Source organism: Cupressus sempervirens, chromosome 8 (assembly GCF_028749045.1).
Source record: "Cupressus sempervirens isolate cs-2001-9-10 chromosome 8, ASM2874904v1, whole genome shotgun sequence".
In the NCBI taxonomy this organism is placed as follows: Eukaryota; Viridiplantae; Streptophyta; class Pinopsida; order Cupressales; family Cupressaceae; genus Cupressus; species Cupressus sempervirens.
Window position 1 is genome coordinate 479,962,060 of NC_143125.1, and position 144,179 is coordinate 480,106,238.

Genomic DNA, 144,179 nt, shown 5'->3' on the forward strand with positions numbered 1-144,179 from the left:
AGAGGCCTTCCTTGTGGTTTTTATTCTTTTTTTATGCTTTTTCATACTTTTCCATGCTTTTCTATGCTTTCTAGGCACTAAGCAGTCAGTCGACGATCAAACGAGGGTCCTGGGGCCAATTTGGGGCATCAAAATGCCCTAATTGCACCCAAAATGCAGCCAAATATGAAATGGGTGCACTTGGCATGCCCAAGTGTGCACTAAGAACACTTGGCATGACCAATTGCACCCTGGGTGTAGTTGGGAGCCCCAACTGCACTCTAAAATGCTCCAGGGCTCTAAACAGGGTTTAGATGAGCCCGAATCGACTTGAAACTTGGGATACACTAGCAAGACCCTAGCATGATGTCAAAAAAAGGTTGAGACTCAGTAAAAGTTGGTCAAAGTGGTCAAATTTGGTCAAACTTGGGGTAGATGTAAGTCAAACTTAGGCAGATGCTAATAGAGAGTGATGCAAAGGCTCGAAATGGCCTGAAACTTGGACCATATGTTCAAAACCCTAGGAAGAGTTGAAAAAATAGGTCAACTTAGACCAAAATTGTTAGAAAAAAGTCAAACCTAGCCAAAACTAGCTCAGATGGAGCAAAAAGCTGATAGAGGGATAGGCACATGGTCAAAATGATGCAAATGAGCTTGAAATGACCCAAAATTTGGTAGACATGCTCAAAACCCCAGAGAGAGTTCAAAACATGAGTCAACTCAGTCAATAATTCTTGGGAAAGAGTTAAACTTAGGAAAACTAGAGTCAAACTAGGTCAAAATTTGGTAAAAAAGTAGGTCAAACTAGATACAAAGCTATAGAAGGTTGACATAGGTTATATGGTTATGCAGGAGGATTTTCCCCTATTGTAGATGAGGGGAAATAGGCCTCAAAGCCTGATGTTACATAATTAAATGACTATAAGTGAGTGAGGGATCTTGGTTGGTCTTGGTTTAGATCATATCACATTTATGTTAGAGGTGAGAGGTCACAAAGCCCTTCTAACAGCATTGACAGGGAGATGGCATTCAGAGACTAGTTCATTCTATATGCCAATGGGGGAGGCTACTATGACCTTGGAAGATGTATGGTGCATCCTTAAGATTCTAATTCATAGAGAGTTAGTTATGTATGACCTATCTACTAGGTGAGTGGCACTATGCCAGTTATTCGGATGTGGAGATGCAGAGCTGGGGATCTGAGATTATGAGATTGGATGGAACCTATTGGTGGCATGCCATGAGCGGTTGATAGTTTTGATCTACTAGGTTATTGATGGACTACTAATACCTAATAGGCATGGACATGGATTCCCTATCGGATGGGCTTAGTTTCTAGAGAGGATGATCATGGAGGGGACTATGTTTTCCTGGGGCCCATGCATGTTTGGGATGTTGTACTATTATCTACATCAGGAAGCATATAGAGGTGGGCTGACCTTTAGTACTAGAGGTACACTATTACAAATCTAGGCATATGAGCACATTACAATATTTAGAGCACTTGTAGAGAGGGAGCTAGTAGAGGACATGTATTCACATAGTTATAGAGGCATACTAGCATGAGGACTGCTAGGGTACGTGAGATACTTTGAGCATCAGTTAGATACTATGACATAGTTTATCTGGAGACCCTACAGAGATCACCCAGGTGGAATGATGATGAGATTCACTTACCATACTATAGATAGGAGTGCTACCTCATAGGGTACATAGTGATTGGTCACCTAGTAATTGAGATGTACCTATTAGAGTAGATATGCAAATAGTTAGAGAGATACAAAATGTGCCGACAAGTCTAGCATTATTTGCATGGTCTAGAGCAAAGGTTTGGGAGTGGGGAACACCTATTAGGACATAGGTGGATTACACACAGTTAGAGGAGTTACAGCTAAGGGTATGGGGAGCAGCAGTAGATGTAGTGGATGTAGGCATGATGGTGGAATATGATAGATGGTTTGTGTAGTATCATTTGAGGCCCTTGACAAATTCAGCAGTACCAGTGCCATGAGCAAGATCATAGGCAGAGCATGATGAGGAGGATGATAAGGAGGAGGGTGGGGGAGATGATGAGGAGGGAGGGGATGATGATGATTGGGAGGAGGAAGATGAGGATGATGATGGAGACGAGGGAGATGAAGACAATGATGGGGAAGAGGAAGATGAGGATGATGATGGGGAGGAGGGGGGATGGAGAGGATGTGGAGGTGGGTGATGATGAGGGAGATGATGATGATGGAGATGATGTTAAGGAGGGTGGGGATAGTGGGGGTTTCAGTGGTGATGAGGATGACATAGGTGTGGATGTGGTGGCAATAGACATCGAGGAGGATCTGGTGGATTACACTAGGGGGACACTAGTACTAGTACAGGTAGGACCTAGCCAGTTAGAGCTTATAGAGGTGATCAAAGGTCTTTGGAGTTAGTTAGAATGGGTTGTAGTAGAGAGGGATGATCAGGCTATGATAGAGAGGGATGTTGTAGTGCGTAGGGTAGAGAGGGTAGTGCAAGAGTCCTAGGATTTCATTAGCAACATCAAAGATTCAAAATTTTGAGAGATGGCTATGATGATGATTAGGGCACATATGGAGACATAGTATTGGAGGGATCAGTATGAGATGGTAGTGCCACTGAGGTAGAGGGTAGAGAGCTTTTGTGCATTGAGATCTCGCTCGTAGTGGATACAGAGGACATAGAGAAGTGCAGGGGTGATGAGACTAATGAGGCCACCATAGAAAATAAAGGGATCATGTTTGAGGCTAGACAAAGGCCATGAGGCTAGGGATAGCATAGGTTGACACAGACATGCCCATATACAAAGGGGCTTTTTGTTTTGGTTTTTTGGTTTTTTGTTATGCTCTTGCATGGTTCATGCCCATGGGTAATTATTATTGATGTAAACCATGATCACATACTCTAATACTTTTTTGAGATATTTATGAGATACAACTATGTTGTGATGACTATATGAGATGGCTTATGCATTTTTTTATATGTTTTATATGGATGCATTTATGCTTTTTGATGTGAACTTTTATATGATGACATCATGTGTTGGTTTATCACATGTTATGCTTAGGAAATGACATCTTTATTGTTTCCACATGTTGTTCTCATGAATGAATGCCTAATGAAATGTAAACAATACGGAGTATATGCAAATAAAATATAAAATGATATGGAATGATTGCAAATGAAATATGAAATAACATAAATGTCATGTTTATGTAAAGATGTATTTCTTTGGATTAATCTAGACTTTTGACATACCCCAAATTCTTAAAGGTACATTTTAATAGACATAAAATAAAATTGACCATGAACCATCCCAACCACTCTCATAGATTAGTTTATATCATTGAGTGGCATAGGAATATGATCAAAGAAAAATAAAGAAAAAATAAATCACTCACTAAATAGTGTGAGGCAATAGCTATTCTTGTGCATTATTACTTGCCTTTTAGTGTTTTGGGTCTTTAGATAGTGTTTGACAGGTTGATCATGTGATAGTTTTGCTTTTGGATTCAATTAGTAGGTTCATAGTGACATGTTGGATTAATTGTTGGTTCACATTTCTTAGATAGGTGTGATTATCATTGAAGTGTAGTGCTTTGACTTTTAGTTTCCAGAACTGCAAGTGTTTATGCAAAAGGAGTGATTCTCCACAGTGACTATTTATAAGGTTTATTACAAATTTTTTATGGGTTTTGTGATTTGTAGGGTTTTTTGAGGATATTCGATGTTTTTATGTTACCCATTTCTTCTAGACATTTTATGACTTTTAGGATTTACTTTAGGATTTTTTATGATGTTTAGGGATTTTTTCGATACATTTTACAATTTTTAATGATTATTTCAAGATGTTCTATAATTTTTCAAGACATTTTATGATTTTTTTATGATTATTTCAGGACATTTTTTTAGTTTTTAGGGATTTTATCATGACATTTTTTGATTTTTTCTATGATTATTTTAGGATCATAAAAGCATACACAAGTGTTAGCTCCAACATGATATGCGATAAGTTCGATGGATAAAAAGTGCTTAGGGTTATGCCCCTAGCTCAAGTTCAAACTCATGCACTATGTAGGTAATATGCCCCTAGACAAGACACGGACTATGTACAAAGGAAAATGACAACGTATGTACAGACTAGTGATGCTTAGGTAAGATAACAATGGACATTAAGTAGTTCATTGGCCATGATCAAGGACTAGGCTTGTCTTGCAATATGAAGGATATGATAAAGGAATGACAAAAGGGGGAAAAACTAGATGGAATCCCAATAGATGGAGGAGCAACAACTGATTACACATGGTGCCTGTTTCCCAAGTTTTCACTTTTGGATGACATTTTTGTCTTGACTCAAATTTTCATCCCAAATATCTATTTGCCAAGTTTTCATCAACATATCCTTTTTTTTAGGACCTTTTTCACTTTTTTTATTTTTTCATGACTTTGCTATTTTCCTGATAATTTTTAGGACTTTTAGACAGAATCAAATATAGTACTTGTGAAGATGAATTTTGTTGATGGACATGGGCAGTGGATCACCCTTTAGAGTTGCAAGCTAATATACCCCAGAACCAAATGATGTAGTAACTACATAAGGTCCTTCCCAATTTGGTTCAAATTTTCCTGGTTTCTGTCTATGCTATTGAGTCTTGTAGTTCATTTTCAAGACTAGATAACCAACCTCAGAATGAAGACCTCAAAGTTTCTTATTATAGCTTCATATGAGTCAATTTTGGTAAGCTTTTAGATGTGTTAGGGTGGCTCATCTGCATTCATCAAGCATTTCTAGTTCATGGAGTCTAGATATTCGATAGTTTTCATCATCAACAAAATCTTGTAGGGATGCTCTCAATGAAGGAATTTCAACTTCAATGGGAAATATGGCTTTAGTACCACAGACAAGAGAGTATGGTGTTGTGCCAGTGGGAGCATGCACACTTGTTTAGTAGGCCCAAAGAGCTAGATTTAGTTGCAAGTGCCAGTCTCGACCAAAATCATTAATAGTCTTTTGGAGAATCTTAACAATGGTCTTATTAGATGCTTTTGCTTGGCCATTTCCCTATGGATGGTAAATACTAGAAAATCCATAATATATGTTGTACTTCTCATAGAGCTTATCCACATTTTTTTTTAAAATGAACTACCATGGTTAGTAATAATAGCCAAGGGGACTCCATACCAACATATGATGTAGTTCAAAATAAACCTTGAAATTTGCTTTCCATTGGTGAAAGTCAAAGGGATGACTTCAACACACTTGGTACAATATTTTGTTTCTATGATGATGAACTTATGACCATTAGAGGAAGGAGGAGAAATAGCTCCAATAATATCAAATGCCAATGGTGAAAAGGGCCATGGAGATATGAATAACTGTAATTCTTGTGTTGGTGCATGGATCAGATTGCTATGTATCTGGCACTTATGACATGTTTTGGAAAAACCATGGGCATCTTGTTCCATGATGGGCCAATAATATCTAGCTCTGATAAGTTTCTTAGCTAGACTCTGACCATTAAAATGACCTCCACATATACCTTTGTTAACCTCATGTAAGGAATTTTCAGCTTCTTGTGAGTCAAGGCATCTGAGAAGGGTTTGGTTAAAGGATCTCCTATAAAGAGTGCAACTAATAATGACATATCTAGTGGCTTGGTGGATAAAGGCTTGGCATTCATTTTTGGATAAGTCAGGTGGTAGGATTTGGGTGTGTAGGTAATTGTAATTGTCTTGATGCCAGAGACAATTGGGACTAACAAGTTTGCACACAAACTCAGATTGAGAGAGATCAAATGTTGGAATCATAAGTTGCTCAACAAGGAACTCACAATGTTCCATTTTTTTGAGGCATATCAATCATAGAAGTGATGGCAACCATAGCATCAACTTGCTTTTTGTGTATTCTTGATAGCTGACGAAAAGAGATAGTGACAAATTTAGACTTAAGAAAGTCTACCATCTTCTTGTAAGGCATTAACTTATCATCTTTGGTTTCATAGTCATTATTGACTTGGTGGATGACTAACTGGGAATCACCAAAAACTTGTAAATGTTAAATGTTCCGTTAGATAGCTATCTTGAGTCCTATGATCATTGCCTCATACTCTACTATGTTGTTTGTACAATTGAATGCTATCTAATATGACTTAGGGATTATGTTGCCTTGGGGAGTGATAAACATAATTCTAGCTCCTAAATCATTTCTTGTGTGTGATCCATCAAAGTAAAGCTTCCATTCATTAGCTATATCCATGTTAAATATGGGTTCATCTAGAAAGTCTATCAACATGGGATGATCATCTATCATGCGTGCTCCTACTAGTTGATCTACTATCACTTGCCCTTTTATTGTCTTTCTCTCTACATATTCTATGTCAAATTTGCTAAGGATCATAACCCATTTGGCTAAGTGCCCTATAAGAGCGGCCTTACTTAGGAGATACTTTAGTGGGTCAATCTTGGAGACAAGCATTATTTTCTGATGGAACATGTAATTTATAGTGAATTTTTAGAGCAATATCAGAGAAAATAGAGAAGAGTCAACCTTTACAAAGATTACAAAATTTTCCTTTATAGTTCAAGCATAACTAAGATATTTTCTAACTAGAGTTAGTCCACAATCACTACCTTAAATGATTACAAAGAACAATCAGATAGATCTGGAGAAAATCTTATCCTAGCATAGATTCAAATGCAATAAAATCTAATATTTTGCCAAAAAACAAAGCCTTGAGAAGGTAGAATGGTGCCATTAAGTCACTCTAACCAAGTAGATGGATAAAACTAGAGATGGTGGAGAGTTTCCTTCATTTACCAGGCATGGCATTTATTGGAGAGTGGATGGAACTGATCATGCAAGAAAAATTCTCTTCCCTTTATTTTTGGCTCATGTGTCAGCAAGGTCAATAGGTCAACCAAGTTCTACAACCAAGAAGCACTAGGTGGACTAGTATCCTTCTAGTTTTTTGCTACCTTGCAAGGTCTTCACTGATTTGAGCACATAACCTGCTAACTGTGCCATCCTTCCAACTTAACTGCTGACTGTTCAAGAAGTCATGACTTAACTATGATGTTACCATTTTGTTACCACCTGAGCCCATAAGGACATGTGTCCATTTTTTATTTTCTCACTTTGCTTAATTTTTGAGAAAGTCCATAATGCGGGCAAGCAATGATTGTTGATTACCAAATGATCGATGATCACGAAAGACCCTAGTTACTACTGCACTTGTTCCTTAAAACATTTGGACTCACAGACTACTTAGCATCCACCTTAGCATGACTTGGTATCCAACTAGCACTACCTTTTAGCCTTGGCAACTCACATGGAAGGACGGACCCACCAGTCCACATGTCACAATGTCGCTTACTCGCATTGTCAAAAAGTCTGACAAAAGACAGAATGTGGGAAATTGACAACCATAGATCTTCCTATATCCAATGACAAAAAAAAAAACTAGCCCACCAACTGTACATCAGTATATTGACCAATGAAATGTGCCCTTTTTATGCCAACTCAGCCCTAACACACCTTCTACCTTATGACCCACAATGGAAATAGGTCCCACATTCCACATGGCACAAGGTCGCTTACCTGCATTGTCAGAAAGTCTGACAAAAGACATAATGCAAGAAAGTGTCAGCCAATCAAAATGCCAATGAACATCAGCATGTCAGTATAGTCACATGATGGCCCACAAATAAGAACAAGGCCCTACCTTAGACTTGTGGAAAAGGGTCGCTTCCCCACATTCATAAAAAGTGGGCAATTCCAAAATGCAGAAAAGCAACTACCATAGATCTGTGGGAGATCTAATGATAGGAAAAGTTATGGGGCTAGGAAATAACCATGAAATACATTAGAGTTTTATTTTTGTCATTTTCATATTTTGATTAAATATTTAATATAAAAAGTGGGATGTAACCATTGGGTGGACCATTTTATCATTTGAATTTAAATATTTGAAAGGGAGGCAAATATGGTTGATAGTAGTAAATGGCTTGCTCTCGTCCTTGTTCATCATTTTGTGCTAAGAGAGATCCTAATGTTGTATCTATACAAAAATGTATAGAATGAATGGTTTGCCTAGAATAGGAACCATTAAAACTAGTGAATGTAGAAGATAATCTTTGAGCTATTGGAAAGATTCTTCACACTGGTTGTTCTATTGAAATGATACTCCCTTATGTAATAGGTGTTGAAAGGAGTGACACTTATCTGGTAGTTGTGCAATGAATCTGTAGATAGATTGTAATTTCCCTTGTAGACTTCTTAATGTTTTTAGATTTATTGGAGGAAGCATTTCAAGTATTGCTTTTACTTTCTCAAGATCCACTTCAATGCCTCATTGAGAAACAATGTATCCTAGGAGCTTTCCAGAAACAACTCCAAATACACACTTTTTTGGATTTAGATGAAGCTTATAGCTTTCCATTCTATTGAATAACTGATCTAGGATTCCCAAATGATCCTTCCTTTTGGGGGATTTGTAAAGTAATTCATCGACATAGTCTATGTGCATGAAATCATGAAAGATGGTAGTCATTGCTCTTTAATATGTTGCCCCAGCATTTTTAAGACCAAATGGCATAACATTCCAGTAGTATGTTCCCCAAGGGCATGTAAAAGATGTTTTGTGTTGATCTTCAAGAGCTATTCTTATTTGATATTAACCGAAAAATCCATCCATTAGTGATAGCATCTCATATCTAGTTGTCATGTCTATTATGATGTCTATGTTTGTTAATGGGAAATCATATTTAGGACATGCTTTGTTGAGATCATGGAAGTTGGTGCATATCTAGATGCCCCCAAACTATTTTCTTAGTGGTACTAAATTAGATATCCATTATGCATAGTCAATGGGTCTGGTAAAGCCAACATCAAATATTTTCTTCAATTTAGCTTTGACAAGGAGAGCAACCTAAGGATGCATCTTTCTCAATGTTTTCTTTACTAGTTTCACTCTTGGTTTTAATGGAAAGTGATGAAGGACTAGTTCAGGATCTAATCCCAACATGTCCACATAAGACCAAGTGAAGTTGATCTGCCTCTCTAAAAAGAATTTGATAAATTCATCTTTTTCCTCTAGTGATAATGAGGCCACAAAATGTATGATCTTAGGGTTGTTAGGTGTTCTCAGATTTATCTCTTTTGTCATTTCCACAAGTAATGTTGATCTTGCCTTCAATGGAAGTGTGTCCAATCTTCCATCCTTAGGCTCCTTAGAGAGGTTTTCACCCTTGGATACATCCTTTATTTTCTTTTTTTCATGGTCTAATGGTGCCTTTCAATTTTCACCAAGAGAGCTACTTTTGTCTTTTTTTGTTATTTTTTCAATTTTGTGACTAGAAGATGGAGTTGACTCCCCAAAATATGCCATGATGTTTAGGTAAATGGAGAACCCTAACTTGTGATTGCCTTGTGGTAAATAATCACAAAGCTCAAAGAATTCTATGATGGCATCATCATTTTCAAACTGGTCAAATTTTGGTGATCCTTGTTGGTCCCAATCAATAAGTGTGGGGTGAACTAGGGAAATGTCATCATTGATGCTGAATAAATTTTTTTCAAAGGCATATATATGGATATATAGTTTGGTGGTATCATCAAGATCATGTTCAGAACTGGGAGGACTTGGATCCCAAAATGTTTCAACCTGAGGTGCAAATTTGGTTTGAGTGGTAGGTGGAGTTATATGTTTATCCTCCATAGGTAGGCTATTAGGGTCAAAAAATATATTGTTTAAGTGCATAAGGACTATCGAGACTATTAGTTTCAAGTAGGGTATCCTCATATGCCTTTTTATCATTCAAAGTGCTCACATTCTTAGACAAGGATGACTTAGTATTAGGGAGACCCAAAAAAATGGTTTTAATCCAATTCCCAAGCTATGAGGTCATCTTGATGCAATAATGGGTTGAATAATGCCTTTCTTTTGAGGTCCCAGGCCACAACATCCATCATATCCCTTTTTTTGCATGATGGTGAATCTAGGTCCATACTTGTTAGATGATATAGGAGTTGGTTCTTGTTCTACTTTAGCCTTTTCAATCAATGTAGATGTGTTTTCATAGACATGTTCTTCATGTAGTCCACCTCCACTAGTGAAAGTCACAGAAGGTTTCTTTTGAAATGTGAACTTAGGCTTTTTTTGCATAAGTTGTGGTTTGGCATATAACTTCGAAGAGAGGGGGAGTTTCCCAATGTGAAAGGCATGTGACATGGAATACTCACCACAACCTTGGTCTTTGATTTTGAGCTTTCCTTTGAATGTGGGTGTGAGTGTGGAAGGATCAATATTCTTGGAAGACTCAAATGGATTTACTACATGGTTTTTTGGGACCTGGTATGTAGTGGTTCCTCTAAGATTGGCACAAAATTCGAATGGGTCTAGATCACTAGGGATGGTAACCTATATATTATTATATGAAAATTTTAAGCATTGATGATATGTAGAGGGTACTACTTTCATAGCATGGATCCAAGGGCATCCTAGTCTCATGTTGGAATTCATTTTGATATCTAGGACCTAGAACAAAGTATTCTTAGTTTTTGGTCCAACTTTGATAGGTAAGATTATGACACCCATGGAGAAGCATTCACCATCATCATAGGCCTTTATGGTGATTCTGTGAGAGGGATCTAGATCATCTTCAAAGTAACCTAGAACCTTGACAACCTTAAGGGTATAGATATTCAGCCCTACTCCTCTATTTATCACGACACATCTGACCTTAACATTGTGGATAAAGACTTCGAGGTGAAGGGGATCATTATAATTGGATCTATCTTTAGGAATATCCTAAGGGGAAAAGGTGATATTTTGTGATGTAGATAGGTTCCCAACCATGGCCTAGAACTAGGCAACATCAATATTATCTAGGACTACTGACTCTTTAAGTGATTTATCCAAGATCTTTTGATGTTGGGGAGATGCACACAGTAGGTCCAAGATAGAAATTTGCATAGGGGTCTTGCTAAGCTATTCAAAAAGACTATAATTAGATGAAGTAGGAGCATTAGGTCTACTAGGGGGTGTAGGTCTAGTAGAGGTTGTAGGTCTAGAAGGATCACTAGGTAGGGTGATCTTGGTAAAGCATGTAGTGATAGCACAACGAGGGCCTTCAACATTTATGGTGAATGTGGATATGTGGGAATTAGACTCATTGAAATTGTTGATGGTGTAGTCATATATAGTGCATGTGTAATTCACATTGGCTTGTGAGTTTGAGTTTGAATTGGAGGCCTTCTCTTTGTTGTGATTACCCAAAGGATCTTTAAAAATAGTGTGATTAGAGTTAGATGCTAGTAGTGATTGATTGACTGTGATCACACCATCATCAATAAGGTATTGTATTGCATGTTTTAGTTGGAAACATGATGAGGTCTTATGTCCTTTGGTGTGATGGTAATCATAGAACTTTTTGTTGTCCCACAAAGAAGCTTTAGTTAGTGGTTCATCTTTGATAGGGGGTAACTGCAGGAAGTTATTATTGAGTAATTGTTGAAGTGTAGTCTCAAGAGGTATCCCCAAGGGTGTGAATTTTCTATCTTTGGTTCTAGGATGTCTTTGAGGTCCATCCTATGTGTAAGTCTTAGTTTTCTTTTGTAGAGGTGATGTTTGATTAGGAGGTTGTGAATATGTAGGGTTTACGCCTTTCAAATTTACTTGAGTTTGTGTTGTGCTAATTGTCTGTGCATCCACAATACCATCATTGGTCACATTCTTGTTTTTGGAGAAAAAAAATTCCTTGTCATTAGACAAGTTGGTGTTTGTTTTTTCCTTGTTCATCTTGGGGATTCCCTTATGGATAAGAGCATCTTCAATACTAGCCCCTTTTTTCATTAGTTTGGAGTTGCTTGGACTTTTGATCTTAATTTCATACATTAAGTCAAGGACTAGGTTTTCAATGCATAGGTTAACTTGTTGTTCTTTAGGAATGTTTAGTAAGCATTGACTAACTAAGCTTCTCTAGAATAGTAAGAATGTCATAAATGGTTCTCCTATCTTCTGTTAGGTTGTGCACAAATCAGAGAGTGTTATCTTATTTGTAATGTTTAAGGCAAAGTGGGAGATGAATTCATCTACTAGCTCTGACCAAGATTTGATATTACTAGGAAGTTTGGAATACCATTCGAGTGTGGGTGCACCCACCCAGAGAACAAGGGGATAATCTCATGACATAGGTGTGCTCATTACTAATTTTGGTACAAGAGCCACAGAATTCTTTGATGTGATCAATTGGGTTTCCTTTTCCTCGGTATTTTTCAAATCTTGGAGCATCAAAGTGTTTTGGAAATGGAGGCATATATAGACTTGTATCAAACAAATTAGGATGTAAGTCCATGTCTATATATAGAGCCTATTTCTTCTAGACTCCCAATGCCTTGATTTGTTTGGTAAGTTTTTTGAATTTTTGTAGTAATTATTCATTAGGGTTTTACACAATAGTTTTCTCTTCAAGTCTTTTGTGTCTATGAGTAGATTGTTTGCTATGGTGAGAACTATGCCTACTTGGTTCTGACATTTCTATGTCTAAAGAGTTATGTGATGTATCACTAGGTGGTAGAGGTATGTTAGTACCTTGAAGACAAAAGGGTCTTTGTTATGGTGCATGTTGGGATTGTAAGGAAACTTGGCAACAAAGAATATAACCATTTCCACATAACCCATAATAGATCTGAAATAAACACGAAATTAAAATCCACATGCAAGAGAATAGACAACATACCCACAAAAATGTGACACAAGATATACCCTGGGAAACCCTCATTGAGGGAAAAAAACCCAGCCTCCAAAAGCATCTATCACCATGTATTATTCAGAAAAAATACCATTGTCATACAACCATGGAAGCCTTCATGGCCATAGCCAAAACTGAGCAAACTATGTGAACAAGCATGAATCCACACATCCCATGACATGCTTTCAACCTTCACAAATGCTCCCTTGGCTAACCTATCAAGCCTTGTCCTGCTCGACTCTTGCCTTTTGTCTTCTCCTTGTCACTCTCTCTTTCTCTATACAAAAACTACCCTTGTGGCTGCTTATATAGTAGCAAGTCCCACAAAACCACCAAGTGGTATTACATAAACCATGTGCTAAAACCATGTGCTACCTAACCCGCTGACCCCACATTTAATATTGGGCATTTAATTCTTTTTTCCCCAATATTAAATAATTACATGACATATTATCACAATGTTACAATACAACTCATCAAGAATATTCCATAGGAATCTTTACATGTTGCACGTCCATCTAAGTACATCATTACATAATAAAAATAAAATAATAAAATAACAATATTATGCAATGTGTGCAACACCCATTATCTCAACAATCTCCCACTTGTTGTATACATTGCATAGGGTCAATCCGTAGCCACATAAATGAACAAGGGAACAATCCCTCCTAGCACATCCACCATCATGGATCAAAATACACCAAGTGCTCCATCCTGGTACCCGCAAAAAAATCAAAGTATCCAGCATCTCAAACATGAATGATCTCACCTCCTATTATGCCACTCCCACTGGACATACATAGAAGCCATCCAAAGAGAAAACCACCCAACCTATCGCATTAGAAGATCATAAAATCCTGTACCAACTGAAAATTCCAAGCACAAAAACCTGATCCAAAGGTAATCACATGTATCCATAGTTGTCAAAATATCCATAGCTGAAATAGCACCCACAGCAAGTGCCAAACCCATCCAACTATCCATACCTCAAAGATATAACAAGTGAATCTCATATCACCAACATATCCAATCTATAACCTGCAATCACAAGCCTCAAGAGCAATACCTACCAGATATATACCAAGAAGCTCCCACTGCAAAAGATAATGTCAAATCTATAACCAATCCACTCAACACATCTCAAAGAAGTGAATCCATGTAGTATCAAGGACATCCACAATACATAATCAAATATCCTGCAAGAATAACTCTCATAGCAAGTCTCCAATGCTCTCCCAAGTTCACCACAACCAACAGAGGAAAAAGAAAGAAATAACCATGTCATCTCTCACATGACATACATGAACACAAACTAGTGATCAAAATATCCAACCAATCTCAAATCCAATATAGGCAAAACTGAACATCCAAGAAGATAACCAAGACCAAAGAAACCATGCAAATCATAACCTGTATCATGTCCTTCTACACACACCTCTAGATGTAAACTGTGCAAGTATGATCTCCTCCATAAAACCCCAACAAGAAGCCTCAACAACACCCAAACCATACCATATAACTCATCATGGATGAAAGCCTCTCACAAGAAGATCAAACTCAATAAAACCATTCCTAAACCAAGGAAAATGCCCAATATAAAACCATCTCCCAAACTCAACCAGCATAACAACATATGCACATGGAGATAACCAATGCTTAACCATCTCTCAAATGAACCCTCCAGAACTAACTCATGTACCATAGCTCAAGATCCATATCTATGAAAGACAAGCATAAATATAATGCAACTGAGAGAAAATAATGGGCTATACCTCTCAAGTAGAAAATCGCCGAGTAGACCAAGAGTGGGGAATGAGAATGCTCATTAAGATACTCAAGTCTCCAACCAAGACTCATCTAAGAACAATCTCCTCTCAAGTCCATATCAGGTGACTGCCCCTCGGACTTCCTGCTGAAACCATCAACCATCCCAACAAATACTTCTCTAATCCAAGAGAAATCAGCGTCACCACCGTCTCTAAGTATCCATGAGCACCTGTATCCAATCAATCCATGCCAACTCCAAATGCAACATAGAAATATCATGAAGTATCCAACTTATGATTAGTCTACTCAATACCAAGAAACTAAACCAAAATCAATGTCAAAGTTCCAACCATGGCCTCAGGAACATAAACATGACAACATGATCTTACCATCTCAACTAAAGAGATAACATGCTCCATATGAACACACCATAACATGTCACAACTCTAAATGCGTATCAAGAGTATACCATGACATAATAATGAAACCATCCTCATACCAAGGATAACATGCCAAATAAAAGCATAAATCACACCTTTGCCAAGAACCCTGTGAGTTCTCAAGATGCAACCATCTCCACACACCATGAAGAAAACCATCTCCACATACCATGAAGAATCATCTCCACACACCATGAAGATAACCAAGAACTCCATGAGTCCTCAAGATCTAACCATCTTCACACACCATGAAGATAACAAGTGCACCATGCAAATGTCAAAGACACTTTTGCAGCAACAGGATCTAAGACAAACTTCCAACATCTGCAAACACTCAATAAATATATCAATGCCAACAACTCCCACTCAACTATGGTACCAAGTCACCTATGGCATCATAAAATCCATCCTCTCCAAACCAAGAAGATATAAACCAAACCAGGAACTAATCATGCACTGTCACCCCATCATTGTCACAAGCTCCCACTAAACCGTGTATCCAAGCTATCCATGACATCATGATAAAAAAATAACCATCCTCTAACCATGAGAATCAACCAAGGCATCAAATTATCAAAGAACTCAAAGTGCACATCATGAGCTCCTCAAAAGAAACCAAATAACCATGATCCTCAACCAAGAAGATATAGCACCATAACTAAATCAAAAAATCCAAGCTAATGAACATCAAGGATGTACCTGTATAACCAATCATGTCATGCAAAAATCCATGACACCATGATCACATCCATGAACTGAGCATCTGGTTCTCAATATGTCCAACCTGTCAGCATAAAATAATCAACCATAATACTTTGCCATGATTGTACCTGGTAACAACATCTCATCCCTTCTACATGAAGATAAAATCATGTGACTTAGGGCATAGACAACCCAAATCCAAGCCACCAATCTGAATATGCATCAATAATGAAAGATCAATGGGCAAAGACAACCCATAACCAAGTTATAAATGCAACCTGTAAGTATAGACTGCTTACAACACTGCACAACTTGTAGACCCAACAAGTCATCATGCATATCCAAACCAAACACTGATAACCATATCATTACGAGACCAATCTGAATATGAACTGAGTATACAATGACATCAAATCTTAAATCTCCAATGCCATAAACTCACAATGTTACCATAGTCAAAATATACCTATAAACTATTCAGATCAATATATCAACAAATAAATCATATCAAACCTACACCAAATCTGAACCAATGTGTAGAGCTCTCCAAGAGCTTTCCATTGACTACTCGAATTCCAAAATTTGACTCCGTATGCCCAAGTTATGCCCTAATTCATACTCAAAATAAATAACATCTAACTTTAGGGCTCTTAAAACCTAAAAAAATCTCAAAATAATAGAATCAAACCTACACCATCTTGTAGTGCTCTGAATTAGCTTTCCAACGCTTGTTAGAACTCTAAAATCCAATATTCTGAGAGAAAGTTATGGTTGTTTTACTAAGATAGTCTTTTTACCATTTTCAGTACGATTTTTCATTTTTTATTTTTCAGTGACGAAAAATTTCGACAGGATTAAATTTGACAGCCATCATGGGCTGAAACCAAAAAACTCTTTCATTTCCTCTGAACATGGCCAAACTAGGGCATATTATATATCAAAATTTATGGAAATGTTGACTCGGATCCAATGGTGAGGTCTGTTTTTACCCAGGAGGTCATTTTTGCAAGCTACCCCCCAAAGCCCTCATTTAAATGAAACATCCAAAAAAATCTTTTCCTCCAACAATTTCACATGCCCAATTCTTTTAACATCCCATCATAACAGCAAACCCAAAACTCTCAGATCTGCAATAAATCATTCATATATATTGCCCTTTCTTTTATCCTCTTATGCATTCCCATGGATTCAATCTAGGGTTACAATAATAAAGCCATAGCTCTGATACCACTTGTAAGGAAACTTGGTAACAAAGAATATAACCGTTTCCACATAACCCATAATAGATCTAAAATAAACACGGAATTAAAATCCACATGCAAGAGAATAGACAACATACCCACAAAAATGTGACACAAGATATACCCTGGGAAACCCTCATTGAGGGAAAAAAAAAACTCAGCCTCCAAAAGCATCCATCACCATGTATTATTCAGCAAAAATACCATTGCCATACAACCATGGAAGCCTTCATGGCCATATCCACAACTAAGCAAACTATGTGAACAAGCATGAATCCACACATCCCATGCCATGCTTTCAACCTTCACAAATGCTCCCTTGGCTAACCTGTCAAGCCTTGTCCTGCTCGACTCTTGCCTTTTGTCTTCTCCTTATCACTCTCTCTTTCTCTATACAACAACTACCCTTGTGCCTGCTTATATAGTAGCAAATCCCACAAAACAACCAAGTGGTATTACATAAACCATGTGCTACCTAACCCGCTGACCCCACATTTAATATTGGGCATTTAATTCTTTTTTCCCCAATATTAAATAATTACATGAAATATTATCACAATGTTACAATACAACTCATCAAGAATATTTCATGGGAATCTTTACATGTTGCACGTCCATCTAGGTACAACATTACATAATAAAAATAAAATAAGAAAATAACAATATTATGCAATGTGTGCAACACCCATTATCTCAACAGGGGTACTTGTGGTATTTGTTGTGGTACTTGTTGCAATATCAACTACGATTGTTGTACCATGTGTTGTTGCATCACTTGATGTGATAGTTGTTGTGCCAATTGTTGTGGTTGTTGTTGAGATACCTCTATTGGTTGCATGTGAGACCATGTATGTGACTATTGTTGTAGAGGTGTTTGTTGAGGTTGTTGTGGCACATGTTATTGTTGTAACAAATGTTGTTGATAAACAATTTTTTTCTCGAGGCGTTTTTGGTATTCCAACTATTGTTTTAGTTTCTCTTGTTGTTTAGCAAACATGGCTTGTTGTTGTTGGAATTCTTGTTGATACATTATGTGTAATTCAAGTGGATTTACATTGGAATGTGTGTTAGGGACATTGGATCCTTGCACCACTTGAGGTTATTGTTGTGGTTGATGTTTTTGTTGATATGTCGAATGTGTGTTAAGTGGATTTAAACTTGGTTGTGCATTGGAAATGTTAAGTCCTTGTACCACTGTAGGTTGTTGTTGTCTTTGAAGTTGGTTATGTCCTTGAGAATAAAACATCATGTTTGGGTTGTTGTTTTGGTACCTTTGTGTGTTAGATGTTTCTCCTTGGGACTTCATATTGATTTGAAAATGAGACGTGTTCCTTTTGGGAATGGGTGAAATTTCAATAAGAATTTTCATTTGTATGTCAATACAAATTGTTCCAATTGATGTTTCACATGGTGTACTCATAGGAGGCTCCATAACAATTGATGTCATAACATTTGGTAGAGTTAGGAGAAAAGGTGTAATTTGTTGATTTTCCTCCAAAGGAGGTATGTTTGTATCCCTAGAGTACAAGTCCCTTTAGGCACATCTTATTGTTGCATTATGTGATTGATATCAAGTCTTAATGTCCTTTTGGGATATTTAGGAAGAGTCTTGTTTCCATTTATTGGTGGTGGTTCATCAAACAAGGGATTAATATTGATGTGTTCAAATGTACTTTGGAGGATTTTGATGGTCAATTCTTGATGGGACCTTATAGGTGCCATCATTGTGTTTGAAAACTCCAAAGGTTGTTTTCCCTTATCTATGTCCAAATTGATCATAGGCTATATGGTTTCAAGTGTTGAGTTGGTTAGATGTTTGGACTTAGGCCCTTCCAAGTTTGGGTTGAATTTGATAATTTCTTGGGCTGCCAAAAGTTTAAAATTCTTTTAGAAGGTTTTGTCTTGACATGCCCTAGACATTTCTTCATAAGTGATACTGTAATCAATGTCAAAGTCATCACTTAAGTGTATAGTACCTTGTTGTGTGTTTGATATGTTAGGGTTGAAGGTATTTGTGTTGGGTTTGTTGAATTTGAAGGACTGTGTTTGTTCATCCTCAAGTGTGGTTGGCACACTTCTACCTCTAGATGGTATAAATACAAATATGGGTTCAAATTTAGCACTCCATTGAACCATCCCCTATGTAGGAGAAATGTTTGAAGGAAACCTCATAGTAGGTATGTTGCTTAGGGTTTTTTGTGTCATCTGTTGATTATTGTGATCTTGCAGATACATGTTTAAGGTGTCCACAAGTAAAGGTTGTGATGCTTTGATTTGGTCTTTGTCAAAATTTTTTTGGGTTTTCTTGCTCTTCTTTGGTCGTGGACAAGGTTTTGGTTACATTTTTGCCTTAGAAAACAAGGGTTGGTATAGTTCTTTGGGTCTCTAAGCAAATTGTGTCATTGTAAGTGCTGGCATGATACCTAAGGATGTAGATGCAATGGAGGAAAACCTAAATCGACTCCCCACCTCCTAAGTGTGCACCTAAAATACCAATTATGCTCAGATAGTACCAAATGTGCCCATGGTGTACTTGGGGCCCTAAAGGTAAGCAGAAGGTATGCAGTTGGTAAATAGATATGTCAAGGGGACTAAAATGCAGAATGTGAATGATTTGAGTGATTTTGAGTGTTTTTTAGAGTTTAGGGATGTACTGAAAGCTATGGAAGTGAAAATTAGGGTTCTATAACCTAGAATGAAATCCCTAATTACCAAGTGCACTCTAAAACTACCAACTATGCACTAAAACTTCCAACTGCACACTTGAAGTGTACAATTGGTAAAATAGGGGTGCAGTTGGTAAAATAAGGAAAAACTTGGAAATTTGGAAGTGGGTATGCAAGATATGAGTGTTTTTTGGATTTTTAGGTGTTTAGGGATGTTATGAAATCTAAGGAGGTTCCAAATGAACTAGGGTTTTGATATGCAAGATGCAAATGTCCTAGGAAAAGTATGCAAATACAAATGTAAATGGCACTTTGGAGTTTGAGTAAAGGAGATGAAAATGACTCTATGGTATGAAAAATGATGATTAGGGTTAGAGTTTTGGAATTGGAAATGATGTTGGAAGTTGATGTATGCAAGGTGGAATATGAAAGGGATAGTGTGCTTAGGTTGATAATGGCATTTAGACTATGCAAAAATGAGGATAAGTGATCAAGAATACAAGTTGGTTAATGGACAAGTCGATAGGGTTTAATAATGGAAATGATGCTAGGGTTTTGAAATTGCAAGGTTTTGATCTTAGGTGAAATCTTTTAAAGGTATTAACCTAAGAGTTTAAAGTTATTACAATAGACTTTGGATCTTGACCAAAAAGAGATAAAAGTGAAAAGATCAAAATGAAAAAGTCAAATCCATCTTGACATATATAGATTTTGACCAAAGAAGATGATAAAAGAAAATGAAAAAATGACCATGGTCAAGATCCATTATCTATTGACATAATTAAATACTCTAGGGTTCATACTTTTGTTCAGATTTTGGACTAAATTCAAAGGTTTTGGGTTCAAAATGATGTTTAGGGGGCTCAGAATGATGGTTATGTTGATTGGATATGAAATATGAAAATTTCCTAAGATGCAAAATTAGGTTATGGGTGCAAGATTTTGTTTTGGGTCATATATAGAATGAGGACCTACAGAGGCTTCTAAATGTAGTTTTAGGGTCACAGAATGTAGTTTGAAGGCTCAAAATGGTCATGCAGGTAGCCAGGTGTGCTCTGACAGCACCAAGTGCACTAGAATAGCACCAACTATGCCTATGGTTCCCTTGGGGCTAGTTTGGGCACAATTGGTAGTTTCATGGCACAATTAGGAGGTTAGGTTGAATGTTAACTAATTCTGAGTTGGGTGATGGATAAGCTGCTATACTAGAGAGCTAGGATGCTAAGGTTGATGTTATAATGGATAGGAGATGTAGACAAAAGGTTATGACCTAAAGAATGAAGTCCTAAGTGAAGACAATGGTGGCTAGGGTATGTAGAATGTATATTAGAGCATGCTAAGATAGGGGGGCCTATCCAAGTACCTAAGAACATTTCTAAAGCCTCAAAATGTTGTCTAGAAGTCAAAACTGGGTTCTTAGACTAACGTGTACACTCAAAAAGTACTAATTATGCCTATGGTTTAGTTAGGGCTAGTTAGGGTGCAATTGGTAATTTCAAAGCACAGTTGGTAAACTGAGCTAAAACTAGGATGATTTTGGGTGCTGAGGTTTCTAGATTGATGTGACAGTGAACTAAATAGTAGAGGATAGTGATAAGACAAGAATGAAGGTGTACAATGATGGTTAGGACACACAAAATTATGGTTAAAGCATGCAATATGAAGGTTGGTTAATGCAAAAATGCAAATGGGAGATGTAAGATGCAGATGACTAAAGAATGCAAAGTGAAGCCTAAGGAATGCACTATGAATGATGAGAGATACTAAATGAGGACTAAATGAAGCCTAGATGATGCAATTATGAGGCTTGAACTATGTTGAATGTAAGTGGATGCTACGAAAAGATGAAATCTAGGTTATGCCAAGCACGTCTAAGGTCACAAGTTGTCATGTTTTCCAAGTCTTGAATGTTTTAGATCAAATTTTGCAAAGTTTTGACAAATACAGTAATGTTTTGACAATGTTTTGAAGATTTGACAAGGTTTGGATATTATCCAATGTGTAAATTTGAAAGTTGTTTCTTTTATCTTGATTAAAGTTTTACACCCACACAAGACACAATAAGACAAGAATAGTTGTTGTTTAAGTGAAAATACACACCACAACCTAGGCTTTAGGACTGTATCCACTAAATTCCCACTTCAACCAAAGTTTAGTCATGCTTATCTAGAGCAGACAACTTATAATCTTGGTACCACAAGCTCCCCCTTATAGTGCACTCACTTCTCAGAGCTACAAAGATTCGCTTCCCAAGGGGCATGACTTCCTAAGGTATTGTTGTCTCTACTAAGGACCACGAGAATGTGGGATGTCTTCATAGGCATGGGTGACCTACTGAGCCAATGGATTGAAAGGTTTTTGGACACTAAAACAAGGTTTTTAATATGGGCATTATGTTCAGCAAGTGAATGATAAACTTCCTCAGAAGATCTCCCAGCCCTACGAATCATGGTTTGATGCACCATAAGGGTACGAGAGGAGAGCTATCATGTAGCAATACTAATAACATGACATTAACCATATTGATTTTGTACACTCAAAAGTGTCCCACTCTAAACCCTTCTATCCAAATGATTCCATGAGTTTGGAATGCTTGGATGTCGGCTTTGAGCTCCCTATCCACGAAGTGCAAGAGAGTGTATTTCAAGTTCAAGGGCTCTTAGCTAAGCCTTAGAAATACTCGTCTTGCTAGTAAACCATGCAATGGGAGGTTCCAAAGAAAAGATGCAAGAATGCAAATGTCTCAAGGAGTTCCTCAAGAATGCAATGCAAGAATGGAAACTAAGCTAAGATGAGAATGCAAAATGCAGCTATGCTAAAACATGTATGAGAGTGTTAAAATCCAAATATTAAGCAATGTGAGATAGATTATTGCAAAATAGAAGCTAAACCAACATGCAACATGAATCTAAGCTAAAATGCTATGGTATGAGAGACTGTAGACAAGAAATAGAAGTTCTCCACAAAGCTCCAAAGAAACCTATAGCATAACAATACTCAAAAGATGGATCCTTTGAGGGGGAAAACTCTCTCCCTTTTAAAGTCGTACAAATGGAAGAGATCAAGATAAAGATGGTGGATGATCAATGGTGGAATTTGAAAAGAGGAGTGATCCATGTGCACACATAAGTCAACCAATAGAATATAAGTTGACTTGTCATATAAGACAAAAGTCACAAAGCCTTTTCTTTTAATTGCAAAATAGAAAAGGAACTTTATGTGTGCACTTTAAGTGGGTTAGAAGAATGGGGTCTTTTATTTAATTAAAAGGGGACATGTTCTTTTAATAAAATAATGAACTTAGGATAGCATAGTCAAACTATAGGTTATAACCAAATTGATTGATTATTAGCAATTTGGTCTAGGTAAATGATTTAATTAATTTAGCCAAAATGCTAAGAAGGGAGCTAATAGTCTAGATGACCATTTTTAGGTGATTACATTTTCCCCTCTTTGACTAATGCATGATTGATATGGGAACACATTATGTCAAAGAAAATAGAAGCCAAGTAGGCAAAAATAGATATAGATATCTAATTTTAAAGAACGAAATGCAGAAAGTGATAGTGAGTCCTGAATGTAAAGCCTAATAGCAGTAGTACTAAACACTAGGAAAAGATGATGTCAAAATTTAACAAGAATGCCAACACTTAGCAAAGTAGATAGATTGAGAACAAGTGAGAAGATCAAACAAATGCTCCTAAGAAATAGATAGCTATAGCAATCAATGATAGAGTATTTCTGCCCCCTCAGGATCAAAATTGAAATAAGGTAAGGGGATGGAAAAACAGGCTAGACATGAGAAAATCAGAATATAGCGGATGACAGATAGATGATTAGAACCCAAGAATGACTATAAGAAACTAATAAAATTCCCCAGTTTGACTAGAGTTGACCTTGAAGGATATAGAAAAAAAAATTAGGTCAAAACAAGTAGAAAGGTGATTTTAGACATGAAGTCATGAATTAAAGTAGATATGAAGTATGAAAATTATGAAGACATGAAGAAATGAAGATGCCCCAGTGATGATTTAGAGATTAGACCTCAAAAGTTTAGCTAACTGCTCCAAAGAAAGTAGAATTTTAAAAGACAATTTTGACCATCAAGATGAACTCAGATTTGGATTTCAATCTCAAAAATGAATCTAGGACGTTGAAATTATTTAAGAGGTCAAAAATTTATATAATGTGACAATAAGATAGAAAAGAGATGAAGCAAAAGATTAAGAAGGTGAAAAGACATGAACAAGAAGAAAGTAAAGAAATATATGAAAGGAGTTAGTCAATATGTCTATGAAAAGATGAAGAGAGAGATCTCCCCATATGCAAGAATGCAAGACTAAGCTAGAAAATGAACTCAAAATGCAAGCTAATATGAAAAGTGGTTTACCAACAAGAAGTGCATAATATTTAGACTCTTAATTATCAGGAACTTCATGAGATCATATAATCATCACTAGCATAGCTATGAGAATATGAATATGATCAATATCAAATAGGTATGTAAAAATCCAATCTAAGCATTAGAGACATGTAAGTCAAGATAACTACGTGATTAGATTCCTTAAGTTTGATTTAGCAAGATTACAACTATATCAAGGCATAAGTGCTAGGATAACTCCCAAGTGCGATCTTGCAAAACAATCAAGGATGATACATTTAAAGTTGAAGTGTCAAATAGGATAAGCATGAATGCTTAAAACACTCATAAAGCACATACTTCACTTAAAAATTTGCATCTAGGGTTTGTATTTCTTTCTAGGACCTAGATTAGATTTTTTGTGTTATTGATGTTCTATTTGTAGCATGTGGTGACCATTAGATGAATACATAATCATTACAAACTACTCATTCTTGTTTGCAAGATGTTGTCGAAGACCCTGTGTGCTTGTCTAAACTATGTGTGTGGATTTCCTAGATTAAATAACACTTCATTAGGTGCATTAAAATGAACTTTTTCTATTCATCTGGGTGTGTCTACAGTGTTTAAAACCCTAGGATTTACTTGGACACATCCTCTCCCCTTGCCATTCATGGATATTGGGTGTAACAGAAATCCATGCAAACCAATTGCAATCTGACAAAGCAGACTATGCCCTAGAAGGCCAGAATGACCTAGGATGCCCCCAAGTGCACTTAGATAGTGCTAACTATGCCCATGGTGCACTTGGGGCCTAGAAGGGTGCAGTTGGTAGTTTTTGGGCATAGTTGGGAGGCTAGTTGTAGATTGTGGGGAAATGGGCCCTAAACAATACCCAAAAACTAAAATTTTGAAATCTATCATACCAAGTGCACTTAGACAGTGTAGAATATGCCCATGCTATAGTTGGGGCCTAGAAGAACATAGTTGGTAATTTCTAGGTGTAGTAGGTGAATTGGGAATAGTACATGGGGGTTATGGTGGCTCCTAGGTCCCTAAAACTACCTCCTAGGGGTCCCAAGTGCTCCCTGACAGAGCAGAGTGCATCCTAGGATAGAAAGCTAATAGAATACATAAAATGAGAGCATATAACCATGTTAATAGACTACCTAATTAATCTAGATGTGATAAGGAAGTGTAGATAGTCGTTATACCCTTCCAAGTAAGCTCCTTCCTTGCACCTACAAGAACAAACACAAGAAACCCAAGTTAGTTAAGCATGTTCACATCAGGTTCACCAATTGTAGGACCAAAAAATGGGCTAATATATAACATACTATGAGAAAATTACAAACTCAATAAACATACATTAACACCCTCTAGCATACCATGAAAGCCAAATAAACAAAAGGAAGCAACAAAATGTTAGAAACCCCCTCTTTCATTTATAGCTCCCATGTCCTTCTTTCTTCTCCATATGATGTAACTCCAATTGACTATAATTCACACAATTAGGAAGCAAAAGCCTATGATAATGATATGAGAGTACTAGAAGAAGTGATTTAAGCTTGAGACAGAAAAATACTAAGGACCTAGGGACCTTAAGACTTAGGACTTAGGACCAAAAATGAGAGAAAGAATGCTTAATTTATAATCAAAACACAAGACGAGAGCATTTCTCTTGTCACCTTGGATATCTAACTTGGCAAGAGATTCCTTTGAGAATCCATGACACATATGACACAAGATGCCAAATGTAGATTGTATGATGATTGGAAGTCAAACATGGTTATAAATGGAAGAGAATATATGACACATCATGTGATACCTCAAACCCACTTAAAGACAAGAATCTATGACAATAGAAGAAAAATATGGGCATGCATAAGGAATAATAATATATGGATTATGACATATCTTAGCAAAGTGTAAATGGATAATCCATGATGTGTCATACCCATGTGTCACGATGATGTCAATATTATGTGGAATATTTGAACTAAAAACCCATTATTCTGCACAAATAGAAATTAGTAAAAATGGAATTAATAGTGAAAAATATGACTTTGAAAATTGTGAATTTCCATGGTTTTTGAATGATGAATCAATTAATTAATATAATTAATTGAGGATGATAATTAGGAAGAATAATTAGTAAAATGACATAGGATTAAATTATGGGTTATTTAATCTTATAGAGAAAATTAGTAAATGATTGGCCAATTTGATTAGATTAATGTGACAATATCCTTTGATGAAGATGTGATGACTATGAAGATTGACTAGTGTGATGATGGGTAGACCAAAGCCATGGTCTGATTGATTGATTGATCAAGATTGATAACATCCCAAGGACACATGACATGACCTAAGGACATGTAACACTTAACCAATATTGTAAATGCTACAGGATCAAGATTGATTAATATGGTTGATCGAAATAACATCAATGGATTTTTTCAATGTTATTAAGATGGTTTGATGATGTCATGATCTAACATTGAGGGACTCAAAAATGTCCATGATTGAATGACAAGAATGATGGTTTGATCTAGCACTGAGAGCCATGACAATACTAAGGTCAGATTGATAAGTTTGATAGATTGATAGGTTTTTGAGGCACTGAAAGCCACAAAAATGCTTAGGATTGGAGAAATTATGATAGATTTAGGATTTTTGACACATTCTAGGTTGATTAAGACTGATTCTGAGTGATTCTAGCTATAGTTGGGGTGATTTCGAGTTGATTTGATATGATTCTGAGTTGATTTGATATGATTTTTTATGATGTTGGAATGGTTCTAAAATGATCTACAATTGATGTGAAAGAGGATATGAATGATGACAGACACTATTGAGATATGATCAAATTAGCCAAAAAGATCAGAGTTAGTGGAATGAGAAAATGGGATGAATTAGTATGAAAATGTGATGAAACCATAGATGTGAACCATTTTTGGGTGTCTAAAGTGTGAAAGAATGAAATCATTAAAACATTTATAACACTTTGAGACAAGATATGGTAACCCAAAAACCTTCCAAGTAGAAAATAAAACTGGGGTGGGATGATACCCACAAGCTTTAGTATTGCTATATAAAATTAACTTGTTAAGGCTTATAATTGACCACTTGTGGTGATCTGACCTAATAGGGGCAATAAGGACTATGAGGTCCACCTTGTTAAAGGATTTACAAACATACAATGAAGTATGCACTCAGTCAGGAGATTTAGCAAAAGACTATTAAGTCTACCCTATTAAAGGATTTCACTAATGTACATGTTAGGATGAAATAGTGGCTAATCTCTGATCTGCAACTCTGATCTTTTGGTTGAGATTCCTTCTATTGTGATGATCACCTGACTCTGATAGATAAATCTTTATGTCCCTTATACTACTTATAGCCTTCTTTAAGTCACACTCATGTACTTCATAATCTTCTTCAATGATATATTTGGATATGATACAATACATTACATATATACCAATTCAAATAATAACTTACTAGATTCGGCTACAATACCAATTTCATCACAATTCACAAAGTCAGCCCAACTGTTATAACTTAGGTTCAGAAGAAAAACTTGGTGATGTTTTGATACATGGAAAATACTATCAATTCTCATTGATCTTTGGAACTTAGTTGAACTTGAAGCTCGGTCCATACTAATCACTTCCAAGTAGCTTGAACTCGGTCACCACTGTGTGACTCAGTGAACATTGAGAAACTTGGTAGTTTTTAAATTGCTTGGTTGACACTTCACGACTCAGTCAACACTAGATTCACATTATTAACACTATGAGCTTGGTAGATATAGTAGAACTTGGTTAATGTACCTGAGCTCAATTAACACTACAATCTTCTTCATGTCTGGTCAATAGCTCAATAGTTTCTTTTATGCTCGATTTGAACTATATATAGTCTACAAATCTTGGTAAACACTATGTACCTTGGAAAACACTATAAACTAACTCGGCTTCTTGCTAGATACTGAATTTTGACTACTTGGCTTTGGAGCAATTGAATCACTTGGTTAACATTGTTGAGTCTGTTGGAGTTATTTCTTGTAAAGAACATATCAAGTAGATTCAAACCTGATACCAAGAAACAAAGACTAGGGACAAGCCTAAGGATGAGCTAAATCCTATGTTTAGCAAGGCTACATCTTAGTTCTGGATCAATTAATAGAGTCATTATGACTCACTTCACTTTAGGCTCTACTAAGCCAAGGTGGGAAAACCTAAGGGATACCATCTTATTAACTTGATACTCTTCTATGTAAGACTATCCCCTATAGTAGAGATGGTCAATATTCTTCTTCAATTTGCTGACAATTTTCCTGATTATAGAAGCCAACTACAATCAAAGAAAGAAAAAACAAATAAGCCATGACCCACAATTCTAGCTCTTCAATACATAAAATGGGAAATTGATATTCATTTAAAGATTAAATTTTCTCAGCATAACCCGGAGAACCTGTATCCTTCAAGATGACTAGTCCCTTATCCATTGGGCACCAAGTAAACCTTCACATATAGATGGATACCTAAAGTATACTCATATATTTAGATATCTGATCTATTTATTTGACTTGCAAACAGACATCAATCTTCATGACAACTCTCATACTTATATTAATATCCTCCTCATGTAACTCACAACCCTATTAGTATAAACAAGAATTTACTTGGTTTCTTTGTTCCAACAGAAAGTTTATCCTAACATACAATCTGAAAGGATTGCAACTGAGTTCAAGCTCTTAGTTCTTAAACACAAAAGATTGCAAATAATAGAAGAAGGAGACAAGAATCAAAATGAAACTAAAGAAATGAAGCTCTTGCATTAATTTCCTTGAAACCAACACATCATCTGCATATCAAAATTTAGAAAACACACAAATAACTAACTATGACATATGAATTCTTCAAAAGAAATACAATACTAATGTCTATATCAGAGGAACACTGGGAAAATTGGTATCACAACTATCAAGAAATTCTCTAACTCTGGAACTAGATTGGTCTCACAATCCTCAAAAAATCTCCAAAAAAATTGGAACCCTTTACAATGAGTAGACAAGGAAGATATATAGGAGAGAAGATATTCAGGAAATATAATCTAGAAATGACATCTGTCCCACTGAGAATGTCTTCAATCTGAAGTTGCTAAAACTGATCATCCTTCAACTACCTGCAATTGAACTCATAAATGATGCCAAAATATTTGATATAATTCCACTTTAATAATCTGCAAAATATCCTATGGAGAAAATATCAAGACTGCATTACAAACTATACTAGAACTTCAAAATCTGATTTTTACTTGTCATATCTGTTTTGCCATGAAATTCACCTATGTTGTTGGCAAGAATACAATTTCTTCCACCACCTTCAAAAACATTCAATTCATCCTTCAAATTGCTGGAGAAGTCAAATCAGATGAAAATATATCTATATCTGATTGCAATTTCATCTGCAACATTAAAATTGCACAATTCACTATGAAGCCCCCAGAATCAAAAAAAAACCTCCAGTAGCTATTATTGACTAACACTTACACAAAATTTGACTTCAAAAATGGAAAATTCACTCTTTTCTAGTTTCAACGATATATTACACTATACATTTTGGACAAAAAATGCCCCCCCAAAACCATTTTTAAAAATATGCCTCTCGGATTGAACAGAGCATATTTAAAATTGAAAAAAATTTAAAAGCTCATATAGTCAAACTATTCAAGTATTTCAATTTTAAAATCTGAGCATTGGAGAATCATTTGAAATTTGATTTTTAAATCATTTTCTTCTTTCTCTCCAACCCCTTTGCCACATGTCAATCTTAGATTCACTACTCATCACTTTGGTGGGCCCCTTGATGACTGGCAACATGTGTCATCAAATTGCTACCTCACTATGCATAACTTTCACACATCTTTCTATAGTGAGTTAGCAATAACCACTGATTTTGCTTTGATCCTGTGGCAGAAATTTGATACAACCCTTAAGAGAACAATGGTGGGTCCCTCACTTGCTACCTCACTATACATAACTTTTGAGCACCTTTCTATAGTGAGTTAACAAGTATCATCAATTATGCTTGATGTGACAATTTAGAATTATTGACATGTTCTATGCATGGGGGTGGGTCCAAGATACTGCTATCGCTGAGTTGGCCTAACATGTTGGTACACATATATATTATTTAATTTCCAATGACATCATTTTTCCTTGACTCTAACATGTTTATCATTTTCAGGCATGTCGCTACCTTGCTACCGGTGGGAATCACAAACTTCTCGGTAGCGACATAGCAAGCTCTGGCAGAATCAAAACTTTCAGCCTATAAATGCTAGCATGTCATTTAATCTGCACAACTCATTTCTTATGAATCACTTATTTGGGGCCCCCATCTATTTTAAAATTTCCACTACATTACAACCTTTCAACCAGTCACTACCTTTAAAGTCTGGGCACTTGTTATGTCGCTACCAGCAGGTTGCATAGATTTTTTGATAGCGACTTAGCGAGTCACCAAAGAAACCTCAATTCTGGTGACACCATTTGCAAATTCTTCCTCGTGCATCCTTTCTAACACTAACAATCTCGAGAGATAGCACATGACCCTAATTCACCCTTTTCCAGTGCTAGACTTCATTCTTCAGTACCATAACAAAGTTCTCTAATGGTTGCTATATCGCTATAGGAAACAACCTTACAACTTTTTATAGCGAGTACGCGACATCTGTTGATCCTAACAAGATCCAACGGTGGGATAAGATTTTTCAAAAGGACTCAACAATGACCTCGACATAGGCAGGAAAGAATATTCAGTTGCTATTAAGACTTTTGTGCCAGAATAAGATTTAAAAGGTAAGACCTCGAGTTTTACATAGTTTTTAAAAGATATTAGAAATACAAGACCAAAACCCTAAAACCCTAGAACCTAACAAAAGAACTCACATCTAATTTTTTAACTGTGATTCTAAGAAAAATTAATATGTAAAAATCAGACCAATAGTGGCTCTGTCTGGGGATGATAGACTACTTGAGTCTATGCAAGAATTCAAAATCTTTGGGAGAGCAGACCACAAACTTGGTATAAAAATGACAACTTCTTCAGAAAACATAGAACAACACACAGAAATAAGAAGCCAGACACCAAACTATATAGAGAGACTATTTATAGGGATTTACAAAATATATAGAATGTACAGGAAAACCAAGAACCCTAAAGCTATTGTTCATGGAAAACAGATACTTTTTAAGAAAAGTACCTCTTCAAGAATTGTCCATGAACTGGCAATTCCAGAATACCTCCAGTTAAATCCTTCATAAAATATGAATCTTCTCCATTTTTATCACAAATGTTGTATGGGCCAAGCTAGATTGGGTCAAATTTACGATGCTTTCCTTTATCTTCCACTCTAGCATTCCACATCAGTACCATGTCACCTATTTCAAATTTCCTTTTAGTGGCTCTTTTGTCATATAAGTGCTTCATTTGTGATTGTAACTTGACATTTTGAATAAAAGACTCTCTCCTTGCTTCTTCTAGTTGCAAAATATCATCCATTCTGAGTTGCATCTCATCAATGATGTCATCTTCATATAGTTGAACAAATTTATACATCTCCTTTAGGTTATTTTGTGGAAGTTTGGCCTATATACCATAAACTAGATCAAATGGGGCACATCCAATGGCCTTCTTCACAGTAATCCTATCAGCCCACAGAGCTAATGGCAACTTTGAATCCCATGCCTTCTTGTTTTCCCCTAGAATTCTATTGATAACCTTTAGTATATTCTTATTTCTTGATTATGTTTGACCATTCCCTTGAGGATGATAGGGTGATGATGTGTACTTTGTAATGCCATTTTTTTTCAAAAAAATTTATATTCCTCTGATTTGAAACACATAGCATTATCTATTACAATCTTTTGTGGGCATCCAAATTTGGTCACAATATTATTTAAAATGAAATTAATCACCACCTTACTTGTTGCATTCTTAGTAGGGACTGCCTCAACCCACTTGGTGAAATAATCAATAGCTACTAAGATCCATTAATGACCACTACTAGACTTATTTGTGATCTCACCTATAAAATCAATTCCCCACTGTTGAAAAGGTGCCTGCACTTCAACTGGTCTTAATGGAAAATTCCCAAAGAATTTTAATTTTCTACTAAACCTTTGACAAGCATCACAAACTTTTACAAACTCATGAGTATCTCTGAAGGGTGTAGGCCACCAAAAACCAGCCCTAAGAATTTTATGAGTAGTAGTTTTAGCCATATAATGTCCTCCACACACACCTTTATGCATGTCTTTCAAAATTCTTTTAGACTCAATCTCATCCACGCACTTTAAAAGTACCCCTTCCATATTTCTCCACCACAATTGACCTTGCACCATAACATACCTTATAGCTTGTAACTTGAGGTATCTTTTTTGGTTATTTGTTAGCCCTAGTGGAGATTTCATGTTTTACAGATAATAAATTATGTCTCTATACCAATTAGAGATACCCATGTCACAAATATTGTCCTTGCAACTATCATCAAGTTGATTAATTTGGTTTGCCTCTAGGTTAACTTCTATCATCAACATGGCCAAACCTTGACCCCTGACCAATTTAGTAATCTGAATATCAATGTTAAACTCTTGTATCCTATTAATCCATCTACATCTTTTGCTAGATACCTCTTGCTATGAAAAGATGTCCTTCATAGCAGCAATAGGAACAAAAGAAATGATAGTAGCTCTCATTAAGTAACATCTAAAAGCCTTAACTCCTTTCACCAGTGCATATGCCTATTTCTCATTGATGTCATACTTAAGATCTATTGCTTGCAAAGACTTGTTGAAGAATGCAATAGGTTTCTCATAACCCTCCTCATTTTTTTGTAACAATACTACAACAATAGTGTGAAATGAGGCAAAATAAAATATGTGCATTGGTTTTTCATAATTTGGAGCTTTAAGAATAGGGGCATCTTTAATAGCTTGCTTAATCTTTTGAAATGCAATACCGGGTTCACTATCCCTTTTTATCTTAGATCCTTTCTTTAGCATTCTTGATATAGGCCTACTAACCTCTGCAAAATTTGTCGCAAATCTCCTAAGAAAATTGATCTGTCCAAAGAATGACTAAATGCCTTTAACACTCTTGGGTTTCTGAATCCTATCTATTGCTTCTACCCTTTCAAGGTCAATCCTTACTCCATGCTTGCCAACTAGATGTCCTAACAATTTTCCTTCAGTGACACCAAATTTACATTTACTTGGATTTAAAGATATTCCATATTTAAGGGCCCTGATAAATACCTTTTCTAAGTGCATACAATGATCATTTTCATCCTTGGAGTAAGCAGTAAGGTCATCCTAATATACAACCAAAAATTTGTCAATAATATCAGCAAAAGCTACATCCATGGCCCTTTGAAAAGTAGCCCTAGCATTGGTAAGCCCAAATGGCATCCTGACATAAACATAAGTACCCCATGGAGTAGTGAAAGTAGTCTTAAACTATTCTGATTCTTTGACAACTACTTGATTATATCCTGAAAACCCATCCATCATGGACTTCAATTGTGAACCAGTAACTCTTTGCAACACAGCTTCTATATTGCGTAAACAATAATTATCTTTTAAGGAAGATATGTTTAGATTCCTAAAATCAACACATAACCTTATATCTCCATTTTTCTTCCTGATAGGAACTAAATTGGATACCCAAGAAGAATGTCTGATAGGTTTTATAATCCCAACATCTCTTAACTTGATCAATTCTTCTTGCATTTTCGAGGCCAAGGTTGGGTTTATTGGCCTTTGTTTTTGTCTAAAAGGCTTAACATCTAGTTTCAAAGGGACTTCATGTTGAAAGAGATCTTCTCTATAGGCCTTTAGATCATCATATGACCATGCAAACACGTGTCTATACTTTCTTAGTAGGTGTTGGTCTGATTTTTTACATATTAATTTTTCTTAGAATCATGGTGAAAAAATCAGATGTGAGTTTTTTTGTTAGGTCCTAGGGTTTTAGATTTTGGTCTCGTATTTTTGATATCTTTTAAAATCTATCTAAAACCCTAGGTCTTGCCTTTTAAATCTTATTCTGGTATGAAAGTCTTAATAGCAATTGAATATTCTTTCCTGCCTACATTGAGGTCATTTTTGAGTCCTTTTGAAAAATCTTATCCCATCATTGGATCTTGTTAGGATCAACGGATGTCACATATTCGCTATGAAAAGTTGCAAGGTTTTCTCCTATAGAGATGTAGCGACCATCAAAGAACTTTATTATGACACTGAAGAATGAGGTCTAGTGCCAGAAAAGGGTGTGTTATGGTCACATGCTATGTCCCAAAATTGTCAGTGTCAAAAAGGACACACAAGGAGGAACTCACAAATGGTGTCACTGGAATTGAAGTTTCTCTAGTGACTCGCTAAGTCGCTATCAAAAAATCTATGTGACCTACCAGTAGCGACATAGCGAGTGCCCAGATTTTAAAGAAAGGGGTAACCTTTTTTAAAATTGATGTGATCACAAAAATTCCCATGCAAGTCCATAAATGTTGCACGACTACTTTGTCTAACACTAGTATTAATTAAAAAAATTTCAATCAATATGTTTTGTATTCTCTGTCACTAGAATTATGAATCCATCAGGTGTCGCTATCTTGCTAGCCAGAGAGTTGGTGTTTTTGCTGGTAGCAAGGTAGTGACAAGTCAGAAGGTTGTGATATAATAGAAATTTTAAAAAGATGGGTCCCAAATGAGTGATTTGTTAGAAATGAGTTGTGTAGATCAAATGACATGGTGGCATCCTACTTAACATTTATAGGCCAAAAGTTTAGACTCCACCAGAGTTGGCTATGTCGCTACTAGGAAGTTTGTGATTTTTGTTAGTAGTGAGGTAGTGACATTGCCTGAAAATGACAAACACGGTAGAGTCAAGGAAAAATGATGTCATTGGAAATTAAACTATATATATGTGTGCCAGCGTGTTAAGCTAGCTCAGTGACAGCAGTATCTTGGACCCACTCCCCATCCATAAAACATGTAAGTGATTCTAAATCATCAGATCAAGCATAAATTGATGATACTCACTAACTCACTATGGAAAGATGTGTGAAAGTTATGTATAGTGAGGTAGTGAGTGAGGGATCCACCATTGGTCTCTTAAGGGTTATATCAAATGTCTGCCACAAGATCAAAGAAAAATCAATGGTTATCGCTAGCTCGCTATAGAAAGGCGCTCGAAGGTTATGCATAGCGAGGTAGAAAATTGATGACACGTGTCCCTAGTCATCAATGGGCCTAGAGTAAAGTGTCAACATTTGAAGGAATAGTATAGATGGAAGCATTTTATTGGGTTGACTACCAGCGTGTTAAGAAGAAAAATGAGTCAACCCAGTTCTCATTTCTAGATCATCGAATTTTTCAAGGATCAATGGCACAATTTTAAAAAGAACTTGGTAAAGATGTGAAGCGATTCCTCATTTGTTCGAGAGAAATTGCAAAGTTTTAGAGAAGAACAAGTTTGGAAAATCAAGCCAGGAAGTTCAAAACTAATTTTTGATAAGGTAATGACCTAAATGTGGTTAAAAGGCAGTGAAAACTCAGTTTGGGTCAAATTTGATCACATTCATTTAGTAAAAAATGAGATTTCACTAGAATTTCATAAGGCAACTTAGATAATTTGGATGCAAAAAGGTTTTTCATCATTAAGCAGAGATATTTCAAGATCAGTAACAGAAAAATGATGAAACCAAATTAGATAATAATGGGAAAGGGAGAAAGAAATTATTCAATTGCAGGAGATTGAATTTCAAGTGGACACATGTCAATTACATAACAGATCCAGAATTCACTTCTTGCTATATACTTTCTTCTTCTCTTTTGTAAGGTTGGAAAATATTGGAAAGTTTTCTGTGGAATGAAGATAGTTAGTAGAACTGGCCTTGGAATTGATGAATTATGAATGGAAGATTAGAGATGTGCTAGTTTTAGACCATGAAGCTTTTCTTTGGCTGTGATACCCCCTTCCCCATCCAATCAATTTCTCATTCCTACCATTTTCTCTCTTGTATGACAGGATTTTTTTATTGAATAGTCTAGTTTATTAGGTTCTTTGTGAGTTAAATTCATGCATTTTTATGTATTATTTCAAGGAAATCAATACAAGGAACAATAAGTGTTTAGTTTCAATTTAAATCTTGTCTCCTTTCTCAGTTGAGATGTGATGTTTTATGGTCTTTGAACAAAGAGCCTAGATCATAAGTGCAGTCCCTTAAGGCTGTATGTTGCTTCATTATTGCTTGTAATTCAAGGAATTATGTAAATGCTTCAGAGATTCAATAGGTTTGCAGGTTTTTTGAGGAGGATATCAGGTAAGAATGATATTTAGATTGAACATTGATGTCTATTTACAAGGTGAATGGATAGATCATATATCTAAATATATGAATTAGTATCAGATATCCAAAATGCATGAGGGAGATTCATGAATTGCCCAATGGATGAGGCACCAATCTATTACAGGATCATAAGTTTGTTGTTCATACCTAGTTTTCATCCACTTTCCCCACCCACATAAAATCAAATTCAAATTCAAATTATCTTTACACTTTATGTTGAAGAGCTAGAACAGTTTAACCCTCACTTAGCTTGTGCATTCTATAGAGTTTTAATTTGCTACTGCACTTCTTTGTTACTGCATAAGTCTTTAGGAGATATAAGGGGTGTTCATCTAATTAATAGTTTTAGGGATATGTTTTTGCACTGGTACAATATCAATTGAATCTGAGGTCCACCTACCTAGTTCTTGCAGAGTCTAAAGTAGAAAAAGGGTCTAGCCTTATAGTTGGCCAAAGACTGTAGTCAAATGCATTCATCATAGGAATTTGCTAGCCTTAGATGCATTGGTCTAGTTTCTTGGTCATTTTCAAAGCTATTAAATCAAGAGCCAACAAAATGGTGACTCTACTAGGGAACAAGGTTGTAAATGCCTAAATTATTGAGCTAGAAACCTCTGATGTATTTTGCATATTCAATTTTGTATGCAAGGTTTTGTGATCCCCATTGAAGCTTTATTCATGGACAATAGTAGGTTGTAAAATTGGATGAAAATTATGTGTTGTGACTATTATAGGTCTATCTTTAATCAATTTAGTTTTCAAGATCTATTGAGAAAGTTCAAAGTCAAGAATTGATTTATAAAGTGTAGTTTCTTTTCAGGATGATAATGATCTGCAAGTTTCTCTTGCATTGAAGGTCTGGTTCAGATTTGTCAAGTGACAAATTATCTTTTATTTCCTCACAAAGTGTGAGTGATGACTCTCAAATCTCTGTACCAATTTGTTCCTAGTTGATTTCATTGCAAAATTTGAAGGATTTTTAGTTGTATGGGGAGATCTGAAACTGTTGATAGTCTCTTGGAAAGGAATTTTAAATTCTTGATAAGTTTTTAAGTGTTGTTTGCAATCTGCTGTTATAAGAAATTGAAGTGTAAAAAGTGAATCACAAAAGTGATCTCTTTATCCTCTTGAAAGGAGGTGGCAGCTCTACAAATTTTTGACTAGTGGTGTGAAGGAATTTCAGTCTTGCACCTATTCCAAATCAGCAGATCAAAGTTTGCATCAGTACTTGAGGTATTTTGGTTTTTATGTTTTCTTTTCATGAAAGTCAAATGTTAAAAACATGGTAGCCTCTATTTAGTGATTTTCAGCACTAGAAGGAAGAGGTAGAAATTTTGTTTTATAATGGAGTCAAATCTCATATCTACGATTAGTTTGCCAAATTCTGAGAGTTTAGAAACTATGAATAATAACATTGCTATGTTGAATAAGTTGATCTACAAAAGGATTATCAATCTTATAAGAATTGAGGTAGGAAAAACTCAAGGTTTAAGTGTCAAACAATGTTATTTAAGGTTTAAATCAGAAATCAGCAAGATACCTTTTCATTGTAGACCTGAGGAATCTGCCTTGCCTAGTATTTTCCTTCATGTTCTAGTGCCTGATTCAATCAATTGGCCAACACCTATAAGATTACAAAGAATTTTGCACATGAAAGATTCATTGAGGAGATGGAAAATGGTGATTATAGATTTCATGACATATCTTCTAATGATAATGAGTGTGCTGAAAGCCAAGTTAGCAATGAATATAATGAGTCTATAGAGAAAGATAATCTATCTTTCGAATGTGAAGAGAAGGATTCAATTGCAAAGGAATCGGGTTATTGCAATCAACATAAGGAAGATGGATATGAAAGTGAAAATAAATTTGGTTACAATGAATATGAAGTTGAAGAAAGTTATAACAGAAGTAGAGATAGTGATTGCAATGGTAAGAATGAATGTTGTAACAATTTTGATTTTCTAGATTGCTATACTAATGATCTAGCTATTGTAAGTTCTTCATGTTATCCAGATGATAATCATAGCTAGGAGAAGATTTGTGAGGCAGACTTCTTGAGCCCTAATGAAATCTCTATTTTTTTGGCTCGTGATTTTGAAAAGCAAGTAAGTGTTTCTAAGAATCTTCATATTTTCTGTCATAATGTTTCTTCATTCAGACAAGTTACTTCCCCAAAGTTTAATCTAGAAAGAGATGTGGAATCTGAACAATCCTTATTCGATTTTTGAGATGTAGATGATAGTACCTCAAACGTATTTGCACATGAAAATTTGTTGGATGTGGGGAATTTTAATGAAGGGAAGTTTAATATTGTTTCAAATTCTTTTCATTTTGATCTTGCAAAAATTTGTTTTGATGTTTCATGTGATGAAAGGGAAAACAATGAAGGTTGTCAGACTGATTATAGATTTTCTTTATATGTTGATAGGTCTTGTAAAGATAAGTTCAAGGTTCATTCTAACATTCAATTAGATGAAGAAAATGATTGTGATCAACATAGTTTAGATCAGCACTTTCAGAATGAGTTTTCATGCTTGGTAACTAATCAGTTGTTTGAAGAATGTGAAGAGGTTTCAGCGGAGAATAAATCTAATTTAGTGAATGACATGACTACAGGTAGGCAACAATTAGATTTCACATATTCTTCATCGTCAGAGACACAAGGTGAGTTGCAAGTTTTTGGTAGATGCACTTGGTAAATGGTGTAGAATATGAAGTCTTTCTGTTTCCGATCAGCATGCATGAATCATTGTTGGATTTTGATTCTCAGTTTAGTTTGTGTAATCATCACCATGCTGATGTTTTTTCTCATAGTGAGCATGAAGATGAAATAGTCTTTTAATTTCATAGGCACTATGAGAATGATGATAATTTCATTTTGTCAAGTGATGTGATTCAAGATGCTAATCTAATTGGTAAAATTGAAAAAGATAATTTCAGCTTACCTCAAAGAGATGTAAATGAGAATCAAGTTTTTGACAGAGGTGAAAAGTTTTCAAAACTTTTCGGTGGCCTGGGGCCATCATGTGTACATAGTTAGAGTAGTTTCTCTATTTTTAATAAAGTTGTTCAAGAGAATTTTTTGAAGTCTAGTATGTGGTTTTCTCTCCCAAAGATTCTGAATTCTTGCATAGACTCAAGTAGTCTATCATCCCCAAATAGAGCCACTATTGGTCTAATTGTTTACATATTAATTTTTCTTAGAATCATGGTGAAAAAATTAGATGTGAGTTCTTTTGTTAGGTCCTAGGGTTTTAGGTTTTGGTCTTGTATTTTGATATCTTTTAAAATATGTCTAAAACCCTAGGTCTTGCCTTTTAAATCTTATTATGGCGCAAAAGTCTTAACAGCAACTAAATATTCTTTCCCACCTACATTGAGGTCATTGTTGAGTCCTTTTGAAAAATCTTATCCCACTGTTGGATCTTGTTATGATCAATGGATGTCATGTACTCGCTATGAAAAGTTGAGAGATTGTTTCCTATAGTGATGTAGTGACCATCGGAGAACTTTGTTATGGCACTAAAGAATGAAGTCTAGCATCGAAAAAGGGTGTATTATGGTCATGTGCTATGTCCTAGAATTTTTAGTGTCAAAAAGGACACACAAGGAGGAATTCACAAATGGTGTCACCAGAATTGAAGTTTCTCTAGTGACTCGCTAAGTCGCCATCGAAAATCTATGCAACCTGTCAATAGCAACATAGCGAGTGCCCAAATTTTAAAGAAAGGGGTAACCTTTTTTAAAAATAATGTGATCTCAGAAATTTTGATGCAAGTCCATAAATGTTGCATGACTACTTTCTCTGACACCAGTATTAATTAATGAATTTTCAATCTATATGTTTTGTGTTCTCTTTCACCAGAATTATGAATCTGTCAGGAGTCGCTATCTTGCTAGCCGGAGAGTTGGTGTTTTTGCCAATAGCGAGGTAGCAACTAGTCGAAAGGTTGTGATATAATAGAAATTTTCAAAAGATGGGTCCCAAATGAGTGATTTGTCAAAAATGAGCTATGCAGATCAGATGACACGGTGGAATCCTACTTAGCATTTATAGGCCGGAAGTTTTGACTCTGTCAGAGCTCGCTATGTCGCTACCGAGAAGTTTGTGATTTTCATAGGTAGTGAGGTAGTGACATTGCCTGAAAATGAAAAACACAACAAAGTTAGGGAAAAATGATGTCATTGGAAATTTAAAAATATATGTGTGCCGGCATGTTAAGCCAACTTAGCGATAGCAGTATCTTGGACCCACTCCCCATGCATAGAACATGTAAGTGATTCTAAAACATCAGATCAAGCATAAATCAATGATACTCACTAACTCACTATGGAAAGATGTGCGAAAGTTATGTATAGTGAGGTAGCAAGTGAGCGACCCACCATTGTTCTCTTAAGGGTTGTATCAAATGTCTACCACAGGATCAAAGAAAAATCAATGGTTATTGCTAGCTCACTATAGAAAGATGCTTGAAGGTTATGCATAGCGAGGTAGCAAATTGATGACACATGTCCCCAGTCATCAATGGGCCTAGACTGAAGTGCCAACATTTGAAGGAATAATAAAAATGGAAGCATTTTATTGGGTTGACTGCCAACATGTTAAGAAGAAAAATGAGTCAGCCCAGTTTTCATTTCTAGATTGTCAAATTTTTCAAGGATCAACGACACAATTTTAAAAAGAACCTAGTAAAGACATGAAGTGATTCCTCATTTGTTCAAGAGAAATTATAGAGGTTCAAAGAAGAAAAAGTTTGGCAAATCAAGCCAGGAAGTTCAGAACTGATTTTTGATAAGGTAATGACCTAAATGTGGTTAAAAGGCAGTGAAAACTCAGTTTGGGTCGAATTTGATCACATTCATTTAGTAAAAATTGATATTTCACCAGAATTTCATAAGGCAAATAAGATATTTTGGATGTAAAAAGGTTTTTCATCATTAAGTAGAGATATTTCAAGATCAGTAAAAGAAAAATGATGAAACCAAATCAAATCAGAATGGGAGAAGGGAGAAAGTAGTTATTCAGTTGCAGGAGATTGAATTTCAAGTGGACACATGACAATTACATAATAGATTCGAGAATTCACTTCTTGCTATATACTTTCTTCTTCTCTTTTGTAAGGTTGGAAAATATTGGAAAGTTTTCTCTGGAATGAAGATAGTTAGTAGAACTGGCCTTGGAATTGACAAATTCTAAATGGAAGATTGGAGATGTGCTGGTTCTAGACCATGAAGCTTTGTTGTGGTTCTGATAACCCCCTTCCCCATCCCATAAATTTCTCATTCCCACCATTTTCTCTCTTGTATGAGAGCATTTGTTCATTGAATAGTCTGGTTTATTAGGTTCTTTGTGAGTTAATTTCATGCATTTTTATGTATTATTTCAAGGAAATCAATACAAGGATAGCAAGTGTTTAGTTTCAATTTAAATCTTGTCTCCTTTCTTAGTTGAGCTTTTGATGTTTTATGGTCTTTGAACAAAGAGCCCAGATCATAAGTGCAGTCCCTTAAGGCTGTATGTTGCTTCATTGTTGCTTGTAATTGAAGGAATTATGTAAATTCTTTAGAGATTCAATAGGGTTGCTAGTTTTTTGAGGAGGATATCAGGCAAGAATGAGATTTAGATTGAACATTGATATATATTTACAAGGTGAATGGATAGATCATATATCTGAATATATGAATTAGTATCAGAAATCCAAAATGCATGAGGGAGATTCATGAATTGCCCAATGGATGAGGCACTGATCTATTACAAGATCATAAGTTTGTTGTTCATACCTAGTTTTCATCCACTTTCCCCACCCACATAATATCAAAATCAAATTCAAATCATCTTTAAATTTTATGTTGAAGAGCTAGAATAGTTTAACCCTCACTCAGCTTGTGTATTCTACAGAGTTTTAATTTTCTCTTGCACTTCTTTGTTACTGCATAATTCTTTAGGAGATATAAGGGGTTTTCATCTGCTTAATAGATTCAAGGATATGTTTTTGCTCTAATGCAATATTAATTGAATCTAAGGTCCACCCGCCTAGGTCTTGCAGAGCCTAAAGTAGAAGAAGGGTCTAGCCTTATAGTTGGCCCAAGATTGTAGTTAGATGCATTCATCATAGGAATTTTCTAGCCTTAGAAGCATTGGTCTAGTTTCTTGGTCATTTTCAAAACTGTTAAATTAGGAGCGAATAGCAGGTGTATTAGATCTTTCCTAATTTTAGGAGGCAATTTCTTACCAATATATACCTTTTTAGGTGTTTCCTGGGTTCCCAAGTTCTCCTCTTCTAAATCCTTGGCATTATATCCATTATTGTCCATTTGTGACCTATCTTCATTGTCAAAAATAGTTTCTAAAAAAACTTGACCCTTTGGGATTTTATTTGTCTTCAATTGCACAACTTCCTGTCCAAAAACAGTATCTTTTCCATCTACATTTTCTTCATAAGTTGCAACAATTCAAAAATCTCAGAATATCCTTATCATCTTCAAACACTTTCCAATTCTGAACATTATTAGGGATAGAAGGTCTAGTTTGAATCTCAATTTTAGACACACCAGCAAATGTGATATCATCAGGTTTTATGGCTATGTTTGCCAGTAAATCTGTCATTTTATTATTTGTCCTATCTTTCCAAATTATCCCAAATGCATTAAAACATTCGATCATGTCCAACACTACATTTCTATACTATTTTAATCTTTTATTCTTTGACACATAAGCATTTCTTACTTGGGATACCACCAATTCAGAATCTCCTACAACATGTAAACACTTTATCTCATGCTTATGAGCTAATCTGAGACTTAACAACAAAGCCTCCTATTCTGCTATATTGTTAGTACAAGGGAAACTTAAAGTAAAGGAGAATTTGTATGTTACCCCTGCTAGAGATATCAGAAAAATGCCTACACCGGATCTATCTTTGCAACATGCACCATCAAAAAACATAGTCCACAGATCACCCTTGTCTATTTTTGTGTCAACTTCCATTTCCATCTAAGATTTATGCTTAGATTTTTTCAAAGTCAGGACCTCAACTCTGAATGCATTAATATATGTATCCACAAAATTTGTCATGTTGTCTCCTACATCTTCCTCTATCATTTATATACTCCTAGGCTCCCTATTGAACTTTATCAAATTCCCCTCAATATTAAAAGTGGCAAATGAAAAATCACACTGTAGACTCCCACCCATAGCAGCACTCCACTTTCTTGATAATAACATGCCATACTGAGGTGGAATATCAACAACCAATACACTCATAGTAAGTTCTTTGTCAGGGTAGGTTGTTAATCTATATGGCAAAGATTTTATAGTGCCTATGACTATCACTTCTCTTTTATCCATAGCACAACATCTTCGTTGAGTTGTATCCACTTTTAAGCCTAATTCCTTCATTATTTTGAAAGGCATCACAGTGTTGGAAGCACTAGAATCAATCATGCAATTTTTTAATGTTTTACCATTTACTATAATGCTTAAGAAAAATGGTTCAACATTTCCCAAACACTAATTTACAAAATTATCCAAAAACATTTGAGGAATTTGAGACATAACTCCTTCAACTTCATTATCCTTTACCGTTTCTTTGCCACTTTCTTTGGGACTGTGAGTTTCATTATAATCCTGACTTACTTTTACATCAGTGTTTCCCAACCATGCCATAGCCTTATTTTGGTGCTTAGGAATTCTTAGCAATTCAGACAAAGGAACCTTAATATAATCTAAGACAAAACAGTAGACATATCTATGGAAGAACCAAAAGGATTATTAGTAGTCGCATTCCCTTTCTCATCTTGTTTATCCAAAATGTTCAGAGCATTTTGATGATTCTTATCATGTTTTGTGATGATCTTTGATACATTCTCATCTATTTTTTTGGGGATATCATTTGAGAACTCCACATCTTTAGGATTTCCTCCTTTCTTTTGTCCCCACCTTCTATTATTAATTTTAACCTTCACAATAGGAGCCTCTTTAGGTTTCACAATTTCACCCTTCTTAGGATCAACCCCCTTTATGAATATACTAGATAATTTATTACTTTCATCTTTCTGAGCCATGTTTCTAGTCTAAACCTAAGCTATTATATTGGCAGTAATTTGATCAATTTCTTCCCTAGAAGGTTTTCTCAGTGTTACTTCTTCCTTTGCATTTACCATGTTACACACATTGTCTTCTAGATCACTCTCATCAGAAAATACTTGTTGTTGTATGACATTCTGAAACTTTCTTTGGTCATATACATCTTTGTCATAGTCCTCATAGTCAAAATAATGTGATTCAAACATATTGCATCCTACATCATCATTATTTTCTTCCTGCTCATGATAGTTTTCTACTACAGCTTGATTTCCCGAGAATGACAATGCTACTACACAAGGTTCAAGGGAATGGGGTAATTGAAATTCAAAACACCATGTAGGTTCAGTAACAAACTCAGGATCATCTACCAAATTTACAAAGGATCAGGGGTCACCTTGTTGTTGTTGTTCTTTGGAGGAGGGATACTAGGTTGACCATCCTTCCAGGTAGTATTGTAAGGGAAATTTTGTAGCCTATTTTGTCTATTGAAATTTGATTGATAAGGGACCCTATTATCAGTGGGGTTCCTATCATTCTTCATCTAAGGAAGATTCAGACCTTTTATAGCATTTAGAATCTAACTCATTTCACTAGGCTCTTGCCTTTTTCCTCCTATGGATTTATTTTCTTCCTTTATATTCCCCTTATTCCCAAATAACCTAGGATCATCTCTTTTTCTTTCTAATCTGCCTGAAATCCTCAAATTATTTTCTATATTAATGGAAATCTTGAAAGAATCTCTTAAGGTACTAGGCTCTTTATCCCTAAGTTGGTATGCCATTTTACCACCAAAGCATTCAGATAAGTGATCAGACATACATTGTCATCAATTCACATGGCTTGCATTAGCTTGTACATCCTTTTCTAAAATCTAGTGTTAAATTCAGTAACATATTCATTAGGAAACTTCTTAATATTATTAAATTCCTTTAAGATATAGCTCTGATTTTTCTTGTCACCATATTGCTCTTTGAAACAATACTCAATTTCTTTCCAATCAACAATAGACAATTCATGAAGTCTCTTGAACCATTCTCTAGCATCTTTTGTTAATGATTGAACAAAAAATTTCATAACGACATCTTCAGCTTCAACCTCATAATCACTCATCATATCAAGAAAACTCCTCAAATGGTCCTCACAAGAAATAGCATTATTTCTATCAAATTTAGGCAATCTTTTCCTCATTTCTTATGGGATAGGATTTGGAAAACTAGAGATTCTATCAAAATATATTTTCCTATAGCCTTCTAATTGAACAGGTCTCCTTTGTAAATCAATCTTGGGGTGATTAGCATTTTCTTTCTTAGTATTACTCATAGTATTACTTGTGCTAGCATCACCAAAAAATTTGTTAAGATCTACTTTCTGTGAAGATATAGACAAGAAAGAAATAGGTACCTTAGTAGTATTTTGATTCGCACCATTAGATCCATCATCATCTTTAGGCATAGTTGCAGACTGCTTTTTGGTAATTTCCAAGAATTTGATCTTATTGTTCATCTCAGCTATAGCAGCCTCACTTTCTACAATCTCCAATCTCTTGGCTAAAGCATCCCTTTCATTTCTTCTCTTTTCCAATTCAATATTAGAAAGTGACATGGAATCATGGATTTGAACTGTCTTTACTAGCTCATTGATCTTAATACCAATCTCCTTTTGTTTTCCTTTGTCCTTAGCACCTACAACAGGTTCCACATTTTTTATTCTATTTTTATCAACTTCTAGAGCAATATAGTTCCTAATTTTCTATATTACAGGTCCCTCTAGATTCATTTTATGGTTTTCCAACAAATTTTTCTCTTGCCTCTTAAGCTTTTCAACTTGTTCCACCATTGCAGGCTACCCAGAATTAGCTACTATCTCATTTTCCTTCTTTAAGGTAGCAATTCACCTAAGTAATTCTTTTTTTTCTTAATAAGCCTTCATGACCTCTTCTTCCCTTTGTTTCCTAAATCTCCTATTAATAGCTTCTTGCTCAGCAAGTTGTGCTCTCAGAATTTCATTATCATGAAGATCAGGGATAGTGAACTCAGATGCAGATGTTTTCTCATCATTGAAACTTTCAAGCTCTAAGTGTCTAGGTCTCACCTTTTCAGGGGAATAATCTGACATGAAAGGATTTGTGCTACATTGAAAAAGATTGTTACTAGTCCTATCCTCCAAAATAAATGCATGTGGTTGCACAACCTTTTCCTAACATATCATCTCAAGGGTATTATTGAAATCATCATCAGAAAAAATTGGGTTAGATCTCAGACCTTTGGAGAAAGGCACCCTTTCAATAGCAGAATGGTGAACATTATCTTTCCATACTAGTTGCACTAGTAAATTTAGGGCTAAATTGCGATGCGAAAAGGTCTCAATTTCGACAAGAGTAGGTCGCTAAAGCCACCAAAGTTGTTGTCAGAAAAATTTGGTCAGTTTCTCGCCACATTCATTATGAGTCATCATTTTGACTTCATAAACGTGGACTTACTGACATGAATTTCGTCGATTTCTCTAGCCAACCTGAACTGTTATTTTCTCATTTGCGAGCGCAAGTTGTCTCAATTTTGACGTAAACCTACCCAATTTTGCATCTGAATTCTGACCACAAACCCTTAGTTATCTACGCCGGTGCCATACTTGCGACGTAAAATTTGCCAATTTTGTGTCACAATTGAGACCAAGATATGTTGCAAATGAGACACACTATCCCATTATTTTTTGAAAGCTTTTCTCTCATAGGAGCGTTCAAAACTGCACAAAACTTGATTATAAAGCATAATTGCTTGATGCATGAGAGTCAAGGTATCATGCACATTTCTACCTCCACACTATTGTTTCATTTGTCAAATGATTTATTTTATACAAAACAATGGGAAGGAGGAAGAAATGTGCATGATATCTTGTTTCCACCGAGCAATTATTCTTTACAACTCAAATTTTGTGGAGTTTAGAAGGCTCCTATGAGAGCAAAGCCTTTGCAATAATTGGCATAGCATCTAAATTTTGGTTTCTGCAGGGAAGAATAAAATTAGGAAATAATTATTTATCAAGAATGAAAATCAATAATTTCATCTATATTTTAAATAGGTAAACATGACAAAAAAACTTACAATCCCAATCACATCATCATAAGAGCACATATATAACTATAACTATAACTGTCTAAAACCAACATAATTTACAAATATCCACAATTCAAATATTATCCCTTGATGTTTTCTTTAATAATGCTCCAATGCCTTAGGGCATTCAGTTAGAAACTTCAAAATTAATGCTATCAAGTTAGATGTCATTTCATAACCACCAAGGATAAGGTCCATAATAAGATTCAATATCTCTTCATCCAAAAGATTTGTAGTTTTGATGAGTGAATCTAGAAAATCTCCACTCTCGTCGTCATTTCCATTTCTCCTTTGCTTTATAATAACTCTTAGAGTAGCATGAATTTTGGACCTTGACTGCCATGAAACAAGAACATTCTAATCACAATCTAATCCAAAAATTTGAAAGTATTAGCATGGATTGTGGAAATCTAATAGATCTCACAAGAACATTCATTATAACACTTAACTAACCTTGCAAATTGAAAAACATTGATAATTTAATGCATTTAAATCCGCACCAAGCTTGCTAATTGAAAAACATTGATTTGACCTAATGCATTTAACACTCTAAAAAGAGCATTTGCACATTACCTTGAGAGCTTTTGTATAATCTGTACCAGGGATGTTGAGAGGAAATGCAACTAGCCCATTCATGAATGTCATTAAATCGCTAAAAAATTGAGATGATTGCAGACTCCCTGGCATTAAACTTACCAGCTGCTTCAGCATTAGATTGAGTGTAAACTGCATTAAGCAACAAAGGTTACCTTTCCTAAAATTATAATATTAGAATTTAGAAATAAATAGAAATATTCTACTTAATATTAAAGGTTAAAATGCTTATAAATTATAATCTTAATATCAAAATATAACTAGTAGTTTTTGAGAAAATTTTATTGATGCATGTTTTATTAGTAGTCATTCATAAAAATTCATCTCTTATGAGAATAAATGGTACATTTAGTGGACGCATTATTCAGAAAGTTGATAGATTAGGTATTGGGTTTTTTGGGGGGAGATCACTAATCTGAATACAACTCCAATAAAAGCATGTGTAACTATAGAGTTACTTAAGATTAAGCCCACTAATTACATATAGGTCTATAGATTTTGATAGTGGAAGGGGTTAGTCCATGTTTCAATAATCTTGCACTCCTTGTGTGAGGCCTTATTGGTACTAAGCAAGTAAAGACATTTGTCCTTGTGTATTGAGTGTATTGATAACAGTTGTTAGAAGAAAATGTATTGAATATTAGAAAAATATGTATTGTACACACCTTTAAGATAGTTATAGTGAACTATTGTTGAGACAACCTAAAGTAATTATCTAATATTAGAAAAATATGTATTGTACAGACTTTTGAAATAGTTATAGTGAACTATTGTTGAGACCTATAGTGGTCTCTTGTTGACATTAATACAATTATCTTATCTTATCTTATCTTATCTATGTAATCACTTTTTTATTGGAACAAGATTAAGTAATTATCCAATATAACTTGTATGCCCACTAATTACATATAGATCCATAGATGTTGATAATGGAAAGAGATAGCCCATGTTTCATTAATCTTGCACTCCTTGCTCACCTAATCTAATTGAAAGAGTTGCGAGGCTCTATTGAAACTATTGTTGAAACAACCTAAAGTAATTATCTAACATCACCTCTATGTAATCATTCTTTTATTAGAACAACAATATGTAATTCTCCAAGATAATTTCTAAATGACTATTTTTTAATCTTTGTACACATACAAATCATCCTTCATTATTCCTCTAAATTCAATGTACCTATCGAACCTAAAGTAAGGTCAAGTTTATTTTCTAAGATAGTCAAATAATTGTTATATTCAAACATCACCCGATCAAAAACTCATTTTGATTAATCAAAAAAAAAGTGTATTCAACATATTTTCATGTGGTGGAGGTCAGGTTTACAATTGCTATTAATACAGATGCTGTCTACATAGGGCGTGGAAGAATTAGTATAAAATGTAGATAAGAGCAACTGCCCCTAAAAGTGATGAATGAGATATTGTGAAATAAAGATACCAACATGTGTAGAATACTATTGAAATAGTTAGGAAAAATCTCAACGAGAACAACATTAATTGTCTATATTGTAATCTATGTTTGAAATAGTAAAATCTTAAGCATAGCTTGTTTATTTATTTCTTCACTCAGGCTAAGGCATTGAAGTGTCTGATTTGGTCATTCCAAAGCTTGGTGAATCGGTCATTTTTCTTGAACTCTAGTGTTGTTCATAATGTGGAAAATATTCAAGAGCACCAGTGACCTTTAAAGCACCTGATCAGATCAATGGGTCAGCAATTTTTTGATTTTCCATTCATACTCTCGCACAAATTCATATCATTGATCTTCTTTTGTTAAGGAATTGTGTTTTAGCTTCATTTTTCTCTTCCCCTGCAACCCACCAAATTTTTTTTTTCAATTCACTTCTATGAATGAAATGTACTCTATTTTGGTTTTCTTTTGTTAAGAAATTGTGTTTTAGCTTCATTTCCTCCTCCCCTGCAACCCCCCAAATTTTGTTCTTCAAATCACTTCAACCAATGAAATGGACTCTATTTTAGTTTTTTGTGTAAAGTCAGATAATTTTGGAAGGTATGAGCAATTGTTATCCAATTTGTCTAATGTCTAGGATGCACCAATATACAATTAAATTTTATACACCAAATTTATATGTTGGGTGCTTCCTATTTCAATAAATGACCCACTCTTCCTACCCATCTCAAATATTATAATGTGAGCAAATGTCAAAAACTCACCTTGGTTGAGCGACTTGTCCACCCTTTTGATTCCCTCCACTGCTGAAAGAACTAAAATATATCAACAAATTAAGTGTTAGTGAAACTACTTGAACAAATGAAAGGGAAAAGTTAACAAATTTTGTATAATCTAAGGGATTTATTGTGAATTAAGTAGACTTTGAGATCATTTGATTTTTAGCACATGATAATAGATCACACTATTGAAACATTGATATAAAAAGCATACAATATATTGAAAAATAACAACAAAAAGCATTACATATTGTAAAAACAATAATATGTACCAAAGATGCGAGGGGTGAGGATGCCATCTCCTATAACCATACATGTCTCCACGAGGGCTAGTATTAACAAACATCTCTTGGAAAAGTTACTTTGTTCAAGAGCTTCCTTTATCCTAATGGCTCTATTGGGCTGTCTACCTGCAACTTCAAGTGTATATGAGGAGACTTTCTTGTCTTCTTCCTGGTGATTGGGTATCATGCTGACATTTGCATGGTGAAAAATCAAAGAATAAAGAGAAAATGTTCCACCTGCAAAAGAAACCATCCCTTTAAACTTAGAACACATGTTTTCACATCAAAAAGATCAAACTTTGACCTAAAAACAAAGTGAAACTAGAGCTATTATAATCTTACCATCTCCATTATCATTGGCCCACAATACAATGAAGACGTATTTCATGAGGGGCAAAAGAGTGAGAGAATATATGATCAAAGACAAAGCCCCAAGAATGTCATCAGGATGTTTGATGCCATTAGGAAAAGTACTTGCATACACATAAAGTGGTGATGTTCCTATGTCCCCATAAAGCACACCAATACTCTAAAACGCTAATTGCACAACTGCAGCCATGCTCAACATCTGAGAAACACCACAATCACAAACATCATTAGAAAATATCCAAAATCATGTTACCCTAATGAATAATTTCCTTATGTGACAGCTGTGATGAGGAGATACCCATTCAGTAGCATAGTCAGTGTTCTACCTGGTAACAACCATAATAGCACTATTTAGTGGGAAAATCTTCAAGACACAACTCTCTTCATCCAATCTCTGTTGCCTGAAATCTGTACTGAGCTACTCTCTGCATTTAGTGTTACTGAAGAAACTAATTCATTTTTGTATAGCTGCAGGTTATTTGATTCCACTAGTCCTTGTTCCAAAAAAAATTTATCCATTAATAGGGTGGGGGATTTACTTACTGGGTTCTCTGTCCCTTCTTCTTGTCATGATGAACAAATTCCATATCCCTATTTTGGCTATTATTACCTTCTAGATTGTAGTGTTTGGAGCACTACTTTTCATGGTGTTTCCTCTTTACAATGATGGAATAGTATGGGCAGTATCGGTGGTAGCCTATGCCTTCTTTTCTACTCCATTTTTATGGCATTCACTAGTGAAGCTAATGAAACATTTAGTCACATGCTTTGAAGACTATGCTTCATTATTCTTAAGATCTAATTACAAACAATCTCATCTTTCCAAACTATCTTGAATGACAGAGCTTGAGGCATATCTTCGATTGTTTTGACTGGCAGAAGTCGCCTCCCCTTTCTGGAGTCTAAACTTGTGATATAAAACATGGCAACACATTTCAATGCACATCTGACCATGTTAATGTTTTATTTAGCATGGTCAGATGAGCAGTTGCACTTCAATCAATATATAAAAGGTAAAATATGTCAAGCCGATTTCAAACCAACAAATTGTTATCCATACAGTCTAAAATAGTTGAAACTGCAAACTTGCTTATGGAATCAACTGTGTGCATTTTACAACAAAACCTATTACATAGTACCAAATATGAGGTAAGTTTTAGTTTTTCAAAATTAAATACCTCTGATAGATTCCTATCTATCTGGCATCTATCAATGACTAGTCTATGAGTAGTTGTAATTTTATTTTGATTAAACCCCTAATATTGGTTTGAAGGTGGTATTTTCATAGACCACTATATAAAAATAAATTGTGTACATCTGAGCATAATATTAGTTTTATTTTAAGTACACAATTCAGCATACATCTTATGCCACCATTTTGTGCGAACAGTCGATTTTGCTTATATGTCTTTTCGATAGTTTCTAAGAGTTGAAATGTTGCAAATGATTCCTATGATAAACTTGGATTATCCTAGCTCTTTATTGATAGCACTGTTGTGAAGGTTACTGTCAATCCCAAGAGTTGCACTTCTATAGCTCCCTATTCTTTTCTTCTTGGACTGATTTTAATGCCTGGCTCCATTGTACATGATTGTACAATATTTACTCTATGAGTCTGCATTAAATGTAAGACTCCATTGTAGTTATAAACCATTATGTGCAATTCTAGTATAGCTATAAACTTGCCAGAAAAGCTCTCTTTTTATCATCTTATTAGTCATGTGAATCCTTCCATAAAATATTCAAATTTCAAATTTCAATTCTAAACTTCTAAATTTCCATGAAATCTCTTGCCAAGATGTGCAGAGTTTGTTTTGGTAGTGGCCTGTTACAAATTTCAATATAATCCTTTTGTGTGATGTGGAGATAGCTGACTTCCCCTTATCTTCACACCAAAATATCTTATGCCGGCGATGCCTCTTTGACAAGACTTGATGCACATTTTACCCTATTACCCTAAATAAATAATAATTAAGACAACCCACTTTGTTTCATGTCAAACAAATAGAAAATTTTGCTTTCCACAAGCCTTCCCAACCAAGCGTTCCCAGCCACAAAATGAATATCCAAATAAGATGTAGTACTTCAATTTGTCTCTCTCTATATATATTTCATAGAAATTATTTTATCAGTGATCATTACAAGCTAAATATTCTATTTAATTTTTTAAAGACTTATCCATCCATTACCTACGGTGAGATTGGGTTCTTAAATATAGTTTCACAAACAAAGGAGACATGGCAGATAATGATCATGGCGACCCTGCTAGAAATAGGAGATGAACTTTCAAAATAGTTTTTTTAATGTTAAAATACATTAGATCTTAGAGAACTATTTTGAACTTAAATGTTTTAATAAATGGCTTAATAACATTTTGATTGGTTATTTTAGAGATTAACCAGAGCTTTTTGGGAGGACTAAGAGAGCTAGTTCATGTCATACTATCAATAGATAGTGAAGAGCATATTATTCCTTGTATGGCATAAGAAGTTATGATATTCTTGATTTCAATAGAGTTCACCTATTAGAACATTAGGCTTAAACTTTCTACTACCACTTTACGTTACAATCCAACTCTTTGATGAGAACTAAGTTAAAGATGAATCTATTTTATAATCCTCCTCCTTCTGTATGAGAACTAGGTCAAAGATGTTGCATTTGTTTCAATGAACAAATCTCTTACTAAAATTATGGTTGCACAATTTAACTTTTGGTACAGGCTATCCTTCAAGAATCCTTGACTTTACCAGCCATCGTGGGCTTTCAAAGGGATTGCCCCATGTAATAACAATAATATACATAATACAATGTAGTTCAATTCAAAGCAATTAATGAGAGGAAGTAATTTTACCAGTTAGCAAACTCTGCAGTTCAAACCTACCATCACTACACTCCCTCTCCCTCTCCCTCTCTAGACATCCTTTTAATTACCATAACTGATTGTAGTAGAGAAAAAGATTATAATATAGTAAAAATATAAATGTATTAGAGTATTACTACTTCCAGCCTAACAAAAATACAACAAATATATGCATAAACTATGATTGACATGAGAAAACTTATACCAGTATTGATAATCTAGAAAACCTAGTAGGATCTTGCTTACCATAGAAACAAAAAGATTTGGGGTGAGTATTCTTTGGTAAGCCATCCTCTAAAAGACCCCTCTAAAGGAAAGCACAAATTGGAAGTCTGAAAAACATACCTTTTTAGCCTCCTTAGAGAAAAGTATGTCCAGTTGATGGTTCCATTGATCAAAGACATAGAGTGCATGCCACTCAATATCTTCTAAAAAATTGGCACTTTTCTTAGCAGTATTGATCATATTAACTACCAGAGATTGCATTCTCTTGTGTGCATCACCCACAGTGATGAGCATAGAAAACTCGCCAAGAATACTATTTACTAACTTGGGATAGCTGCTCTGAAACAATCGATCCTCATTCTGTAGAACATACAAACTGAAATCAAAATCACAAGATACAATTGTGGGTTGTCCAAACACATGCGACGCAAAAGTCTTGCCAAACCTACCAAAAACACCACATTTTTAAAAACTCTATAACCCAAATCATCCTGGCATAGATAATCATTTATAATAAAATAGAGTGTAATGAAACAATTTGTACAAATCTAGAAGATAAGAAGATGCTACCAAATATTAGCAGTGAGTAATAAGACATTTTAGGACGACAAACTTTTAATATCTCATACTTTTCAATATGTTGATCATATAAGCTTTACTATTTGAATTCAAGAGTTGTCTCTAAAAATCTAATTTTGAAGTTTCTAACTGAATGCCCTAAGGCATTGGATGAGTTAGTAAAGTAGACCCAATTTTTCGTTCTTTTTTATGACAAACAAGAGATCTCAAAATCTTTTTCCAATATTGAGTGTATAGTTCTAATTTTTCAAAACATTTGTTTGAGAAAAAATGTTTTTATGAAAGTTATAAAATGTACAAAATCATAAGTCTAGTTAATGTGTTGAATTATGTAAAACTCTTCAACACTTTTTTCCTCTCGCTTTCCTTTTCATAATCTCTATAAGGATCAAAGATTATAGTGCAATATGAATAATGTTTTTGATAGTTATGATTAATCCAAAATGAAGTAGCCATGGAAATTGCAAAAAAAAATATCACTTCAAAGCATGGCCGAATGTGTTGCTTTCTGGTGTCACAAAACTGCCATCCAAAACCAAGTCATTAAGAGTGTCTTCAATAGCCAGCTTGTCATTATGAATGCTGGTTTCATCTCCAAGAAGGGGCTCTGCAATATAATGTAAAGATTAAAGTAAGTAAGTAAAAATAGGGGGGGAAAAATACCTTGGGTTTCAAGAACAAGTCCAGAAAGAATGTTGTGAATGCACAAAGAGTTTGTCTGGCCTGCTATAGTAATTGTCATGTTTTTTAGTATGTACACCCCTTATTTCTTGTCACGTCCTGCAAGACAAAAACTTTGTTCATGGAGCAACATTTTTATTGTTTTCTCAACATTCCTGTTAAAATTCAGTTGTATGAGGATGGACTATCATTTCTTATTTTTGAATTTGACTATTCTTAAACTATTGAATTTGACTAAGGAAAGTGCAATTTCACACCATTTGCCATGTTGATGTTGAGATACAGACCTTTGCAATCCAATCTCCCAAGGAATAGACAGCACCACGTATCGCCATCTTTGCCAAAATAGGATTTTTCATAAAAGCGATGTTAGAATAGTTACTAAAATGGTCATAAATTATGTTGTTATAGTAAAAGAATACTTTAACTTAAGAGAAAAAAACTATAGAATATTAAAACATGATATCATGCTTTAAAAACTAAAAAGGTACCTGTAACAAAGAACTTCATTTCGACTTGCTAATTGGTTGTCACTATTAACTATAAGCTTATCTTTAAAGTTTGAGCTTCACTTGGTTTTGAGAATAGTTAAATATTCTCTACTTAACAGGGCCAACCACGTGAAGGTGGAAGCTCATTTGCCCCCCCCAACATCACTCTAAATTCCCCATTAACATTTAATAACATTCATTTCATCCATTTTTGAAATAGAACATTCAATCATTATAATCACATGATAACATTCATTAACACATAAAATTCATAAACACACAACATTCATGAATAATTCATTAACACGCAACATTCAAGAGTAAGTCATTCATGAATAATTCATTAACGCAATATTCATCAACACCCAACATTAATGAATAATATTCATTAACACAATATTCATTAAAAATATTCAAGAGTAAGTCATTCATGAATAATCATATATTTTTTGCTTTCTTGCCGTTTCTTTTTTTCATAAAATTTCTAAGAGGAATATCAATGTCCTCATCATCCCCATTAACATTTAATAACATTCAATTCATCCATTTTTGAAATATAACATTCAATCATTATAATCACATGATAACATTCATTAACACATAAAATTCATAAACACACAACATTCATGAATAATTTATTAACACAAAATTCATTAACACGCAACATTCAAGAGTAAGTCATTCATGAATAATTCATTAACACAATATTCATTAACAATATTCAAGAGTAAGTCATTCATGAATAATCATGTCTTTTTTTCTTTCTTGCCGTTTCTTTTTTTCATATAATTTCTAAGAGGAATATCAATGTCCTTGTCAGGATCCCCCTCCTCTACTAGTTCTAACACATGTCTCCTCCTCATCCATTCAGGAACATCATGAGGCTGCTGCACCAAAGGGGCGTTCGCTGCAATAACAAGTACTTCATGAGGTTAAATTCCCACCATTTTATATTAGTGAATTACAAGTTTTTATTTAAGTAAAAGAACTATAAATCAAAAAATTAATTTAAAAGAACAAAACATAGATTTTCTTTACCTGAATGTGCCACATGATCTACCTACTGATCAGTCTGAACATCCTCCAGCACTCGTTCAGCACGACATGATTCTATAGCCTCAACACAAAAATATTACACCAAGTTCAATTAAAGATGTTAAATTGTATTAATAATTACATAATTAGTTTTAAATAACAAATGAGCACCTCCATCGATAGTACGATGCACATCAAGGGCTTCATGATGTTGCGTATGATCTGTGTCAGGATTAACAGGCTGCATTACAATGTCATGCACATTATTATCAAATAAATTGTTGCTCAAGTATTCAATTTCTAATATATATTTTGGCATATTTACCTATGCACATGATGCAGGAGACTACTCAGTTGGGGCAATGGAAGCTTGCCGTAGGCGTTCACCCACTGCTGCATAGCCTTGCTTGAAGGCAATTTTTTTGTGTTCTTCTGTGGCCTCCAAATTAAAATCAGCGCCCTACATTTTTTTATTAATTAACAAAATTATTTTCATTTTATAAATAATTTTTCTTTGCAATTCATTTATTTCTACTTACAACGCATGCTTTGATTTTTGAATATCCCCCAGAGCCACGTCTGTGCTACCCAACCTTTCCAGCCTCACCTTTGTTGCCTTTGATGTGTCTTGCAACCTATGAAAATTTTGAAATATGTTAGATGATATAGATATAAAGATCAGTACTAAATAGTGGATTATTATATATTGGTATGAAGGTTTTAGCATAAAGTAGCATGTTCCACCAAAAATATTAAAAAGGGGAAGAAAGTATAGCATCATACCTTTAATTGACATGTGTAATCATGCTATTTATCCATGGAGTTCATGCTATTTATCATACTAGAGTCTAGACATGTTCTGCTTTGCATCACCATTTATTGAAATTGTCTAAGTTTTAATGCATTTATTTTCTGTACTTTTGAAGGTATTCTCATTTGGTTACTAATGTTGTATATTGTGATGTAGATTGCAATTGAGATTGCATCATTCTCCAAATATGTTGGCTTTATAGGTGTCCGTCTTGGATGGACAGTTGTTCCTGATGAGCTTCGATTCTCTAATGGATTCCCTATTGTAAATGATTTCAATCATATCATGTGTACTTGTTTCAATGGTGCATCTAATATTGCACAAGCTAGTGGATTAGCTTTCCTTTCTCCAGAAGGGTTAAAGGTAAGAAGTGCTCTTCAAAATGGTTGTTTTGATAGATATGTAATATCTGGGTTTCTGTTGTGTCATATTTTATCATTTTCAAGTTATGTTTTTTGATAAGAGACACTGATAAGGTAGCAAAAGGCAAATAAAACAGTCATTGATAATTTACCTTATCTATTCTTTATCAATGATTAATTAACTTATCTAATTCGTATGAATCATACTTGTTCTTGTTGATATGAAAAGAAAAAACAATATGTCAAAAAAGAGTCATTGATAAGGTAGTTGTTGTCAAATTTTCTTTGACCTTTCCTCTGTTGGATTGAGATTGATTATTATAAGAAAGCATGGTTTTGGTCACAGAGATATGCAAAGTTGTAGGGAAGTTTATTTGAGACTAAAATAATGATCATTCACTTTAACTTGCATTAGTGCTAAAATCTTTCATATGATGATTATTAATGTGGGATGCTCAATTTTGTTGCAGGTCATGCATGGAGTTGTTGAATTTTATAAAGAGAATACTAGAATCATTGTGGAAACATTTACTTCACTTGGGTTGGATGTCTTTGGAGGAAAAAATGTGCCATATGTATGGGTTCGATTTCCTGGTCAAAATTCATGGGATATTTTTACTAAGATCCTTGAGAAAGCACATATAGTTACAACTCCAGGAAGTGGGTTTGGACCCGCAGGTGAAGGTTTTATAAGGGTGAGTGCCTTTGGTCACAGAGAGAACATATTAGAAGCTTCATTTGTCAATATATCTTATGTAGGATTTATGCCCAGATTGAGATTGAGAATTATAAGAAATTGTGTCAGCATATGAATTGCATACCTTTCATATTTACAATAACAAAATTTAAATAGAAAATTTGAGGATTATGCGTGGTAGTATGTTGGAGAAATAACTCCTATTTTAGGGATTTTGACAAAATAGCATAGCAAGAAATATTGAATTCAAAAGGATGAGAATGTGAAGGAACAAGAGGTGTAGGTGAAGGTTCAAATCACATGAAAAGTCATTTGTACACACTGTAAATTTTGTTGTACATTATCTTGTATTTTAAGAGTGCTCCCCCAAGGTAGATGTGTTAGGCTTGGTACTTTGTCTCTTTACTTCACTAATATATGTGTTTGAATTAGTCTACACACAAATAATTAACATGTTACCAAAGCTGATATGCCTTTTGTGACCTTGCAAAGAGCTAAGGAATGGAAGAGAAAGATTGGAAGGAGGGTGATATCAGGAAAAATCTCTTAATGAGTTTCCATCTTTAGAGTTTCCACAGGAGAAAAAGCAGGGATTCCCTAAAAAGGATAATCTATTGGTTGGGTATAGACACATAATCCATGTGATCAAAGCTTCAGCAGCAACAGAAAATACTAAAAAAGAAGAATGGATTTTAGATGTGGTGGAAATGCTCAGCTTTAAATTCTTTAGGATTCTCATACTACATTGTTATCTGAAGATAGAGATTAGATTTTGTGATGCTTCACACTTAAATCTTATGTATAGTGTATATGCACTTCTTTTTTGATATGCAACAAAGCACAAAATGGAATTGATGACAGTATAAAATAACAATCACTAACGACAACATTATATACTATTATCATAGTTAACAGAATACTATAGAATATGGGATTTGATATCTTCAATGATGGATTTCATTAGGATTTACATGCAGATTAAGTGTAGATTTTATGAACACATGACCCAAAAGAAAACAGGGGATAGGAAACTCAAGATAGCGAGCAATTATTGTAAAAGAAAGGGAAAGTCAACAAGTATAGTGGTCAAGGTGTTGCCTATTTTTATGACTCAAAATCTAACATGGTACATCATATCACAAGATTCGATTGTCACAACTTTGAGTAGGAATTTCTTAGTTGAATTCGAGTTTGAGTTTAGCGAAGATAAAATTTGAGAAAAGAACCCATAGGAGATATAGGCTCTAAAATTTGTCACTAAATATGAATAAAGGGATTCATTTTGTCAATATATCTTATGTAGGATTTATGACCAAATTGAGATTGAGATTTATAAGCAATTGTGTCAGCATATGAATTGCATACCTTTCATCAATAGATAGATTAAATTGAGCTAGTTGAAATTGTTGATACTGAAGTTGAACCCTAAATTTTCTCATTAATGTACTAGTAGTTAATACTATTGCATACCTTTTTGGATTTTTTGGTGTACTTTCTTTTGGATTTTTCCCTTTCTCCTTTGCATCCAAAATGAACTCATTCCATTCCCTCACTGAAACAAAGGGAGGACGCTCATACTTCAGGTTTAGGATGAGGCTCTTTCTATGTGTCCCTCACAACCTTAAGATGTCTGACAGCTTTTTGTAACAATTTCTTACGATAAAAAATATTACTACCAAACTCATGCTCTATATCTTTGATGAGCTCATATTTTAATTTTTGAGATTGGTAGTTCCACCTTTTAAGAAAAAACACAAAATTGTTAGATATAGCTAGTATAAGAAAAGAACCGAATGAAAGGAAAAATGTTGCACCAATTAATGATATGAAAAAAAATAGTGGGATAAAATTAGTTCAGTTATGATGTACAACAACCTAGTACATATGGTGGGCCAAAATCTTCGCAGTGTGAGGTCATAAAGCCTCCTATAAAATGTATCATTTCCTGCAAAAAAATGTCATGGGATAATTAATAGTAAAAACCATTAAAATGAATCATATGAAAGAAGACTCCCACTTTTGGTTCTCTATAGAAAAATTGATTGGTATCTTCTACTGAAAGCATGAAATTGCAATGTACCAAATTACTAAACTAGAGAGTTACTGGTATAGACAAAAGGTCATTGATAATTCAAATGATCCTACCAAACCCCTAATAAAAAGGAATTCCAAAATAATTAAACAACTTGCACAATATGACACACTAAAGAAGGTCATGAGGCATCACTCCACATCAAAAGCCCTTGCATTCACCACTTCCTATCATGTTTACATCTTGCAAGAAAATCCTTATTACAATAAAAAAAAAAATTATTTAAAGTACTTGGAATCTTAGGACATTTCAAAGGAATTAATTCATTATCATCAATCAACAACGATGTCTCCATAGATCCCATGCTAGAAACACGGGTAGCTCCAGGAAATGATCGTGAATTATCACCAATAGATGCACTATGATCCACATTTGGTGGCATACCAGACGATTCATCTCCTACCACAAAAAAAACAATACACTATGTGATGCATCCCAAGATTAAAGTACATATTATCAACTCATAATTAACACAAAACCAAATATAGAAAAATAAGGATTTACCAACTTGATGTCCCCTTGTTGCCAACATTGCAGTTGACAATCTTGTATGAGCATCCGTCAACCTCGTAGGAGTCTCTTGCACTAGATGACTTGAACAATACATTGTTAGCAAAGACATTCTAAAATAATAAAAGTAAGAGTTAAGAAGTTTTGAATGTTTGAAATAAAAAATTCCTTCTAACTTGTCAACTAAAAGATTATTTTACTAGTGGCAGCCGGAGCTCTGCTACTACTGGCCTCACCGCGTTGTCCTTGACCAGGTTGTGAATCAATTGCCAAAAATTCCTGTATAACAAGAATTTAGTAGTTAAAGTTTCTTACAACTCTTTAAAAAAATTGCATCAATAAAGTATTTTTTCACATATTAAATATTTTACTTCACAACATAAAAGATTATAAAATATAAATCTTTATTGAACTTTTGTTATAACTAAATATTCATTGGAGCTTACTTCATAACGTTGAGCTTGTGCTTTCAAATCTGGTAGCTTTTTCATCATCTCCCTGAGTTCCATATTTGCCTCATCCAAAATTTTCATTGCTTCTATATTAATTTTTCTAATTTTTTTCTTCAACATTTTTATGAAATTGGGAGTATCAGCAATATCCTCATCAAAATGCATAGCTAGTGGCTCGGTGCTTGCTGCTGCTACTTTACCCTTATCCTGAACATCAAATTGTGAGAGGAATATTAGTAAAACTATCAAAAAAACTCAAAAACCATAAATAAAATAACGTAATAATATAAAAATTTTCAACTATCTAATTTGTAAAATTTCAAAAAGGTTTACCCTCACTAAAGAAGGGGTGGGAGTAGCATCCTGGTGACCTCTATCATCTGTCGGGTCCATATCGTCCTGTCACAAAGATTAAACATAAAAAATTTAGCTAACTAAAAGCAATAGACAGCAAAAAAAGACTTATTAACAAAATGGTAAATAGTACTTACAGCCCTCATGATAGTAACTTTGTTTGTATCTATGCGATTTAAATGGTAATCAATTAGCAGTTCTTCCCCTGCACTTATTGATTTTATTGCACAAACAAAAACTTCATTCCCCTCATGCGCCTCAAATATGCAATTGGGTTCCTTACTAGTTGAAGAAGGTCGCGTACTATTTATAAAACCTGCAATATTACCTATTGCTTTTGCTCTCCCATCAATGTACATAGCAAATCTTTTACTTTGATCATTTTCTTTCTGTTGTATATAATTAGCTGATACCCCATACCTACGCATATTTTTTTATATCGAACAATCCTCATCCAATCATTTTAATTGTAACATGGACCGACATACTTGAACAATTCAACAACTTTGTTGTAACATACCTTTATCCCATCCATGGAAAATAGGCCCAAACCATGTAATGAGTATGGAGCAATACGATATATCCTCTCATTAACACAAAAATCTGTGTTGATCAAAAATCTATGTTAATTGGAGGTAGATCATTGGGTATCCATTCTTTCTCAATGTGTGAGTACCGAAAGGGCACCTTGATGTCACCTTTGGTCTCATCATCATAAGAACATGACCCCCCATTAGCAAGGAAAAATTGCATGTGTTTATCAAAAAAATTTCTATTCTTTTGACCTCTAGTTGATCTCCCTCTTTTAGTCGTACTACATGTAGAACTTTCATCTACCATTTCCTCATTTCCCTCATTTGATGTAGATAGATCTAACAAGTACCTATTTGGTGGGTCCTGTAATCCATCAAATGGAAAGTGAAAGTGACATATATAAAATGTAGTAAGTTGAAAGTGATTATACAATTATATTTCTATAATTATATTTCTATACGGACCTTATTTGTCTATATATACATTATATGATTATATAATATGTCTATTTATAACATATGTGCTTAATGATAAACAAGAAGAATATAAGAAAATTATGTCTATTTATTGACTTATACCTGCTGATCCATGTCATTGTGCACAATCCATGCCAAACGGGTCAAATCTCCTGTAGTCAATTGACTGTTTGCAAAAAGGGTGACAATCAGACACAATATAAACATTGGTACTTATAAATAACATATATTGTAATCATTAGAAATGAACACAATAAATATGTAATCAAATTTCCTGAATATGTTTATCATTTACCTTAAGTTAGCTAAAAATTACATGATACACGTTTGCTACAAATAACTTAGAAGACAACATGAACAATAGGCAACATCGCAAACATTAACAAATTTCCCTTATATGTGGAATGCAAGATCGTCAACATAAGGGGTGATGATGTACCTGTATTCAATTGACTATTTGCAAAAGGGGTCATAATCAGACACAACATAAACATTGGTAACTATAAATAACATATGTTGTAATCATTAGAAATGAACACAATAAATATGTAATCAAATTTCTTGCATATGTTAATCATTTATCTTAAGTTCGCTAAAAATTACATGATACGTGTATGCTACAAATAACTTAGAAGATGACATGAACAATATGCAACATCGTAAACATGAAAAAATTTACCTTATATATGGAATGCAAGATTGTCAATAGAAGGGGTGATGACATTTGTAGTCATTGATTATCTTCTTCTTCTTCATCATCATCATCATCATCGCCATCATCACCATCATCATTGCCATCATCCTCACCATCATCATCACCATCATCACCATCATCATTGCCATCATCACCATCACCATCATCATTATCATCATCACCATCATCATCATCATCATCACCATCACCATCATCGTCATCACCATCATCTTGATCTTCATCATCTTCTTCTTCATTATCTTCAATATCTTCTTCTTCCATAACATTATACTTTATCGGCCTTCCTCTTGGATCATGTCTAACAACAAATGACCAACCCTATTTATTTGGAACCTCTAAGTAAAACACTTGCTCACATTGGCTTGGAAGAACATAGGGCTCATCTCCAACTGGCTCAAATGACCTTGTATTGATCATTGTAAATCCATTATCATGTTGAATAACCATTCTATCTGGATCATTTTTATTTAGTCGTAACTTGTACCATTTGACGACGAATAGAACTAATTTGAAGGTGTTAAATTCACACTCAATTATATCATCCAAGATGCCATAGTATTGATTTTGAGATTGTTGAGGATGTATGTTGTTTCTAGATGATATATTGGTGACCTCAAAAACTGCAGTTATCCTAGAATCACAAGTTTTCTTTGTGTCATCCAACCTTTTTATACAAAATTTGTGGCCATGATAGTACATAGCTTTGTGGTTCTTGAACTACAATTTTTTAAGTGTGTGTAAATTATTTGCATTGTGAGTTGATACAAAACATACGTCGAGTTATGATCATTAATAAATTTCTACATACCTCTCCACCTCTTAAACCCTTTACTAGATCAACTACCATCGGCATAACATTGGAATCTCCATTATGATGAGCTTCTATAACCAATGAAGCAACACCTTCCCATGTTAATGAGCAACCATTTTGTTGACATCGTTCAATCCATTCCATCAAGATTGTTCACAATAGACAAATGTATTGCATCCCACTCTTGACCACCTATTTCAAAAAAATACACCAATTAAAAATAACTTATATTGAAGATTTATATGAATTAATTAACTACAATAACATCTTAGATTTACCTCTCACTTTCATCGATCTACCTTTGCCCATCAAGTACTCCCCTTCAAAATTGTTAATTGAGTTGGGATCCCAAATACGATCTACATGGATGTTTTCTGCAAACTTAGGAAGATATTCAATAATGTACACCATGGTCTGGTATACCATATATCCCTCCACCATAGAACCCTCAGGATGTGCTCTCTATCAAACCAAGCCTTTCAAAAATTTCAAGTGCCTCTCAACCATCCACATGGACCTGGTTGGTACAGGTCCACACAATTAAATCTCCTCAACTTGATGTATGAGGTAGTGTTCTTGTGCATTGAAAAAACTTGGAGGATAGACACTTTTGCATTTCACACATCAGAAGAGGAATTTTCCCCTTCCAATATTTTATATGTTCTTTATTGATTTCTTTAGATGACAACCACCTCATGTATTTAACAAGATCATATATAACCTATTTGACATTGTTGGCAAAGTGGTGTGGGAGAGATAGAGGTAGAACGTACTGCAATTTTTGTAAAATGATCTTGTCAAAATTTTATAAAAGAATGCAATTGAAACTACCTGCAGTATATAAATATATAGTGAATACAAAATAACATGAATTACCTTAATTTTGATCGTGTGTTTTCAACCCTGGCCCAAATTCACTTTTATTTGATATGATATTGTTTATGTTCACAGCAAATCTTGTGGAAAATCTTATTTTTTTATGACTTCTTTTATAGCATTGCTCTGGTGCTCTGACAATAACCAACTAAGGGCACTTGTATCAATTTGATCTCCATTTTTATTTGGTCGAATACCATTTTTCATTGCATGGTTGGATTCTTCAATGTCACTACAAGTTTTGACAATTTGATCTTTGTTACACCTTCCATCCAAGATTTTCCATAATGTCTTTTTTACATTCTTTCCAATATGCATAGGATCAAACAAATGCACAATTGGGAGTTACTCATATTACGGCAACCTAGTAAATTGTGTAGGATAAATTTTTAGTCCTTTTGGAAGTTGGACATTGATGTCTTGACAACCTTCACAACCATCAATCACATCATCAGTAAACAAAAAACAATATCGAAATATAAATTTGAAACAAAAAGCATCAAATGGAATGACATTACCTTGACGATTTATTTTATTGTATTGTAACTTCCATAAGTGAGTTGTCATTCTCTATGGCTTTGACGTAGTCTCTTCTAGACCATTGAAAAGATGTTTTTTGATAACTCAGTACTTATGATTTCTATGCAGAAAGTGTCTATTCTCATCAAACACCTACTTTCTTAAACTTTTTGAATTACGAGATTTCATCTTTGGACCACAAACTGGACATGCAAATTTACCCTTTGTCTGAAGACCTACAAGATCATGTATAATTGGATTAAATGTGTTAAATTTGACATACCAAAAAAGAGGTGTCAAGAAGAGAACATACCACAAAAATGTGTTAGCCCAGGGGCATCGTGTATTGTCCATACAAGAATTGCATGAAATTGAAATTGTCTTTGTCCTATTGGTCTACAAATGTCATACATAGTAACCCCATTCCATAACACCACCAACTCGTCGATAAGAGGTTCAATATATACGTTGATATCTTTGACTTGGTACTTACCTAGTTGAATGAGCAAAAACATTACATAATTATTTTAACCATTTGATGGATTAGTAATAAATTAATTTAGATGACCACTAAATCAAAAAATACCTGGAACAATCAGTGTCAACATTATGTGCTCTCTCTTTATGGACAACCAAGGAGGTATGTTATTGTTGATAACAAAAACAGGCCACACTGAGTAAGTAGATCTCATCTCTCCATAAGGATTGACACCGTCTGTTGCCAATGAAAGCTTGAGATTACGAGGTTCTTCTTTAAAGTGTGGCCATTTTTCCTCTATTTCCTTAAATGTCAAACCATCAACAGGCATTCGCATAATGTCATCTTGACTTCTATTGCATGCATGGTAATCCATAAATTGTGCCAAGCTATTGCACTTGAATAATTGTTGCAGACGTAGAATAATGGGAATATGCTGAAGAACCTTGTGAGGCACCTTTTTTGTTAATCGATCTTATTGATATCTACTGATATGACAAGTAGGGCATTGTGTTGGAAAATTCATGTTGTTTATGATATATAATATGATCGTTTGGACATGTATCTATTGTTTGATACTCCATTCTAATATCTTTCATGATGGCAAATAATTCTCAGTATGAGTGAGGTAGAATGTTTGATGGTGGTAACAAACACTCACCTATCAACCTATGACCAAAAATATAATTTCTTAATTTAAAGAATATTAATTGCTACACGAACCCAATGTTAATTGTAAGGGAACTACGAGTAAAATAATGAAAGAATATGGCATACCTTAACATACGTGTCATTGCTACATTGGATAAACCATTCATAACCTTCAAGTTCACCAATAGCAATACAGCGACAAGAAGAGTTGTTTTGGAGCCTTAATATAGGGACTGGTGTGCCTTCTCAAGTAAAGGTACATCAAACTCTGCATCATCATCACCATCATCATCATCATCATTATCATCTTGATCATCGTGATCATTTTGATCATCATGATCTTCATCATCCTGATCTTCTTCCATGGTATCATTACCTTCTACTTTAATATTCACACCTCCATGTTCCCTCGTTTGGAAATCCACATTCTCCGAATTGTCATGGTCCATAACATGAAACTCAAGGATGTTGACCTATATGAAAATGATGACCTTATATTAACCATGACCATGATGTCATCATCAAATCATGTCTTAAGTAATTTATAAACTATTAAAATACATACCAATGGGTGATACTCGTTTCCCCCTTCAATGTGACCATGTTGCCTACAATGTTGCTCAACTGTTGTGATTAGATATCTTTGAGTCTTTAAGCCCTTACACATTTTGCAAGGACAATAACATTTTCCATCACCTTTTCTTTTTAAGTTAGACCACAGTCTAGCAATTGTCTCCCTATTTTTTTGTGTGTTGATATTGTTAGACATGGTCTTTCTTGATTGGAATGACTCATTGGTGGAAGAAGGATGATTTGTTTGCAACCTGCAGATGGAGTAGTAAGAGGAAGACACATATAAAAAGGAGTTAGGACATGCTGGAGTGGGGTCAGCCCAAGATATTTTTGAATCTTGAAGAACCTGGTAAAGGGTGTCTGGAAAGGTGAAAATAAAAAGTATTTTTGCAGCTACAAAGGAGGAATCGAGAGCATTATAAATAATGAAGAAGAAACTTAAATCGATACAACTTCACCTCTATTTACAATTTGACCTTTCTGCAAGTGAAATATGACAATATACAAAATTTTCAATCACATTTTCACTTTAAAAAGAACACCAAATATACCTTTGCTACAATATCTTCTTCAAATTCTTCGCTATCAGATTCTTCAGAACTGCAAGCTCCTATGCAGAAAAAAGATGAGATGTACTAAGTAATTTTTGATGGGAAATATTTAAAGAAATCAACTATCAAAAAAAAAATTTATGAAATTCAGTTACTTTATTATGTACTGGAGACTTGGCAAGATGTTCCCAAGTCTATCTATAGAATGCCTATCTGCATGGTTTTTTGCAAATAGTCTAGTATGGTGCCACTTTTGAACAACAAATGTCATTGGGGCTGGTAATTTGGCTCAAGAGATGCACAAGCCTGTTGACACCACAGAACTTTTAGTTCATCATATAGCATTCAGCTATCTTCTTTAACAAAATCCAAAGAGAATACAAACAAACTAATGAGTTGTGTCTATCTCAATTGAATAGCAAGTACTATAGTGAGTATTAGGAAACTGACCTTGCAAATAGCATCTAGTTCATAAAGTATTAGGAAAGTGACCTTTCTAATTAGTTTAACATAGATTGGTGAACAGAAAATTCATAATAAAAATCTAATTTTTTCCACACTTGTTCAAACCATATAATGAAACGACAAAAAATGAATTGTATACAAAGACCATATTGTAGGCTATCCAAGTTGAAAGTGAATAGATGACCTTTATGGGGTGTTGTACCAAGTGGACCAAGTATGTGAGAGCTTGAAGATGAAGGGCTCCTATTTTGGGGCCAATATTTGGTGGTTTCGAGGTGCCTAGGGAGAACCTTTGATGCTAAGTCTTAGTTATGTAGACTTTGGCGAATCTGGTGAGCTTTCTACAAATTTGTACCTGCTATATCAGCAACCACTATGCCCTATTCTAGACCTTCAGTATTTTGACTGACATCAATTATAAGTGTGCGTCCAGATGTTAGCTACAATTGATTGGGGTGGCTTTTAGTGTGTATCAGTCTAATTTGACATGTGTGATGCAGGGTAAACTTTAAGAAAGCCGCCTCCAAATAAAGAAATAAAATATTGGCAAATCTCTCATTATCTTAAAAAAACAAAATTATTTCTATTGGTGAATCTCTCAATGTTTTATTCTAAAAATGATTAATATTGACGATTATTTTTGAATCATAATTTTTTTTGTATAAAATATTGACCAATCTCAATAATAATAGGAAGTTCATTAATCACCATGGAATATTACAAATCAAAATTGAACATTTTTTTACTGCGTGGAATATTATGAGAATCATTACATATACTTTAAATCAATAGTGAAAAATAAATATTGGTGATATGTCCCTAAAGTAACTAATAATTATGATAATTATTGGTCAGTTCAATTTAATTTCTCCAATAATATATTATATTTAGGTAACTCAAATCTATTAATGTAACAAATATTGTGGCTTATATTTGAGTTCAAATTTTTGAATAAAATAAATTATTGAGCGATTTTAAATATTCTATAACCAAATTTTATAAAACTATGGCAATTTAGGTTGTATCAAATCTTAAACTATTAGCCAAATTACTAGCCAAAAAATTCTAAAATTAGCCAATTTATGAATATTAGCCACTAAATTATACCCTAGTGTGATGGCAGTATCAACATGTTATCAGCATCTTACATTATTTAGAAGAGGTGTAGTTTAGTGGGTAAATGTTCGGCCATTGTGGGAATGGTATTCTATGCTTTTTGTTTGGTTAATTTGTGTTGTTATAGCAGTCTAATTTTATAATCTGAATGTTGTATCAGTTTGTTTCAATAATGTTCTTGTTATTTTGCTATATTGTAATGCATCTCACTATAATGTCCCCTTTTTGACATGACATTCAATAATAAAAATAAAAAGTAAAAATATAAAAAATTAAAATAACATGTAATATAATTATAATTTAATTAAGTTTAGTGAATGATCAAAATGAATGCAATAAAGAGTTATGAGTATTGAAGGATTAAGATATAAAGGAGAGACCATTCTATGAGAAGAGAAAATGAAGGAAGCAAAAAATCATTTGGAAATAAATTATTATTTCGTGAGGCAGCAATGAAGGGTGGCGACTCAGTTCGTTTTGAAGGGTGGCAATTCTTTTATAAATAAAATATAAAGGGAAGATCAATCGAAATTCACCATCAAATGTCATTTCATTCAACTAGATAAAAAATCAGAAATCCATTCAAGAATCAATTTATGAAATCATTACACACCAATATATCAAATCAGCATTCATTCAATCATCACTATCAACATTTGTTAAATCATCAATCTTGAATCCATCAAAGTAAACCATTCAATTGTCCACCTATCATCAATTGGGAATCAAATATCAAAATAACCAAACAATCAGACCAGCAAGCAAACAATCAGTCACTTATACAAGCAAATATCAACTATTTGAGTATCAACCATTCTAGCATCCAATCATTTAAATATTTATAATTAAGACATCAATTGGTTAAGCATCCACCCATCAATCCTTCAAGAAACGATGATAAAGAGAAATCAGACAATTGACAATGATCTATCAAATACATCAAGATATCGGTTTTGAATTCTAGTTAGTACTTGCAAACTGGACAGGTTCTGGGCCCATAGGGTAGGCTAAGGATTTGAGGAAATATTTATGATACATAATCCACCAAAATTAGCATAATTGGTATAAATACTAGGTCATTACTGCAGAGTGTAAAAACTGGTTGATTAGGACATTTAGCAATTCCTGATTTGGGTACTCCATTTCAATTTGTTTAAATTGTTTTGTCCAATGTAGGTTGATGCTTTTTAGTTTCAACGTTGAAACCCAAAGTGTCATATTTGGTAGGCATGTTTGTTCTTATAGCCTTAAATTCATTGACTGTGATTTTAAGAAAATCTACAGCGAGACTTATTTTTTAGATGCATGATGAGAAATGATTTCCACATTGAAAAGTTTTATGAGAATTCCTAGGTTCAATAGCTATGTCTTTTCTAGGGCTTATAGCATCTCTTCTTTTGAGCTTATGCAAGTGACAAAGTATGAGAAGGGTAGACTTTAGCAATGGCTATTGCTTTTGTTATTATTCCATTGTTTATTATTTTTCTTATCTCATATCTATGTTTATTTTACATTTTTTCATTTCCACGTAAATTGTGGCCTGAGGGGCCACACCTTTTTATATTGATTTAAGGAAAAATATCACACATAAGGGTGCATCTATAGCTAACTACTTAACATCTAAAATCATATTAACAAAAAGGTTCATATTCATTCTCAAACATATTAAATTGTACATCAGCATAGCCACTAGGGCTAGCCTCCAAGAGCAATCTAGAAAATTTCCACTATTCAGAAGGGTGACAAGAATCATAGTCCATCTTGCAAAAATCATTTTCCAGACCGATACACAAGTTTTCTCAAGAGTATAGATAATAGCCCAAGCTTCCATCTAATTTTTAGAATGAGTACTTAAGGAAGTAGAAAAGAAAAACTAAACAGGGCTTAAAGTTCCACTACTAGTACCACCCATTCCTGTTGGACGTGGATTACTCCTTGAAAACCCATCTATATTGATTTTGAGGAAATCATTTGGGAGGGGAGACACTAACCTAAATGGTTCACTTTCTTGACTTGTTGAACTCTGGGACCAAACCTATTTTGTGAAGAAAGAGAAAAGCATTGATCCAAGTGATTAGCAATGTGGAGATCCAAATGAATAGTTGACTAAGATAGCTCTTGTTTTGACAGACCACCCAAATATGAAATCTCATTCATATTACAATCTTGCATGATCTTATCATAGCAAAGGTGATTATGAAATTGCTGGACACTACTACATGGCATCAGTCAAGGAAAGCCATAGGATTTTGTGTTGCCATACTTTGGGTTGGGACAGGTTAAATGAAATTGGGAGATCTTAAGAGTTCTCTCTCAAATTTTGAAAAGGTTCTGGAGGTTCACCCTGAGAACTGTGAGAGCTTGAAAGTTGTAGGCCATATATATGCTCAACAAGGGCAGCAAGAGAAGGCTTTGGAAATTCTAAGAAAGGCAACTTGCATAGATCCACGTGATGCTCATTCCTTTATTAAGATGGGTGAGTTATTGATATCATCAGACCCCAGTGCAGCCTTAGATTCTCTTAACACAGCAAAGTCTCTTCTAAAGAAGAGCAGAGAAGATGTACCCATTGAATTGTTAAACAACATTGGGGTTCTTCATTTTGAGCGTGATGAACTAGAGTTGGCTTAGAAAACTTTAATGGGGGCATTAGGAAATGGTGTTTGGGTTGAATTCATCAATAAAAGCCCCAATATCAATTTTGAAGTTTTTCCTGTGTGTTTAAAGGATATGGAATTCTTCCATCGACTAGAAGAAGAAGGTGTTTCACTTGAGTTGCCGTGGGATAAAAGGACAACACTATTTAAATTGAGTTTCTTTTTAAATACTATTTAAATATAATTTTAAATATGAATTTATCCATGAGAAATCCAATGAATAGGTGCTCCTGCATCATAGACGAAGATGCTGATGCAAGGTATGATGTTACTGACTTCCCTCTTAGTGCCCTAGTCCACCAACTCATACATGAAACCATGGGACAAAAAAGAAAAAATGTTGGATTTAAAAGCTTTTCCGATTGGTTATTAGGAGTATGAACGAGGTCTACATGTCAGATTTGAATGAAGCCCTAAGATTCATTCAAAGCCCCCACACCAATATCGGCATGGAGGCTTCGAGTAAAGCCCCTTGGGACCTTCATTCAAAGATTTGGCTTCATTTGAAGCCCCTAAAATTTAGCTTCCCCAATTTCCATCTGATTTCTTCATTATGGAAAGTGGGAACCATTATTGTGGCCCTACCTAGGAACAAAATTTTATCACCTAATTTTCCTTTTGTTGACTTCATGATCTTTCTATGAAGCAAATAAAATAATAACTAACATTTTCTATGTTTCAAACTTCTATGTTGACTAAAAAACATCTGCTGAAATAACTTTATTTGACAAATTCCATTAAAAAATTATAACCTTTTTCAACCTAGACTTATATTAGACATTTTATAAGTTACACTAGATTAACATGTTTAAAAGTAACTACACATATCTAAATGTGTGCACTACATAAGTGTGCGATAAAAATATATATGTATATTTCAATCTATCTTGACATATGTTCATAATCACTCATATGAAAAGGAATGTATTCAAATATTTCAAGCTCATCTTTGTCATTTGGCTCCCAAAAAATGTGCATACAAGTAACAAAATATTATAGAAAGTCAAGTATTCAAACTATTTGCTAAATGTTACAAGAGAACGGTAGATCGTTCATTGCTGAATATATAAAATATTTCATATACCACAGAATAACTATTTTATAAATGAAAACTTTCATACATGGGATGAAGCATTCTGGTTGTTTGAAAGTCTATTGGACATTGTGAGCTTGCATAAAAAATATCACAATAGTCCTTGAATGCTTGAATGTTCTTTTTTCACCTATAAGTAGTGAATATATAAATAATGAGACATTTTATTTAATCTACTATATGGATTTGAAGCAAACAAAATTATTATAGCAACTCAATGCAAAGGAAAATCAATATATTTAATTTAAAATAGTCTAAATGTGTTCATACAAAAACTATAAATGATTATCCCTATTTAATTGATCTTTATATATTCCTAGTTTTTCAGCTAATGACCAGCCAAATGAAGCCCATAAAGACAACAAGACACAATTTATACCCAAATTAGCATTTTAGAATATTATGAGTGAACTGCTTTTCTTTCTTTGTAGCCTATTTTATCTTGGAAATAGGATACCAAATCATGTTGTTATCCTTGATTTATAATCTTATCCTAGTTGATATTTTCTAACAAAAAATTCAATAATCTATTTAGATAACTTGTCTTTTATAGTGTTAACCATTCTCCAAAAATACATTTTTTTTTTCTAAAAATATCTTCAAACTCAATGGAAAGCTCATGATTCAACTACCTCTTGTCTCCTATTGAGGTATTTTGGGGATGATATAATAAATAATTCATTCCATCCTACATTGGTAATACTTCTTATTTGGTGAATACATCATTTCATCAAAAAGACTCTTTGTGTGGTGAACCTTTAGTATTTTACCTATACAGTAGATAGATCAGAAGCAACAACATATTTAAATAAACTAAATATCTCTAGAAACATATATGTATATATATAATAGTGTAAATCAAATCAATCTGCAATATTTTCAAGATATAAGTTAAATTCTCATGGATCATTTAGAAGTCATATGTCACAAAAATCTTCAAGTGGGTTACAATTTCTTATTTTTGAAAAATAAATCAAATATTGAATAAATTTGAACCTAAGATTTATTTAAAATAATTTTAAGATATATACTCAATAAAAAAAAAAGATAATAGAACTATATCATTGAACATAAGAGGAACAAAATTTCATCACTTGTTTTCCTTTTGCTGACTTCAAAATCTTTCTGTGAAACAAATAAAAAACAAATAACATTTTCTATGTTTCAAACTTCTATATTGACTACAAAACATCTTCTCAAATAACTTTATTTGGTGAATTCAATTTAAAAGATTAGAACCATTTTCAACATAAACTTATACTAGATTTTCAACAATTTTCAAACTTCTATTTTGACTACAAAAGATCTCTTGGAATATATATCATCCATTGTTGAATATGTAAAATATTTCATATACCATACTATTTAATCTTGCCAGGCTATTTGAATAGCTACATGACACTAAAAAAGAAAATCTTTTGTACAGGCTAATATTGTTCAAGTTTCCTGATTATGTTAATGCATATCTATGACTTGCAGCCATGGCCCAGGCTCGAAATGAGATCCAACTAAGCCTAGAATTGATTGGGGAGGCACTTAAGGTGGATAAAACCTCAGTAAATGTGATTACCATGCTTGGCAACCTAGAACTGAAAACAGATGACTGGCTTAAAGTAAAGAAACAATTAAAACTGCACAAAATGTATCAGATGGTAAGGATGCTTATGCTGACATTTCTCTTGGAAATTGGAATTATTTTGTAGCTTCATGTAATGAGAAGAAGGATCCAGATGCAGAGGGAATACATCTTGATAAGGCTAGGGAACTGTATTGTAAAGTGTTGGCTCAAAGACCTGGAAATGTCTATGCTGCAAATGGGGCAAGCATTGTGCTAGCCGAAAGGGGTCATTTTGATATTGCAAAGGAAATTTTCACACAGGTTCAAGAAGCTATAGCCGGAAACATCTTTGTTGAGATGCCTGATTTGTGGGTAAATCTAGCACATGTTTACTTTGCACAAGGACAGTTTGGGCTTGCAGTGAAAATGTATCAAAATTGTTTGAGGAAATTATATTTTGGCACTGACACCCAAATTTTATTATATTTAGCTCGATCACATTATGAAGTAGAATAGTGGCAAGATTGTAAAATAACATTATTAAGAGTAGTACATTTGGCACCCTCAAATTACATGTTACACTTTGATGTTGGTCTTGCCATGCAGAAGTTTTCAACTTCAACACTTCAAAAGAAAAAATGTACTACTAATGAGGTTCGTCAAGCAATGTTTGAATTAAAGAATGTGCTCTGTGTGTTTAGCCAACTGTCAATAGTGCCAAGCGCTCATACACATGGCAGGTTTCAAGGATTAATACAGGCTACCCACATTGTAGCCCTATATAATTGCTTTCACAACGTGCCATCTCTGTGTATTTTTTCTATATGTATGCTAATTTGATTTAAGGAACTATTAGGCTATGTAATTGTATGATTTGATCATGAGCAAAATTTTGTGGAATAATGAAATATGATATAAGAAACAAGGAATATGCACTATGTTTCAATGAATTTTTAAAAATTTCAAGGTTTATTTTGCAAGATGAGCACCATAGAACTTTACAAAATTATGAAGACAAGGCAGATTTTGTGTTGCTAAACAAAAAAGCATATTTCTAACTAAAGTATTGACATAAAAAGTTTAGTAACTGTCCTAGAAAGTAATCTTGATGAAAGAGAGCATATTCTTAAAGTAGTGGCTTGGTAGAAATCCATTAAAAGTGTCCATTAAAAAACACAATACAGCCTGAATATGTCAGTATATGGCAGAGAGTTTTACATGGCATTCCTAGGATAAATAGAATAGTAGTCAAGCCCTATTCAAGAATGAAAAAGCTTGTTATTTTCCAAGGAGAGGACTTCTATCAAGACGAATCATTAAATGTGGAGTGCACTTTGTAATAGACACAAAAGATTGCATGAAAGTTGTGAAAGGGGTGCAGAAGATGCTCACTTTTTCCTTGCAAAGTAACAAGTAGTTGGTGTTGTTGTTTCTATTAGTGTAAATTATGCAAAGTAGCCAATTGCATTTGATAAGAAACTTAGTGTCAATTTAGATGACATCCATTTCAAAGGAAGAAGACCTGATAAAGATAAGGCTCTTCAAGCCCTAAGGAGATCAAAAGCATTCAAAATTCTAGAACCCTAAACAGTCGAGAGAAGACAGAGTGTGCAAAGTTTCCCCTAATAGTTGAGATCATGAACATAATCCAAATAGGCAGTTCATGGAAACTCGCATAGTATGAGTGAAGAATCTAATGAGATGATACACTTCATATAATAAAAAGTGGAAGAAAAACCCCAAAAAAAACTTTAAAATACCATGTGATCGAAGCATGAAGGAGGTGGCAAGAACAAGAGCTAAAACAAAAGGGTGATGACATTCAAGAAAGCATAAATGGAAGTCTACAATCATAGCAATAAGTCACAACAAAGTTTTATTACAATGTTCTACAATCAAACGCACCCATCAATGATCTATAGCAGACGTGCCCTTGTGCCCTTTTTGATGGAGATTGGACTTTTTTGCTTCCCTCACACCAATGTTGATGGAGATCGGACCTTTTTGCTTCCCTCGTGCCAATGTTGATGGAGACCAGACTAGTAGCTCCCCTCACGCCAATGTTGATGGAGACCGGACTCGCAGCTTTGCCAAATGAAATGTGAATTACATTTTTGCCTTTTTTTTTGTTTTATGTTGTCGTGTGTGTCACAATTTTGACAAAATTAATTTGTCGCAATTGTGACCAATGTGGGCTTGTTATTTCAAAAAAAAAAAAAATTCTTTATAACGCGACCAACCAACCCATTTTAAAAACTTGATCACAATTTTTGGTCGCGATTTAGGGTGAAATGCACTAGTGTTGCTCCTGTGAATAGCTTCCTTTCTACATCTAATTTCCCTTCACAACCCAATTTTGTCTTCCTCTAGGAGGGAGATCAGTTTGTAATTTGATTCTCAGGTTTTTCCTCACATTTTCCCATGTATTTATTTTATTTTCCATAATTTGGGACAACAGTTTTCAAGAAACTAACACTAGTTAACCATTTGAGTCCCCACCCACCCTATCAGAATGGGAATAAATTTGCTGAGTGGACAATCAAAATTACTCCACTTAATAGTTTCAACCAAATGTAAACAACTTTTAGACCCACGAGAATCTTCTCATGAAATATTTGCAACTCCACACAACAGGACACAGATCTCAAATAATTCACTATTTATGGAAACACTAAATGTAATTCCCCAGCAGAGTCACCATGTTGTTGGAGTTCTTTCTTGTAAAGAACATATCAGGTAGATTTAAACTTGATACCAAGAAACAAAGACCAAGGACAAGCCTAAGGATGAGCTAAATCCTATGTTCAGCAAGGCTACATCTTAGTTCTGGACCAATTAATAGAGTCATCAGGACTCACTTCACTTTAGGCTCTACTAAGCCAAGGTGGGAAAACCTAAGGGATACCATCTTATTAACTTGATACTCTTCTATGCAAGACTATCCCATATAGCAGACATGGTCAATATTCTTCTTCAATTTGCTGCCAATTTTCCTAATTATAGAAGCCAACTACAACCAAAGAAAGAAAAAAAAAATAAGCCATGACCCACAATTCTAGCTCTTCAATACATAAAATGGGAAATTGATATTCATTTAAAGATTTAATTTTCTTAGCATAACCTAGGTATGCAACAACAAAGAACATGTATCCTTCAAGCTAACCAGTCCCTTATACATTGGGCACCAACTAAACCTTCACATACAGATGGATACCTAAAGTATACTCATGTATTCAAATATCTAATCTATCTATTTGACTTGCAAATAGACATCAATCTTCATGATAACTCTCATACTTATGGTAATATCCTCCTGGTGTAACCCACAACCCTATCAGTATAAACAAGCATTTACTTGGCTTCTTTGTTCCAATAGCAAGTTTATCCTAACATACAATCTGAAAGGATTGCAATTGAGTTCAAGCTCTTAGTTCTTAAACACATATGATTGTAAATAACAAAATAAGGAAATGAGAATTAGAATGAAACTAAAGAAATGAAGCTCTTGCATTAATTTCCTTGAAACCAACACATCATCTGCATATCAAAATTCAGAAAATACACAAAGAACTGACTCTGACATATGAATGCTTCAAAAGAAATACAATATCGATGTTCATATCAAAGGAACACTGGGAAAATTGGTATCACAACTATCAAGAAATTCTCTAACTCTAGAACTAGATTGGTCTCACAATCCTCAGAAAATCTCCAAAAAAATTAGAACCCTTTACAATGAGCAGACAAGGAAGATATATAGGAGAGAATATATTCAAGAAATATAATCTGGAAATGACATCTATCCCACTGAGAATGTCTTCAATCTAAAGTTGCTAAAACTAATCATCCTTTAACTACCTGCAATTGAACTCATAAATGATGCCAAAATATTTGATATAATTCCACTTTAATAATCTACAAAATATCCTATGGAGAAAATATCAGGACTGGATTACAAACTGTACTAGTACTTCAAAATCTGATTTTTACTTGTCATATCTGTTTTGCCTTGAAATTCACTTGTGTTTTTGGCAAGAATACAATTGCTTCCACCACCTTCAAAAACATTCAATTCATCCTTCAAATTGTTGGACAAGTCAAATCAGATGAAAATATATCTATATCTGATTGCAATTTCATCTGCAACATTAAAATTGCACAATTCATTGTGAAACCCTCAAAATCAAAAAAAAAAACCTCTACTAGCTATTACTGACTGATACCTACACAAAATCTAACTTCAAAAATGGAAAATTCACTCTTTTCTAGTTTCAACGGTATATTACACTATACATTTTGGATGCCTCCCTGAAACCATTTTGAAAAATATGCCTCCCAGACTGAATAGAGCATATTTAAAATTGAAAATTTTTAGAAAGCTCATATAGTCAAACTATTCAAATATTTCAATTTTAAAATTTGAGCATTGGAGAATTGTTTGAAATTTGATTTTTAAATCATTTTCTTCTTTCTCTCCTCCCCCTTTGCCACATGTCAATCTCAAATTCGATGCTCATCACTCCGACGAGCCCCCTAAATATTGGGGACATGTGTCATCAAATCGCTACCTCACTATGCATAACTTTCACACATCTTTCTATAGCGAGTTAGCGATAACCAATTATTTTTCTTTGATCCTATGGCAGACATTTGATACAACCCTTAAGAGAAAAATGGTGGGTCCCTCACTCGCTACCTCGCTATAGATAACTTTCGAGCACCTTTCTAAGGCGAGTTAATGAGTATCGTCGATTTATGCTTGATCTAACAATTTAGAATCATTGACATGTTCTATGCATGGGGGTGGGTCCAAGATACTACTGTCACTAAGCTAGCCTAACATGCTAGCACACATATATATTATTTAATTTCAATGACATCATTTTTCCTTGACTCTGCTATGTTTTTCATTTTTAGGCATGTCACTACCTTGCTACTGGCAAGAATCACAAACTTCTCGGTAGCAACATAGCAAGCTCCAGCAAAATCAAAACTTTCAGCCTATTAATGATAAGTAGGATGCCAGCGTGTCATTTAATCTGCACAACTCATTTCTAAAAAATCACTTTTTCGGGGCCCATCTCTTTTAAAATTTCCACTACATCACAACCTTCCAACCAGTCACTACCTTTAAAATTTGGGCACTCGCTATGTCACTACCAGTAGGTCGCATAGATTTTTTGATAGTGACTTAGCGAGTCACCGGAGAAACCTCAATTCTGGTGACACCATTTGCAAATTCCTCCTTGTGCACCTTTTTTGATACTTACAATCCTGAGAGATAGCATGTGACTCCAATGCACCCTTTTTCGATGCCAGACTTCATTCTTTAGTACCATAACAAAGTTCTTCAATGGTTGCTACATCGCTATAGGAAACAACCTTGCAACTTATTATAGCAAGTATGCGACATCCGTTGATCCTAACAAGATTTGAAAATGGGATAAGATTTTTCAAAAGGACTCAACAATGACCTTGACATAGGTAGGAAAGAATATTTATTTGTTGTTAAGACTTTCACGCCAGAATAAGATTTAAAAGGTAAGACCTAGGGTTTTACACAATTTTTAGAAGATATCAGAAATACAAGACCAAAACCCTAAAACCCTAGAACTTAACAAAAGAACTCATATCTAATTTTTTCACCGTGATTCTAAGAAAAATTAATATGTAAAAATCAGACCAACAGAGTGAATGATAAGCTTAGTAGCAACTATAGAGCTCAGTAGCAATGTAACTAATTGACTAAGTGTTAAGTCATTGATAGACAAATTGACCTTAATGTCAATAATATCCCCCTTTGGAATTAGTGACAAAAACACTTATCAAACCAAAAATCTAAGCTTCAAAAACTATAAGTCAAAAAACTTCCTTTATCATCATTCTAAGTTTTCAACTCAGTTTTGACTTCTTGTTATTGTAGCTTGATAGCATATTCTATTTTTCTAATTTTTTAAAATTTCTTTTTTAAAGATACTTTATGGTTATTTGTACAAGTATCTTCATAATACTATACTACTACCCCATACATATATCTCTCCTATATACATATATTTAGAGTATAGTAATCTTCTCCTCCTTTTACAATATCTTCTTCCTCTTTATATATTAAACATATTTACTTCTCCCCCTTTTTTACATAAATACCAAAGGTGTATAATATCTATATGTTAATATCACAATGTGACAAGAAATCAGAATATACCTTCAGAATTAGTACCATAGTCTTTTCCCAATTCTCCTATAGTACCTTACTTGCATGTAAGGCAATCTAAACTTCTACTAATAATTCCATCATGTGATTAGCTATGGAGAAGTTGTTGTCATGGATGAATGTCTTTTCATGTGCAATGTGTTTCTACAATGCATCCATGTTTGGAAGAGTCATGTCCTAAATTTTTGCAAGTGTGGCCTTGATTCTAGCTTCTTCCCTTAATAATTCTACCTGTAGATTTGTCAGATATCTAATCTTTGAGAAATGTGTAGAACTATAACTTGTGACAACTGGTGTACACTTTCCTTCATATCTTCATCTATCTTAGACAATTTATCCTTGATCTCCTTTGTGAAGATAGATGTGTCACTCAAATTGACAAATAGTGAAATAACATTATTAACAGATATTTCTAGTGGAACAAGAATAGTAGATAACTCTACATGATCTATTGCAACTTTCTATGCAACTTTTTCCAATACTCTATTCTTGAATTTTCTTTTAGCCCTTTACAGTAGTTTATCATGTCCATTCAGATCTTTATTGAATTTGTGGAGAGTTTTAGTTAGCTGATCAAGAATAGCTTGAGTACTATCAACCTCAATACTCAGAGCATCAACAAATATTCTCTTTATGTCCTCAAGGACTTGATTTTCCCTCTTCTTTTCTTCTCTAAGCTTTCATTGCTTAGCTCTCTTCTGTAATATTTCTCCTAGGGTATCCATTTGATCAAGAGTGAGGGTAGAGATATCTCAAATTGTAATAATTATTTCCTCATCTAGTTCAATTTCCTCTCCTTTACCCTTTCTTTTAGAATGGTAGAAACAATTTTTGGAATTACAAATGGGAAACATATACTTTTGAGAGGGGGGGGTGAATCAAAAGTCCTAATATTTAACCAATAAAACTTTTAATTTCAAACAATACATGCTTTAACATATTGAAATAGCATATAAAGTAAATGCATCCACACAAACACTTGACACTAGATATGATTACTCAAAAACCCTCCAAATGAGAAGGTAAAACTGGGGTGGGGATGACACCCACAACTTTTTACTATTGCAGCAATAAAGTGTAACTTGTTAGGGTTACAAAATTTGACCATGAAACATGATCTGCCCTATGAATGGCCTACCCTATTAAAAGCTTAAAAAGGATCATTAGATCCTACCCTGTTAAAGGATTTCACATCCTACTAGAAGTGTACCTATTTAAAGGATTTGGAACATTCACTTGGAATGTCACCCTATTAAAGGATTTCACAATGACTATTAAGTCAACCTTAATCAAAAGGATTTCATCATGTTGATACAGTTGTTAGAAAGTAACAATAGTATGTTTGATCTTACAACTTACAATCTTGTATTACTTATTTCATATCTCAATTCAGTCCATCTTGATCCTCTTTATTTGATATAATAATATTGTATTGTTGATCCTCTATTTTACAAACTGATTCTACTATTATTTTGCTCTGCTAAGTCACCTTGAATGTTTTCTGATCAATTCACCCATTTTCTTTTCTCTATTCTTCGCTTGCATCCTCTATGAATTATGGAGCTTCATCTTCCTTATAAATACTTCAATGGCTTAGGGTTAGGTATAAATCTACAGCTAAGATTTATCTATTTTGTCACTTGACCTTTCAAATTTTTTGATTGGTTGCATGTTGATTGCATAGGAAAACCAAATAGATTCGATCTTATCTTTAAAATTTTTGAGATCTATCCAAAAGTCGGCATAAAAATGGTTTACATAATTGTTTGTGCCATCACAAACAACTAGGTCCATTCTATGTTACTCAACACTTGATAATACTGATGCTTAGCGCATACTGTAATTTTGTCTTGCTTGGCACTTGAACTTTCTCGGCATCAACTATTCACTCGGCACTTGAATCACTTGGCATGGTCTATTTTCTTGGCACTTGAGTGACTCAACACTCATTGCAACTTGACATCTATACATATTATACTCGACATGTATTACTAGCTCGGCATAAACTTAGTAACTATCTTAAGTGTGTTTACACTCAATTGTCAAAACCAATCTGAGATCAACAATCTCTCCCTTTGACATGAGTGTCAAAAACACTTAACTGTATATAAAAAATCTAATCTTCTTGAGTATAATACATTCTTAGTTTGGCATATATACAAAACTTCAAAAAAATTCAAAATTTTGTAATAGACTATATACCTCAAAAAAATTTGTAACTCCCCCTAAGTTTATGTGTTAGCTTAAAGAATAAATTTGACAACTGAGTGTCAATACACTTAACCAAGATCAAGAATCAGTGCCAAGTGCAATAGATGCTGAGTAATCTTCAAGTGCCGAGTAAAGTGTAGGTGTCGAGTAAAGTGTAAAGGCCGAGTGAAGATCAGGTGCCGAGTAAAGTTTAGATGCCGAGTAACACAGTTTTGTGTAAGTGTCAAGTAACTCAGTAGAATAGCATGTGCCGAGCAACAAAAATATTTCAGGAGCTGACTAATCCAGGATATCAGCATAAGAGTTTGGAATTGCACAAACTATGATGAAAACAGTGTTTACAGCCGACATAAGGAAATCTCGAAGGATTTAATGATCAAATCGAATCTTTTATATTTCCTATGTAATTTGCATGAAACCAATAAGAAAAATGATAAAGGCATGCAACCAATCAGCAAAAGATAAGTATTAAGAGGAAATGAAGATTGAATATGGATCGTAGATCCAGACCTAACCCTAAATCCTCAAATGTCTTTATAAGGAAGACGATATCTCATAGAGAAGACATGATAGAGAAGGAGATGATAAAGATGATGATATAGAGGAGAAGATATAGAGTGGTTGATATACTATTTTCAAAAGCGAAAGATATCAGATCACAAAGGATCAAGATCAGACGAAGCAGAACAGAGCCTGCATTTAGCAATCAAGGATTGTAAACTATCAGGTTCATTTTACCTAATACTTTCTAGCCATTGTATTAGCATGGAAATCCTATGGTGATAGGTTAGCTTAACAGCTATTTCATTGATCCTAGAGATAGGTGATTAAATCCTTTAACAGGGTGACACTTCATGTTAAGTGTTTGTAAATCCTCTAACCAGGTCACTATTGACACAGTGTAAAGCCTTTAACAGGGCAGGCCTTTAATAGGGCAAACCATCAGAAGTGGTTAAACAATATTGCTGCAGTAATTTTTGTGGGTACCATCCCCACCCCAGTTTTACCTTCTTATTCCTGGAGGGTTTCTGGGTTACCAATTTCAGGTGTTATGTGTTATTGATGCATGTGTTAGTTTCATGTTTACTTAATGTATTTACATGCATGCAATTTATTTCCACATAAAAGTTTTATAGGACAAAATTTTAGTACTTCTGATTCACCCCCCCACCCCCTCATAAGTACTCTTTCCACATCTGAATATTCCAACAATTGGTATCAGAGCGTTACCAGGTTCTCCTAAGGAAAAGTTTAACAGCTTGGAGGAAAAGATCTAGAGATGGAAGCTTTCAAACTTGGAAAGATCATTGAAAATCAGGTGATAGATGTGCAACTTGCTCTACATAGCTTGGAGGAATTTAGAATCAATTTGAGAAACTCATTTAAAAAAAGGAAAGATCTGGCCATAGCTGAGAATGATATACACTACAAGGAAATTGATACCACCAACATATTTTCCAACGAAGATACCAAAGAGTTTGATGCAGCAATAGCAGAACTGATGGAGAAAAATGAAGTTCAAGCAGAAGAGATTAGATCTCTCAAGATGGAACATGAATCATGGGCCATAATGATATGTGAAATTACAAAACAAAAGAAAAGAGCAGTTGATGATAAGGTCATGATGGAAAATGACAAAAGGAATCTTGCAAACAGACTTGAAGAAAAATGTACTGAACTGATAAGGATCTCAAACATGCAGATGGATACACTTGCTCAAATGATGAACCTTCATCATGAACTCAATGTGAAGGACATTGAGATCTCTACTCTAAAGATGTAGAATGAACAAATGCAGAATGAATTGAACAGAGAAAAAGAGGTAGCAGAAAATCTCAACAAGTCAAGTGAAGCCATCAAGTATTTTGAACAGTTGCTGAAAACTCCAAGATCTGCCCATGATACATCAGGACTTGGTTACAATAGCACTGAAGTTGGAGAATCATCAAAAAGTGATGAACAAAGAAGTGACAAAGGTAAGAATACTAAACCCACTTGTCATTATTGTAATAAGAAGGGACATACTGCTAATGTGTGCAGGAGCAGAAGATTCAATCAACCAAACACACCCAAGAGTAAGAGTTTCTGTCACAAATGCAACATGCAAGGACATATGACACAAGATTGCAGATCCAATTTCACAAGGACTCAGAGATTTGATGGACATTGTTATAATTGCAATAAGTATGGACATAGGGCATTTGAATGCAGATCAAAACCTATGTGGACATCAAATCAACTAGCAAAAATAGAAGGAAAAGAAATTCATCGTCATTGGGATTACAATACCAGGTACAGTTGTCATTATTGTCAAGAATATGGACATACATCACAGAACTGCATAAGAACACATTTCAGAGGGAACTACAAAAGATGGTTGAACCAAACCACATGTTTCAGTTGTCTGAAAACTGGTCATATCAGCAAAAACTATCCTACAAGATCAAAGGCACCCAAGTTTGAAGAGAATAAAGGCAAAGAAAAGATTGATATTGAAAAGATAAGGGGGCAAATGAACAAGACTTGGAAAAAGAGAGATGAGTGCAATACATCAAGTGAAGGGATCACTTCACCCAATGGGTCAAGTGATCACACTTCATCAAACTAAGCATGAGAAGTGTATGGGACTGATATACAAAGTTATATCAGACATCAGTCCCAAGACAAAGAAGCAATTCAAAGTATAAATCTACATGAAACAAGATGTCAAGATGAAAACTAAATGTTGATGTCGAGCTACCTTTGGATATCGAGTCAAAACTCAAAACAGATGTCGAACTCCCAACAGCGACCGAGCTGATAATCGATGCCGAGTTTAAAAAAAAACTCCAATGGAAGTCGAGTAGAAAGGAAATTTAGTAGACGCCGAGTTAGGTTGAAATTTCTTCAGAAGCCAAGTTGGTAGTTGAGCATTTAATGCGATGAAATCAGGGTATATTATCACGATTTCAATCAGTTTTTCACATCGTGATCAAGAAGCAAAGCCAAAAAAGGAGCGAAGAAGATCAAGAAAAGTTCAGAAGCAATTCGTGAAAGATTCCAACAATGATCTCGTTGATTCAAGGTATTTCTCTTAAGTGCCGAGCTACGTAGGTCTCACAAACTTGTTTGAATGATAAAACCCTAGTTTGGAAAACAATGGCATCCGGGTCAGGAACCACCAAGGGTTTAGAAAGCCATGAAGTTCAGTTGGTTAGCAACGAGGTAAAACAACCTGAATTTAAGCCCATACCTGAAGTAGCATACAAGAATGATCCTGTAGGTGCATTATCAGTTATTCCGGATAAAGTTGTTATGGTAGAAGATGTTCGCAGATGCTACAATTGTAAAATTGGTGCCATAGGAGACTTAGAAATTCATAATGCATATGATAAATTATGTGAAAACAAAGTACTAAAAAATGAGTTTTCCATTGTACAAAGAAAAGGATTAACCAAAAACCTAGCATTTCCAACTGTCTTCAAAACAGAATGGGTATGGATAGTTTTGAGCCGAATACATAACGGAGCTTTTTGGTTAGAGTCAGGGCCAGTAAAATTCACCAAGAAAATCGTTCATAGGGTTACTGGTATTCCAACCCTAGATCAGCCAAAGACCCTGCGAAGTGACAAAAGGGAAGTAATTGGGAGAAATACAGGTGCAAAATGGAATAATAGAGGGATGACTATCGACACAGTCACTGATCCTCTACTAGACTTTGCTGTAAGAATTATTTCACACAAATTCTATCAATCAAGCAGATTAAATAGTGTACCTTGTATAGCAGTTGATGTTGCATACAAGATAATAAAAAGGGATCACACTTATGATCTGGCAGAACTCATGTTTCAACAGATTAGTGAAAATCTGGGAGCTATAAGGAAGAGCAAAGGAGCTCAATGTAAATTTGGATCAGTTTTGATATGTATGTTTTTCTATCTGATGAAAGAATTTCCTTCTATAGGGAAAGTTAAATGGAATCCAGACAAAACAATTGTTGAACAAATTAATGGATACATTGAACAGATGGGTGAAAATTTTGATGCCCAAATGACTGGTTATTTTGAGGACTTCAAAAAGTCCATGAAACAAAGAATGAGAATTCTAGTTTCAATGACTGAGAAATATGAAAAAGATATTTGCTTTCTTGTAGATATAGATTATACTTATGTGCAAGCAGTTATACCTAGAATAAGATGGCTTAGGCCACTAGGATATGAACTTGATGTTGATCAAGCCTCTGCAGCAATAACAGCCTTACTTCAGATGAAGTAGACAAAAATGCAAAAATCTTTGGAACTTATGATGTTGTCAAATCAAAGATAATAACAAAGTTGAAGACTGCTTCAGCAGTAAAGAAGAAAGAGAAAATGGTAAGACAAATCAAAAGAAATTTTGGTGTAGAAGAAGGAGGGACAGCAGAAGAAGAAGGAGATGACATTAAAAAAGAAGAAGAAGTCATTGAAGAAGAAGAAGACAAACTTTAGGATCAGAATCAAGGGTCAAAAGGAGACAAAGAGGAAAGTGCTGAGGTTGAAGTAGCCAAGGAAGCACCAGTCAAGAAAAAGACCACAACTCCATCTGCTCCTAAATCCAAGGGGAGAAAAGTAGCTGCCCCAGCACCAAAAAGACCAACCACAAGGGCCACAACTCAAAAAGAAAAAGAAGAGGCTAAAGGGAAGAAGAAAGACTCAAAGAATACTGCTGCTGAGTCAAAGAAGAGGAAATTCATTCCCCAGCGTGAAACAAATGAGGAGGAAACAAAGTCAGAAGACAACAGTCAATCTCAAGAGGTAAGACAAATACCCCAGATTGATGTTGATAAATTATGTATAGAAATTAGAAATAATGATTTGAAAGGATTAAAGAATCTGAATTTTTCTAAGCTCACCAAAGGAGAGCAAAATAAATTAGAGGAGTCTATGTATGCTATGATGGCTGAATATAAGCACACACCTGTAAAATTAGATGACTCTATGCCGAGAGAACTGTATACAATCATAGAGGATAAATGGCATTTTTGTTTAAAAATGGAAAAAGAAATAAGGGAGTCAACATTGGCAAGATTGTTGCCTGATTTGACTAGAGATCAAATAATAAATGCCATAAAAAGGCATAATAACAGATTCACTCCCAAGTATAGAGCATTCAGTATTCTACAAAATAAAATTGAAGAGGTAGTTACCAAATCCACAAGATTGTGGAAAATAGTTTACAAGAAGATTGAAGATGTATATAATGAGGAATATAAGGCAGAAGCAATTGCCAAGATAAAAGAAAAGGGAGCATCAGAAATAAAAGAGAAGAAACTAGTGGAGAAGGAGAGTAAAGGAGAAAAGGAAGGAGAGGCACTCAATGAGGAGAAAGAGGAAGAGAAAGATACAGCTGAGCCACAAGATCAAAGTATGCAAGACATATAGGTATCTCCTCCTAGTCCTCCTCATGCCACCATCACACCTGCAGATTTCATAAAAATAAAGGATGTTACAGAAATTTCAGTTCAAAACATCAATCCATTAACTGTAGAGGATTTGGAAATCCTTGACCAATCATCTTTAGTAGCAAAATTAAGTTCAAATCCTATATTGGTCAGTGTTGATGAATTACAAAATCTAGAAGTCAAAGCAAAAGCAAGGGTAAAAGCACAAATGCCACCTACTGGTATTCTATTCCTTCCACCACCACCTTCACCAAGTATAAGTACTGATACACTCCAAGTGCCAAGTACAGCAGCAAGGGAAACAAAAGAAAAATCTGAACAGCCACCAAGTTCAACCCCATCTAGCATTCAAAAAGGGGATACTCAAGCTGAAGAAAAAGAGACACGGAAAAAGGAGGAGACTGCAATACAAACACTGGTTACATTACCCAAATCTGGGACTCCAACACAAACTCTTTAGCAGCCGACCACAGATGGATTACAGCTGAAAATCAGAACACCAGGCTCAAGTTCATCAAAAGCAGTCAGGAGACTTCACTATGGAGTTCCTGAGCTTGATGAAGAAATTAAAATCCCATATTATGAATCTAGCACTCTTACAGAAGAAAAGATTAATGAAATTCTGAGTGCACTAGGCAAAAGAAGGAGACAAGAAGCACTAAGAAAGGAATACAAGCATAAGCGTACATTGAATGAAATTAAGGACATATTCACAGAAGCTTTTTGCTTACAATCTCCAAATGAGTCAAGACCAATCATGGAACAACTTTCTGATATAGTTGACCAGGTGACTAATGAAGACCAGGAAACAAATGTAAAGTTACTTGAATGGTCAGAAAAGAAGTTCCAAGGAAAAGTAAACAGTAAAATATCCAGTGATATAGCACTAGAACAAGAAGAACTGGCAAAGAAAGTTACAACAGTTAAAATTGTACTAGGAAACATCTTTTCCCTGTACAACAAGTTGTGTGATTTTTCAACATTCACACAAGACACTAGCCAGAAGATACTGAGTTTGGAAAGCAATCTGAAAACTTCTAGTGTGCAACTCCCTACAGATCTAGCTCAGAGTGAGAAGCATTTTGTCCAATCGCTTCACACACAAAGAGAGCTAGCCATTTTGGCAGCAGAGGAGGCCACTACAAAAGCCAAATTGATACAAATGCAATCATCAATTACTCCTCATTTGTGATTACTTCATAAGGAGCAAATAAATGCAAAGACAGTCCTTAGGAAAGACCCCAATCTTTCTTCATTTGATGGACTTGTACACCTAGCAGCAGAGATTGCCATCCAGCATAAGACATTAGATGTCGCATTAGCGAATTGGGATGCAGCTTTGAAGATACTCCTTGAAGTAAATAGCACATTTTTGGCCAAATATGGCATTTCATTATAAAGACCCTTGACATAAGTGTCAAAAAAGGGGGAGAATAAGTAATTAAAGAAAGAAGTTGAGTACAGGAATGAAATGATAAGTATAATAAAAGGGGGAGTAAGTATAATAAAAGGGGGAGATAACAGAGATAGCCAATTTTGAAATTTTGATAGGGAGATAGCAGAGATAAGCAAATTTTGGAATTTTGGGGGAGAAAGCAAATTTTGGGAAGCAAAGTTTGAATGAAGGATTAATTACTGAGTCACATGGGTTAAGTGTTTTTTCCACTCATGTCAAAGGGGGAGATTGTTAGCTTAAAGAATAAATTTGACAACTAAGTGTCAATACACTTAACCAAGATCAAGAATAGGTTTCGAGTGCAATAGATGTCGAGTAATCTTCAGGTGCCAAGTAAAGTGTAGGTGCCGAGTAAAGTGTAAATGCCGAGTGAAGATTAGGTGCCAAGTAAAGTTTAGATGCCAAGTAACACAATTTTGTGTAAGTGTCGAGTAACTTAGTAGAACAGCATGTGTCGAGCAACAGAAATATTTCAGGAGCTGACTAATCCAGGATATCAGCATAAGAGTTTGGAATTGCACAAACTATGATGAAAACAGTGTTTACAGCCGACATAAGGAAATCTCGAAGGATTTAATGATCAGATCGAATCTTTTATATTTCCTATGTAATTTGCATGCAACCAATAAGAAAAATGATAAAGGCATGCAACCAATCAGCAAAAGATAAGTATTAAGTGGAAATGAAGATTGAATATGGATCGTAGATCCAGACCTAACCCTAAATCCTTGAATGTCTTTATAAGGAAGACGATATCTCATAGAGAAGACATGATAGAGAAGGAGATGATAAAGATGATGATATAGAGGAGAAGATATAGAGTGGTTGATATACTATTTTTAGAAGCGAAAGATATCAGATCACAAAGGATCAAGATCAGACGAAGCAGAACAGAGCCTGCATTCAGCAATCAAGGATTGTAAACTATCAGGTTCATTTTACCTAATACTTTCTAGCCATTGTATTAGCATGGAAATCCTATGGTGATAGGTTAGCTTAACAGTTATTTCATTGATCCTAGAGATAGGTGATTAAATCCTTTAACAGGGTGACACTTCATGTTAAGTGTTTGTAAATCCTCTAACCAGGTCACTATTGACACAGTGTAAAGCCTTTAACAGGGCAGGCCTTTAACAGGGCAAACCATCAGAAGTGGTTAAACAATATTGCTGCAGTAATTTTTGTGGGTATCATCCCCACCCCAGTTTTACCTTCTTATTCCTGGAGGGTTTCTGGGTTACCAATTTCAGGTGTTATGTGTTATTGATGCATGTGTTAGTTTCATGTTTACTTAATGTATTTACATGCATGCAATTTATTTCCACATAAAAGTTTTATAGGACAAATTTTAGTACTTCTGATTCACCCCCCCCCCCCCCCCCCCCCCCCCCCCTCATAAGTACTCTTTCCACATTTGAATATTCCAACATTATGTGCATGTTCTGTATCCAAAATCTCCTCTCTTCTCTGAGTAGATTTTCCTCTTGTTGATACTCTCTAAAAATGTTGATACTCTTTATCTATCTGATATGCTCTATTTCTACTCTGTTGCAATTTGTTGTCTTCTGCTCTATTGTTGTTTGCTCCCCCTTACTCTTTATGCCTCTTGCTTGCACATTTGTCTCCCTTATTTGCTCTTTATTAGCTCCCCCATTTTGACACTGATGTCAAAGGATTTATACACTGATTGTGTATTTGTCCAAAAAGGTCTTGTGGATTTCCATTATAACCTTCAGAGAAGCATCCCATTTGTCTAATGTGATATCTAAGGACTTTATTTGGATGGTTGTCTCTGTTGCAAGGTGAACTAGTCCATCCAAAGTTGAAAGATTGGGATCTTTCTTTAACACTATTTCTACATAAGCTAGTTCCTTTTGGAGTATTTCCATATGAGGTGTAAGGGAGGCTTGTATATTAATCAACTTGGCTCTTATGGTAGCCTCTTTTGCTATTAACATAGCTAGTTGATTTTGTGTATGAAGCATTAAATGAAAATGCTTCTCACTCTGAGATGGGTTTTGGGGTAATTGCATACCTAATATCTTCAAGTTTATTTCCAGACTCAGAATCCTATGGCTTGTTTCTTGTGTAAAGAGTGTGGTATCACACAATTTTGTGTACAATGATAATATGTTCTCAAGTACCTTCTTCACTTTCTCAATTTTGGTAGCCAATTCAACTTGTGCTAGTGCTATATCACTAGATATTTTCTCATTGACTTTCCCTTGAAATTTCTTTTTAGACCATTCCATAACTTTAACATTTGCTTCTTGGTCTTCATTATTCACTTGTTCAACAATTTATGATAGTTGTTCTAGTATAGTCTTAGATTCATTAGGTGTTTGCAAGCTAAAAGCATCTAAAAAGATTTCTTTGATCTCTTGAAGTGCTTGCCTTTGTTTGTACTCTTTCCTGAGTATTTCTTGATTGTTCTTTCTCTCCAATACTTCTTGCATTATATTTATTTGTTCTAATGTCATATTTACATAGTCATATTTTGATATCATTATTTCTTCATCTAAAAGTGCATCACCATAATGAAATACCTTGGAAACCTTGGATGAGCTGGAGCCTAGTTTTGAAATCTACAATGGTATTGCATCAGTGCTCAGTCTCTAAAGGAATTTTGTTGGAGAGCCAAATTTTGGTAGATTTGCCAATGCTTATATGACTTATTGTCCCTTCTCATTTGTTATGCCCTTGTCTTCATTAGACCTACCTTGATCAATTATAATTAATTGTGGTGCACCTTGTGTTCATGCATTAGGTATAGAAACATCTCCCTATCTTGCTTGTTCTTTTGTAGGCTCCTTTACTTCTGCAGTCGAAGTTGTATCAACAATGCCAACTTTTATAGTAGTGTCCACCTTTGTAGATTTATCATCTGATTGTATTATTGGTTGAGCACTAGTAGTTGTAGAGATGGTAGAAGGTGGTTCTTGTGTATTCACCTTATCCCTTATTCTGTTGGCTACTGCTTTATGAAGTTCTTCAACACTGGCCAATATAGGACTCTCACATGATCTTGCTTGCAACGTGGATTGGTCAAGTATCTTTTTTAGATCCTTTGCAGTTAATGGATTAATGTTTAGAGGTGAGTTATTAGGAACATCTGTCATTGTTATGGTTTTTGTAGGTGTGTTTGTGTCATGTGGAGGGCTCATGGCTAGCAATTGTGTGTCTTGCACACTTTGTTCTACTTGTTGCTCATCAGTTGTTGCCATTTCATCTAACTTCCTTGGTGTCTCCTCCACACTGGTATCTTCTTTTTCTTTTTCTGTTCCTTCTTCCTTGTCCTCATCCTCTTCCTCATTATTTCTTCCCTCAAAGGGATCTTCTTCTCCTTCTTTGACAGTTGTCAATCCATATATTAACTTCTACATTTGGGTGGATTTCTTGACAACATCCTCAATCTTGTTCTATAGAATGCTAAAAACTCTATATTTGGGTGCAAATTGATTTCCATACTTCTTGTTTGCCTTGGTAATTTGTCCCCTTGATAACTCTAACATAACTTGTGCTAATGTTGATTCCCTTATTTCTTTTTCCATGTTCAAGAAATAATGCCACTTATTCTCAACAATTATATACAATTTCTTTGGCATTGTATTATCAAATTCAAGAGGAGTGTTCTTCAATTTTTTCATCATGGCATACACTAACTCTTCTATCATGTTTTAGTCTTCTCTACCAAGTTTTTCAATCATGTCAAATCTGCAATATCCCTAACATTGTCACAAATGTTTTCAAGATCAGATTTAGGAGCATGACTTACTACTCTAAACTAACTTGTGTCCTCGGACTCTATCTTCTCATCATCTATCTCTATTTATGCTATGTATTTTCTTCTTGGTTTCTTCTACACTAGACACTCTTGTTTAGTAGCCTTTGTTTTCTCTTTTACTTGATCCTTGGTTTTTTGAGTAGTTTCCCTTGTATTGGCTTCTGTTGCTAGAGCTGTAGGCTTTGTTGCACTTGGTTTGGTAGCCCTTTTTGCTTTTAGTTTGGCTACAGGTTGTGCCTTAGCCTTACTCTTCTTTGGTTTAGGCTTTGCTAGTGCTTCCTTAGCTTCTCCCTTAGTACCTTCTTCTTCCTAATCTTCACCCATGCCTTGGGTTAATGCAAGAGGTTCTTGACCTTGCACCTATTCTTCCTCTTCATCTTCTTCATCATCTTCTTCATCATTATCTTCTGCACCTTCTCCAAACTTAGCTTTTAGTTTCCTCACCATTTTATCTTTCTTTTTCAAAGTTGAGGTTGTTTTCAATTCCATCTCAAGCTTTGACTTCACAACATCATAATTACCAAAAAATTTGGCAATTTTCTCAACTTCTTTAGCAAGGAGTGCAGTGATAGTAGTTGAAGCTTCATCAATATTAATTTCATATCCTAGAGGCCTTAACCATCTAACTCTAGGTGCTATAGCCTGGATGTAAGTGTAGTTAATGTCTACAAGGAAGGAAATTTCATTGTACTATTACTCAACTAAGGAAATAGGAATTCTTAACCTCTATTTCATGGACTTCTTAAAGTCTTCAAAATAGCTAGTCATCACTAACTCAATTTTCTCCCATTTGTTCAACATACTCATTAATTTGAACAACAATTGACCTATTGGTATTGCATCCTATTTTTCCAAAAGACGGGAACTCATTTTACACATAGAAAAATATACATACCAGTATTGAACCAAACTTACATTGAGCACTCTTTGACTTTCTTATTGCTCCTAGATTCTTCATTATCTATTGCATTTGAAGTTCTGCAAGATCATAAGTGTGATCTTTCTTGACAACCTTGAAACCAACATCAATAGTTATGCAAGGAACACTATTTAGTCTACTTGACTAATAGAATTTATGTGAAATGGCCCTAATGGCAAAGTCAAGAAGTGGGTTCATTACTATATCAATGGTCATTCCATGCTTGTTCCATTTAACTCCTATATTTTTCTCAATTACCTCTTTAGAATCGCTCCTTAATGTCTTAGGTCGATCTAGGGTTGGGTATCTAGTAACCCTATGCACATTTTTCTTCATGATTTTAATAGGCCCTCCTTCTAACCATAGAGATCCATCATGTATTCTGCTCAGTTTGAAAACTGTTGAGAAATCTAGGGCACAGGTTAAGCCCTTCCTCTCTAAAATTTTAAATTCTTCCTTCAACACCCCATTTTCACACAATTTTTCATATGCTTGTCTAATTTCCATGTCTCCAATGCCTCCTACCTTTTAATTATATCACTTCCTCACATCTTGGACCATTACAACCTTAGGCAAAATCATAGATAGAATACCTGATGGGTCTTTCTTGTAAGCAATCTCTAGTATAGCCTTAAAATTAGGTTTTTTAACTTCATTTCTAAACAATTAGACTTCAAAAGTTTATTTCTCCTTTACATTCTTTGAACCAGAGGCTATTTTGCAAACTAGGGTTTGATAAATTGAAACTGCATAACTCGGCATGTGAAGAATACCTTTAAGATCGATGAACTGATGCTTCATCTCTACTAGAATCTATGTAAATGCTTCAATCTAGCCTGAAAATAACTTCTTTTCTCTACTCACTCTTGCTTTGAATTTGATGAAAAATATGTGAAATTTGACCTTATACCCTTCAAAATATAGCATTTATTGCATGGTGCCTGTACAGTTGTAAACTCAACTTCAATACAATTTCTGTTATACTCAAAAACTATTGGAATTGCTTTTATTAGTCACCTATAGAAATTTCCCTCACTTAGTAGCTATTACTAACTTGGCTCCAACTAGCTTTGGCTAACAACTCAAACTTACTAGTATTTTACTCGGCATCTAAGGAGGACTTTTCACACTCAACAGTAATGTGAAATTTTGAAGATTTGACTTTAAATTTTCTATCCTTTTTAGTACTAACTTATCTTGGAATAGATGTATGATAAAGCATTTAAATATCAGTCCCACATACCTCCTTTTATTTAACTTGATGAGGTATGATTACTTGACCTATTAGGTGAAGTGATCCCTCGACCTATTAGGTGAAGTGATCCCTCCATTTGATGTGCTTCTTTCATCTCTTTTCTTCCATGTTTTGTTCATCTCTCCTTTGATGTGCTCAACATCTACCTTTCTTTTTCCTTTGTTGAACTCAAAATTAGGTGCCTTTGACCTTGTTGGGAAATGCTTGCTGATATGACCAGTCTTCAAATAGTTAAAGCATGTGGTTTGACTCAACCATTTATTGTAGTTACCACTAAAGTGTGTTCTTATGAAATTTTCAAGGATGTGTCCATACTCTTGACAATAATGACCACTATATCTTGTATTTTAATCCCAGTTATAGAAGTGTCCATGACATCTTTCTTTTTTTGACTTGTTTGATGACCACATGGTTTTGGATCTGCACTCAAAGGCTCCATGTCCATACTTCTAATAGTTATAGCAGTATCCTTCAAATCTTAGTGTATGCATAGTTCTAGTTTTGCATTCATGTGTCTGATGATAGTGACCCATGTTTTTAGGTTTGTCATGCTGATTTGCATTCTTGCTCCTATACACATTAGCAGTATGTCCCTTCTTACCACAAAAATGACAAGTGGGTTTGGAGTTATTACCTTTGTCATTTCTTTCTTCAGCAGTCTTGGATGATTCTCCTTCTTCGGTGCAGATATAACCTAGTCTTGATGTATCATTATTGGATCTAGGAAATTTTAGCTGTTGTTCAAAGTACTTGATGGCTTTATTAGGCTTGTTGAAACTTTGATCAATCTCTCTTTCTCTTCTTAGATCTCTTTGCAATTGTTCATTCTGCAACTTCAGTGTGGTGATCTCAATGTCTTTGACATTCAACTCATGATGAGCATTCATCATCTAACTTAGGGTATCCAATTGCATATTGGAGATACTAGCAAGCTCAGTTGACTTCTCTTCCAATCTATTTGCCAAGATTCTCTTGTCTTCTTCAATCATGACCTTGTCTTCAATAGCTCTCTTCTTTTGTTTAGTCACTTCACACAGCATCATGGCTTGTGATTCTTGATCAATCTTGAGATTTTTTATTTCCTTAGCTTGTGCTTTGTACTTCTCCATTAGATCTACTATTGCTACATCAAACTCATTTGAGTCTCCATTAGCAAAGAACTTGGTGGTCTCAATCTTTTTGTATTGTGTATCAATTTCTACAATGGCAATCTCTTTCCTTCTCTTTAAGGATTTCCTTAATTCCTCCCTAGCTTCTTCCAGTGAATGCAGAATGAGTTGGATCTCAATTCCTTGGTTCTCTATAATCTTTCCCAGTTTGTAGACCTCCATTTCAAGATCTTTTCTCTAAGTTGTAAGGCTTCTCTTGATGAGAACTTAGCTCTGATACGAATTGTTGCAATTACAAATGGGAAACATATACTTCTGAGAGGGGGTGAATTAGAAGTCCTAATCTTTAACCAATAAAATTTTTAATTTCAAACAATACATGCATTAACATATTGAAATAACATATAAAGTAAATGCATCCACACAAATGCTTGACACCAGATATGATTACCCAGAAACCTTCCAAATGAGAAGGTAAAACGAGGGTGGCTATGACACCCACAACTTTCTACTACTACAGCAATAAAGTGTAACTTGTTAAGGTTACAAAGTTTGACCATGAAACATGATCTACCCTATGAAAGGCCTACCCTATTAAAGGCTTACAAAGGATTGTTAGATTCTACTCTATTAAAGGATTTCACACCCTACTAGAAGTGTACATGTTTAAAGAATTTCTGAACATTGACTTGGAATGTCATCTTGTTAAAGGATTTCACAATGACTATTAAGTCAACCTTAGTCCAAATAATTTCATCCTACTGATATAGTTGTTAGAAAGTAACAGTAGTATGTTTGATCTGACAACATGCAATCTTGTATTGCTGATTTCAAATCTCAATTTGGTCCATCTTGATCCTCTTGATCTGATATAATAATGTTTTATCATTGATTCTCTATTTTGCAAATTGATTCTACAATTCTTTTGCTCTGCTAAGTCACCTTGAATGCTTTTTGATCAATTCACCCCTTTTCTTTTCTCTATTCTTCGCTTGCATCCTCTATGAATTATGGGGCTTTGTCTTTCTTATAAAGACTTTGGTGGCTTATAGTTAGATATAAATCTATGTCTAAGATTTATCCATTTTTCCACTTAACCTTTCAAATTTTTTGATTGGTTGCATGTTGATTGCATAGGAAAACCAAATAGATTTGATCTTATCTTTAAAAGCTTTGAGATCTATCCAAAAGTTGGCATAAAAATAGTTTGCATAGTTGTTTGTGCCATCACAAACAACTAGGTCCATTTTGTGTTACTCGGCACTTGATAATACTAATGCTTAGCACTTACTATAATTTTTTCTTGCTCGGCATCAACTATTCACTTGGTACTTGAATCACAACTATAATTTTTTCTTGCTCGGCATCAACTATTCACTCGGCACTTGAATCACTTCACATGGTCTATTTGCTTAGCACTTGAGTGACTCAGCACTCATTGCAACTCGACATCTATACATATTATACTTGAAATGTATTACTAGCTCGGCATGAACTTAGTAAATATCTTAAGTGTGTTGACAATAAATTGTCAAAAATAATCTAAGATCAACAACAATTTGTTTACCCTTATCTAAGACTTTAGTGCTCAATTGAGACTAGTTCTCAACTGTCATTGCACTAGCTATGGATACATTTGGAATAGAAAAAATTGTATAAATTGATGGACTAGGAAAAAATGAAGAAATGGAACTAACAATAGGAATACCTTGCTATTGCTCGGTCAAGCCTGATGATAGAAGAACTTGTTGCTTGGCAGATGAAGTGTTGGGCACTTTAGTCAATGTAACACTTAGCTAAATGGATCCAAAGCTTGGTTGGGTGCTTGGCATAGTAGTGCTATCCAAAACCAACTTAGTAGAAGCTTTTTCTAAGCTAGATTGCACTAAGGCTATGCTCAAAGAGTGAGGAAATGAAGCCATGACTATTGCTGCAATTTTCTCTGCATCTATTTCCTTAATGAGGGTTCCAGTTTTCATTCCTTTTTTTCTGAAAGAGGTAGACTGTGGGTTGCATATGAGGGTAAATTTAGCATGTATGGGGATGAACAATTTTTGATTGTGATCTAAGCTAATATTTTTAATTTAGATGTCTTTTTCATTTCTCTGCAAATATTTTTAATGTTCAGTAGTGTAATGTGTTCAAATGAATTTTGGATGAATGAAAAGCTCCATATCTTATTCTAAGCTTCTATACTTTTAATATTTTTCTATGGTTTATTTTTAATCAAGATTAGATTCTAGTGTCATCTTATATTGTTGGGTTTGTATATTGGGTAGAGTTCTTGTTTGTTTACTCTTTTCTTGATCTTTCCAAATGTGTATGTGGGTGGAGGGACTATGAGTTTCCATGGCCATATGTGTAGATTGTTTTCCCCATATCTAAATTTAGTAAGGGTAGCCTTCACTTTCAGGTTAAAATAATTTCTTAATCTCATTCTTTGCATATCTAATCAGGGAATTGTATCTTATAAGATTCAAAGGGCACTTGCATATTCCAATGGCAAAGCAACCCAACTGTTGGTAGCTTTTTGTGTCTTTATTATTGGGCAAATAAAGGTTATTTTGGAAGTATTGTGTGAATATGAATCTATTTACCAATATATTTTTTGTGACTCTACTAGGGATTCGAATCAAAGACTTAATGTCTAACAATTATTTCCTTAGTTTTATGATTATCTCTATGTGCTAGAGATCGGAGACTCTATGTAAAGACCATGCTAAATATTAAAGACATGATAAGGGCTAGGCCTAATCCCTCTCTCATAGATCTCTATCAAATGGTTGATAAATTATTGTGTGAATTTATAGACAGTTTCAAAGAAAGCATTTCTTGAGCTATTAGAAATAATACAAGCATGGAAAATGAGCACACATCTTCTCTATTGTGGAGAAGCCTTTGTGTTAGATACCATAAGTTGAAAGATTTGGAGGCATTCAAGAGGAAGGTATAGTAACTCAAAAAATAATTGGAAGTTGTGGAGGAAGAAGTTCCAACAATTTCCTCTAACTATATTTCTTACAACTATACAGTCATGAGTGATCAAGAAGTTGGCTTAAAGGAACAGCCTCAAAAGAGACGTACTACTGATGAGATAAATTTTGAAAAAGACCCAATGCTCCATTATTTTTGGGATGCTTTTAGAGGAAGCTTTTGTGAAGCTTAAAAGAACAAGTTAAACCTTGCTGAAGATCAACGATCTGCCATGCTATTGGAGTCAGTGTATGAAAGGTATAATAATATCTAGAATTGATGAAGGGTGCTCCCCTTAATACCATAAACACATACAGAAACAAAGAAAGAATAGAAAATGTGAGAAAAAAATATGGACTTTTTATTTGTGTTGCAAATGAAAAATTATAGAATTCAGAAGTATAATATGCTAAGCCACATGGGTGCCTTCATTACAATAATCTACAAGACTAAGCAGTGGACTACCACCCAGAGTTGTCCTAGACAATGTTCGGGCCTTTCTTAAATAGGCAATTTTATGCCACTTGAGAAGGTTCTAGATGCTCAAACTTAATACCTAGGGCCAAAAAACCCTAACAATACATATAGAGTTGGCTAAATACATTTTTGACAAATTATTTTAGATATTTCAGGTAGCCCAACTTCAAAAGATCGTAACTCTCCAACCATTGCTCTGATTGGCTATTATAACCACTTTTCAGAAATGCTAGCTCCTAATCTACAGAATAGAAATGGTGCAAGCGCCCTTACGTCAAGTTTTTAGACCTCATCTAAGCACTCTAAGGCCTCCAATGGTGAGCCTAAAGATTTTTCTACAAATTTTTCCACTAAAAATCCACAATAACTTCTTTGATACTTAAGCTGGAGCAATGAGATTTGTATGGTAGGCTTATAATTCCAAAATGAACCTTCATTTAGAAAATGAGAACATTCTGAGCTCATATGAAAAACTTACTAAAAATAGCAAGTTCCCATGAATAGTAACCACCCTATCTACTAGTCCTTATTAAAATAGAAAAGACTGAAAAGAAAATATTATGGTTGATGCAAGATTGCTTTTACACCCAAGATGCTCCTACATCAAACACTCAACGTAATTTGAGAAGTGAATCCATCATGTCTTAGGTGTTCAGAGGAAAACCATCATGGTTAACCTCCTCATTTACTAGCCATGATAAATCCTCTACTAGCCTCCATTTCCATTTGACCAAATATTCCTCATAAGTTTTGTTCCTGGTACTTTTTCGAACATGATTGTCCAATATCTCCTCAATGTTCTTTGTAGCTGAACTAGCTGCTAGAATACTCCATTGTGCTTTTGTAACTTCATCCCCATCACCTCCTTCATAATACTTTTTCAAATCTGAAATGTTAAATTCAATTTAGTAGGCAACTTCACTTCATAAGCATTTCCAAAATCATGTCTTTTCACTATCTTGCACGGTCCAAACTTCTTCATCTTCAACTTATTATATGTACCCACTAGAAAATGCTCCTTTCTCAAATGAACCATGACTTCATCTCCAATCTAAAATTCCTTATACCTCCTTTTCACATCTACCTTAGCCTTGTACTATGTATTCATCTTTATGATGTGCTTCCTCACCTCCTCTTGGATGTTCTTCAAATGATTTACTAGTACTTCTATTGACAAAATTATTATATGCAAATTTTTCCTATGGTAAAATTAGACCCCATCCTTTTGGTTTGTCTCCAACCAAACATCTCAGTAAATTTTCCAAAATCCTATTCACTACTTCTATTTGTTCATTAGTTTGTGGATGATGCAATGAATAGAACTTCAAATCTATCTTCAACTTCTTCCATAATGTATGCCAAAGATACCCAACAATTGTTTGCAAATCATATTTTTTCATCTTGATTAAATGACATTGTTTGCAAATCATATTTACAAGTTTCTTTAGTTTAGGAAAACCTCTGACTCTTTTCATGTTACTAATACTAACTAAGTTATCAAAGTTAACATGGCATAACCTCTTGTGCCATAGCCACACATCATCAAATTCTACAATAAGATAAGTATCATCATTCATATCAAGATAAAATAGATTACCTCTAGTTGAGTCACCTTTCCTAATTAGTTTCCCATCAGTGTCATAGATCTTTATTATCTTGTTCTCAAACTCAACTTTACAACCTAAACTATTTAGTTTTGACACACACAATAAGTTATAGTTAAGTCCTTCTACATAATAAGCATTGTCAAACATAATCTTTTTTGTGAGTTTGATTGATCTTTTTCCTTTTATCATACAGGGTGCAACATTACCAAACCTTACACTATTTCCATCATAATAATCAAGATTAATGAACTTACTTTTATCTCTGATCATGTGATGCGAACACCCACTATCAATGATTCATCCATCACTCTTGTTCACATAAGAGACAAGTGTAGTTGCCTCATCATCATCAAAATTATCCTTTATTACAATATACACCGCTTCATCATCATGGTCATCAAATCCATCTTTAGTTTCCTCTTCAGCAATGTAGCAAAACTTATTTCCTTTATCTTTGTGATCTTTGTTGTCCTCATCTCTTTTTCTCATGTATTTGTCTCCACTTTTATTCTTCTTCTTCTCTGGACATCTAGTAGTAATATGACCAACCTCATTGCAATTAAATCACATGATAGGTAGCTTACCTTTGAATTTCCCTTTGCCTCTATGAAATCCCTTTGCCAGAAATGCTTCAAGCTATTCTACATCCTCCTCATTTGTATCACTATCACTAGAAACACATTTTAGCTTCTTCTTTTTCTCTTTAGATTCCTTTAATGACAGTTTATCCTTGAAAGAAGATTCAACATTCTCAAATTTAAAATTATCAAAATTAGAGAGTTCAAAGGTAGTGAGCCTACCTACCAAACTTTTAAGGGATAGATTAGTACTAGGTATACATCTTAGTTCTTGTATGGCAGAAACTCTAATAGCATAGATGGGTAGAAGTGTTCTCAGTACTTTTCTCAAGATAGTCTCATCATCAATGATATCATTAGCTCCTCTAATAGCATTAACAACATATTTTATTCTAGAGAAATATTGAACAATGTTCTCACCTTTTTGCATTCTCATATCATCGAACTTATCTCTTAGACTTTTAAATTTGGCTTTAGCAATTTTTTATCTCCCCCATAAACTGTGTGTAAAGCATCCCACATCTTCTTTTCACTATTACAATCCTTGATGTCATCAAAATTAGAGTAACTTAGGGCAAAGGAAATCTCCAACATTGCATGAATGTGTTCTTTCTTCTTTTTCAAATCATCAACAGTTAGGGCTCTAGCAGGATCAACATGCTTAGTGGTGATGGAAGATTATGCATGGTCTCCAAGACCTCATAGGTGTAACTTCATCAGACTTTTCCATGAAATAAATTTTTCCTCATTAAACTTGTGTACCTCTCTTTTAGACATCTCTAATCTTTTTCTTTTAGTACTTTCAAACTGATCCTCTCAAGCAGTATGGCTCTGATACCACTTGTTGGAATTCTTTAGAATAACTAAGAGCAAGAGGTGAATTAGTTGTCCAAGGTCTGGATGTACAAATAAAACTTTTCAATGCTTAGTAGACCCATATCCAAAAAACCTTTTCATGCATGTATCCATTAGATCATACAATACTTAAACTTTGTAGGTTACTATCCTAGGTCAAAGCAACTTTGCAGAAATGTATACATGAAACAACATAAGAAGATTCACACAATTTGACACATGAATTTTACGTGGAAACCCATTTTGGGAAAACCAACCAGTAACATGCTACCAATTCTCACTCTTCAGAAGTGATGCCCTATAAAAGGCCAACCCTATTAAAGGTTACAATACACACTATTAAATGTGACTTGGTTAAAAGATTTCAATCACCATATTAGGAGTGAGTCTTGTTAGAGAAATTAAGACCATTCTATTAGAATGTCACCTAGTTAAAGGATTTACAAATGATTGTTAGGTCAGCATAAATCCAAAGGATTTATCCTAGACTGACACAATGATTAGAAAGTAACAAAAAGGCTTGATCTAATAACAAATTACAACTCACTTGTTGATTACAAATCTTTGTTTTAGTCCTCCATTCTACTTGGCATTCATACTCCTCATCTCTAATAGTGTGTTCACCCTTTAAGAATTTATACTCTTAAGCATTCTTTCTTTGCATGCCAACTATAGTCACCTCTATTCGGCCACTAAATGAAGCAATACCCTCGACTCCTTGTCTTCCTTAGGTTCTCACACATGCCAACCTTTTCTTTAGACTAGCTATCTCTATAAATAGAGAATTTAGATCTTTTTTCACTTAACCATAATTGTCCATTTTAGGGTTAGGTAGGATTAGGTAGGATTCAATGAATCTACCCACTATTTCATTTGGTTCCTCTAGAAACTTCCTCTATAATCTTCCTTGTATTCACCACAAAATGGTTTAGATTGAATTCTCCATGACCAAATCATCATAGTTATCTTCCAATGCTTCACATAATTCAAGAAAATAAAATAGTCAGATTAGATTCGTCAAATCTTCAATTTAACATTGTTTGTTGTCACTCAACATCTATACTTCTCTATCACTTAGCCAACACTGGTTCACTCAAAAAACACTAAAATTTACTAATACTTAGCACCAACTAAACTTTACTCGATATATACTAACAATTACTCGGCTTGTACCAATTTTCATCTTGGCTTGGCACCTCTTGTTATTCACTCGGCTTCTACTAATTTATGCTCAACTTGCATTGACTACTTGGCAAGGCTTGGCAGACATTTTTCTTACTTGATCTTCTTCTAGTCTCAACTTGAGTAATCTTTCATTTTATACTTTAAGTAGATAAAAAATACAATGTAGTATCAATGTCTTACTTGGTCTTAGTGCTTCTTTTCATACCAAATAACTCAACCTTTCTCTAGGTGTTATTGTTATCTCCTCTTTTCAAATCCTCTTCATCAATCAACTAAACGATAGCTTTCAAACCAAAAATCAATTGTCTCACCAGTAGGTAGCAGGTTTGACATCATTGACAAAATAATGAGTATTCCATTACAGGTTCTTCACTTCAAAAATTGTATATAACATACACAAATAATACACAATCTTATATCATTGTATCTACATTTAAACTCATTAATAAATTCTAAAGAGAGGCCAACTCCAATTATCAAACTTCCTAAGAGGACTAAACCAACTAACATAGATTAACAAATCCTTATGCACTTTAGGCTCTGTGAAACCAAGGTAGGTAGACCTTAATACTCTTCAACGCATACTTTAAAGGTTAATAACTAGCATTTTTTAAATAGACAAATCTCATATAAGGCATCAACATGACAAAGAGATAGTAAAAAATGGCTAATTATCCATTGAACATCAACCTACATAAGGCATAAGATTGGGTAAGACAACAAACATATTTGCATAAAAGTTAAGTTATTCTATAATTTAAAACATTTTTGTAGCAAGAAACATGAATATGAGCAATAATGCATATGTGAAAATCACAAGTAGCTAAGATCAATTCCTTTTCCCATTGGGAATTTGAACCATAAGAAGTATAATATCATTTGACAGATTTCACTAAAAGAATATTATCTAAGAAATATTACATTATGACATTCCACAACAATAATCCCAACATAACCTACTCATCAAATCCTTGCACACACCAAGAAAATATTTGATTTAACTCAAGCATTTGATTGACCATTAGACAAAAGCATGAAAGAAAACCACATATCTCACAATAAGATAATAAGAGAGAGTAACACTTTGCTTTGTTCCTCTTAAAATTTGATTGGTTTTCATAATGGAAAGATCTAAACCAACATATTATTCATTCAAAAATCTATGTTATCTTTTTCATATAACATAAATATAACTACAATCTCAAGTAAAAACAAGAGAAATTGACCTAGATTTAATAAAACTTACTCTAATTAAAGATTTACACTATTGTCATAAAACCCAAAAAAACTTGCAAAACTGTCGATTATAGGCTAGCTAGAATATGTGCTTTACAAAAGTTGGGAATTAACAAATGAGTTGAATTAAATTATAGGAAGACCTTTCAACTAATGAAACATAAAAATTAAAATGTATTTAAATTCTTGAATTCCAAAATAGAGCACTCACTAAGTACACTGACACCTTCACAAATTTTCTAATAGTGGTAATTTTAAGAAATCTAGGGAAAAAGAAGCTCCTTAAGCTCATCAATTGTTAAGTACGAGATGTTTTCCACATTTAATTAGATTGTGATGTTATTATTATGATTCAATTATGTATTTTCTTTATTCAAAAACATTGAACTATATTTCACAAGTATTGGTTTACAACAAACCATGAGCAGTAGTTATTTGAGTTAAACACATTGACACATGCTTCAAGAGTAGTGCTTCACAAGAATCTATGAGTAGTAGTTTTTTGAGGAAAACTCATTGACCTATGTTTCATGAGAAATGGTTAATAAGGAAGAAACTTGCTAAAGGTTTTGCAAATGGGGCTGCAAGAAAAGTAAGCTTAACCTTAGAGGAAACTTTATGGTTAAGTACACATGAGTTGGAGTAGTGTTGGGTTGGTTCACCTCTCAAGAAGTCTTGATTCTTTATATTTGTAAGAATTTCCTAGATATAATGAGTGCTAATTTTTTCTTTATCTCATGAGAAGTGACTTTTGGTGAACCACTACTCATGAAATTGTTGGAAACTACAATTGGAACAACTATTATATTGTCATTGATGTCAAACCTTATTGGTGAAATAGTTGCTACTTGAGTAGAGTGTCATATCAAGATGATTGACAAAGAGGATTTGAGAAGAAGAGATAAAAAGAGGACCTAGTGGAAAGGTTGAGTTATGTGGAGTTACAATGGGCACTTGATTAATTAGACTTTGGCAAGATAATGTGTTGTTTAATCATAAAATTAAGTGGAGAAGATAGTGGCATTGAAGCCTAGAAGAGATGATCAATGAAGAACACATATATAGGCTTAACTAAGCTTCAAATTAGAAGATTAAGGAACTTATAGTTGAATTTGAACTATGCTAGTATCAATCAAGTAAACAATAGAAGCTAATCAAATATAGTGTCGACCAAGTGCAAGTAAAGAAAGAGTATTAGAAAAGTTGGACTAAGTGCCTATAAAAGGACTGAGTGAAGAAAATATAAGCCAAGCAAGAAATTTAGTGATGACTAAGGCCAAGGAACACAATGTTGGCCAAGTGATAGCATTTTTAATTTTATGAAGGAATTGAGGTTCCTGGCCAACATCGTTGAATTCTTAAAATATGTAATGCATGTTGAAGATAAGTAATAATGAGTTAGAACATTTAATGCAAGAAAAACTATGTTTGAGCATTTCTAGGAATGGATTCAAAGAGAATTTTTGAGAAGTTTCTAGAAGGAAAAGGAGGAAACAAAATGGTGGAAGGATTCGATGAATGTGACCTAAACCTAAGATCAATAGTTGTGTTTAAGTGGCAAAAGATCAAAGCTACATTTATAAGGAGGCATAAGGGTTAACCTAGTAAGGTGGGAGAAATTTGTAATTTTTTGATTGGGAAACTCAAGTACAAGGTTGAGAAGAAGCAGAAGAGATGAGGTGAATAGGGATTGCTTGAAGGATTTCCAAGTAGATCAAAGACAATGATGGAAACATGAATGGAGTTTAGTTAGTGAGTGAGTAGATGATCTATGTTGTGATTTGTATTTGCAAAGTGAGTTGAATTTATCAAATCAACCTGTTGTTACTTTCTAACCATTGTATCAGTTGAAATCCTTTAATCAAGGTTGACCTAACAATCATTTGTAAATCCTTTAAGCAAAGTGACATTCTAATGGAATGTTTTTAAGTCCTCTAACAAGGTCACTCCTAACATGGTGATTAAATCCTTTAACAAGGTCACACCTAATAGTATGTATTGTAACCTTTAACAGGGTTAGCTCCTAAGAGAGATCACTTTTGAAGAGTGAAAAATTGGTGACATGTTACTGGTAGTTTTTCCCAAATTGGGTTTTCACATTAAATCCTAGTGTCTTTCTTATGTGGATGTTATCTGAGATGTTTATTGTTTAATGTTTAACATCCTACAAGTTAGTTATTATTGGGATAGTGGACTACAAGTTTATGTTATAGATAAGTTGTTATAGAGACCAGTGGATTGAAGATTAGATCTAAGTTTTTTGATAATTTCAAAAGTTTCATTGGTACATTTGGACCTGAGGATAACTAATTTACCCCACTTCTCAGTTATTCTAAACATTCTAACAATTGGTCTCAGAGAATTGGTGCTTTTAGAGAAATTTTGAAGGGCCTTAAAGCTAATGATCAAGATGTACAAGAAGGAGATACCCAATTTGAACAAGGAGAACTTCCCTGCATGGAAAAGTTTGATGAAGTTTCACAATACTAGAATTGGAGATTCAGCATTATTCTACTTGAAGAATGAATATTTAATTGTAGCTACACCTTTGACAACCTAGTAGATAAAGGAGAAATAATAACACGATCATGCAATGTTGGAGATTGCATCTATCCTAAGTTATTTAGAGTTTAATGATATAAAGGATTGTGATACTACAAACTAGATGTGGGAAAAGTTGGAAAAGATCCATGGAGGAGATAAGAATGTACTAAGAGCCAAATCAAAAAGCTTGAGAGGAAAGTTTGATGACATGAAGATGGTAGAAGGTGAGAACATTGCTCAATATGTTGGAAGAATCAAAAAAGCTGTGAATGCTATCATAGGAGCTCATGGAAAGATTAGTGATGAGACTATGATCAACAAGGTATTGATAACTTTACTTCCTATTTATGCTATTAGAGTTTCTACTATACAAGAACTGAGATGTACTCCTGGTAATGAATTAATCTTAGATAGTCTGGTTAGTAGACTTATGGCTTTTGAATTGTCAAATTTTGATTATTTTAATGCCCCTATTATTGAATCCACTTTCAAGTCAAATTTGGTTTTACATAATTTGAAGAACAAGAAAGGAAAGTATGAGGAAAGTGAGAGTGAATCTTCTAATGATGATCTTGAGGATCTTGAAGCATTAATGGCTAGAAGGCTACCCTATAATCTATTTTTCATGCAATAAAATTGGTCATATATCTCCAAGATGTCTTGATAGAGATGACAAAGAAGAAAGGAAAGACAAAAAGTTCAAAGGAAGAAGAGATGGTCAAGACAAAAAAGGATACAAAGACTACAAAGGAAAAGGTAAGAAGTCTTGTTACATTGTTGAAGAAGAAGCTGACGATGATTTAGATAGTCATGATGAAGAAGTTGTTTATGTTGTTTTGAAAGATGATTTTTATGAAGATGAGAAAACTACACTTATTTCATATATGAGTAAAGGTGATAGATTGATAATTGATAATGGTTTCTCACATCACATGACTATTGATAAAAGTAAGTTTGAAACTTTAGAACATTATAAAGGAGGTAGTGCTAAGTTTGGTAATGATGCACCATGTCTTGTGAAAGGTAAAGGATCAATAAAGTTGACTGATAAGATTAGATGTCACAATGCTTATTGGGTTGAAGGTCTTAATTAAAAAATTTTGAGTGTGGCACAGTTGAACAGTTCAGGCTACAAAGTTGAATTTCAGCACAAGAAGGCTAAGATCTAGAATGCTTCTAGTGAATTGATTGGAAGTGGAGACTGAACCAAGGGTAACTTGTTCCATGAAGACCTATATGATGATACATGTTTGTTTGCATAATGTAATGATATATGGTTATGGAATAAGAGGCTATGTCATGTGAACTTTGATAATGTGGTATGCATTAGTAAGATGAAGAAAGTAAAAGGGTTACCAATATTGAAGAAACCTGGTAATGTGATGTGTAAACAATGTCATTTGGGAAAAATTACAAAGTATAGTTTTAAGAGAAAGACCTATACTTCTGATGTTATTTTAGAGTCAGTTCATACTGAGCTTTGTAGACCTATTGGTGTGAAAAGCTACTATGGTGGAAAATAATTTATTCTATTCATTGATGACTACTATAGAATGATGATTATGATGTTTGTTATAAAAAAAATTGATGTTATTCAAATGTTTAAGTGGTATTTGGCTAGAGTTGAAAAGGGAATAGGTAATAGATTGTAATGTCTGAGATCTTATGGAGGTGGTTAATTCATAGTTGGGGAATTCAACACATTCTACAATGATAGAGGAATTAAGAGACATATGTCTACACCAAGGATCCCTCCACAAATGGTATAGCTAAAAGGAGGAACAAATAAATCATGGAATGTGCTAGGACATTGATGATAGAGAAGAATGTTTCACCTAAGTAATAAAGAGAAGCTGTAAGTATAGTAGTTTATACCTTGAACAGAGTACAAGTCAAGAAAGATACAAGTATCACACATTTTGAGTTATGGTGTGGTTATGCACATAATGTGAAGTATTTCAAAGTTTTTGGAAGAAAATGCTATATACTGAAAGACAACAGAAATGGAAAAATTAAAGCAAAAAGTGATGAAGGCATATTCTTAGGTTATTCCACTAAGAGAAAATCATGTAATTATTTTAACTTTACCACTATCAAAGTTGTGGAAAGTACAAATGTGAAATTTGATGAAATATGTAGAAAAGAATGAAGTTAAATGTAAGAAGGAACCTGAAGGTTATAGAAATTTCACATACATTGATGAAGATGAGCCCAACACCTTAACTTAACCTGAGAAGAAATTTTCCAAGCAACAGCAACTAGTAAATGTCAAGTACAGCAACAATGTGTCGAGTATCAGCTGATTGGTGTCGAGCATCAAGAAGTGCATGTTGAATGTCAAGAAGTGCTTGTCAAGCATTAGCAAGTGATTTTTAAATAACCAGAAGAACAAGAAATAATACATGAAGTGCTACCTGAAGCTAATCTACAAGATGAACCTGAAGAAGATGAAAGAAGAAAAGAGCCTACATTAGCAAAGTGTGTAAAAATACATCATGCACGTGATTAAAATATTGGAGACAAAGACTCTAGAGTTATGACAAAGAAAAAGACTAAGGGACACATGCCTACTATGTGAATTTGAGCCCAAATTAGTAAAGGGTGCTTTGGATAATGAATACTAGATCCAAGCAATGAATGAAGAGATTGAGAAGATAGAGAAGAAAAAACCTGGTCACTAGTACCTAGACCAAAGGACAATAATGTTAATGGAACAAAATGGGTATTCAAAAACAAGTTGAATGAAAAAGGTGAAGTTACAAGAAACAAAGAAAGAATAGTTTGTAAGGGATATGCACAAGAAGAAGATATTGACTATCAGGAGACATTTTCCCCTGTTACAAGATTGGAAGGAGTGAGAATTCTACTTACAAAGGATTCAAAGTGTACAAAATGGATGTCAAATCTACATTTTAGAATGGAATTTTGGAAGAGGAAGTCTACATTAAAAAACCTGAAGGATTTGTTGACCCAAAAATAAGTGATATAGTATGTGTTGGTGCTCAAAATTGTGTTCTCATTTTGAGTGTCCATTTCAAATTTTGAATCAAATCAAACCCTATAAATGTTTTTGATGTGATTGTACCTGGTTGTACCTTTGAGGCCCCTGAGGTGTTTAATGTTTCTAACACCTTCCATTTAGCCTATCTAAGCATTCCATAAAGTTAAATCATCATTCCAAGTCATTTCATGAAGTCCCATTTGATGAAATTGTCATATCTGCATTTTCACCCATGTCAAATAGTGACAGGAGGCTGTCTTTGAAACTAAATATCTTGCACCTAGAAACATTTCATGATTTGCCACTTTGGGAGTGTCTAGTGTCTATACCTAAGAACCTATGTTTCAGATTTTGAGTCATTTCAAGTCTGTTTGACTAGGTTTTGAATCTCTCAAATTTGGTAGTTTATTGTTTTCATGTTGATACACATTGCACATAATTCTATGAAGCCTTGTTTGATGAGTTATAACTTTTGACCAGTCGACCCAAATGATGAAATTCCTTTTGCATTGTATTTTAGAGGTCAAAAACTTGTTATGTTTCAAGTTTCAGCTCATGATGAATCCATTTGATCAGTTTTCAAATGCAATTCCAAATGGAATTTCTAAAGTTTTACCGGTGTTAGCATTTGCAGATTTGTTGGAACCCCTATTTGAGATGTAATAAATCCTAATCTATGATTGCCTAGATTGAATGAAATGTACCACTATGTTTTCCTCTAAAAATACTTTAAGTTTGCATAGTTGCAAGTCTTAACGAATCCATATGCACACTTTTCTAGGTCCATTCCATTTGCAAAAATCAATTTCCTGCTATTGTTTCAATCTGCAAAATTCTAAGAAGCCCACTTTGAACGCTTTCCATTTGCGCCCTATTATTCATCATGAGCCCAAATTTTAGATCCATATTTTCCTCATGATAGAGAACCAATGCCCCATTTTTTGTTTTCCCAAGTGCTCATTCGCCCAGTTTTTGAAGCCAAATTCGAACCCAGTTTATTGCTTTCTGACGTGTTTATCTGCAGGTGATTTTAAGAGGTCAACTTTGATGGTCAATATCTTTTGACCCCAAAGTCATCATGAGATGAGTTTTGATAGGGTGAAATTATATGGAACAAAGAGTCAGCGTTCCAGTTTTCAGAGCTCGATCAAGTGTTCTGGTCAATTTTTAAGGCCGGTCAACAAACCTCCTAGCGCAAATTTGACAGTTGGTAGAAAGTGATAAAGCAAGTTTTATTTGAATAACTAGTGGTCAAACTTGATTCTAATCAGTTCAAGTTGTTCATTTAGTCAGTTTGGAGTAACAATTTTTTGGAAACAAAAAAATTTTTAGCCGGACCCACTTTAGGGTTTGACTGATTTCTCCATATTGATAAAATGTGAACGATATTGCTTCAATTAGATACTGATATGTAATAAGAACTGGACAGTTGACTATAACAAAGATATCCTCCTTTGAAGTCATTGAGGGTCGATCAAATCTCATGAAATTTATTTGCTCATATAGGTATCATTTCTACACTTACAAGGTTAAATGAATTTATTGGAGTCCTCATGGTGTTCACCTTTCCCCTCATATAGTATCAAGTTGCCAAATGATGGAAGATCTATAAAATACAAGAGGCATAAGAAAGGTCATCCACGCCAATGTTAAAAGAGCCTCATGTAATGTCAACAGAGAAGACCACATCCAATAGTGTTAAATGGAGAGCACACCATTTAAACTTGTAGAGAGAGTTCAAGAATGGAAAGAGATGGTCATTATATTGCAATCTACAAGTGAGATAGTTATTGAGTTGGAGCATAATCAGTATAGATCTTTTCAGTGTTTAACTTGTTTAATGCAAATCTCTACAAGATCAGAGGACTTTATTGTGGATACCTTGATACTGCACAATCACATTGGTTCTTGTTTGAAAGACATTTTTTCAAGCCCTTTCATCAAAAAGGTGATGCATGGAGCATATAAAGACATATTGTGGCTGCAACGTGATTTTGGAATTTATATTTGCAATCTATTTGAAAAGAGCTTCACTTACCCAATAAAGAGAGAACTTATGCAATATTAAAAAGGGGAAGTTAGCATGAGGAAGGATTTTAAAGGGGATGATCACATATTTTTTTTTTAAAGGGAAATCAGTATCTATGTATTAAAAGCCGCCCAAGCAGCTGAGCAAGTCTCATGCAGAATAGAGAAATCCAACTAGTACTTGAAGCAGTGAAAATAATGCATGCTTTCAAAGAGGATGGAACTAGTAGGTATTAGACAGAGATCATGCCAAAAGTAAACAAAGAATGCCCATACAAGGGTAGTCAATGCATAAATAAGTAAAGGTAGTCCATGGCTTAAAGAAAAGCCAGCTAGGAGAAATAGCTCTTCCCACGCATGTGAAAATAACTCCACACACAACAAAGGCAAAGCCCCAGTTGGCAATTAAGAGGAATCCACTGTCAAGCCAGATTAAGCAGCTCAAGATGAGCAGTTCCACACATAAAAACCAAGAAAAATCTACCACTTAATGGTAGAGTAATCCATGCAATGGAAATGAAGAGGCAACAGATTTAAAGAAGCACCCTACGATAGTATGAGGAAGAAGATCCATGGCTATTGAAACAAAGCCATCCACGCATAGAAAAGTAGGTCACGCCAATTTAAAGGGGAAGTGTTTTTAAAATAAGAAGCACATGTATTGAAAAGAGCCATGAACCCATGCAAGCAATAAACAAGGAAGATCCGAGCACTAGCAGGTATAGCAAGACAAAGGAAAATAAAAGAGCAAGCCGTCCATATAGCAGAGAAAGTCGCTTCAAAAGGAGATCCATGCCCATAATAGAGCAACGGCATAATATCAAGATGAAGCTCACGCTAAACAAGTTAGAGTGCCCATGAAATACATAGGAGAATGCAGACTGCAGGGAAGCCTTGATTCGCAATATCCCACATTGCTTATGTGGGGATATTTTTATTTGTTTAAATAGTATTCCTTACACTATGACTAATGTCTAAAGAAAGATGCTTTTTGAAAAGGTTGTTGCATGCACAGGGGTCCCACCAATGACATCATCTGGCAGGTCACCTAAGTCAAATTTTGAACGAAAATGCAAGTGCGCTAATGTGTTAGAGATGGCGTGAGATCTCACCACATGTTTGAATCTGAGGGCTGGCACACACCTACATTTCCAAAGTGCTTGGGAGATAAATATTGTAGGAATGTGAGGTGTTTCCACATGGTAATGAGTCTCAAAGATGGTGATGTGGCAATCAGGAGCCAGTTTGAGAGGGAAGTGCTCAGATTGTGACAGGTGTCACGATTTGACGATTGATGCAAGCTCGCTTTCTAAAGATGCTCACTAGTTAGAAAATGTAGAATTATAGGGAAGCACCATGTGTTAGTAGGTCCCACACATGGTGACATGGCACTTAATGGTAGGGTCAAAAAATCAAGGGATGACACATGGTGCTAAAGGTAGGGGTCGACCAATCAGAGGCTGCCATATGTCAATTGGTCAAAGGAGAGTTGACCCCAAATTTGGAGGTGAAGGAACACATAAAATATTTTAAATTGTCATTTAAGATATTTTTCAAAAAGATATGCACATTCACATTTTTTTAAAATCAAAAATTTATTTTTCTAAAGTTCAAACTTTAGATAATTTTAAATTTTTTGAAAATTTAAGAATTTAAAAAGATATGCAGTCACAGAGCCCTGGCAGAGGGATGATTTTCAAAATGGCTTTCTAGAGGTTCTTGGTAAGAAAAATGTACAGTATTATATATCGCTGGAATTAGGAGAATTTGAATTTTTCAAATATGGAGTTAATTTTTGCACAGAACACCACTGGTTCAAGCTACAAGAGGTTTTCTTCCATATTCATATCTTGCAACCGAATTCAGGTATCAAAGTTTAAAACTAATTTTTGGTAAGGTAATGACTTGAATATAGGTAAAAGACCATGGAAATGCAGTTAAGGTTGAATTTGGTCACCCATATTCAGTAAAAACTCAAAATTTCACCAACATTTATTGAGGTAGATCAAATATTTTGGATGCATAAAGGTTTTTCATCATTGAGCAGAGATATTTCAAGATCAGTTACAAATAATGATGAAAACAAAAATTAGATCAAAGGGGTAGAAAGATGAACGAGGTTATTCAACTGAAAAAGATTGGATTCCAAGTGGACACATGTTAGGCATAGATCAAATCCAAGAATTCGTCTTCTCCTATATCTCTCTATCTTTCATTCATTATAGGTGTTGGCAATTTTCTCTATGTAATACCAGTAGGGTTCCAGTGTTCTACTATGAAATCATGGATGTGATTGGTTTTGCTTCTTGTATATTGAGCTGAGCTCTAGCAGTGAAGGCCACACACCTGTACCTATGCAGATTTGCATTTTATTTTCATTTATTGTTCCTAAGATATGATAATGGATGCTAGATTATGTGATATATCTTGAGCTTCATTTAGTTTTACTAGTCTAATGTATTCAATCTTTCCATGGATGAATATGAAAGGGAATTTACATGAATTATCTAAGTTCTCTTATTTTGTCTCCTGATTCTTCATATGTCATTAACTTTGTGATTAAATAGATAAGGTTCATGTGATTTAAGGCAACTTGGATGAGTTGTATATCAAAGTTGTTATTGCTTTTGACTCAAGGAGTTAAGTAAATGCTTCAGTGTTCTAATAGGTTTTCTGGGTGTATGAAGGGGATATTGCATAAGAATGGGATTTGGGGATTTCAGTTGATAAACTTGATTGTAATGCAAACAAGTTAGGTCATCCTATTGGTAATGACTCTATTTTTCAATGGATAAGGCACTGATCACTAAATCAGATGCAAGCTGATATGAATGTCATTTGCACAAAATCTTTTATTCAAATAAATTAAATTTTTCATGTTTTGTAGTGGGCTGAAAAGAATTAACCCTCACTCAACTTATGAATTTCATAGATATGCATCTAGCTACAGTAGATTTGTGTTATTGCATGAGCTATTAGGAGATATAAGGGGTTTTCATCTGCATTAATAGGTTCATATTTATGTTTAATTACATTGGTACCATTCATCAGAACCTCAAGGTTAACCCACCTAGGTCTTGTAGAGCCTAAAGTGAAGAAGTAGTTATGCCTTATAGTTGGCCCAAGACTGCAGTCAGGTGCATTTATCATAGGAATTTTCTAGCCTTAGATGCATTTTTCTAGTTTCTTGGTTATTTGTAAAATTGTTAAATCAGTAGCCAACAGTATGTAAGTTGCACAAAGCTTTGAATGGATTGAAACAAGCCCCTAGAGCATGGTATGAAAGGTTTCACACATATTGGTGAAGATTAGACTTCCAAGGACTGACGATAATAGAAATCTATACATGAATATTGAATATAAAAAGGGATACTAGTAGCTAAGATATTTGTAGATGATATCATATTTGGAGGAAAGGATGCATTGTGTAAGTCATTTGTAGATCAAATGAGGCAAGAATTTGAGATGCATATGTTTGGAGAGATCAAATTCTTTGTTGGATTGCAAGTGTATCAAATGAAGAAAGAAATCTACATTACAAAATCAAAATATATCAAGGAGATACTGAAAAATTTTGGTATGGAAGACTCAAGACCAGTTGGAACACCTTTGGCTACTAGACATAAACTTTCAAAGAATGATGATTTTGTTGATGTGAACCAAACCTTATATAGATCAATGATTGGAAAGTTGCAATATGTTGTTCATAACAAACCATATATTGCATTGGTAGTTGGGATACTTGTTAGACTTTCTACAAATCCTAAGGAGAATCATATGATGGATGTGAAAAGGATACTAAGATATCTGAAAGGAACAAAGGATTATGGATTGTATTACAAAAAGAATGACAAGTTTGAGTTGAAAGTGTATACTGATGCAGATTGGGATGGAAATGTTGATGATGGAAATAGTACAAGTGGTGGAGCTTTCTTTCTAGGAAAGTGACTAGTTTTGTGGACAAGCAAGATGCAAAAATGTCTCTTCCAATCTACAACAGAAGTTGAATATGTAGCAATAGTAGTTAATTGTTATAACATAGTGTGGATCTAGAAATTTTTGAAAGGAGTGAAGGAAGAGATCATTGAACCTATTGTTATATTCTGTGATAACACAATTTCTATAAACATGTCTAGAAATCTTGTGATGCATACTAAGACCAAACATATTGCTATCAAGTATCATTATTTGAGAGAGTTGGTACAAGACAAAAAAAAGTGAGATTAGAGTATGTGAATAACAAATAGCTCATATATTCACAAAGGCTTTACCCAATTATGCACATGAATATCTAAGGGGTGAATTGGGGGTGATTCCCCTAACTAAGGCTACCTAAGCTAAGATGGAGCTCTGCATCAAATGTTCTGATCAAAATATCTTACAGATTAATGCAAAAGGTCACACTTTAGGAATTGACTAAAGTTGTGAAGAGAGAAGCACAACATGTTGAATTAGTCATAAGCAAGATGACACAAGAAGAACCTAGTTCAAATAAGTGACAAAGATATATCTACATGTTGAAGATGTATGAGATGGAGTTAACTGAAGATATTGAAGTATCTCCAGAAGTGTCTTTGGAATTGTTGTCAAAGAGGGAGAAGTTTAGTAGTTACCATAAAAAGTAGAGAGAGAGAGAGAGAGAGAGATTATTGATGAAAAAATTCATACATGTAAGATGTAAGAGGGAAAATTTCAGCAATTACCATGAGAAGTAAAAGTCAAGAGAGAGAGATTGTCAATTAACTATGTAGTAATAAGGTAGATGTGTTGCCATCAAGAGATAGAGAAGAAGTTCAGAAGATGTATATCAAAGAAGGAGCTTATGTTTTGATATGACAGAGGGAATTGTTACAATTGATTGCTAGAGGTGTTTCATATTAGAGCTACATGAATGAGAATCAAAGTGACTTTAACAAGAAAAAACTATAAAATAGAAACCTAATAGCAATATCACAAATTGACCTATTATGGAAAATATCTCCTACTTATCAATTTATGAGCTTAAGGGGATTTATAATGAATGATCCATGAGACACAAGACTTTCTAAAGGTTTTTCAAGTGGGGTTACAAAAAAAGTGAGCTCAAACTTGGGGGAATCTTTGTGGTTAATCTTGTGTTCTCACAACGCATGCCCCATTTCTCCTAGAAATGGGGACCCCTAGTGATTTTTGAGTACCAAGCTCCTAGTCTAGAATCTTGATCTTTTTACACCCTATCCCAAGTTTGGGTCAAACCCTTGTCTCTAACTAGGTAAGTTGGTGCAATCAAAAAAATAGAAAAGATCTCATTGGAGGACATTTGGCACTCCAAAGTAGGTGTGCACATGTGCACCCTTTTTGGAAGTCCATAAATGCACAACTCTAGAAGTTTCCATATGTGCTCTTGTGCACCTTCCATGGGTGTGCAAGTGTGTGCCCTCCAGAGTTGTGCATGTGTGCACCCTCCTAGGTGCAACTTCCCCAGGGTCTATATAAGACCCAATCTATAAAAGACCCCAGGCCTTCTCCCCTCTCCCCACTTTGCATTTTCCTCCTCCAAAACCTACACCTTTGAAATTCTTCATGTGCATTTCCATGCTCTTCATTCACTTCCTACACAACAACTAACAACAAGGTAAGCACAACATAAAGGTGTGCACATGTGCACCTCCAAATAGACAAAGACAACCCTAAAAACTAACCTCATGCACAAAAAATCCAAAATAAAGAGTTCCTCCATAAGGTGTGCATGTGTACACCTTCCTTCATAACTAAAATAGTAAAACAATACACAAGCCTTTGAAAGCACAATGAAGGTGCACACACGCATGCCTTCAAGCCTTTACAAGCTAAGATTTAACTATTTCCCCCGAACTCGCACTGTGCAATGCACATGTGCACATGTGTGCACCTCACATAGGTGCACATGTGTGCAACTACACCAAAAAGCCATTTTAGGGTTAAATGCAATGCACTAACACACCTATAAGGGTGCACTAGGTGCACTAAAGTACACAACAAGGCATTTTTGGGGGATGGACTACTTTTTGTCTTGTTTTGACTAATTTTGACCTATTTTGGAGTCAATTAGAGTATATTTTGGGTCAAGTTTTAACCATCTAAATAATGTTTGCTTTCTTGTACAGATAAGATGGCATCATCATCCTAAATATGGCTTTGAAACCAGTTGCATTCAAGTATCAAGGAACACCCAAAAAGTAAAGGTTTCAAGACGGATACACTAAGATTAAAGATATGGAACTTGGACATAAAGACTAGAATGTGTTCCTCACAATATGCAACAAGACTAAAGAGAGATCTGCAATGGTGTCAGCACTTATCCAGTCAAGCCTTGTCAATGCAGCATCTCACCCAACATTAGTTCAATCGTCTGAATTGATAAAGACCCTTGTAGATCATTATGTGATTGAAGAAAAGGTCATTAAGAGTGTCACAAGAGAGATAGTCCTGAACCTCTAACCTCAAAACATTGAGAAGGCATTTCACCTCCTAAGGATGGATCAGTATTTGCAGGTCTCATATGAAGGGACAAAGAGATGGTATAAGGATAACCTAAAATAAGCACATGAAATACTAAAATCCTCCTTCCTAATTGACAAGACACCAATTGGCCACAAAGTGGGGAAAGTTGATATGACAAGGGGATATATGAAGGATGATATTGGATATGCAATTGTGTTATTGTGCAGAGTTATGGGACTCCCAGCGATAGGTCACCTTCAAACCTAAATGCTCCACTTCATTAAAACCATTAGAATGGAAAAGATGTATATTGATTTGGCTAGCTCCTAAGTGACATCTTGGATGAGAAATTAGTAGCCATCAAAGCTGATCCACACTTCTATATGACATTGTACATGGTGTATTTACTAGTGGCTAGAACTATAGATTACCTAGGCCTTTACAAAAAGGGAAGCATGCAGGATGCAAATGCTTGGCCCTATGTGGTATATCCACAATTAAAGAAGAAGAATCTCCCACTAAAAAGTGTAGAATATAGAGTGGTGAATGAAGGGTTCATTTTTGCAATCATCAGGTTCATTAAAGGCCACTATGCCAAAATAATGTCAGTAGAGGTAGCAGCTAGAATCATAGAGATCAGCGCCTACTACATTCAGTTTAAGACCTCCACATATCTTTGGGTAGTTGGTACACTTTTGTGCCCAAAGAAGCTCCCAATATATCCATCAAATAGGCTCATATTGTTAGATATTGTGTTCCAACTCACTTCTGCATATGATAGAATGAGAAGACAACACAAGAAGACATGGGTCTAGCCCATCACAATTGGTGTCTTTGAGGTGAAGCAAAAGTAGGATATTGCCACCTTTGACTCTAAGTGGGATAAATATCCCTTGGAAGAAGAATACAACTACCCTTGCCCATACTTTGATAACATTTGGATGATGTAGCACCTAGCAGGGAAAGAGTTTGTACATGAAGAAGTGTTAGAAGATCACTGGATAAACGCTATAGATGACTATGATGTTCGTATAAGAGATTATTGTAGAATGACTCTATACTTAGTAGAAAAGTGCTAAAAATGAAGATCCCTCTTAAAGTTGTGGAAAAGGTTGTCAAAGATATCATGGATCCTTTATACAACAGGAATAAAATATATGACGAGCCAATAATGAATGTTGAAATAGGGAGGGCTAAGAACAGTGATATAAATCATTAGGCTAGGCATATAGTCAAGTTCACAAAGGAATGGATCAAAAAGCCATTTAGAATGGATCCAGTTCCTTGGGCTATACCCCTACAAGCCACATCAAGATTGATTAAAGGAAAATGTGCAAAGGTCACTGTCCCAACCTTACCCACTCAATCCCTAGTAAGGCCAGAAATAGTTCATCAACATGAGTAGGAGGTTGAGTAATTTGAAGCTGATAGGGATATGAAAAGGCAAAGAGTACCTTCTAAGTCAAAGAATAAAATATCTCAAACACATGCACAAGCTAAGCCACAAGTTAAGCCTCGAGCTAAGCCTCAAGTACAAGAGCTAGCCCAAGTGCCCAAATAGCAAGAATAGTCAAAATAGTCAAAAGACTAGTTAGAGGAGTGGAGGGTATGACTAGTAGCAATTGAAGAAGAGAAAGCTTCCCCCTCAACTACAAAGAAGGAAAGAGTTGAATCAAATTTGGTGGGAACATGAAGGTAGTGATTAAAGAAGAAAAATGCTCTATCCCCACAAGTTCCTGAGACCATCCTAGAAGTGAAGGATGAAGAAGGAGGGGAGTAAATAAAATTTGTCCCCTTGAGCCAAAGAACTCACTTGGCTAAGGAAATAGAGGAAGAGAGGAGGAGAAGCTCCACAATGACACCTCCATCTCCTCTAAGGTAGCTTATCCAAGTGTCAACTTCAAAGTATGAACAACAAGAATGGATAGATGATATGGAGGGTCAAGAAACTTATGTTTTTGACCTCTCCAATTTTGACTTTATGCCAGTGAGCACTAAGATGGTGAGAGAGAAAATAAGAGATACTCCCATGAGTGGACCCTTAGAAGAGTATTGGAATCAATTTTTGCCTCTACTTCAAGGACCTCTAGGTATTCCACAACCAACATCTCAGGTTTTGGTAGTTTTGGATAAAGGATCAGTGACTCCACTTCTCCCAGCTACCAAAGAAGAACAAGTGACCAAGGAAGAGACGTTCCAATAGTTGTATGCCAATGAAGTATTTTAGGAAGGGAAAATACATGAAGAGCCTTAGAAAAATTGTCAAAATATAGAGGCTAGGACCTTATCCCAATGAAAGATAGTGACTCCAATTGAAGATATTTCATGATATGAGAAGACTCTAGAGAGGACTGATAAGGGAGAGGATCATGTAGTAGCACCAACCTCTTTATCCAAGTACATGTCTCCCATGGACACCACACTAACATGGCTAAAGAGGGAGGTTATGTTTAACCAAAAGAGGCAACTAGATCTAACAACTAAGGAGGGAATGAAGGAGTTAATAAAAGCAGTCAAGAGGCCTTAGTCACCTAAGGGTGATGTGCAAACACTCACCTTCATAATGAAGAGCCAAGATCAACACCTACTTGCACATATTATCATTCCTCCTCCTCACACTAACACCAAACAACTGATTCTTAAAGACTACCAAATTAAGGAGTTCATGTTGGGAAGACCCACAGTAGATATAGCCAAAATAATGATCACTACGAGATGGAAGAGGTGTTGAGGCACATGGGCCAAGATGAATCAGAGTTGATAATGTTGTGAAAGAATAATGAGATAATAAGAGGCTATCTAAATGAAGTTGTGGGCCCCATCAACCTAGAAAATCTAGAGATTACTCTTGCAGTAGCATTAGAGAGAAAAGGGATAAGAATAATGCAATTAGATCCATTTTTGGAAGCATGTCAGCAATGGCATGATAATTTTGAGAAGGGAGTGCAAAGAATATAGGGTAATTTGAACCTATTGCACCACATCCATTCAAATGTCGACAAGTTGGTTTCCATTGTAAACCAAGAATGGATGAAGTACATACCTAGGCTAAAGACCTATAAGATTTGAGAGAAATAAAAGCTCAAAGGTATTATATTCTAATGAAGATATATGTGGTTGAGAAGCTTGAAAAGCTTGATGATTAGATAGAGAAAATATTAGCAGGTAATAAGGTTATGGAAGGATTGCACAATGAGATTCAACGGAATAAAGATAGGGCTCAAGAGAAAATTTTAGAAATGAAGAGTTAATACAACACTACCAGCGTTGAGGTTTTCTAGGATGAGTCAAAGACCAAAATTTTTGCAGTGTAATCAATTTTTTGATAGTTCATAGCTACATTTGAAGAAGCTTCATCAGAAGATGACATTAGATAAGCCTTCAAAACTAAAGAAGCACTGTTGGAATTGGACACCAAGCTTAAGAATTTTGTGAGAATGATGATCAAAGTAAGAAATTACCAATAGTTAGTAAAGGATAAGTATGGAGATCTAAATTTATCAGAAGCTACTCAGGTGGCTAAGATAATAGAGAAGTTTAAGAGCAAACATCCAAACATCATTTTGTTGTAAAGAGGGGAAAAACTCAGATTTTGGAAATCAAATTTTAATACTTAGAAAAATTTTGGATTTTTGGAACCTATCACTAAGGTGCACAGGTGGACAGGTACACTTTTCATAGTGATGCATCGAAATTTTTGAAGTAAGAAGTAGTGCACCAATAGTTAACTACCAATTCCTAATCTAGAGCATTTCATGCACCAGAAATGCATTTTGACGGTATTTCAACTTCCAAAAATGTTTAGAGAAGGCTAAGCTTCCATTTTTAGAGATTTTAGAGACTTCCAAATCATCTTGCAGCTTCATTATTTTTATCTTCCCATTATTTTATTCTTTTGTGGCTCATGCACCCATTAATTTAGATAAACAAGGGTAAAGACCTACTTAGCACCATTTAGAGAGTCAATTTGTATATAATTGGATTTGTTTTTATTAGTTTTTAGCTTGACTTGCATTTTAATAACTCTCTTTCCTAACACAAAGGGAGGAGATAAATTTCTTATAAATACATGGATGTAATATGTACTCCAGGCCATTATTTTGATACAATAATATATGATATTGGTGCTCTCATTCTAATTGTTGTTATTCTTGTTAGAGTGTGTTATTTTTGTGAATGTGTATTCATGAATAATAATGGAGCCAATGGTTTTATTGTGTTTTTATGATTGTGTAATCTTTTAGTTTTGGTTTTTTCCTTGTGTTAATCAATTATGTTGACATAACGAATTGGAGAAAGGATTATCTTTGTTCTTCCATAGCGTCATGTCTCGCATGAGCGCACTTTCTATGGCCTTGGGATTTAATGAAACATGAAACATCTTTCAATTTATATTGAATTCCCATCGATGATTGCATTAGTGTAATTGAGGAAGTAGTGCTCCTATTTTCATTAGTTTCCTACCCAATCCCTTTTGGCGATTTAATTTACAGATGTGTTGTTATCGTGGTTTATGTCCATTAGGAATTTCCCTTTCATGTTATTTTCTTTAATCTCTTGTTACCTTATCTTTGTTATTTTCATTTCTAACACTTGGTTAAAATAGAAATTCATATCAGTTGCATTGATAACTTGCATTCATCATAAAAAATAGAAAGTACCACAAAAACTTTCTTTTGTGCTTACTTTTTCAAACAACAACAGATCAAACATATTGTCCAAAATTATCTAGAACTAGCAAAGGCCTCCTCATGGACATGCACATTTATCTTAAATTGAGCAAATTTTAGTAGGTTGCAAGATCGCCCAGAACCTTGGAGTTGATCCTCAATTATATTTTCAAGAGATGAGTTTGAAAGGATTCCTATCATTCAGCATCATGCAAAATGATAGCTCAACAAAAGTGATGCTAGAAGGAGGACCAAAAACCATTAAGATAAGAAAAACAACTTGTTTCAAAATTCTACAATTTTTGGAAGTTCAGGAAAAAAATTGTTTGACACTGTTAGAAGGTGCATACATTTGTAGGTGCACTATTTTGAAGGAGTGTGCATATGTAGAGGTGCACTTTTCTAGAATTGACACAAACTGGAAGATCTTAATCCACCATTTTTGTTTAGTGTGGAGCGTATTGTTTATATTGTGGTAACTAATCAAGAAAGTATTGTACATACTTCATATGGCTGACATATGGCCGATGTATGGCCAACATGTTGTAACCCTAAAGTAGCATAAAATTACTTGTATAAAAGGGCTTAGGGTTAGGTATTTTCATTATGTTGTGATGCAAAATTAGTTCTTGTGGTGGTATTGAGCTATAAGAGATTACGGATTGTAATCAGGTTGTAATCACTAGATCGTAATAATATCAGACTTCATGTTTGGTGCACGTAGCCTAGGGATTGGGTGAACCACATTAAATCTTGGTGTCTTGTGTTCTTTTCTATGTGATCTATTATTTTTTGTTATTGGTTATATTTGCATATAATTCTTATTTATGTCTATGGTTTAATCTTAAAAATTAGTATCAGGGCTAGGTTGTCTTTCAGTTATCCTCTGTAGGAAAGTCTCATAGTTAAGTGGGAGTCTCACAGTTGAGTGGGAGCGATGGCAGATGAGGGTAAGCTGAGGGTTGATAGGTTTAATGGGCAAAACTTCCAGTTATGGAAGATGCAAATGGAAGAATATCTTTATCAGAAGGATTTATGGAAGCCATTGGAAGGCAAAGCCAAGAATCAGGGATCTATGTATGTGAGGCCTCACCCCGACCCATCGTAGCATAGTTGATACTTTACTATTTTGATACTCATGACTCGATATGTCGAGACACTATCGAATACACTAAACATTATTGTGCTTTTATTTGTTGTGTGATGTATTAATTTCAGATATTTGATTTTGTTATTTAATGTTTTATGAACATGTAAACTAATGAAGTAGTGTAGAAAGTGAATGTAGAATTAACATTTTTTATTATGCAATTTTAATGATTTAGTATATGAGTAGAACGATATTAAAAATTGATTATTGGAAAAATGGATGTTTTAATTTATGTGATTTCCTTGATATGTTATATACATATATGTATGTGACCTTCTTGAGCTACTGATGTGTGCAACAAGTGTGCAGGATATTTTGCGAGGAAACCTAACGGAGAAACAAAACTGAACCCTATGTGCAATTGTGAAAACCCCATTGTTCGTATTTTAATTGTATCGTGAGATATATGAATGTATCATTCTGTAATCAGTGAATGTTAATGTTTCATAACAGTGTTTTTATAGTGTCGCTTGACACTCGTGAATTCTATATGCATTCCAACATGATAGTTAGGGTTAACTGAGTAACCTATGGACCTAAGTTGGACTAAGTTAGTGCTCTCTTCACTAATCTATTTTTAATCGAGTTTAGTTACCCATAATCTGGATTAGTGTATTGAAGATGGATTTAAATTATGTTAGTGCTTTTTAGATTGTGCTATTAAGTTTGTTAAAAAGTATTTAGTTTAATATATGTTATTTAGGATTAGTTTTAGTTAGTATTTTAAATTTATATTTAAATGTAGTTTAGTTTAGTTTTGTAAATGGTTTTTTTTTGAATTAAAGTTAGTTTAGTTTAAAAGTTAGTTTAGTTTAAAAGTTAGTGTAGTTTAAATTAAAAGTGTTTAGATTTTAGATGAATCTAGAAAAAAAAATTAAATTAAGTAGCAGATTTAATTAGTATGTTCAAAGTTTTAAAGTATATTTAGTGTTAGCTATTATCTTGTTTTATTAAGTTAGCATTAATAGAGTAGTTGGTTTGCAATTGTTAAATTTAGATTTTAATCAAAAAAGGTTTTTCACTAGTTAGTTTGTTATGTTCAAAGCAAGTTTATTAGTATATGTTAGACTAATAAGATAATGTTAATTTGTTTTGTTTTATCATTTAATCGAATATAAAGTTAATTTATATTGTTATTAAAATAGGTATTTTTAATTTTTTTTTAAATTATTATAGATTTAAATAAAATTGTGATTTGAGTAAAGTTCAAATAAAGTATATTTATGTGTATGTTAGATGTGGCATTTATTTAATAGCTCTATGTTTTTTATATTTCAAAATCATTAGACCCTCATTCATTTGAATTGTTATTCAAATAATTTTTAATATATTGTTGTAATATAAATGTAATAACAAATCAAATGTCGATATCAATTTAATAACAAGAGTATAAATTTAACGATTTATTCCTTCTCATGATTATAAATTTAAGATGAATGTAGTGAACCTATACTTTAACTATGAAACAAACCTATCGAACTTAGTGAATTTAATTATTACACCTATAAAAAAAAATTGGTGTGTTTTTGCCCTTGTATTTTTGGGCATGACATTTTTGTATTAGAGCCCGTGTTTCAACACTAGGAACCTAAAACCATTATGCTTTTGTACTTATACTAAAATGTTAAATTGTGAAGGATGCCTCCTATTACTCGAAGCAATTGACGAGGTAGAGGTCGTAGGGTGAGAGGTGGTAGAGCAAGACAGGAGGATGGACCACCTCCACCACCACTGAACCCAAATTAGGACATTTTGGATGCCCTTCAAACATTGATTGGTGTAGTCCAGCAGAGGGTAGTGCTTGTAGTTCAGCTAGGACAATAGATTCTCGTAGTGGAAGCAAAGGGACTTAGAGGAGGTGGGGTCAGAGATAGAGAGAGGAGTAGGAGTCCCCCACCTAGACAGATAGAGAGATAGGGCGAGCATGAGGGTGAGCCAATACACCAAAGAGGACCCCCACTTGATAGACCTCCTAGGCATATAGGAGATGATATCAAGGAGTTGATAAGACTCGGACCACCATTCTTTATCAATTCCACTGAGGGGACAGTAGCAGAGGCCTGGTTATAGAGCCTATAGCGGTGCTTTGGATTACTTCCTTATGGGAGTAATCTAAAGGCATGTCTAGTAGTCCATCAGCTGAGAGGAGATGCCTCCAATTGCTCACATTAGGAGGAGACTATAGGAGGAGTGAGGATAGATACCCTCACCTAGGAGTCATTCTTGGACAGATTCTGAGAGAGGTACCTGTCAGAGCACTTTAGGCAAAAGTAGATAGAGGAGTTGCATTCTTTGTATTAGAGGGGTCTTATAGTAGCTCAATATGAGAGCAAGTTTCTCAAGCTCCTTCCTTATGTTGAATACATGAAGGATGAGAAACTGCAAGTGCATCACTTCATCATGGGACTAAATTTTGCACTTCAGGGTCTGGTCTGTTTGGCCTTCCCTAACACCTTCAGATAGGTAGTAGAGATAGCACTAGTTGTTGAGGATACTCAAAGTAGATAGGAGTCACGAGATTGGTCTTAGAATCAAAACTCTGCCCAATAGAAACCCCCTTGGAAAGGGAATCAAAACTATGGATTTCTATGAAAGTTGTGTGTATGGAAAACAAAAGAGAGTGAGTTTTGTGAAGACTGGGAAGGAAAACAAAAAGGAGAAATTAGAGCTTGTGCATACAGATGTATGGGGACCAACTCAGGTATCTTCCCTTGGAGGCTCTCATTATTATGTTGCATTTATTGATGACACAACTAGAAAAGTATGGGTTTATTTCCTTAGATAGAAATCTGATGTATTTCAAACTTTTAAGAAATGGAAATGATTGGTTGAAAATGAGACTGGTAAGAAATTAAAATGTCTCGGATCTGATAATGGTGGTGAGTATTGCAGTCATGAATTTGAAGAGTATTGCTCCACTAATGGTATTTGTGACATAAAACTATTCCAAGGACTCCACAAAAAAATGGAGTGGCTAAATGCATTAATAGGACTATAATGGAGTGTGCAAGGAGAATGAGGTTGCATAATGGATTGCCCTTACACATGTGGGTGAAGGTTATCAATACTGTTGTATATTTGATTAATAGAGGTCCCTCTACTCCTTTGGGTTGTGGTATTTCAGAGGAAGCATGGACTGGTAAGAAGGTGAGTTATTCTTTTCTCAAGACCTTAAATTGTGAAGCATTTTCTCACATAGATTCTGAAAATAGAACCAAGCTGGTAGCTAATTCAAAGAAATGTGTATTTGTTGGATATGGCATTAATGAATTTGGTTATAGGCTTTCAGATTTTGAGAAGCAGGGATGTTGTATTCAATGAGAAAGTGTTATACAAAGATCTGTTGCAGCAACATGAGAAGAAAGAAGATGATTATGTAGTGTTGGATGATACTCCAAAAGTTGATGTTCTATGTGCAACAACCGCAACAACAAATACCACATACACTAGTGAATGTTAGATGATCAACAAGGAAAATTAGACCTCCAAAAATATTCTCTCCCTCTTTGTATTCTATTTTACTTACTAATGTTGGTGAACCTAAAAGTTATGATGAAGCTATGTAGGTGGATACTAAGATTCAGTGGGAGTTTACAATTAAACCCAAAATGGACTCTCTACTGAAGAATAAGACATGGGATTTGTGCAAGTTGCCTATAGGTAAAAGAGCTTTATAGAATAAGTGAGTTTACATGTTGAAAGAAGAGGAAGGGGGTCAGAAAAGATTTAAAGCCAGGTTAGTTGTAAAAGGATTTGCATAGAAAAAGGGAAGTGATTTTGATGAGATATTTTCTCCTATTGTTAAAATGACTTCTATCCGTACTATTTTAAGTCTTGTGACTACTGAAGATTTTCATTTAGAGCAGTTGGAATTTAAAATAGCCTTCCTTCATGGTGATTTGGATGAAGAGATATATATGGCTCAGCCATAAGGATTTGGATTCAAAGGTAAGGAGAACTTAGTGTGCAAATTGAAGAAAAGTTTATATGGCTTGAAGCAAGCACCTTGGCAATGGTATCTAAAATTTGATAGTTTTATGCATGAGCATGGTTATAGTAGGTGTCATTCAGATCATTGTGTCTACTTTAAGAGGTTGGATGATGATAGTTACATTATTTTATGTTTATATGTTGATGATATGCTTGTAGTTGGATCTAACATGGATCACATTAAGGGGCTAAAAATCCAATTAGCACATGCATTTTCTATGAAAGATTTGGGGGCAGCAAAAAAAATCCTTGGTATGAAGATTTGTAGAGATAGGAAGAAAAAAACATTGACGCTATCTTAGGCTAATTATGTGGAGAAGGTGTTGCAAAATTTCTCTATGGAGAATGCTAAAGCTGTCAGCACACCTTTACCTGGTCATTTCAAGTTGACTAAGGAAATGTGTCCTAAGACATAGGAAGAGGAGGATAAGATGTCCAAGGTACCCTATGCTTTAGCTATAGGAAGCTTGATGTATGTTATGGTATGTACTAGGCCAGATATTGCACATGTAGTGGGAGTCATTAGCAAGTATATGAGTCATCCAAGAATTGAGCATTGGAATGCAATCAAATAGATTCTCAAATATTTGAGAGGAACATCTAATAAATGTTTACCCTTTGGGGGCTCTACTACTAATTTACAGGGCTATGTTGACTCAAATTTGGTAGGGGATATTGATACTAGGCAGAGTACTACAGGTTATGTCTTTAATGTTGGTGGGGCAGCCGTGCATTGGGTTTCTCTATTACAGAAGGTTAATTCTTTATCCACTATACAGGTAGAGCATGTTGCTGCTATAGAGGTAGCCAAGGAGATGATATGGCTTCAATATGTTGCTACTACAGAGGCAGCCAAGGAGATGATATGGCTTCAGTTCTTCTTGGAAGAATTGGGACACCCTCAGAGAGATAATTATTTGTTTATAGATAGTCAAAGTGCCACTCATCTTGCAAAGAATTCAGCTCTGCATTCTAAGACCAAACACATACAATTGTGTTACCATTTCATTCAGTTAGTTTTGGAGGATGGATAGTTAAAGCTAGAGAAGATACATACAAATGACAATCGAGTCTTTATGTTGACAAAGGTAGTCACAAGGGAGAAGCTGAACTCCTCTTCAGCTTCAGTTAGTCTTCTAGACTAAACATGAATAAAAGAACAGTAAAGTCCAGGGTGGTTTTATCTAGTGGGAGCCCCATGTGGTAGTAGTATTGCTACAGGATCAGTCTCTAAGTGGGAGATTGTTGTTTAGTGTGAAGCTTGTTGTTTAGATTATGGTGACTGATTAGGAAAGTACTATACATCATAAATTCTTTGAAAAAAATTATGGGTCATGGCCGATGTTGTAGCTAACATGTTGTAACCCTAAAGTGGCATAAAATTACTTGTATAAAAGGGCTTAGGGTTAGGTATTTTCATTATTTTGTGATGCAAGATTGGTTCTTGTGATGGTATTGAGTTGTAAGGGATTACAAATTGTAATCAAGTTTTAATCACTGGATCATAATTATATCGAACTTGTTGTTATGTGGACGTAGCCCAAGGATTGGATGAACCACATTAAATCTTGGTGTCTTGTGTTCTTTTTTGTGTGATCTATTATTTTCTATTATTAGTTATATTTGCATGTAATTTTTATTTATGTCTGTAGTTTAATCCTAACAACCATCTCCATTTCAGTGAGCTTTATGATCTTCAATTGGTACACACGAGTTCCTATAACTCATCCATTTTTGCAAGCCTTGTAGTGATAAAGGATTACCAAGAATTCTACCACTTCCATTTTAAATTTCATCATCTTCTTCAATTCTACCTCTAAACCAACCTCCACCTATCATTCCACCAAATCCTCCACCGATGGCCTTCTTTGCTAACACATTAGATTTACCAATTAACTTGCAAGGTGCACTTAATGACCTTCCCAAGAATCTTGAGAAATTTTTCCCAAGGTTCATCTATGGAGAAACATGAACTACTAATGACCATATCAAGGTATCCAAAGAAATATGCAATCATGAATAGATTCAAGACAATTTGATCCTCTATTTATTCCCATACTCATTGGGAGAATTTTCCTTTAACTAGTACATGAATTTTCCACCAGGATGTATCCAAAATTAGGTCACCTTTGAAAAGTTATTCCTAGAGAAATTTAAAACATTCATCAACCTGACTATGATACATCATCAGTTTATATCAATCAAGAGAAATCTAGTGGAAACCATTTAATGTTTCAATCATTGATTTCACATGGTTTACTGCAAGTTGGAAACACCCTACATCATACCAGTTGAAGCTGTAATCCAAATTTATTTAAATACTATGGACCATCTTGTGGTTATTTTCTTAAGAAGACTTCCTATTGTAGACATCGACACATTGGACAATTTTTTCTTAGAAGCAATTACCTTTACTAAACAAGCCAATCCTAATGGAGGAGGATTGACAGTTCTAGCTCAAGCTACTACAAGAGTATCGACATATCCTTCTAGAGCACAAGTGATGCATATTCCATTCATTCCAATGAATCTAATTCCACTACAATAGGCACCAACTATACCAATTACAACCATAACTTATCCAGGATATAAACCTCCAAAAGCTACTTTCTTTGAGCAGAAGGCGATAACATTCGCTGAAGCAAAAAATAATGTTACATCTGAGATTGGCCAAATGAAGAAGACCATGTCTAAAGTTACCAATGAATTAACCCATTTGAGGTTTTCACAAGGGTATAACAATAACTTTTAGAGAATGAATGTAGGTCCCTACAACAACAACAATTATGGTCAGAACTACAACAAGAATTTTAGTAGAAATAGCAATGCATGAAATAATCTCAATCCTCCATATCGTAACAATGGTTTCCAAAGACAAAATTGACAATGGAACACCTGTCCAAACAATGGAAGCATCCTTGTAGATAACAAAAACATTACTTAATTTTTAGACATCAATTAATATGGTAGCAATCAAAATGTATCCAATGATGATGGCTCATATTTTAATGGAAATCAAGAAGCGAACCAAAATTCACAAGACAATAATAATGAGCCCCCTATGCAGTTCAATACTATGGTGTTGGAATCTTATGTTTCTCCATAGAATTTAGGGATGGAAGAACAAGTCAATGAAGAATTTACTTTTCCATTTAGTCAAGAATTAGATCCTCAACTAGAAGAGATGCTTTCTCTTTTAAATGACAATAAAAATACTTATAATTGTGGAACCAAAGGGAACCCATGACTAATGGGATTCCTCTCACTTTGCAACCAACACCTCTAGATCCAAGGGCTAATAACAATTTAGTACCTACCAAAGTGCCCTATGTTGGACAACAAAATCAAAGCCAAGGAAATGTGACTACAATCCATAAGAATCATGCTTGCTCAACTGAAAACTATAGTGCAGTGAAAGACTTAAGAATAGCGAAGACTAATATATCCTTGTTCAATATGCTACAAATTGTCCTAATCAAAGGGAAGCACTAATAGAGACCCTTGATCATAAGGAAACACCTAACATAGGTCCTCAAAAGATAGTATCACAACAAGTCAACACTTCTAAGGTTATGCCAACCATGCATAAAGACAAGGAAAAAGTGCCCTCTTTCTTGCTTAGCATTAGAATATTTGGAAGAAACTTTCATAATTGTCTCATTGATTTAGGAGCTTCTTGTAACATCATGTCACTTTCAATAGCTCATAGGTTGGGAGTCACTCCTCAGCCTACAAATCAAATAGTGATTCAACTCGACAAGACAGAAGTAAAAGTTATTGAGATATTGAAAGATGTTTGGATATAGTTGACTGTAAACCCTAGGATCAAAGACATCATGATATCTTTGATTGATACGAATCAAGAAATAGTAAAAAAACTATTGAAGAAAAGGGAATTGAAGAATGTGATTCATATAATCTGGGTATAGAAGAAGATCCTAGGTTAGTGAGAATTGGGAAGGCATGTAACCCTCAGGAACAAGAAAGCATGCTTCAATTACTTGCAAAATACAAAGATTTCATAGTGTGGATTTATGAAAAAATCAAGACATACGACCCTAAAATCATCACTCATGACATTCTATTGAAGCTTGATGCCAAACCTTTTTATCCAAGACAGAGACCAATGAATCCCATTATTGAATCTTTGATAATGAAAGAAGTCCAAAAGTTGCTTGATACTAATATTATCTTCCTAATCTCACATTCTACATGGGTTGCTACTTTGGTTCTAGTAAGGAAAAAAACAAGAGAAATTTTCCTTTGTGTGGATTTCTGCAATTTGAACCTAGCCTCCCAGAAGGATAACTATCCTTTGGCCTCACTTGATGAAGTGTTGTGAATTGTTAACGGGTCTAAATGATGTCTTTTCTAGATGGATATTCAGGATACAACCAAGTGATGGTTGATGAGGAAGATAGGTTAAAGACTGAATTCACAACAAAATGGGAAACTTTTGCATATAGAAGAATGCATCTTGGATTAATCAATGTAGGAGCTACCTTTCAAAGGGCCATGGATGAAGCATTCAATGAGTTGATTAATAAATGTATAGTTATCTACATGGATGACCTAACTATCTTTTCAAAAGATCAAAGTACTCATGTTTTAGATTTGAGACAAGTTTTTAATAGATGTCAAAGATATGGCATTCTCTTAATCCTAAGAAGTGTTCATTTGAGGTTACCAAAGGAAAACTTTTGGGGCACGTTATTTCTAAAGTTGGGATATCCATTGATCCTAAAAGGTTAGAAGTTATTCTAAGGTTTTCACCTCTTGATTCTTACTCAAAAGAAAGACAAAGAAGATGAGAGACCCATCACATTCATGAGTTGTCTACTAAAGAACCCTGAATTGAACTATTCCAATCTTGACAGACAATCTTTTTCCCTAATAAAAACAGTCAAGAAATTTTGTCATTACATACTCAGGAGTAAGGTATATATAATTGTGCTAGATCCTATCATCAAAACATTACTAATGTTGAATGAATTAGGTGAAAGACAAGGAAAATGGATGGCTATATTACAAGAGTTTGATTTGGAGATCCAACCAATGAAGCTAGTGAGAGGAAAAGGACTGACTAAGATGATATCTGACAACAAGATTGGTACTAACAATGAAATTAGATTTGATGACGAAATCAGTACTGGCAACAAATGAAAGATCATAGTATCTCAAATGGACGTTGATCAAGGAATAATCATGGATGTTTGGTATCAAGATATTGTCCACTATCTCTTACAGAATCAATACCTTAACTAGATGAATAGTTCCCAATGCAGAGGACTCAAGATGAAATGTGAATCCTATATGCTTCAAGATAGGAAATTTTATAAAAGAAACTATGAGGGAATTTATTTGAAGTGTTTGGGAGGTGAAGAAGTGAAGGAAGTATTGGAACAGTATCATGACAATTATGGCATGGGACATGGATCCACAAAGGCTACAGCCCACATGATTTTGAGATCAGGTTACTTTTTTCCTACAATCTTCAAGGATACATTTGAACATGTATATTCTTGCCACATTTGTCAGACAAGTGCCAATCAGGAGAGACATCCAGCTATTCCACTACAACTAGTGTTTGAGGTACACCCTTTTGCCAAGTGGGGGTCAAACTTTATTGGACCAGTAAACCCACCATCATCTATATAACATATGTTCATCTTTATAGCTACCGACTATTGCATGCACTGGACAAAAGCTGAAATTTTTTGAAATTGCACAGCAAAAGTAGTTACTAATTTCTTCGAGGAACATATTGTTACAAGATTTATAATGTCATTCTTCCTTGTATGTGACAATGAGTCATCTTTTGCATCAATATCCCTTACTCAGTGGGAATTAGACAATCAAGTTATAATTAAGTTCTCATCTAATTATTATCTCAAGAGAATGATGTGCCTGAGTCCACCAATAAGAACATAATCACAGTGATAAAGAAATTGCTAAAGGAGAACCCAAAGGATTGGCACACTCAACAAAAATATGCATTATGGATAGACAGAGTTAGGATTAAAAATTATTTGGGAACATCCCCATACCTACTCATCTACGGATAGGAACCAGTATTCCCACTCAATCTCAGGATTCCAATTTTGAAATTTATGAGGGGTTATGTTGAAGATGTTGATAGAGTTTAGATCATATTGATGAATCTCTTGGAATTGGATGAGAAAAGGATAGTCACTTTAAAGCATATGGAAAAACATCAGGTGGTCATCAAATGATGGTTTGACAAGTGAGCTATAATCAAATTATTCAAAATCCTTAACCTTGTTCTCCAATGGAACAAGGCAAAAGAAAAGTTAGGTAGTTACACTAAGTTTCAATGTTGGTGGATTGGCCCTTATCAAATTGTGGATATTTTGGGAGGAAATATTTTAGGCTAAGTTCTCTACAAGGGGAATTGGTCCCATTGCTAGTCAATGGCCAATTTTTGAAACATTATTTTGAGGCCTAAGAGTAGAAAACATTCTCAAAAAAAAAAATTATGCAAGTGTATTTAATTTTTGCAAGTGTGTTTACTTTATGCAAGTGTGTTTACTTTCAGTTGTGCATTTATTTCAAGTTGTGTGTTTTCTTTAAAAGTTGTGTCTGTCTTTTCTTATCAGTCCAGGGGTTAAGTACAATCAAGAATCTTTCTTGATGCATCCAATAGATCACTCCTATTAGTGTCAACTTTAGGGAAGAGGTATTTCCTTGTCAAAGCATTCGCATGATTATGTTTCTTGTACCAACTAGAGATAGATATGGCTTGCAGTTCTAAAGGACCTTTAGTCTTAAAATTAGAGTTGTAGATCAATAGCTCTCAACACTTTACAAATTTAAGGATCAACTATCTTGGTGATTTTTCAAATCTAGGTTGATAGTAGTAAGGGATTACCCAAATTTGTTGGTTCAGACAAAGGGTCTCTTCAATGAATTGCTAAGGTCGTTGTTTGGTGTGAGAGCTTCCCAATAGCTCAATAAAAGAGGAATGCAAGAGTAATCAAACTAAAGAACAAAAATGGAAAAAAAAACCAATCCCTTGGCCACATAGTCTAAGCGTGGTCATGGTATAGAAGAAAGAAAAAAGAATTATAGATGGTGTTAAAATAAAGATTCTAGAAGATCCAAAAAGGTAATCAAGCAAAAGGGATATGCACTCCAAAATGGTTATCCACCAAATATACAAAAAGCTTAAAGGAGGAATCAAATGAAAACATGCGAGCTCCGCAATGAAAATTAAAAGAGATTACCAAGGACTCAAAATGAAAGAATTGTAACTCATCAAGAGCCCTCAGAACAAATTCTCTCATCTGGTTATACAATGATTGATAAATATGTTTTAGGAGGATTCCTGATGAATAGACTGGTGCAGCAAAAGATTTTCTCCAAGTTGCTAGAAACTCTTGATAGACTACACGTCAAGATGTCAAAGGAAATGAATACATTGAGCTTGAAGATTCAAGATTTTGAATTTTTGACTATCAAAGAACTTGAAAGTTGCTTGAAGTGTTCAAAATTCAATTGTAGCTTGATACATGTTGGAAGAATGCCTTTTGTTGGGGTTATTTTTTGTATTCTCACAATGCACACCCTATTTCTCCTAAAAATGGGGACCCCCTATATTTTTTTCCTACCAGGCTCCTAATCTAGAGTCCTAGTCTTTTTTTAACCCTATCCCAATTCTGGATTAGACCTTAGACTTTGACTATGTAAGTCAGTGCAATCAAAAAAATAGAAAAGATCTCAGTAGAGGACATTTGGCACTCTGAAGTAGGTGTGCATATACACACCCTTTTTGGAAGTGTACAAATGCACAACTTTGGAAGTGTGCATACGTGCACTTGTGTACCTTCCATGGGTACACAAGTGTGCACCCTCTAGATTGTGCACCTCTAAAGGTGTGTACCTATGCGTTGTCCTAGGTGTACCTTTCTTGGGGTCTATATAACACTCCAGGGCTTCTCCCCTCTCCCCACTTCACATTTGCCTCCTCCAAAACCTGAACCTCTACAACTCTTCCCATGCACTTCCCCACTCTTTGTTCACTTCCTACATAATAACTAACAACAAGGTTAGCACAACATAAAGGTGTGCACATGCACACCTTTGCATAGAAAAAGACAACCCTAAAAACTAATATAAGGCACAAAAATGCCAAATAAAGAGCTCTTAAGCTAATGAAGGTTTGCACATGCACACCTTCCTTCATAACTAATATAGTAAAACAACACACAAGCCTTTGAAAGCACAATGAAGATGCACATGTGTGCATATCCATGAGCTATGCCTATATGCACCTTCGAGCCTTTACAAGCTAAGATTTAACCCTTCCCCCCTGTAGACACCTAAATTTGATTACACTATTTTAGTAATCCTATTTAGTTATCTAAAAAGGCATTATTAATTAAATTTCTATTTAATTAATCCTTTGTCATCCCCTAGTTGATTAATTTAATTAATCATCTATAGTCCTAATTGATAAATCAAATAATCTATTATTTATCAATTAAATCTTATTCTTCTATCTAATTCCAAAAATCCCCATTTATTAAATAAATCTATTTGATAAATGAAATCCTCAAATTCAAAAACCCCTAACCTATCTCTAATCCTCCATTTAGCCTAATCCACCCCATCCACCCATACTAACCAAGCTTAGCCACTAACTCACCCACCCTCATTAATGCCATCCACTTGCACATCTCTAACATCCCTAATCTAATCCTAAACCCAAGCCTAATCCACCCCCTAATGTTGTCACATTCCTTAAACAAGTTTAAGACTTTCCTAATCCAAAACAAAGTCTCCCCTCAAAAAACCCAACCACTAAGTCATGAGTGCTCTTACAAAACATAAAAGACTCTTACAAACCCACTCATGACTCTTACACCCATCTTCCACACTCTTCCCTCTTCCACACTCATTCCTCTTACATCCCTCTTACATACTCAACCCCACTCATCATGACTTTAACCAACCCTTAACCCTACCCTCTCACACTCATCCTCCTTGTGACAAGTGTCACCTTCCCATTGGTGCTAAACAAGCACAATCCGTGTGCTCCCCTTTGAGTGCATCTTAGCCCTCCTTAAGCCTTCATCCATCCTTGCATCTAAACCCTCCATCCCTCAAGCCCTTAGCCTATAAATTGAATCCCATCCCAAGCCATTTCATCAACAATCTTTGAGCTAAAGTTACCATGCTATTTTGAGAACCAAAGCCATCAACCATACCCTTATAATGCCAAATTGAGAGCTCACAAAGCTACCAATTTGCCATTACCCATCTCCATTGAAGCAGCTTTTGAGCATCTTGAGCATACATCCACAGCAAAAGGACACATCTACAGAATCAAGAAAGCATGGAGTGTTTTCTCTTGTGAGGTTTGCACTTCTTATTTTCTTTCTTAGTCTAAGCATATATGTGAATTTAGTTTTTGGTTTGTGAATGTTTACTTCATTTGTTAATGTTCTTTGCATACTGATTCTGGTTCTACACCCCCAACTTGCATTGTGCAGTGTGTATGTGTGCAACTATACATGTGCACACCTCACATAGGTGTGCACGTGCCCAACTGCACCAAAAATCCATTTCAAGGCTAAATATAGTGCACTACTGCACCTGTAAGGTTGCACTAGGTGCACTAAAGAGAACATCAAGGCATTTTGGGGGGATGGGCTACTTTTTGTCTTGTTTTGACTGATTTTGACCTATTTTAGAGTCAATTTGAGTCTATTTTGGGTCAAGTTTAAACCTTTTGACTAATATTTTCTTTATTGTGTAGATAAGATGGCATCATCATCTTCTTTAATGGCAAAAAATATGGCTCCAAAACTAGTTGCATTCAAGTATCAAGGGGCACCCACAAAGTCAAGGTTTGAAGATGGACACACCAAGATTAAAGATACTGAACTCAGATATATAGATTGGAATGTGTTCCCCACAATATGAAACAAGCCTAAAGAGAGATCTAAAATGGTGTCAACACTCATCTAGTCAGGCCTTATCAATGCAGCATCTCACCCAACATCAATTTAATCCTTTGAATTGACAATGACCCTTGTAGATCATTATGTAACTAAAGAAAAGGTCATTGAGAGTGTCATAGGAGAGATATTTCTAGACCTTTGACCTCAAAACATTGAGAAGGTATTTCACCTCCCAATGATAGATCATTATTTATAGGTCTCATATGAAGGGGCAGAGAGATGGTATAAGGAATAACTGAAAGAAGCATAGGAAATAGTACAATCCTCCTTCCTAATTGATAGAACACTAGTTGGTCATAGAGTGGGGAAAGTTGACATGACAAGGGGATATATGAAGCACAATATTGGATATACAATTGTACTATTGAGAAGAGTTATGGGACTCCCACCAATATGTCACCTTCAGACCTGGATGGTCCACTTCATTGAAACCATCAGAATATTGAAGATGCCAATTGATTAGACTACCATCCTAAGTGACAACTTGGATGAGCAATTAGTAGTTATCAAATCTGATCCACACTTCTACATGACATCATACATGGTGTATTTACTGGTAGCTAGAACCACATATTACCCAAGCCTTTACAAAAAGGAAAGCACGCAGGATGCAAATGCTTGGCCCTATATGGTATATCCATAATTTTTGAAGAAGAAGCTCCCACTACAAAGTGTGGAATATGAAGTGGTGAATGATGGGTTCATTTTTGTAATCATCAAGTTCATCGAAGGCGACTATGCCAAAAGAATGTCAGTAGAGGAAATAACTAGAATCACAAAGATCGGCACCTACTACATTCAGTTTAAGACCTTCACCTATCTTTGGGTAGCTAGCACTCTATTGTGCCCAAAGAAGCTCCCAAGATATCCATCAAATAGGCTTGTATTATTAGAGATTGCATGCCAACTCACTTCTTCATATGATAGAGCGAAAAGATGACACAAGAAGACATAGGTCTGGCCCATCATAATTGGTGCCTTCGAGGTGAAGCAAAAGTAGGATATTGCCACCTTTGACTCTAAGTGGGATCAATATCCCTTGGAAGAATATAACTCCCCTCACCCATAGTTTGATAACATTGGGATGTTGTAGCACCTAGTAGGGAAAGAGTTTGTACATGAAGAAGCATTAGAAATCATTGGATTAACACTATAGATGACTACAATGTTTGTATAAGAGATTATTGTAGAATGACTCTATACTTAGTAGAAAAAGTTCTAAAAATGAAGATCTCCCTTAAATATGTGGAAAATTAAGTTAGAGATATCATGGATCCTTAATAAAATAGTGATAAAATCTATTACCAGCCAATAATGAATGTTGAAATAGGGAGGGATGAGAACAGTGATATAAATCATCGAACTAGGAATACAGTTGAGTTGACAAAGGAATGGATCCAAAAGCAATTTAGAATGGAACTAGTTCCTTAGGCTATACGCCTACAAGCCACAATGAGGCTGATTAAAGAAAAAGGTGTAAAACCTTCCCCACTCAACCCCCAGTAAGGCCAGAAATGGTTTATCAACATAAGTGGGAGGTTGAGTACTTTGAAGCTTACAAGGGTATGAAAATGAAAAGAGTAGCTTCTATAGGTCAAAGAAGCAAATAGCTTGAGCATATGTACAACCTAAATAGGCACAAGCTAAGCCACAAGTTAAGCCTCAAGTACAAGAGCTAGTCCAAGAGCTAGTCCAAGAGCCGCAACAATAAAAACAACCAGAAGAAAAGGTAGAGGAGCACATGATACTACTAGTAGCAACTGAAGAAATAGAAGCTTCCCCCTTAGCTCCAAACAAGGCATATTTAAATCAACTATGGTGAGAATATAGAGGAGGAGATTAAAGAAGAAAAACACTTTTTCCCCACAAGTGCCTAAGACCATGTTGGAAGTAGAGGATGAAGAAGGAGGGGAGCAAATAGAATTTGTCCCCTTGAGCCAAAGAACCCACTTGGCTAAGGTTACAGAAGAACAGAGGAGAAGAAGCTCCATGGTGACACTTCCATCTCCTTTAAGGGAGCCTATCTATGTGTCAACTTCAAAGAATGAACAACAAAAATGGATAAATGATATGGAGGGTCAAGAAACTAATGTCTTTGACCTCTCTAATTTTGACTTTATGCTAGTGAGCACTGAGATGATGGGAGAGAAAATAAGAGATACTCCCATGGGTGAACCCTTAGGAGAGGATTGGAATCAATTTCCACCTCTACCTTAAGTACCTCTTGGTATTCCACAACCACCATCTCAAGATTTGGCAGTTTTGGATAAAGGATTAGTGACTCCACTTCCCCCAGCTACCGAACAAGAAGAATAAGAAATAAGGAAGGGAAGTTCTAATAGTTGCATGTTGATTAAGTATCCAAGGAAGGGAAAATACATGAAGAGCCTCAAAAAACTCCTCAAAATATAGAGGCTAGGACCTTAGCCCAACTAGAGATAGTGACTCCAATTGAAGATCTTTCTCAACAAGAGAAGACTCTAGAGAGGATTAATAAGGGAAAGGATCCTACAGTAGGACCAACCTCTTCAGCCAAGTACATGTCTCCCTTGGACACCACACCAACATGGATGAAGAGGGAGGTTATGTTTCACCAAAAGAGGCAATAGGACCTAACAATCAAGGAGGGAATGAAGGAGTTAATAAAAGTAGTCAAGAGGCCTTAGCCACCTAAAAGTGATGCGTGAACATTGGCCTTCATAATGAAGAAAAAAGATTAGGACCTAATTGCACATATTTTCATTCCTCCTCCTCATGCTGACATCAAATAATTAACTCCTAAAGACTATTAAATCAAGGAGGTTATGTTAGGAAGACCCATGGTAGATACAACCAAAGTGATGATCACTACGAGCATGAAAGAGGTGTTCAAGAACATGGACCAAGATGAGTCAGAGTTGATAGCATTGCAAAAGTAGAATGAGCTACTAAGAGGCTATTTGAATGAAGTTATGGGCCCCATCAACCCCAAAAATCTAGAAATTTCTCTTGCAACATCATTAGAGAGAAAAAGGATAGGAACAAAGCAATTAGATCCATTTTTGGAAGCATGTCAGCAATGGTGTGATAATTTTGAGGAGAAGAGAGTGCAGATAATATAGGGTAATTTGAACCTGTTGCACCACATCTAGTCAAGTGCCAACAAGTTGGATTCCATTGTGAACCAAGATTTTGGGCTAACAAATGAAGTACATACCTAGGCTAAAGACTTATAGGCTTTGAGAGCAATAAAAAGTCAAAGGTATTGTATGCCAATGGAGATATATGCGACTGAGGAGCTTGATAAGATTAATGACTGGATAAAGAAAATATCAGTAGGTAATAAGGTCATGGAAGGATTGCATGATGAGATTCTATGGATTAAAGATAGGGATCAAGAACAGTTTTTAGAAGTAGAGAGGTACTACAATGCCACTAGCCTTGAGATTTTTGAGGATGAGTCAAAGACCATGCTTTTTGTAATGCAATCAGTTGTCCAATAGTTCAAAGCTACATTTGAAGAAGCTTCATCAGAAGATGATATCAGACAAGCCTTCAAAACCAAAGAAGCATTATTGGAACTAGACACCAAGCTTGAGAATTTTGTGGAAACAAGGATTGAAGTAAGCAATCACCAATAGCTAGTAAAGGATAAGATGGAGGTCAAGATTTACGAGAATCTACTCAAGTGGTTGAGATAATAGAGAAGTTAAAGAGTAAACATCTAGACATCATTTTGGTGTAAAGAGGGAAAAAACCTAGATGTTGGAAATAAAGTTTTAACACTTAGGAAAATTTGGATTTTTGGAACTTGTCACCAAGGTGTGCAAGTGCACAGGTGCACTTTTCACTGAGGTGCACTAACAATTAACTATCAATTCCTAATTTAGA

The 144,179-nt window shown here is 34.7% G+C and overlaps 1 pseudogene; it reads left to right on the top strand.

Moving 5' to 3' along the window:
- The first annotated feature begins 2,126 nt into the window (after window positions 1–2,126).
- On the top strand, window positions 2,127–108,971 carry LOC149543307 (protein CTR9 homolog; annotated as a pseudogene).
- The last annotated feature ends 35,208 nt before the right edge of the window (window positions 108,972–144,179 follow it).